Source organism: Mastigoproctus giganteus, chromosome 12 (assembly GCF_048544385.1).
Source record: "Mastigoproctus giganteus isolate SK-2022 chromosome 12, ASM4854438v1, whole genome shotgun sequence".
NCBI lineage: Eukaryota > Metazoa > Arthropoda > Arachnida > Uropygi > Thelyphonidae > Mastigoproctus > Mastigoproctus giganteus.
This window is the reverse complement of record NC_143586.1, coordinates 29,183,982-29,305,733: the sequence shown is the minus strand read 5'-3', so window position 1 is coordinate 29,305,733 and position 121,752 is coordinate 29,183,982. Positions and strand designations below refer to the sequence as shown.

The 121,752-nt window shown below is 36.9% G+C and overlaps 1 protein-coding gene across 2 annotated transcripts; it reads right to left on the bottom strand.

Annotated features, from left to right (window-relative positions):
* Positions 1 to 2,746: 2,746 nt before the first annotated feature.
* On the bottom strand, positions 2,747 to 120,607 carry LOC150076831 (MIF4G domain-containing protein). 2 transcript variants are annotated; one of them, XM_090386208.1, is made up of 7 exons: positions 120,468 to 120,607; positions 70,707 to 70,876; positions 52,778 to 52,883; positions 22,637 to 22,951; positions 15,363 to 15,481; positions 10,338 to 10,691; positions 2,747 to 3,840 (listed from the first exon to the last, which is right to left on the bottom strand). In XM_090386208.1, exons 2-7 carry the CDS (start codon positions 70,797 to 70,799, stop codon positions 3,607 to 3,609), a joined length of 1,221 nt encoding a protein of 406 aa, XP_090242334.1. In that variant the 5' UTR covers positions 70,800 to 70,876; positions 120,468 to 120,607; the 3' UTR covers positions 2,747 to 3,606. The 2 variants fall into 2 exon arrangements, with proteins under 2 accessions (XP_090242334.1, XP_090242335.1); XM_090386209.1 differs by having other exon boundaries at positions 2,748 to 3,840; positions 22,637 to 22,828.
* Positions 120,608 to 121,752: the final 1,145 nt, after the last annotated feature.

Sequence of the window (121,752 nt, the reverse complement as noted above, 5' to 3'; positions counted from 1 at the left end):
TAAATGTCATCTTTTTATGTCATAATTAGCTTTGGTATGGTTAAGATAGTGCATTAAGTGATTTGCTACTAAGCATGCATACGATTTGTATTTTTATTTTATATCTCATCATAACCAACATCATCACATTTGCCGAGTGAATTAGATTATGATATTCAAAAAATGTTTCATGTTTATTTAAACTGATGAGAAGCAAATTTTGATGATGATATATAGTAACATATAGCTGAAAGTATTTACTAAATACTTAATCCAATTCAAAGTATTAAAATTTAATACATGATAAAATATCAAAAGAGGCTATTAAAATCAAATGTCTTTATTTCTAAATCTAAATCATTCCTATAAATTAGGTAATGTGATTTGAAATAAGAATCTGATATTTTGATCTTTAAAAATTAAGTCTCCGGTATGAAATACTAAAAATACATGTATCTAGGTCTCTATTTTTAAATACATTTTCAAAATAAGTTTCAGGCATTTTAATATATACACAACATAAAGAAAATTAATGACCAGTAACTATAAGGGCAAATTATAAACATGTCAATTTATAATTACTGTAAAGTGCTAAAAGACTAGATTTGAAAAGCATTTAAATGCTACATAGGAACGTGTTTATTTTTTTTATTTTTTTGGATTTTTTCCAAATAATAAACTCAATTCTTCAGTAGAAGCACAAGATCAAAATATTTATTATTCCATTATTAGAGAAAAAAAATGACGGGATGGTTAGTTAAAAGCTGAATAGCAAGACTTTGAAAAAAAATTTTTTTTTTTTTACCAATAAATTTAAAGAAAAAAAAATCATTAAATAATATGCAATTTGAGACTTCATAGTTTCTTTTCTACTTGATATGTATAAAAAATATCTTCTTCATTTGGCTTTTTAATTTGATCTGTTAAAGTTTAGAATTTTTAAAATAGGATTGTACTTCCAAATCTCTGCTTCATCTGCACACCCACATTATATCCTTAATTTGTCTAATTAGTTAGGTTCGATATACAATCTAATTTTATCTTAATAAAAATGAGATTTCTATTACTGTCATTACCTACTGGAGGCTATCATTACAGTAGTGCTTAAATATTACAAGTTTATAAATGACCTCACATTAAAATGACAACTAAGCAATAAGGTAAAGAAAAATTCTGCAAGATAAATCTTATTCTTTACTGTGTATTTCAATATTTACACTATGCTTAAACACACTTTATGACTATTTTAAACTATTATACAACGTTCTCTTACAAATAATGCTGATGCAATTGGTAATAAACAATATATAGCAAAATTTTTGTTAAGAAAATATTTTTCTCATGGGGCACACATTTAATTAAATGTGGCAAATAAAATTCCCATGGACATTGGGACATAAATTATATTCATCGTATTTGAGTTTGAGTATTATTTAGGATCATGAATGAAAATGAATGCCCAACAAAATTCCCTGTAAATCAACAAAATCTGCAAGAGAAAATCCAAAAAATCCAGTAAACCACATGCCTGGAAGACACCTGACTATACAAGTTATGATCAAAATGTTCCAGGACTGAGTTTGTTAAAAACAACATCTGAACTTCAAATAAGAAAAACTTTTATTTTATTTTGTAAGCTAGAAATGTAATCTGTCTAGAATTTTTTTTTTTTTTTTTTTTTTTAACAACAGATGGTATTTTGGTTGCACACATATAAAGGTTTATTTTCAACTATTGTTACTGGTTAAGTAATTTTATATTATTGATTTTTTTTTTAGAAATGTCATTTTGTTTTTTGAAGAAATCAATTTCAGAGACTAGATATGAATGAAATAGCAAAACAGTTTTATCAAGAAGTATGACAATTGAATGATAAAAGCAATTCAAAGAGGGACATTATATCATTGAGGATGATGTAAAGTGTAGGAGACCCTGCATATCAAAAAACACCAAACCTGTTTCCCATATTAGAAGTGTTATTCAAGCCAATCATAAAATAAGACAGATTTTGTTGAGATTAGCAGAAAGGCAACTGAAGACCTTATCTTGTATTGTGTTGTATCTGTTAATTGTGTGTTTGTTCTCCAGGGAAATATTTCCCAGCAAAAAGTGTTTCTGACCTCTGTTTGGGATTGACTTACTCAGGTGAAAGCTTAGAAAATGTTTTTCTAGTCACAAACTGGATCCAAACCCATGGCTATTCTTCAGCCGACCACAAAAAACAGTTTCCAGTTTTCAAATGAAGTAAACATGACATTAGTAATTGAAGAAATAATGCTACTCTTGTCAATAACAACTAACTTCTGTTTTACACATCCAATTTATATAGCCAAAACCAGCATACAGATGAAAACTTATAATTTGCAAAAAAGTTAAAATAATATAATTATTACATAGTATGTTTGTTTTCTCTATAAAAAAAAATTTAATGCTTAAGATTATCATTTTGCAATTTTTTTTGCATAGCTGCCATCCGTGATCAGGAATTAAACTTCAGAAAAAAAAAATTGACTATTGTGTCAGTTAAGGAAAAGTCCAAATGACAAAAAAAGTCTTAAATGAAAGCCAACATCACCATTTATATTAACTCCTGTAAGAAAAACAAAGTAATATAAAAGAAAAATGTCCTACTGCAGAATTGAAGAGTGCGATCAGAAAACAGGAATCAGAACATAACGAGACAAAGGAAATGTATTAACAAAGTTTTGAGGAACTCATTAAAATTCTACAACAATTATTATACATAGTAAAAAATGAAAGGTAAAATAACTGCATAAATTTATTAATTAAATTCACAACTAAACATAAGGTATCACAGCTTCAACTTCAAAAAAAGCAACAAAAAACTCAAATTGTAGTACTACAAAATGACAAAACTTTGTATCAAAGTTTAAGACTAGAAAAATTAATGAATGTTAGCACAGAAACATTATATACAAACAATATATTAACTATGACTTTTATCGACGTAGATTACCCTAAGCTGATAAACACAAATCTAACACCATCAATGAAATAAATTAACAGCATATGTGCTCAGTCATGGACTGTACAAAACAACTAGCTCTGCATCCACCATTACAAACAGAGCACACTGTAGAGGTGTGAAGCACAGGCTGAAGATGTAACATGGCACAGTCTCAGTTTCCAACAGGCGAAATACTTTTCCTCTACAACTGATAAAAATACAATTTGGTGAAAATATTAACTGTGAAATATGATTTAACATTTATAGAAAAATGCTTTAAACATGACTCAGTTTTAAAGGCACATGTGGTTCTGAGCACCATGCACATCTCACGTGGTGATACTGCAATTGTTTGTTGTGAACACCAGGCAAGAACCATAATAAAGGCACTTAACAGTTTTGTACACAGTTCCATTTCTAACTCAAACTAAAATACCACACTTCAAGAACCTCTCTCTCTATGGAAGCACTTAACTATACCTGAGAAATGTGCAACATAAGTTAAATGCAATTGGTCTTGCATTGTTCTTTTAGTGCGTAATTAAAAAAAAAAAAGTCAATCACTTTTCATCCTTGTCCCTATTCAAGAATTTCATCCAGTGGACTTTAAATGTGACCAAATAAAAGCTGTGCATCCCAGAGAAATCACTAAGGATGCATCATTTTCTGTCCATACTAGTATAAGGAAAATAATACATGGATTGTGGCAGATCCAGCTGCCAATGGCTGGCATGAAGTTCCACTAATTCTAAAAGCGTCTTTCGGATTTGAGAGGTTATGGATGGGCTTACAAAGGCATCCCGCATCAAAGCTACTAATTGATACATACGTTGGGGTGCATCCATCTCAAGCTGTTTTCCAATAGTGGTAAGCACTGAACTAAGGCATTCGATCTGAAATGGGCCAAATATGATTAATATTAATTCAAAATATAAAACAGTCTGCAGAAAAACAAAAAAAGTTCTATAAAAAGTCCAGATCAAAAACTTTGTTTTTATAATGTGGAACAAAAATTAGAAACAAGCTCTGTTGAGTACAAGTCAATCATCACTAATCCAGCAGCGTTGGGACCTGTGGGGTGCTGGATTAGTGAGTTTGCCAGATCTCCGGTGGTTATTTTAGCACATACAGGTTACCCAACAGCTAACCACCTCTTCCTACCTTTAACACGTTGACTGCCAAGCGAGAAAAAAATTCCCCAGAGGACAAAAAATATTTAGCAAATAATTTGATTAGTAATTCTAAAATAAATATTGTAATGTCAGTATTGCCGTTTTTTTGCTTAAAATATCAAAAAAAAAAAAAAAAAGAGTATTTTTTTAAATGTTGCATATATGTGGCCCAGTAGGTTATTTTATTTCTTGGGAAGCCATCTCAGCCACATACGTGTGACTCTATTACGGCATACATATGAAGGTCGTTTGTGATTAGTTTATTGCACACGTGGCGAGCACAGCAATAAAACTAATTGCAACAAATAAACTCTGAAACGCTGCAATAAGTTTGTCAGTATTGTCAGAGATTTTGTGAAAACAAGTTCATTAGCGCGCTGTATTATCCGTCATATTGTGTTGTGTTTTTCCAGTTTGTACAAGCGTGTTGTAAAAAAAAAAAAATCTAAAAAGAAATGGCTAAAAGAAAATTACTAAAATAAGAGGAACTGAGAGAAATTACTGGAATTTACAATTAAGCAGAGTTAAACTTCTCACAGACACACCACTGTCTAGTTTTTTCAGAAGTTCAACTTTATCTGTTATGGACAATGTACGGGGTTTACGCTTTACACCACAACAGGCACTTCCTTTATGCATTGGAACCATGGCTGGGACTAAATGTGAGCAGTTTATAATAATAATTGCAGAAAAACAAGTGCCGGAGTTTAAGATTTCATGCGGTAGGTCGCGGTAGCGGTAGGTTGGTGCGCCGACTCGGAAAATTTTAAATTATGTTCATGGAAATTATATCCGAATCAGCGGTGGTACTGGATTACCAGTGGCCGGATTAGTGATGGTCGACCTGTATTATTAATGAATAATAATTCCATACAATCTACTTCATCTTGCTATTAATTTGTAGGTTTTTTTTTTTTTTTTTTCTTTTATCACTCCTTCAGCTTAGGCTAGAAACAGGTTGAAATGAGACTTAAACACTTGCCATACCATTTAGTTTCGAAAAAATAAACTACAGGAACTCCCTGACTTACATAATACTAGACTTAGGGAAATTCAACTTTACGCAAGTTTTTTCCGGCTGGTGCAAACTTAAAAAAATCGTGGAAATGTATTTTGCATCCCGTAGGAATAAATAGAGGAATTGTGAAAATATCGTAATGTGAACCCAATAATACATTGTTTTTTTTTTTTTTGTAATTCGCTCCAAGTCCTTGGAAGTTAAATTTCGCTATATTACTAAGCTATTTATCTCTCTAAAAGGTCATATTTATAATGGAAATTGCACTACCTTTTCATCGTTATATGTTCCCATTATAAGAATCAATTTTGAATGCCTTTATGATATTTTTCTAAAGCACGTTTCTGGTGGTCACAACCAAAAAAAAAAAATAAAAACAATTTGCACTTTCCAGTTTATTGGGCTTTTCTGTTAGTGCATCTAATTATAAACTGGTAATAAACTCGATCTTATTGCATTTGCAATAATACCGATAACTGCAATTGTGTGGGTTTTTACTTTATTATGGTGAAATGTGTTTCCCCTTCACTGAAATCTTCAATCATATAAAAAACAAATTTTCAGAAACTTCTCTTCATTTACGTATTACAATGATGAAGGGAAAGCTACCAACGAAAAGTGCAAGTGGTGGTAGTGCCAGGAAACGAAACAAAATTGATTTATAGAAATGAAGATGAAAAGGATTAAGTAGGAAGCAAGATAAAGTTTGTCATCTATTGCAAGTGAATCAGGTCTCGCTGCTTCAACAGTGAATAGTATTTTAAAGGACAGTGCACATATAAAAGAACATGTCAAAGGATCAATGCACTTAAGATCAACAGTGTTCAGGTGTCATATCCAAGATGGAACAGCTATTAATAATATGGATGGAAAATCAGATTCAGAAGCGAGTGCCCCTGAGTCTAATGACCATTCAAGCAAAAGCAACAAGTATTTATAAAGATATTAAGGATAAGTACTGTGAACCCCAACCCAAGTTCGTGGAAAGCAACAGGTGGTTTAATAGGTTCAAGCATCGCACTAGTTTCCACAACGTTTAAGCAGCGGTGAAGTCGCCAGTGCCGATTCTGCAGCTGCAGAGAAATTTTGTGATGTGTTGGAAAAAATTATTGATAAAGGCAGCTATTCAACGCAGCAAATTTTTAACATTGACAAGACTGCTCTGTATCGGAAAAAAATGCAGGATCGAACATACATTACCAAAGAGGAAAAGACAGTGCCAGGTTTCAAGGTTCAAAAGATAGAGCCATGCTCTTGCTTGGGGCTAATGCAGCAGGAGATTACAGATTAAAACCACTGCTTGTGGATCATTCTGGAAATCCTCGTGCATTTAAGGGCATCATTAAAGCCATCCTACCCGTGCATTTTCAATCAAACCAGAGAGCATGGATAACAATATCTCTTTTTGAGGATTGGCTTAAATGCTGCTTCATTCCCGAGGTTGAAAAATATTGTAAAAACAATGACGTTCCTTTCAAGATTTTGCTTCTATTAGATAATGCTTGTGGACATCCTACGCATCTAGATGATTTCAATTCGAATGTGAAAGTCATATTTCTACCCCCAAACATGACTTCACTCATCCAACCTATGGATCAGGGTGTTATTTCGAATTTAAAATCATACTATTTACGCACAACATTTACTCAGGCATTGTCTGCAGTAGATGGTGAGAAAAATTTTACGTTAAGAGACTTTTGAAAATCTTACAATATTTACCACGCCATCTTAAATTTAATCATTTATATGATTAAATGGCACTTAGAAGAAAATATGTTCATGGCATGTGAAAGGCTTCAGAGGATTTGAAAAAGATGAATCATATGAAGAGGTTAGAGATAAGATTGTAAAGGTTGCAGAGCTACTTCAGTTGAAGGTTGATGCCAAAGACGTGGAGGAGTTAATAGAGGAAGAAGAGAAGGAATTATCTAATGAAGAACTATGTATAAGTATAGTGCGAAAGCATCAATAATACATAGCCAAATCTGAATGAACATATAGTCTTTATAGTCTAATGAAGAACTTATTGACTTGCAGGCAGCAATAGTGAAAGAAGAAAATGCTGACGAAGCTCAAGATGAACCAAATGAGGAGCCGAGACACTTCATCACCAGAAAGATGGCAATGGCGAGGTTTGAGAAGATGGAACCTGACAGCGAATGATTCTTAAAAGTTAACAGAGAGGTGAATGATATGCTTGCTTGCTACAAAGAAATCTACGATGAAAAAGAAAAAAAGCCACTGTTCTGCAGTTCTGCGGAACACAACCCTTACATAAGTTGGGGAGTTCCTGTAATTTTTAAATATGTTTACAAAATTAAATTTTAAGAGTTAAGTAAAGTTATTACATTTTTTTAAATTTCTATCTATCTATAATTTATAACGGAATTATTAATAATAATTCCAATTATAAATCATAGTTTTGTGATTGTTATTAAATTATATTAAGGGCAATTAAATCAAAGTATAAATTGGAGGGGAATAAATAACAAAAACTTATTTTATGTTAAGGTATGCCAAATTTATTTATTTTACAAAATATTACCCATCACAACAGTACTCAAACAAGTATATGCTACAATTAGTTAAAACTCTTAATAAGGTGCAATATGACTACTGGTACACCAAGACACCCCAATATTTGACTTCAAATGGACACGACACCAACCAACCAACCCCAATATTTAAATAAAATAAAATAAAATAAAACCATAAAAAAAATATATGCCTCCTTGCTTAAGGAGGCATATCATCCACAACCACCAAAATCTTTGAGTGTCACTTATATGTTAAAAAAATAAATAAATAACCCAAAGAGAGGGAAGGCCATAAGCACTACCTTGAAGGGATATCGGCACAGACCATTTCCATTCTTGTCCATAGCTTTAATGCAATTTTTCAATGGACCTAACTGTGAGTGAAGTGGTGACAAAATGTTTGTTTGATCAAGTAGTGGCTTATACGGAGTGTCTCAAAAATATTGGTACAAACGTTTAGGGGAAGTAGGTAACATCTAAAGGAATGTGAATCGCATAGGAACCCATAACCGGAAACGTCACTGTAAGTCGGTACACGCGCTGTTCATCAGTTCGCGAGAGGGAAAATTTCTGGTTTACTCATTCAAGCAGTAGTCGCCGCACGAAGAGCATGCATCGATATACGATCTGTGAGCTGGCAGACATGCACCTAGTGTATGGATTAGAAGAGGGCCCACACGGTGTGTGCCCCCATGCGGCACAACATCGCTTCGCAATAAATGTGTGGGCAGGTATGGTCGGTGACTGCTTAGTCGGCCCATACCTGTTACCATCCCGCATGAACTCCACTAAATATCGGATCTTTCTTGAACAAGTTCTACCAGGGTTATTTGACGATGTTCCAGCAAATGTGAGACGCAACATTTGGTTTCAACATGACGGGGAGCCTGCCCATTATGGAAGGTGTGTTCATGACCATTTGGGTGTCGATGAATTGGCCGTGGTGGACCTGTTGCCTGGCCCCCACGCTCATCTGATTTATCAATCCTTGATTTCTTTCTGTGGGGAAGCCCTCAAATCTATCGAGTATGAATCACCTGTGGAGATGGAAATGGATCTCGTGGCAAGACTCGTCTGTGCTGCTGCTACTGTCAAAGAAACTCCAGGTGTGTTCGACCGTGTCCGCCAATCCATGCTGCGTCGGTGTCACACATGCATCGCGTCTCATGGTGGAACCTTCCAGCATATGTTGTAACATCATGAAATGCATCCATCTCGTACTCCATTGTTAATATTATGTCAAATAAATGTTTGCCACTAATTACTGTCTTGTGTAATTTCTGCTTCTTGTGCCTCTGCTACTACTATCCCGTGACATTTCCGGTTATGGGTTCCTATGTGATTCAGATTCCTTTAGATGTTACCTACCTCCTCTAAACATTTGTATCAATATTTTTGAGACACCCTGTAGATGACATTTTTCAGATACAAGGTTCATGGGATGAGCCAAATCTTAGTTTTATAATGAATGGTTTATCACAAAATACTTTTCTCAAGAGAAGTTCCATGTTCTTATAGTATGCTTTCAAGTGTATAGCACAGCCAATTGTTATAAATGTGTCTCCATTGTGGAGTAGCACACCTTTTAGATTTCATTTCCAAGAGCTGATGAAAAGCCTCCATTTTTCTGGTTTATGTTTTCTTCCAAGTGAATTATGCATTCCATCAAATGGCATTACAGTAGCAGAGTAATTTTACACAAAATATGAGAAGTTCCATTCCTAGATCCCAAAGGCTCTGCCTGTGCCTTAGATTTATCACATTCTGATTTAGTGCAAATATGGACTGTTTCCATTGTGCCACCTGTGTTTTCCTCTTCTAATGACCAGGTTTCCAGAGGAACAGGTGATTAACTGGTCTAATGGCTGACATAATATTCAAATGTTTAATTTTTTTATATTTCCCTTTCTGTCCTTCAATTTGAATTATGCAAAAATTCAGTACGAACACATGATGATTGGCTCCCTCCCTGCAAACATGGGAACAGCAAATTATTATTATTAGCCATATGGTGCAAGGAAGCCTGAGAGAGAGAGAGAGAGAGAGAGCGAGAGAGAGAAGAGAGATGAGAGAGAGAGAGAGAGAGAGAGAGAGAGAGAGAGAGAGAGAGAGAGAGAGAGAGAGAGAGAGAGAGAGGAAGAGAGAGAGAGAGAGAGAGGGGGGGGGGCATTTAATAGTCACTGCACACATAAAAGCTGACAGGCAAATCAATACACTGTATGACATTTCAAAAGCACTTTCAACTGCAATTAACAATAATAGCTATAAAAAGAGAATGATGAGTTTATAAAGATTACTTTGCATATAACATCATCTATAATCACACTTTCTGATCAACCCTTTCATGTTTTCATTATAAATGCTTTGAAATATCCTGCATTGTTCCACATACAGACATGATGAAAATGCTTAATTATTTACATAATTTAATACAATGCTATTCTACATTAAGAAGAGGTTCTAGCAAAAAATATTTAAATAATTTAAGATATTGCATAAATCTATAGAGATTGCAAATATAATACCTTCAGAACAATAATCAGAAACTCATTTTCAGATTCTAAGCAGTAACTATTAGTCCATCACAGTTATCATACACTAATAGGACATTATGTTATTATAATGCTAACAAAAATAAATGTAAGAGAGCATTTGTATTTTACCTCAGCAGCACTATTGAGTGATGGGGGCTTTAGTAAAATTTGACAGCATTCATACAATAACATTAAAAGGGTAAGCGTCTGATCAGCAACAGGAGGTGATAATGGTGTGCCACTTGCACCTGATGATTTTACAGCAGACAAAAGCGTATTGTGATGCTGCTGACTTTTTAGCCTCAAATATAATTCTGTTAAGAAAAATATATATGCAGTCCACCGCTTTGATCCTCCAGCCACCATCATACCAAGAGAATTGGAAGATATGCCTAATGGTGCCCTCAGTAATTTGTCCCGCTCATTGTACCATTCTCGGCAAGAGTTCAAGAGACTCTCAAGGAAAGTATTATTCTTCTCTTTCTGTAATGAAATATAAAAATTTTTTATTAGAAATAATAAAATGCTGTCAATCATAGAAAATAATACAAAAGTACAAATTAAACTATACAAGTTAACAAGACATACCACTCTATTGTTACCTGTTTTAACAATATCTTCCTTTGTAGCCCATACAGCACCCATTACTTACTAAATTTACTAATTTCAATGCCAATTATAAAAATTATATTAAGGCAGATAGGAAACATCTGGAGTATGTAACTTTATATATTTACGAGTACTATATTAAGGAATCATTCTATGTATATCATTGAAGTAGCCTTAAGAGACTACAGACCCACATTTCAAACTAACAATTTATTTACTTTGTTTTTTAAACATTAAAGTAACCATTTCATATTTCTCAGACACAATAGAAGAAGTATTTTCAAAATGTTATATATGAAAATTTTGTTTCAAATAAGTATGCTCCCCTGCCTAATTTTTTTGGAGGGGGGCATACTTGTATTAAACAAAATGCAAACTACTGACAGTTGGAAAAATGCTTCAATAGCAATTACAAAGCGGCATGGTTTATGTTTAGTCCAGGTCGGTAATCTGCAGTCCCACTCTCACACTTTTTTTTTTTTTTTTTTTTTACTATCAAACAAAATATATTTGTTGCCTCTACTTTTTTTGAGTCTAAATAAAATCTATCTCTTTCATCATGCAGTATGATTGATGTCTTTAGAGGTTATGATAGGCATCAGGGTGTGCAAATGACTACTTCACTTTTTGTGAGTTGAACAATACATCAGCAACAAAAAGAGTGGGAAGTGATAGCAATCAGGGTGAGATCCAATCTTCCTTACATTTTGAGGATATATCTCTAAAACAGTGCAGGCTGGGCAGTCCACTGGACTGAACCGAACTAGACTGAGTAACTCTCTAGGAAGAATCCGATCATCTAGTGCAGGGGTGGGCAACCTTTATAAATGGCAGGTCAAATAAAATGTCTGTGAGGTACACACAGGCCAAATTTTTTTTAGCTTTCCACGATCTTCAGGATTATTTTTAGGATTATTAAGTGGTGTATAATTAAAAAATTGTCATAAACAGTTTTATGTTATTTATTGTAATATTTTTACATGCATGTACATATAATTAATTTTATTAATAAGAAAAATGAAATACAAAGTCAAGATAAAATTACAAAAATATAATTATAGTAACAAAGAGTAAATACAATTCCAGTAACAAAAATTGCAATATTATATTTTTATAACATTTAATGAGAGATTTGATACTGTTTATTTTTATCAGTGAATCAATATTTGTAGTAGCAATGCACAGAGTATTTTCTAAATTTATGTCAGAAATTCCGTTAATTCAAAAATATATATAATAAATGGCAGGCCATTTATTACATATATTTTGAAAACAACCGTGGGCTGGATTATGCACATTCGTGGGCCGTATGTTTCCCACCCCTGATCTAGTGTATAATCCCACTGCCTATACTTTGCCAGATAGCAACTGGAGGGAGTCCAAGTAGTGTGTATGCAGGGCATTGTTGAGGCTGCACATGTGTCAAGGAGTTGGGAATATTCTTGCTGTACGTATGCCATATCCAAAAATTTCATTACTATGTACAACATGTACACCCCCCACTTTTTCTTTACTACCAAATACATCACAAATAATCAAACTAATAGACCAAACTTATCTGCAAAAAAATCAAAAACTCCCAAACACTTCCTCATTTGGTTAATCTTTACAAGGTAGCCAAATCCCATGGATCTCTCCACAAGCAGTGACAGACAAGTGTAGTTCCTCCCACCGGTTTGTGTCAGAGTGAGCCTGCCAAACCACATGACGTCAATGACCTTGAAAAAACACCAAGGAGGTCCTTGCTCAACATCTGTAAACACCCAGTTCCCATTCACACATTTTCCTCTATTATTCTTTCTTTTACCTAATTTACTTTATTATCAATCTCAACCATAACCCACACTACCAAATATACAACTTTCTCTCACACACACACACACCTCCCGACAAAAGCTCCTCCAGTCAGTTGCAGTCTTGGAAAACTCGCACCCAATTCATGCAAACTCACACTGCAGCTTTTGAACCCAATAATAGATCAGAAGAAGCACTTCAATCATTCCTAATACTTGCTTTCCAAGAACCAAGCTCCCTTTTGCACAGACTTTTTCATGTAATGATCATTTAAAAACCTCTCACTTTACACTTCCATTCGGAATATTCTTTAGCTCAGTCATTTGCATCATATTTCCACATGTATGGCACATACCAGGAGGTTATCAAATCCATACTTCATTCAATCACACTCTTACAGCCATCCTTCTCCAAACCATATAAAAATTTTGCAGTCAGTCTCTCCTGAGGGTTTATGGCATGCTTCTTTCGCTCTAACAAAAATGCAAATGACCACTTCACTTTTTCTGAGTTGAACAATACATCAGCAAAAAGAGTGGGAAGTGATAGCAATCAAACCCATTTGAAAGCAAATAAATAGTAATCAGCAATCAAACAAACACATTAAAATGGGAAAAGGCTGTAAATAGCCTTTTCCCATTTTAATGTCAGAGTAATAAACCAGCCAATGATTGCTTGCTGCTACTGATGGGCCAAGACTGAGTCACAAGGAGTGTAAGGAAGTCACCAAGGAATTTTTGAAAGCAGTCAATACCACTTACCCAACAAGTATATTGATTCCATTTTACTGATTTCTTTGTATCAAAAGACAAGTGCCATGCTGGCCTGACAATAGCAATTTGACTCCTGTCTCATTTATTTGGCAGAAAAGTTATAAACAGTGCCAAGACATAAACATGGAATTTCTGAGAAGGGTCAATACTCTTTAGCAACCTATTTTTGCCTAGTTCGTTGCTTTAAAGAACAGCACATATGCTGTTCTTTAAATAAATCAATATTTCGAAAGCACATTTTATTGCAGACAGCCTTACACACCCGGCCTCATATCCAGTGGTTTGAAAGAAACTACAACTGAAAAATCTTTATACTATGACTTAGCAGATCGATTCTGAACTAACTACATAGTGTTATTATTATTGTTTTTTCTGGCCCAGAAACTTTTCAGTTATACCTCACATGTCTAACAGAATCTTCAAAAGGTTTGAACTATGAGACATCATTTTTAAAACCATCTTTAAACTGGATATTGGAATGTTTTCTGTAAAGTTTTCTTTCCAGCTTGTTTCAATAAACTCAATCATTTTTTTGCCTTTAAAATTTATGTGGAGTGCAATGTTGTTTAATTTCTTATTAGAATTAGTTGATTCCTATGTATGTCTTTCTCCAAAGAAATCAATTGGCATTAATCATTCCTTGCTTTAAAGCCCAAGTAAAAAATTTTGTCATATTGTGACAATTTAAGAATTTATTTTTCTTCATCTGCAGCTTGGAGTTCCTTCAAATCTTACAACAACTGTGAGATACTACCAGAGGGGACAATACACCAACTTCAGTGCAAATCAATGCAATGCAAATGAAGCTCTCACAAATTGAATTGAATTTAAAAAAGTAATAAACAGAGTGGATATGGAGGTTGCATAATCTATACTGAGAATTGCCAACACCTCATCTCCTCAGTGGAAGTTACAAGACATTCCAGCAGTCAAATGAAGCAATTAGTGTTTCGATAACCACTGAACCCAGAAATGTCTTAGATGAGCAGCTGTAATCCCTACATGACAGCACCCATGAGCAAACATTTGAGCAGCAAAGCTGTGAATATGAATTTAAAAATGTGCAAATATGAATATAAATAGACAGCAGGGCCAATTAAAATATAAATTAACCAAAACAGCATTACACTTTTGAAAGAAGAAACTAACAGTGATAATTCTGGAATGCGATGTAAAATAACAGATAACATGAGCACCAAGTACGAAGGTAAAAAAGTATGGGAAACAGCCCAGTTTGATAGATTGTGGGTGGACTTACCTGAACTTATACTTACATGTGAAGAATGAAAACTGAGAAAATGATATTGTGAGTAAAGGTAAAGAACTGAAGGTTAAAGGAATGCGAACATCCATTTGGTTGGTGACTACAAGAACATTATATGTATCTTACTCCCGACCTCACAAAGAGCTCTTATAGTTTATACAGAGATTTTGGTAGGATTAAGGTGGATAGATGTCTATTCTTAGGAATGGGCTACAGGATTATTTTTTAAACAAGAAGTGTAGATGATGTTATCATCAGTGTAGATAACAATGAAAATTCCAGACTGCACAAGGAAATCAATTAATATCCAATCTAATTTCTACAATATTATAATTAAGGTTACCAACTTACAATTAATACTGCCCACACATTTAATAATGTCATAGCCAGAATTCAAACAATAGACAAACTGTGTTTATTCTATCCTGTTAATGGCATCTGTAGATGCCACTCATGACGTATACGACAATCACCTTCCAATGAACTTAAGCCAATTTAATTCAATACCAGTTGTAAAACTTCCAACAATGTGAATGCATTTTTTTGATTTGGTAGTATATATAGCATATACATTTATATATTTTTATAATGAATAAATCAAATGTAGACAAGTTTACAGTGAACTAGCACTAAGCAGTTTACTATTTGTATGTACAAATAATAAACTTTCAAAGTTTGTGAATCAGAGGAGAGAAGGTAACAAAACAATTTTACCTCTATAATTGAGAAGCATAAATGGGCTGCAGCCTCGGCATTCTGAACACCTTCTACTGCTTTACTGCATATTATTCTTACTAATTCCATTAGCTGTCTTGATGTTAAGGAATTAGGATCTAGAAATGAAATCATCAACTTTACATGAACTCTAATCCAAATAATTAATGAACTGCTCTGAAAAGTTTAAATAAATGCAAGAATTATTATTTTTTATATATGTGCATGGAATTAGTGTACAACCACCACTGCTGCAATGTGTGTTATTAACTCTCTATCATTCATATCCCCAAATGTAGCAGACACTTATGCAGTATCTTATTATTAGTAGCAGTGGCATATGATCCAAAAAACCAAGCTTATAAAGCATTAGCAAAAAAACCCCTCCCACATCACCTGTCCATCCCTATCAATAATTTTTCTAGTTCTTCCTTGAACTTAATTCAAAGCCCACTTCCACAACAACAATTTGTTTCAACAATCACGCACTGGTTGAAGGCACACGTCTATCCGGCAACCACCCTTCAACTTGAATTTATGTCCCATCATCATCATGGGTGTATAGTCTGAGCAAGATGAATGCCGTCAGAATTCAGCTTGCTCAATCCATTCAAAGCTTTAAACACCTCAGTCAGATCACTTTGCAGGTGCCTAGTCTCTGGATGCTGCTATTTGCAGAACTGAAGCCTTTCTTGGTAAGAGCACCCCTTTGTTCTCTTCACCAATCTCATTGCCCTTCTCTGTACCCAGTCCATTAGATCTACATCTTTCCTAAAATGTGTGAAATAGGGCTCCAGACCTGTATGTAGTACTCAAGATGTGGCTTAACCATTGCCTTATACAATGGGATAATCACTTCCTTATCCCTGCTAGCAAAATGCCTCTACTAATGCTAATGCTAACAAAGGCAGCTTTTTATAGGGTACATTAAGGACTGAATGCAAAAGTCCTATTACATCAAATTAGGGTTAATTGAAACCTGTAAAGGTTTTTTTTTAACCCTAGTTTGAAAAGGTTTTCTTTGCAGTCAATTCCACAATTTTGCAGTTCTGGAATTGCAAAACCCAAAGTAGAAATACAAAGAAACTTTGGTTATCCACAGATAGTAATAGAGGCATGTGATGCAAGAAAGCAAGCGTATTGTAGCTTATGTAGCATCAGCCAAAAATAAAAAAAAAATTCACACATCCATTACCTCTAAAAATTTGTCTGGTTCCTCCTTGAACAAATTTCCACATATCTATTCTACAAATGTCTTTCCTCAATTTGAATTTATGCCCCCTCAGGTTTGTAATCTGAGTAAACGTAACAATCCAATCAGAATTCAGCATGCTCAACCCATTCAAGGCCTTATACACCTCAATCAGATCACCTTGCAGGTGCATAGTCTCCAGCTGCTGCAATTTGCAGAACTTAAGCTTTTCTTGGTAGGACCCTTTCGTTTCCCTCACCAATCTTGTTGCCCTTCTCGGTACATGCTCAGCAACTATACATCCTTCCTAAAATGAGGCCTCCAGACCTGTACACAGTACTCAAGGCATGGCCTGACCATTGCTTATACAAAGGGATAATCACTTCCTTTTCCCTACTAGCAAAATTCCTGTTTATCATTGACTGCATATCTTAATACCCCATGACTTGCTCTGGTAGCCTGTCCGCATTGCTCAGAAAGCTTCATATCTGACTGCACAATTACTCCCAGGTCTTTTTCATTTTCTACCACCCTAAGCGTAGTACCACACAGTTGGTACATTTCTCTGGGGTTACTTCTACCCATGTGCGGTACTTTGCATTTGTTAATGTTAAACCTCTCAGCCCACTGCCATTAGCAACCCTGCCAACCTTTCTATCATCTTCAAACTTTGACATTTAGCCTGATATACCTTCATCAATATCGTTGATAAATATACAAAACAACAGTGGGCCTAACACCAAACCCTGGGAGAATCCACTAATAACATTAGTCCACGAAGAGCAGTGTCCATTGATTACCACTCTCTGTCTTCTCCCACTCAACCACCCTTTTATCCATTGTAGAAACTTACCCTTAAAACCATACTGCTCCAATTTGTTCAATAGAATTCTCCATGTGCAACAGTGTCAAAAGCTTTCCTGAAATCCAAGTATATGATATCAAAATTATTTTTTGCATCCAGTTCCTTTGTAACCACATCATAGTATACAATCAAATTTGTCAGACAAGACCCTTAACAAACCCATGCTGAAAGTTATAAAAGTTAACTTGAAATAAGCATTTGAAAGAATGACTATAGCTGAAAGTAAACATGGACTGGCTTCAGAAATGTTTGCAACTTCTTAGCAAACAAAGATGCCAATTATAAAATTATCACTTGAAAATATGTTCAAATAAACTTCAAAAATCAGGATGCAAAATGAGCTCAAATGTTCATTTCTTGCACTCCAAGCTTCCCAAGGGGGGAAAAAAAAAATCTTCATTCAGTGAGAGCAATTTCCACCAAGATATAAAGGATACAGAAAAGGGAAGATGGAATGTAAACATGATGGCAGATTACTGTTCCTTGAAAATGGCAGTCTTGCATAATGCATAAAAAAATAAAATATAAAACTTGAGGCCAACAAACAATTTATTCTAATAAATCTGGCAAATTTCAATAAATGTTAACTTTTTTATTAGTTTTTAAATTTATTATCAGAAAAGTACATAAATTGTTATTTCAATAAATTAAATTACATGTATGAAATAAGGAAAAATGCTTCCTTATTTTGTAAATAAGGAAACATTTTTCCTCCAATTTATGGAAAATACTGATGTGATACCAAAAAAAAAAAAAAAAAAAAAAGAAACAACAAAGAATTTAATTTTGAAATCAGATTAGCAAACTTTTAGAGAATATAACAAATTAGAATATAAACTCCATTCTACAAGTTTTAATCTGCAAAGTCTATGCAATCCACAAGTTTTTTTTGTTAAATTTTAAGCTAGGTTATCACATTTTTATTTCTTTTTCATATCAGCCATGGATTTTGGGGCAATTTCAATTGCACTCTTATTAAAATGTGAGGAAAGATGTATTTTTCAGGATATAGTTGCACAAATATTTGGTCACAAACCTAACTATACTCACTATGCAATAGTTAGAAGGTCAACCCCTACCTGTCTTCATGCACTAACAAAAAAAATCCTGACTTCCCGGAATACTGATAATTATCAGCATGAACACATTGTAATATTCTTCACACTGTTTTCCTTGACATAAGGTAGAGTTTGGTTCTATATAAATAGCACTTCTGTTCCTAGAGGATTAATGGTTTCCCTGGGAAATTTTTGGAAGCAGTTAAGAACCTGCTTAAGTGATTTCTGGCTTTTATAAAACAGATGAGAACCATATAAGCAAACCTAAAGGTGACATCTCACGGGGGGGGGGGGGGGGGTCCCTCTCAGATCTACTTTTTTCACAGTCATATTTGTGCCACTCATGAATGCATGTTCTTCTGCTTTTCTTGCATAATCTGGTTATAACCAGATATATGATTAATTCAAGGCCCCCCGTTAGCCGAGTGGTCAGGAGCAGGAGTGCAGTAGCACACAATCTTTGAGTAGACCGGGGTTCAAGCCCCTTACTGCTAAATATGGTCAATCTGCCAACCCACACTGGACCAGCATGGCAGATTATGGTCCATTCCCTCAGCATGCATTGTTGAGGAGGCTTCCATCCTGCAGTGGGTTGATAATGGCTGCAGTTTACCTTTGTTTGTTTTTTTATATGATTAATTCACAAAACATTTGGGAAGACCACTAGATCTAACAACATTGTCACTCTAAACTCATACCTGGACAAATTCAGCCAGAATACCTCTTTTGGATTCCCTATTAATCTGGATAAATCCAGCTACACAATTTTCTCCCCCAACAGGATGCAGATAATGTTTCACCTTATTTCTGTTTTTTGCAAGGTTCTTTTTGGTTGCTTACAAATATTTAAAATTCCTGAGAGTGATACTTGACTCCAGTCAATCATACAAGTACATCCAATATCATCATTTTAAATGGCTAAAAGTTTTTTAGGTCTAAAACAGGACCTGTGTGATATACAACACATAACAAAAGGTTAATCATCAAATTCATTTATTCTTTTACTTAGTGCTCCATTATGCAACTGAAATCTGGTTGACTCAAAGGATCTGTAAAGAAAATTTCAGGATTAGTGCTCTGAAGATTCATCTTCAGAACCCAGAACTCTGGATAAATTGAGTCTTACTGTCTTTATACAACTTTGAAATAAACTCTTTGTTCCACCTCCATTACAAACTTTCTGCACACAAAGCAAATGTACTGAAACTGAGGACCTCTCTTAATCTATGCTCAGTACAACAGGACTATATCAACATCTGAGATATAGTTGTGTGGCAGATTCCAGCAAGGTTAGAGAGTAGTACTTGTGGCATCTTCAGTAAGAAGAAGTATATTTCTATTTATTTTAAATTCCATGCCATTCTCCATGCCAGTTTCACCATTTTTTGGGTGCTCATTGGTGGGGAAGTAAACACTATGAGTAAAATGGTCCAACAACCCAGTGATTAGAAATATGCATAACATGAGATGCATGATGGCACAGAAGGTTTGAAAACACAACGCATACAAAATTATGCATTACATAATTATGTATTGTAGATATTTATCATTTGAAGCACAAACTTTTCCTCACTGAAGTTGGGTATATATCGCATCACAATTATTTGGCAACAAAGATCAAACAACTTCACAAGTACTAGAAGTATCATGAAATTGAAATCTGGTCAGCTACAACTAAAATTCTAGGATTAGTGTTCTGTAGGTGCATCTTCAGAATCCAGAACTCTCAGTGAATTGATGGCCTCTGCACTCTCAATTATAAATAGATTTCACTTGCTGTTGCCCTAACCCTTAAAATGTCCCTGAGAGGAAGTCAAAGTTACACCACAATCAAATACAAAATTTTTTCATGGGAAATATGCAGTCAGTGAAGAAGACCAAAAAGATCCCTATGCATCTGCCAATAGCACAGCTACACAATTTTCACCACCACAATTCTCTTCACCACAGCTACAAATAATAAATCATGCTAGTATTAACTTTCAAATATTTTTGCACAAAATTTAGATAACATAAAAAAAAAAAAAAAACCCAGTTCTTTTTTAAATGATCTTGAATCTTTATTTTCACACATTAATAAAATATAATCTGAGAATACCTGTTATGCAAGCAACTAACTAGCAAGAATTGGGAAACACTTCCTTCCTCAATTACACACAAATTTTCCCACAAGAAAGTATTTTGTATTTTTTGAATGGCCTCACACTTAAAGCTGAAGAAGTAAAAATTCATTCTTAATCCCTCTACAGTACTAACAATTGTAGCAGCTTCCAAGATTGATACCATCCTTACTGAAATCAAGGTATGAAGCATCTGATTCATAATAACTGCAATGCAAATACACCAACTGTATAACTGAAACTTTATTAAAATAGAAATAATATTAGACTGGATTAAATTAAAATGATAAAATAAAATACACTGATTGTACAATAAAAGCAGTAAATAATAAAATATAAAGAATAGCAAATTACACTATACGGAATAAAAATGATAAAAACAACCATAGCTTTCAGAGGCGATAAAGGAGGAAGAGTCCTCTGAAAGCTAAGGTTGTTTTTATCACTTTTATTCCCTATAGTGTAATTGCTATTCTTTATATTTTATTATTTTACTGCTTTTATTTTATCATTTTAATTTGATCCGGTCTAATATTATTTCTATTTTAATAAAGTTTCAGTTACACAGCTGGTGTATTACATTGCAGTTATTATGAATCAGAACTTTCCTAACCCCAGAGGCCTATTTGAAGAATATGAAGCATCTGCTTTAGACACAAAGAAATTGTAATTCTGCAACCACATTAATAGCAGAAATTGATTGTCTTTTGTTGTGACATGTTGGAATTTGTTTTATTAATTCAAATAAAATTAACATGAATTAAAATTAGGAATTGCCTTGAAAGTTTTTTTGGGGGAAAACAAAAAAATCTATTCTTTGATAATTATGTTCATCACCCAAATCTGTTATACCCAATACAGGGATACAAGCCACTATGATAGTCTAATCAATCCTCCTGGGATATCAGCTTCCAATTCACTATTTTCCTCCATGGCATCCTATTCCCTGTTACTTCCTACTTTACTTATTCTATTGTTTATTTCCATGTATAATCTTTCCAATTTCATTAATGAATTTGGAAGGAAGCTAAATTAATTTATAATTACCATTTAGCTACAGCTCTTGCCCTCTATTTTATTATTATTTCTTCTATTTGTTGTCTCTTTATGCTTGACTGCACAAATGTATGTACTATATTCAGAGTGAACCTTCAAGAACTTTGCCAAACAACTCTAGTGAACATGTGTGTATATGTGCGTGTGTGTAGAAGTTTCAACGTAAGAGCCGAAGGCATTGTTCAAAAAAACACATAACACTCACTCTGTATTAAAATTAAATGAATACTTCATTTTAAAATACACAAATTACATATACTGGGAATAAATTATTACAGTTCATACTTTTTGTCATTCTGAGAAGGATAGCTGCAATAGCTTCTAGATGGCACATAGACTTATAAGTTGATTTTAATATACACAAAGTTCTCAGTATGTTTAATTTGTGTACTTTAATGTTATTTTTTAATTTCAAGGCAAAATCACTGATATGTATTGCTTATGATTAAGTAGAAGTTGAAATGGATTTTATTAAAAAAGATCGGTGACTAGATACAGCTTGCATAATTCTTAGGTAGACAAATTATGATTGAAATAGAATTCATTATTGCAAATAATTCAATTTAAAATAAAACTATTTAATTTGTCTAAATTAAAAATTATAATGGTGCTTGTTTGTTATTTGGTTTTTAGGAGCATTAGCAACTAAGGCCATATTGCTCCGGGAATATGCGGTGGTCATTCCCTGACCTTTCCGCATCCTCCGTATTTGGTGGTGACGGGATCGAACCCCAGTCTAATCAAGAAGCGTGTGTTACACACTGCTGCTCCTTCCCACCTGGCTACGGAGGCGCCCATAATGGTGCAAGTGATTAGCAACAACTAGTATATACCAATAGATCCATATCCCAATGGAAAAGATTTAAATAGAGAGAGAGAATTTGCATTCATAAAAATTTATCCCATATTATACAATTATCAGTAAATTTAATTTTCCATTTGATTAAATTATTTTAACCTATACAAAAGATAAAACAAATTACCATGCAAAGCTCTTTTCAGGAGGCCTTGATATTCTGGTGGAAAACTATTTCGATCAAATCCTGCTCCAGCTACTTCCATTACATCGGCTCCACCGAAGCTCTTGGAACGCTTTAGGGCACTCTTCAAGTCGACAGCAGACTTACTGGACGCAATCTGGAAGTGCACCTTGCTGCCATTTTTGTAGCCGGTCTCTGAAGAGGTGGAGATAAGGTTCAGAGTGTGACAGTCATTGATAGCATTTAGTCCATTCTCTCCTGCTGCTGATGAGAAGTGCTTCGTATTGTAGTTTGCAAAATCACCAGACATCCGAACACCTGATGGATAAGTAGGGATCACAGACTACAAAGACAGTGTGACTAGGTTGCCACCCATACAAACAAGGGCAATTTGCAAAAGCAAGGCAACCAGTCTATATTCTTCATATTATGGAATGTAACTCAGATAATAATAGGTCAGAATATACATGAAAATCTGAAATTCCTCTTTCACTACCATTTTTGATATGATACAAAAGAAAATGTCCAAATAAATATAAAGGCAATTAAAAATATTGGTGCTATCTTGAACACTGTCACCACATAAAAACAGTTTGCAAAAATTGTCTATCCAGTCAATGTATATTTAATGAAAATCCAAAACATAAAAAAATAAAAATCTGAAGTGAAAAGAGGCTGAGAAGATCCAAAAATCTTGTAAAAACATAGAAGATTTTGCTTTGTCAAAAATTGTTTGCATAAGGATGGAAAGTAAAAAAAAATGTAAACTACTATACTTTTGACATTTCTGATATGAATCCATTTTATATCCAAACTGATTCTTTTAATTATCATTTTAATCATCACTAGATGTGATGGCTAAAATTTACTATTATTATATGTTACTTAAACCTATTTTGCTACGTTAATGCAAGCCTTTGATTTATTTTTAAATATTAAGTTTAAAGAAACTAAACAATGGGCATTAATCACTGAATTAATTCTGAGGTTGCCAATTCTTAAACTAGATAACAGTTCTATTTACACTACTCTCCAAAAAGTATCTGGACAACCCTGTTTTCATAGTTAATCAAGTGAACTCAGACTGGTATATAAGGAAGGCATATTAGCCACACAAGTTAGTTGTTCTGGTCATGGCACATAGAGCCAAGCTGACTGATTTTGAGAGGGATGTTGCCAGGTATCATGTTACTGGATTGTCAATTTGTGCAATTGCTGACAGCTTACACCATCCAAAGTCAATTGCTGGTGATGTTATCATGAAATCGAAGCAGGATGTTACAACCACTGTCCAGAACACAAGCTCACAACATAGAAGCTCACTCAATGTTACCAGAGGGTCTCAGAAGGATAGTATGCCAATCTCATCAGACATCCATGCAAAACATCAACTAGGAGTTTAAGGTACCAACAGGAGTTTGTGGTCTGTATGAACATACTGCATATAGAGCTCTACAACCTCGGGTTTCACGGAAAAGGAAAATAAGTTGAAAATCAGCACTGAAATCAACAGTCTTGTGATGCATGATGCAATGAACACCATGTACCATTAACTGGTTTACAGAGTAATCAAAATCAGTTCTACAGAGTAAAAAACCTTGCTACACCCAATTTTAATCAGGTGGGCAGGTATGGAGGATATCTGGAGAATGTCTGCTGCCAAAGTGCACTATGCTAATAATGAAGTTCAGAGGAGATGAGGTTATGGTGTGGTGCTGTTTCACATGGTTTGAACCTTTGGTGGTTTTGTGAGAAATCATGAATATTGATGCCTGCCTTAACATTTTGGACAATTTCCATGCTTTCTATGATGTGGCAGTACTTTGGTATAGGCCATGTACCAAAGGACTACTTTAATGTATTAAAGCAGTCCGTGATATAAGGATTTACTTACAAAAAGTTAAATTATCATTATAATAATAACAGTGTACATGATAATTCAATAGACAACTTCTCATTGTCATTAAACAAACTTGCTTTTGTAGAAGTCACTAAAAACTAAAATCTCTTTTCAACAGGATAATGCCCCATGCCATACTTTCTGTGCTGTTCAAGAACATTCATAAACACAAATGTATAGAAGCAGGGGCATTCCTAGGGTATGTGGCACCCAGTGTGACAATTGCAATTTGGCACCTCAGTACCAATTGAAATTTGGCTCCCCCCTTTAAAATTTTCCTTATATGTGTATGTAAGTTTCAGGAGCCCCTTGAACGTTGGCACCCAGGTGCAGTGCACCCCTTTCACCCTCAGGACGGCCCATCCCTGTATAAAAGTTGAAAAGGCTGGTGCTCGGTCTCAATTTGAACTGTACAGATTGAATTGGAATGCTGGGCAAGGGCCACACCAATACATCTCACATGGGTAACTCAACTGGTTACTGTCCTGCAGGAGGCCTATACTTGTCTATCATTTGTTGATGGAAAGCCTACTCAAGAGGGTGAAGTGAATCATAGGTGCCAAAGGGGGGGAGTTTCAATACACTACTGAAGTAAGTGACAGTAACCTCAACATAAAAGTGACTAATGTGTCCAGATACCCTTTTGGAAGCAGTGTATAATACAACATATGTATATATGAAATGACTAAAATTTACTATTTTATTTTAAAAATCAAATCCTCGATGTAAGGATTTACAAAAAGTTAAATTATTCTGATAATAACAGTGTACATAATAATTCAATGAAGAAATCCTCATTGATCACTAAATAAACCTGTTTTTGTAGAAGCCACTAAAAACTAAAATCTCCACGTAGCATTTCATGAGATCACACCACAAATATATGAAAATGCATGATCCATTTTGCAATACAAAATGGTGAGTTATAAAAAAACACCAGGAAAGTTTAGCTGAATATGATGAAACAGAATTAGAGAGCCAAGCATGATGTATTGCATATCTGAACACATTGACTGCAATTACTGATAACCACTGTGCATATCTGAACACACTGACTGCAATTACTGAAACCACTTCTAAAACTCTAATTTGATTGCATGTTGAAGTGAATGAGACAAGGCCTGAAGTGAGATAATTTGTTAAGTTGCTTAAAACTTGGAAAAAGTGTTGGAATGGTTTGTAAATTTCTTTAATAAGCTCCAAGGCTGTGAAATGGCAGATAGATGGTTTAATGTACCCTGAAAGGAAGCAAGGTGTTAACCCAGCAATTTCAACTTCAAGAATTAAAGTGGAGTAAACTGTGTATCTAAAGGAACTGAAACTTTGACAAGTTATCATATTTTTGACAACGAAAAGTAATAACTTTAAGTAATTCATGAGAGAAGGAAAAAGTTCATCTTTACATCTTGATGTTTTGGGAAAGATAATTCAAATGGAGAGAGTCCCCTTTTCATCATCATCATCAAAAACAGTCAACAAACCTATAGTCTCTTATAAGGTTGGGATGAAAGAAAGCTTATTAACATTATATTTGAATTTCTGAAAGAATTCATATGGTTGCAAAGAGCAGAAGTACAGGGGATAATGAAAGGTGGAGGAAAGAGTTGGTAGAATCTGCACTCAAGACAGAAAGCATGTCAACTGACTATGATACATCTAATATATTCAGAAAATTGGAATTTTAGGCAACAGATTAGAAGAAAAATGCCTAGAGAACATGCAAAAAACAGAAACTGAATATCTATTAGAAAGGAGTAAAATTAATCAGTAAGACTAATTCTCAGTCACTAAGAATACTCTTTTACAAATGTAAGGCTTTGCAGGGAACACCAACAGTGGCAAAACTTATATGCTACCAGATTCACTACTAGGGGTGCTTTGAAAAAAGGGGATAGAATCTAGCTATATCTCTAGATATTACATCACTACATGAAGCTAGAAGAATTTATAAAAGGTTAAGAATTATTCAGGGTGGAATAACAAGGGAACAGAGAGTCTGACTAAAAGGAGCAGATGAACTAAAGAAAATTTCTACATCAACTAGAAAAAAAAAAAAAAAAATTCTACATAATGACACAATTTAATTGGAACAAAAATCCTTGATATGAGCAAGATGATGTCACTGAACCTTCCAAATACTGAAAATTCAGAAGAATGTTAGACATTAAATTTCTCAGGAAACTATTTCAATGGGTGTAGGAATTAATGGCTCACATAACAGTATTAAGTATAGCTTGTTGTGTACTGTACAGGCATATATACAGTACATAAGACCTTTACATTACACCAAAGAAAATTTGTGCTTAAGTAAAGACTTACAACAGTATTCTTCAATATATGAGGTGTGGCTAAACATTCACACTAATTTTAGTGAATGACTACAAGGTGATGGGTATGTCACTTGTGAAATTGTGTTCTAGTAAGAAAAATCTGCGAGTTGAACAATTTGGATGTAAAGAAAAATTGGTTAAAAAAAGAAAAAGACAGGTAGATGTCAATGGTAATGCACATATTTGTGGACTGATGTATGTTCAGAGAGAGAGAGAGAGAGATCTGACTGATTCAGACTGCTAACTTTTCACTTAATTGCCAAAGAGTTAAATTTAGCTTAAAGAAACAGTCAGTTATTCTGATGGAACACTTGAATTTGAGAAAAGCTTCCATGAAGACAGTTCCATGTATTTCGAGTTGAGAGAAAAAACAGTGAAGAACTGAAAATTTTTCTTGGGGGGGGGGGGGGAAGACTACAGAGCTTAATCATCCATCTTATTTATCTGATCTGGCCACCTGCAATGTATTCCTCAAAACTTGCTCAATGGAAATAATTTATAGCAATGATAACATTAAAGGGAATGTGACTGATGTCCTAAAGAGTATTTCAAAAGAAAAAAAGCTACAGAAATGTTTTCAATCAGTGGGTGCAGCAAATGGGATGCTAAAATAAAGGCAACACATCTTACTTAGTGTGAAAAACTCTGATGCTGTAGGATCATAGCATACATCAGTTTGTCAGCGGCTTTTTTTTTTTTTTTTTTTGGGTTTGTCCCAAAGCATGAAGATTCCTTGCTATGGAACTAGTTTAAAGAGCCACCACTGCTCAAAATGTAAATCTTCATCAGGGAGCTCCTGTGTAAAAGAGGAATCCAAAAATATTCTCTTTACATTACAGCTATTCAATGATGTCCATTTGAGGAAATGAGCATCAATTGTGACCATCTGGCTCCTGTTAATTTCTTATTTTGACATATAGAGAAGAAACCTTTGTATGTGTGTTATTTCTCAAATGATACTGACATGCAACATGTTCTGACTGGATAACCTGAAGACTGAATTTCTTTTTTTTCTTTTCCCAACTTGAGAAATGAAATGGCATAAATGAATTTTGCTACATAAAAGTTACTCAGTATGCTAAACTCCAAGACTAAAAATGATTCTGTTACATTAAAACAATAACTGTTTTAAAATTAAGCTTATTTTCTTTAGATGAAGTTGAGCCTTATTCGAAGTGGAATAAGCATAAACGTGGAAATGAGTTAAGCAGATAGAATTACTTAAAAAAAAAGTGTTGTATATTTTTTCATTCATATTTCATATTCAAGCAGGTAGCTTTCCTAAGTGTCCCTTATTTTTTTCACTTAATATCAATGATTATGTATGTACAATTAAACTCATAATGCATGTGGTTTCATAAATTTCTCTCTTTCTTGATTTAATGTATTTGTGGAATCAAATGATTTGTTTTTCAGGATAAAATGCCTTGTCTATACTCTATAACAGTGATTCTCAAACTTTTTTCACAGAGAAACTGCTAAAATAGTTTTTCATCTTCTGAGGAACACCTACCTATGAAAATGTTTAAAAGTGATATTTTGAGGGTTGGAATTTTTTTCAGAAATCATGACAATGTGTTGTGAAACCCTAGTTAAGAAATACGGCTATCTAATTAAACATATACAAGAAAACTTGTTTTGCAACATTTATAGACTAACATTTTAAGTTAAGCTAAGGTTTAATAGAAGGGTTATATATACTATATTCTCTTAACTGCAAGACACCTTCAAAAAAATGCCCATGAGTTGAGCCTTAAATGATTCAGTGTTTTTACTCCTTCATTCTGGTGATTTTTTTTTTTTTTTTTTTTTTTTATGAAAACCCAAAACACGAGAGGTATTAGAACCTATAGTACTTAGTACCATGCTTGGGTTGGAGGTTGAGAAGACGAGAGAAGATATTTGTTGCCATTAGACTTGAACTTCTGCAGACTGTAATTTTCAGGAAAGCCATATGAAGGCAAGGTTGTTCCAGAAAACAGCAGTTGAATGAATAAAATGAGGAAGATGAAAAGTTGGTTCTGTGAGTTTGAAGTTTGACAGTAAATGGATGTTGTCTGGTGGCAGCACGTGTTCGGACTGTTTTGAAAGAGAGAGCGGGAATTATAGAAGCCAATTCAGAAGAACAGTGCCCATGGTTAGTTAGTTAGTTATTTGGTTTTTAGGAGTATTAGCAACTAAGGCCATATTGCTCCGGGAATATGCAGTGCCCTGACCTTTCCACATACTCCGTATTTGGTGGTGACGGGCTCGAACCCCGGTCTAATCAAGAAGCGTGTGCTACGCACTGCTGCTCCTTCCCACCTAACTACGGAGGTGCCAGTGCCCATGGAAGTATCTCTCTCTCTAGAGATACTTCCAGGTGCCAGTGCCCATGGAAGTATCTCTAGAAAAGGCATGCAGCAGAAACAGTATGTCTATGAGACAGAGAGTGGAGAGACTCTGTTAGAGATGAGTCATTAATTAATCTAACTGCCCTCTTCTGAATGGAATCTACAAGCCTGAGAGAGATTTTGAGGGCACCACCCCAGATGTGGGAACAATATTCCATAGAGTGAACAAATGTTTGGAAGAAAAGTAATGGTGAGGGCGAAAGAGAAAACCAAGTTTTTTAGATGCAGAGGAAGCAATATTTGTAATGTGCTTGTGCCAAGAGAGATTAGAAATCAGGGTAATGCCCAAAACAGATATATCAACTTGCCTGGAAATCAGAGTGTCACCAAAGATAAGCATAGGAGCAGAAGAATCCTTTTTGCGAGATATAAGACAAAACTGAGTTTTAGAAGGATTGAAATCAACTAAGTTGTCTTTGCTCCACTGGAGAATTACCTGGAGATTGGCATTTGAGGAATTCATAGCGTATATTTGAGAAGTTGAAGCTGATTGAGCAGGGCAAGGTTTCTAAAAATGAAAAGTGGAATGCAATGTGCTGTCATCAGCAAAGCTATGGATAGAATTTCCAGTCAATGGAAGAAGGTCATTAATATAGAAGAGGAAAAGAGTGGGGGAAAGAACTGAACCTTGGGGGACACCAGCATTAGTGGAGAACTTAGAAGACAGAGAGCCATCTACCATCACCCTCAGTGAGCGATCAGAGAGAAAACTGGATAACCAATTACAAAAAACAGTTGGTAAACCATAAGATGGAAACTTGTTTAGAAGACTTATGCCAAACACGATCGAAAGCCTGAGATGTCTAGAGCAACTGCTTGTGTTTCACCGAACCTTTCCATTGAATTTGTTCATAAATGGGTAACATAAGCCAGAATATCACCAGTGGATCGACATAATTGCAATGGGACAATAATTGGATGGGAGGAATTTGTCACCCTTTTTAGGAACTGGTTGGATATAAGCAAATTTCCAAAGGGAGGAAAAACACCTTTGGAATAAGAAAGTGAAAAAAGGCAGCAAAGAACAGGAGTAAGTTCGAGAGTACAGGTTTTGAGAACAAGCAGAGAAATACCATCAGGACCTGGAGCTTTCTTAACATCAAGATTTGTCAAGATCCTTTTGACATACTTTTGACGGAAGACCACAGGAGGCATTGAATGGAGCATGTTGGGAATGGTGGTAGGTGTTTTACCAAGATCATTAATACATGAGTTGGGAAAAAAATGGGATGCTAGCAGGTCAGCTTTATCCTTGGCCGAAGTGACAACAGAACCATCTGGTTTTGATAGAGGTGGAAGAAGAGATGGGCAAAAGTTGCGGCCAATAGCTTTGGCAAGAGACCAGAATGCTCAACTACCATTAGGGCAAGAAACAAGTTTTCTACTCGTAGCCTGTTCACAATCTAGTTTGGACTGATTAATAACTGCTTTACAATTGTTGCGAGCTTTGGTGTAGGCAGAAAATGAAATTGAAGAATTGGAAACAAGCCAATTACGATATGCAACATTCTTCTCCTGAACGGCCTTAGCACATTTATTGGAAAACCAAGGTTTAGATAAAGGACAAGATTTTAAAGTGGAGTGTGGGATAAAGGATTTGATTCCTACAAGGGTAATTTCACTGACACGATCTGAGCAAACGTTGACATCAGAAGTTTTGAAACAGTAGTCCGACCAAGAAAAAGAAGAAAATAAATCTTACAGGTCATACCATTTTGCATTCTTGTAATGCCAAACAACACGAGGTTGGGAATTGCCATGAGATAAAGGCTCCATTGGAGAAGAGAGAGAGAATCACCAAGTTGTGATTTGAGGTGCCTAAAGGACCACTCACTTCAACCATGTTCTTAGACGGGTTGTTTGTGAGAAAAAGATCAAGTGTGTTGGCTGTATGGTTAGGATTGTCCAGTATTGTCCAGTGTAGGTAAATGAACAATCTGTGCAAGGTCATTAGTAATTGCAAAAGCCTCAGCATCTTGACCAGCTGGGTCGGTGTGACTAGAAAACGGAAGCCAGCTGGAGTTGTGAACATTAAAATCACCAAGGAAAATTACCTCACTGTTAGGAAAGTTGTACTGGAGAAAGTCGAGTTGTAAAGAGAGGAATCAAAGAGCTCCAAGTGATTAGTGGAGTTGGGAGAACGGTAGAGACAACAGATGAATTTGACACAACAAAGTAGTGAGATTTTAAGCCAGAGAAGATCAAAAAGAGGAGATTCCAAATTACCAAGTCTCTGACAGGGAATATAGGAATGGATATATGCACAAGTACCACCTTTGAGGTGAAAGGAATCATACAGCGAATAGTTTGGGTAACTGAGATGAGCAGTAGTTGAATCAACCGATAACTGAGATTCTGTCAGAAAAAGTACATGGGGACAGAATGCAAGTGGAAATGGACATCGTTGAGATTAGAATTGAGACCATGTATATTTGTGAAATGAACTAGGAAGTGTTTGGGAGGTTTAGATCTTTTTGCAGATAAGCTTACTCTATTAGTTTGACAATTCACGGTGTATTCAATAGTAAGAAAAAGTGGTGGGGGGGCGACATGCTGTATGACCCAGATCCTTGACATAATGTGGCCTCGACAATGCTCCCCGCATACACACTACTCAGACTCCCTCCAGTCACTATCTGGCAGAGTAGAGGTAGCAAGATTATACACTAGCTGATCCAGAAGCCTCCTAAAGAGTTACCAATAGGTTTGGTCCGGTGTACTAACTAGTGGCCGACCTGCGTACACCGTTTTAGAACTGTACCCTCAAATGTAAGGAAGATTGGATCTCGCCATGATGTTAATCATAACCTCAAAAGTCATCAGTCATACTGCATGTTGGAAGAGATGGGGTAGGGTTGACTGGAACTTAGCTCTGGAGACTAAACATGGGTTCCACCACTTCAAGCCTCCGATAAGCAAAGTGGTGGTATTCCACCGGTTGATGAGAGTCATCTACCACCTATATTCTAGTATCTAGCTATGAAGAAAAAAGTAACTCATCTTTGAGCACCCGTGTAAATAATCAGAAAAGCCAAATTGATGTTTGTACAGGAGATTAATGAAGTACTGCAATTCAAGAAGAATCTGTAGATGATAATTATCTATCTTATGAAGAAATTAAGGCCACTAACTTGAGCTAGAAGCATTCAAGTGAAAGCTATACATATTTGAACTCTAAGTTCGAATATGTATAAGTCAAAGCTAAGCACTTCTTAATACTGAAAATTACCTATATAAAGCTCTTACAAAAATATTTTCCAGAAGTTTAGCATTAAACCTGAAAACTAAGATAAAATTATCTAGGCCTATATAGATCAGGCATAATATCATGTGAGACAATTTTTAGAGCATATTAAGTTAAAAACAGCTAGTTTTTAACTTAATATGCCATAAAAACAGTTATTGACTTGCATCAATTTGTCACTTACATCACTAGTGAATTGATACCTACAGACTATGTCATTACTTACAGCAGTTTGGCCCACACTTTATTATATTTCACTAAACAGTGAAATAAAATAAAGTAGAAGATAAAATATAACATCCCTACAGACCAAAGAAGAATAAAATTTTTATATAAGAAAATCATTTAAAAAAATTTTTTTTTTTTTTTTTAGTTTTTCGGAAAAAAACTTATAGCAGTTTGGCCTGCAGTTTTGGCATGACGTTGCCTCTGTTTCTATTCCAGTTTTTGAACACAAAGGAACAGATGTCACCATTAGTCTACTTTCTGACATACTCAAGTGCTAAACATCTGTATACAGTACGTATTTGATGATTTTTTCTCATATTTGATTTATTTCATCCTTAAAAATTACTGCTAATAAGAAAGTCAATGCTCAAGTGATTGATGTTGTAAAAAAGCTTAGCAGGAAGGATATTACATTAAAACTGACAGAGAAATGTAAATTGAAGTAATTAACAGTTACAAAGAGCCCTATTATATACTATATATATGAGTGATAGTAGATTAAATATTATTTGTGTTTATCTTATATCTATAAGAAGTTCTATATCAGACCCTTGGTCAGGAATGTAATCACCTACAATATCACATTTCTGTGGGAGAATCAGTTGAGTTAAAGCACCTGTTCTAGGAATATAACCTGCTGTAAGTCGAAGGACCACCTGCAACTTTTTTTAATGTTAAATAATACAAGTAAAATATCAATACAAACTAGCTTCCTAAGTACATAAGTAAATTATGCATACTAACTTAAACATTTTAAAAATTTTGAATAAAATCTACTTTAGAAATTAAAAATTTTTTCAAGTTTTAAAATTATTTCCATCAAAATTCATATCAAAAATTAAACCTTTCAAAGTTTCATTCAAAGCTGGCTTATACAAAGTGCCACAAGATCTTTATTTCAAGCAAATTTTTAAATGGCTAAATCCGTTCCTCTTACATATGGTGAAGCCAAATGAAATTCAACCAGGATAAACCATATACAGAAACAAAATTAACTTAAAAGAATTATAATCAATAGTTCTAATAACATAGGATCTCATAAAACAGGACAAACAAAAATAACAAAATATTTAAATGCAAAAACCAATTAAAAGAAATAAAACAAAAATAAAACTAATACAAAATAAAATTCTGAACACAGCAAACATTTTTAAATATCTTTATGAAATGGCATAAATGAATTTTACTACATAAAAGTTACTCAGTATGCTAAACTTCAAGACTAAAAATGATTCTGTTACACTAACACAATAACTGTTTTAAAATTAAGTTTATTTTCTTTAGATAAAGTTGATATTTGCAAAAATTTCAGTGGATCACCTCTATATTAATATGGCATTTAGAATTTCATAAAAGGACCATTATCAAATGAAACAGATGGTCAGCAATATTGTAGCCCTCTGATATTGCTCTAAAAATTACACACCCTGAAGAATGTATTTTGGGATCCCTTTTATTTATCATTGAAACACATCTTTTCTACAGCAGCATGACAGAGAGGCAACAAGAGGGAGTAACACTCTTGATCTGATTATCAGCAGTGATTATTCATACATTAAGAATCTGCAGATAAAGGAACCACTAGGTGGCAGTGATCACAGTGTACTGAAGTGGGATTTACTTAAAGATGTATCTACCATCAGGTGTAAATGGAAGGGTTTTTGCTTTCGTAAAGGTGACTACAGTGGACTCAGAGATTTTTTAAGTTCTATTCAGTGGTATCAACTGTTGATGTTACCAACAGTAAATTCTAAATGGGAAGCATTCAAGGAAGTAATTTTGGAAGCTACTAGGCTTTTTGTTCCAACAAAAGAAATACTGTTCTCGGTTTAGGCCAAAATGGATGTCAGATGAACTAATGAGACACGTGGCAGAGAAGAAAAATGCATGGGATGCATATAAATTATCAAGTGACACAGAAGCCTATGGTAGATACAAACTAGTCTATAATCAAGTCACAAAGGAGGTAGGCAAGCGAAGGCAGATCATGAGAAATCTTTGGCACAGGATGCAAAGAAAAACAGCAGACTTCTTTACTTATATAAACTCTAAAAGGAAGGGGATGAATCAGATCGGTCCATTTGATATCAATGGTTTGACTGTAGATGATCATTCTCAGATAGAGGCCAAGCTAAACGAGTATTTTGCATCTACATTCACACATGAGGAGTTATTCAAGAGGAGAGGGCCAGATGTTTATCAAACTCTTAACAGGAAGTTAAATGATTTTGTAACAACTGAGAGAGCAACGTGGAGGAGAAATTGTTGAAGTTAAACACAAGGAAGGCACCTAAGGTAGATGGGATCTATCCAGTTATATTAAAGGAGGTGGCAAAGGAAGTAAGCAAACCCTTAGTCATAATTATGAGAGCAGCCTTGGATTCAGGAGAAATCCCCATGGACTGGAAATCGCAAATGTATCTCCAATTCACAAAGGGGGAATCAAAGGGATGACAAAAGTAATTACAGACCTGTTAGTTTGACTTCTGTTCCAGGTAAAATAATGGAGTCACTGGTTAAAGAAGCATTGCAGGATCATCTAGACAAGACAGCAGAAATAATTCAGACACAGCATGGGTTTGTTAAGGGGAAGTCTTGTCTGACCAATCTGATGATGCTATGACATGGTCACAGAAGAACTTGGATGCAAAAAATAATTTTGATATCATATTATTGAATTTCAGAAAAGCTTTTGATACTGTTGCAACATGGAAGACTACTGTACAAACTGGAGCAGTATGGCATTAATGGCAAGTTCTTACAATGGATAAAAGGATGGTTGCGTGGGAGAAGACAGAGTGGTAATCAATGGATACTGCTCTACGTGGACTAATGTTATCAGGGACACCACTAATTATAACATTAGTGGTGTCCCTCAGGGTTCGGTGTCGGGCCCATTGTTGTTCTGTATATTTATCAATGATATTGATGAAGATATATCAAGCTTAATGTCAAAGTTTGCAGATGATACGAAGGTTGGAAGGATTGTTAATAGCAGTAATGATGGTATGCTGCAGCAACAGGATCTGGAAAAGTTGGGCAGTGGGCTGAAAAGTGGCAACTGAAGTTTAAACATTGACAAATGCAAGGTACTGCATATGGGTAACAGTAACTCCAGAGAAATGTATGAACTGGGTGGTGTTACACTTGGGGTAGTGGAGAATGAAAGAGACTTGGGGGTAATTGTGCAGTCAGATATGAAGTTTTCTGAGCAGTGCAGATAGGCTGCCAGAGTAGGTCATGGGGTCTTGTCAATGATATACAGGAATTTTGTGAGCTGGGATAAGGACGTGATTTTCCTCTTCTATAAGCAATGGTCAGGCCACGTCTTCTCCAAATAGGCCTACAAGGCTGGGACAATTCATATTGAACAATTAGACTTTACACCAGCCGGTATTCAAATAAACAAATTTCAATCCTGCAACTAAAACACTTTATTTACAATAAAATAAAACACAAGTGTATAAAATGAAATGAAATGAAATAAAATATATAGTAGTCTAAAACTGATGTGATTTATAATTTACAATAAAATAAAAAAAATATATAAAATAAAATATGATGATAAAAGCGATAAAAACAGTTAATAAAATACCGTCGGAGACAGCGGTCTCCTTTCTCAACAGCATATTTCTGCTGTGTGGCACATCCTTAAATAGCAGATCTACGGCACTCATCACATGGTTCCTCAGGAATATGGCTGGAATTTCCCATTTATGCACCAGAACTGGAAATGGCTCGGGAGCGCGCTAGCTGAAACCATTCATCTCGCCTAAGAACAACGGTTTCAAAGAGGGGATGTAAGCGTACACCCTTGTCTCTATTAATGGAATTGCTAGCTGCCCCAATACGTAAACTCTCAAGCCATTTACGGTTCCAGAACCGCTGTGCATGATCCGTGACGACAGCAAAGTCCATGTGCCGAGGTCAATACACTCATTATACCTTGGCACAAGCCAGCCAACACAAGGGTAGTGTTGTCAAGGCTTTAGAAGATAAGGTATGGTCCCACTGTAGCACCTCCAAGGACAGAGATAACGAAATTATTCGTGTCACGGCAGACCTCAAGAAATGCAGCTACCCCCAGAGGGTGTTGGACAGAATTATTAGAGGAGCTGAGTCCACCCGCACTGAGCTGTTCGCCCCTGTGAGCACTGCATACATTCCCTACTATCCGGGCCTTTCAGACCACATTGCACGAATAATTCGGGGGTGCAAGATACACTGTGTGCAACTCCCGGGACGGAGGTTTATACACAGTGATATCTTGTGTCAAAGACCGCCATAACGAAAGAAGCCAACAGTTGGGTGGTATACGAAATTAAATGCCCGGATTGTGGGGTGTGTTATGTAGGTGAGACAGGGCGACGACTGAAAGACCGTCTGGGGGAGCATATGAATGCAATAAAGTCCGCAAACTATGGGAAGTCTGCCGGGGCAGAACACTTCTGGGAGAAGCAACATCAAATCTCCCCAGAGGATGCTGTCATCACGGATCATGCACAGGGGTTCTGGGACCGTAAATGGCTTGAGAGTTTATGTATTGGGGCAGCTAGCAATTCCATTAATAGAGACAAGGGTGTATGCTTACATCCCCTCTTTGAAACCGTTGTTCTTAGGCGAGATGATTGGTTTCAGCTAGCGCGCTCCCGAGCCATTTCCAGTTCTGGTGCATAAATGGGAAATTCCAGCCATATTCCCGAGGAACCATGTGATGAGTGCCGTAGATCTGCTATTTAAGGATGTGCCACACAGCAGAAATATGCTGTTGAGAAAGGAGACCGCTGTCTCCGACGGTATTTTATTAACTGTTTTTATCGCTTTTATCATCATATTTTATTTTATATATTTTTTTTATTTTATTGTAAATTAAATCACATCAGTTTTAGACTACTATATATTTTATTTCATTTCATTTCATTTTATACGCTTGTATTTTATTTTATTGTAAATAAAGTGTTTTAGTTGCAGGATTGAAATTTGTTTATTTGAATACCGGCTGGTGTAAAGTCTAATTGTTCAATATGAATTGTCCCAGCCTTGTAGGCCTATTTGGAGAAGACGTGGCCTGACCATTGCCTTATAGAAGAGGAAAATCACGTCCTTATCCCAGCTCACAAAATTCCTGTATATCATTGACAAGACCCCATGACCTACTCTGGCAGCCTATCTGCACTGCTCAGAAAACTTCATATCTGACTGCACAATTACCCCAAAGTTTCTTTCATTCTCCACTACCCCAAGTGTAACACCACCCAGTTCATACATTTCTCTGGAGTTACTGTTACCCATATGCAGTACCTTGCATTTGTCAATGTTTAAACTTCAGTTGCCACTTTTCAGCCCACTGCCCAACTTTTCCAGATCCTGTTGCTGCAGCATACCATCATTACTGCTATTAACAATCCTTCCAACCTTCGTATCATCTACAAACTTTGACATTAAGCTTGATATATCTTCATCAATATCATTGATAAATATACAGAACAACAATGGGCTCGACACCAAACCCTGAGGGACACCACTAATAACATTAGTCCACGTAGAGCAGCATCCATTGATTACCACTCTGTCTTCTCCCACTCAACCATCCTTTTATCCATTGTAAGAACTTGCCATTAATGCCATACTGCTCCAGTTTGTACAGTAGTCTTCCATGTTGCAACAGTATCAAAAGCTTTTCTGAAATCCAAGAATATGATATCAAAATTATTTTTTGCATCCAAGTTCCTCTGTGACCATGTCATAGCATCCAATCAAATTGGTCAGACAAGACTTCCCCTTAACAAACCCATGCTGTGTCTGAATTACTGTAACAACTGTAGCTGTCTCCGAAAGCTACAGTTGTTACGGTATTTTATTAACTGTTTTTATCGCTTTTATCATCATATTTTATTTTATATATATATTTTTATTTTATTGTAAATTAAATCACATCAGTTTTAGACTACTATATATTTTATTTTATTTTATTTCATTTCATTTCATTTTATACGCTTGTATTTTTAGTTGCAGGATTGAAATTTGTTTATTTGAATACCGGCTGGTGTAAAGTCTAATTGTTCAACAGGCCATGCCTCGAGTACTGCATACAGGTCTGGAAGCCTCATTTTAAGAAGGATGTAGAGTTGCTAGAACAAGTATAGAGAAGGGCAACAAGACTTGTGGGGGGAACAAAAGGGTGCTCTTAGAGAAAGGCTTAAGTTCTGCAAATTGCAGCATCTGGAGACTAGGCAGATGTGAGGCAATCTGATTGAGGTGTGTAAGGCCTTGAATGGATTGAGCAGGTTCGATGCTAATGGGATTCTTCCTCTTGCTCAGATTACAAACCTGAGGGGGCATAGATTCAAACTGAGGAAAGATAGTTGTAAAATAGATGTGCAGAAATTTGCTTTTAGCCAGTGGGTAGTTCATTGCTGGAATAAACATCTATCTGTTGTTGTGGAAGTTGATAGCTTAAATAAATTCAAGGCAGGACTAGAAAAATATTTGGAATGAATGGATCAGTGAAATGGGAAGGTTTTTTTTTTTATTTTTTTGCTGATGCTACATAAGCTTGATTTCTTGCATCATATGCCTCTACTAATGCTATACTCTCAGAAATATCCAAATGCTAAGAGAGGAAAAAGATATAAAGGCTAGCAAGGTAAGGTAGAAATGTAGCACATCAATTTCATCTATTTATAATATCTGGTTTCAAAATTATCAACATTATCTGTGAGATCAGATGAATCTTAATAAACTTTGAATTAATAAACAGAAGATAAACAAATAATTCCATCAAATTTTCATGCAATATTGCAATTCTGTGAAATAATCTCATACTATTTCATTGAATAACTCTGATAAAATAGTTAAAATGGCATTTTTTTCTGGATCAGGAGATTACCAGTTGGTGGACTGTGGTCCATGTTTTTTCACAGACCACACAAGTTAACTGAGCCCAAATCAATAATTTGTATGTAAAGTAATTATTTTAATTTTGCATATTTATGTCTCTTAATCTGACATGTGACATTTAAAAAAATCAATAATGTTGTACTGAATACATCTTTCTTTGCATTACTAATGCTATAAAACTTCTGAAATATGTTTTATTTTATAATACAATCTAATCTAATGATTAAATAAACAACTATTGGAATGAACAGTGTAACTCCTAATGTCACCAAGTTACATGACATAGATATATATATATATTCTATACAGAACATCGTATCTAAGAGTTACAACATTAGAAAATGGTGGTGGAATAATCCTGCTTGTAGGAATTACCTCTATTCTGAAGGGGCATACCAGTCTTACCCAGTCTGCTGACAGATGTGATTCACTGTGCACTTGTGTAATACTTTCAATTAAATATATAACAAAAGTTATCTGGTATTTTTCATTAATGTACACTGTACATTTTAAATATAATTATAATATTACCACTAAGTGTTATATAATACTTCCTAAAAGTACATAAAAATATGTTGTCGTATATCTAATTCATATTTTATTAACTTTATGACAATAAAGGTTCTGGACCACGATGAGTTACAAATGTAACAAATGTTTATATCTGGTTTCAAAATTATTGACATTATCTGTGAGATCAGATGAATCTTAATAAACTCTGAATTAATAAACACAAGATAAACAAATCATTCTGTCAAATTTTCATGCAATATTGCAATTCTGTGAAATAATCTCATACTATTTCAATGAATAACTCTGATCTGTAACTCTGAGTTACAAATGTAACTCATCATATAAAAAAACTAATTGGTGACCCCCCTGTTCTAGCTAATGTAATACTAAAAGCTAGGAAATAAAGAGAATGCTGTGTTCTGGCTGAACAGAAATTTATTCATTTAAAATTTGTAAAAAAAAACATTACAACAGAGCTAATGAAACTGTTTTGTTGTTGTTCCCCCTCCACAGAAAGAATTAACTTTGAACTGCAAACTTTGCACTACAGGTAACAAAATAAAATAAAGTAAAATGGAATACAATGACTAGGGACCTAAATACTACTATAAAAGGTACTCTACCAACTGAAGCAGGACAGGAACACATGCCTTATTATTTCAATAACAAGAATACGCAAAAAAGTTAACTATTATAGCACTGTTCAAAAAAGTAATAGGGGATGAGGTTTTCCATCAACTTCTCAATACTATGTACATATACTGTTCTGAGATTTTTTTTCAAATAAACAAATATTCTTTATTGTAGGGATAATTTAAAAGATAATATACACCTGTAATATATCCTTCACAGCCAGCTTGGCCAGAGGTACGACACTTAAATTTAATCATTCTTTCAGCAGTCTTCACAGTTTCTTCCTATGACATTTCTTCTACAGTTTTTCACAATTTAGTAGGGTGTGTAATACTTTCCTCCTTTTATTAGTAGTTTACTTACAAATTTGTAAAGTCAGTAACTTTTCAGGGGTGATGCATCAGATTCACTATGGCACTGAGGTAGTTTGGACATCTAATTCTTCACTCAGTTGTGCAGTCTGGTGCCAATGGTTAATTTTTGAAATCAACTAGTCTGTGTAAGGAACCTACTAAATCAACTAGTCTGGGTAAGGAACCTACTATCATTTTAACATGCCTTTATATTGCAAAAATGGACAGTTTATGAAACTATGCTACTAAATGCCATAAAATCATAAAGGTGTCTTTTCAATTAGTTTTGAGTTTAAGAGAATTAAATAATTAAAAGATAAAAAAAAAATTAGATGGGTTGAAATAAACTACTGTACCTAACTTCATAAGAGAATTATGATGAGCATGATAAGATCTTTTTAAAAATATTTATAAACAATATTTATCCAAGGAATATGTAAGTATATTTATACTCCTTCCAGAACTAACATCTTTCCAATCCCACAACATGATTAATGCCATGGGGAATAGAAAGATATTGGGAGGGAGCTGGACATTAACACTTCTTTACTACTATATTAGATTTTTAAAGTAACTTTTTTACTAACAAAAGATAGTGAATTTAAAATTGGATATATATTTATGAAGTCATATCTTAGTGGTATCAAAAAGTGTTATCTTAGAAAACTAAGATATTACTGGCATCAAATTTAATCTAAGTTTACAATGTTGAAAGTTACAATAATTACATAAAAATATAAAACAATCAACTGAAATAATTAATTAAAATGAATATAAAACAAACATCTAAAATAATTAGCATTTCAGATTATTTAAAATTAATCTAAAATATTAATTATTTTTAGGAAAATGAGACAGAGCCCAAAGTTACATTTTATTTACTATCAGAAAACTGAATGGTACTTATAAGACTAACCAGTCTTAGAACACACAATTTACAGAAAATATGCCTTGTGGCCTTAACTGAAATCAATCCAACCCAACTTATAACCCTAGAATGAGACAATTTTGGATTAATAACAAGGTTATACAGGCCAAGAGGCAATGTATTACATCCATAAATATGTTCTAAGGTTGGCATGTTGGTTTGCAGGGGACAAATCTCCAAAAAATCCTGGGGGGCTCCAACTAAGACCAACTAACTCAGCCCCACCTGAAAAGACTCTCACTTCAACTGGATCCAAGCTAGATTCTTCAAACTGGTAGCAAAGCAATGTGGCCACTCTCTTGCAACTGATGTCCATCTAGTGAGCATATATATATACATCAAAACAAAGAGAGGAGAGGAAAGGACAGAACGAAAAGACTTTTAATACAGTCCCCCACACACACTCACACACAGCAATTTCTTAAAAATTATTAGTATTAGTTATTAGTAAAGGTGGATTTTAGTCACTGAAACATTATAAAAAAGGCAAACAAATAAGCAAAATAAGAATTCAAAGCAGGATATAATTCTAAAAAGACATTTATACAAAAAACAGTTACATACACAAAATACTATTAGTATTTTGTAATTATTAGTATTAGTTATTAGTAAAGATGGATTTTAGTCACTAAAACATTATAAAAAAGGCAAACAAATAGGCAAAATAAGAATTCAAAGCAGGATATAATTCTAAAAAGATATTTATGCAAAAAACAGTTACATGCACAAAATACTATTGCAAAATTCTTAATGAACAAAAGCAAATAACTGTAGTCATTTCTGTTACACACAGCAGGAATTTCTTTCTTATTTTCAAAACCGAAACTTTTTTTTTTTTGCGGGTGGTTGGTTGGTGGAACAGACTTCCATCCCTTGTCGTGGAAGTTGATAGCCTAAATAAGTTTAAGGCTCAGCTGGACAAATATTTTGAACGAACAGAGGGGTGAAGTGGAAGTGGTTTTTTTTTTTTTTTTTTGGCTGATGCTGCATAAGCTTGCTTTCTTGCATCAAATGCCTCTACTAATGCTAATGCTACCTTCCATCAGAAATAGCATATTTCATGAAGAAAGAAATGTTCTACTTCAACTTGACATGACTGGAGCATACTTAAAACATGATACATTTACAGGATTCACACCAAATTCAACAGAATACCTTTCAAAAGTCTTGGCAATGTTATTTTCTCTAAATCTTGATTAGCAGAGGGCACTGTCACATTTTGCAAGTAATTACTTGCAAAGATTTCACCAATGTCTCATCCCTTTTTTTTTTCAAACAATGTGATGGTATTAGAATTTGAAATGTGAGCAACAGTGAATGAGATCTTTTTGATTGACTTCTTCAGCTCAGCCCATCCTACATTAAGACATATTGAAAATGCATCCTCCTCAAACAAACTGTTGACATGTCTTTCATTTTTTTCAATTTTTTTTTTCCCCCCACAATCAAGTACAGTATAAATCTACATCACCTGCCTATTCAGAATGGGTTCAGGAAGCAATGCAAATTCAGGTGCAATTTCCTGAATATCTAAAGATGTAACAGAGCTTTCAGAAACATTTTCTTGTCAATGGACCCCAGCACTCTCAAAATGCACCATAAATTACATACTTCCACTGTGGAGCAATGAAGAGAAAAGAATTTTAGGAGACCTTGTTTCTAAGGAACCGCATTAATCAGGTTACAATGCTTAATTCCATTTGACTAAAGCATAGAAAAATATTCATATAAGGTTGAGTAAAGGTTATTTGCCTTTTCAAGTACTTTGGATGATGGCAAACGTTATTTTGAGGGCTTACTGCCTTCAGATTTAGGATCTGATTACAATTTGTGATACATCTTCTCACATTAGTTGTCTCATCAATGAAAATCCAAATATTTTTGCTGCTGGTAAACAAAAAAAAAAAAAAAAAATTAACAAGTATCCAGTTAACTCACTTTGAACATGTTCTCTTTCATATTTTTCTAAATATCCCTTCGACGAGGTGTTTCCCAGTTTTCAAAGAAGAATGCTGGCATCAACCAAAGCTTGGCATAAATCAAATGAAAACTAAGATTGCTGGTTGTCAAGTAGGTATGCATACCTATTAGCCATCAGAGCTGCTTTGTGTTTAGAAGCATGCAAATGTTACAATCAATGTACTTCATATGAAAATTCAAAATGACAGTGCCATTAGTATATAATGCATCACTACCAACCAGTTTAACTATTCATGCCCAGGTTTAAGGAAGCAGCCACTCACTTTTGGCATTGCCATTTGCTGTGAAAACCGAAAATGAACTGCTATTGAAGTGAAGGATACTGGACAAAAAAAAAAAAAAAAACAACAAATGCAAAGTAGCAAACAGACAAATCAGCCTAACATTACTCATGCAGTGCAAAATTAAAACTGGCACTAGGCAGTAAAAGCCAATGCAAGCAGGCAACCAGGCTTTTACTATATCAGCTAAAAAAAGTACATATTCACCTATATCCACTCCTATCATACACTTCAAACAGCATGAAAATACCAATTGTCCTTTAAATTTTTGCCAGACAATCAACTTCAACTGTCAGGAAGACAGTTTCTTCTCATCAGTCAACAACAAACTGACCAAATCTTCTTGAAATCCATTCTATTAGTCTTCCCAACAGTAGCTTACATTTATGTTGCTGGTTTTTGTTTCCCCCATTTTATTGTGAAGATTTCACACTCATTCATTCTGCATCCCACAATGCACTTCCCACTGCCCTCAGAGCCCCCTTCTCAGTGTGCTTAGTTTTTCTTTTATTTTTTTTTGTATATATATATATATATATATATATATATGTGTAAACCCCAAACACAAAAGGTATTAGAGCCTACAATACTTAGTATTTTGTGACCTAAAGGTTGAGCTGACAGCAGACACTTGTTGACATCAGACTTGGATTTCTGTGAATTGTAATTTTTGAAAAATTGTGAAAGAAGGTTGTTCCAGAAAACAGAAGTCAAGGGAATAAATGAGGAAGGAAGAAAAATTGGTTTTGTGAGTTCAAAGTTGGACAGTGAATGGATGTTTCAGCACATGTTTAGACTGGTATGGGAAGAGAGAGAGAGAGGAATTACAGATGCCAATCCAGAAAATAGTATCTATAGAAAAAAATTATCTACAGAAAACGCATGCAGCAGATATGAATGTCACAGAGAGTGGAGAGACTTTTTAAGAGATGGGTCATTAATTAACCTGGTTGCTCTCTTCTGAATAGAGTCAAGGAGCCTGAGAGGGATTTTGGTCATCACCCCATATGCAAGAACAATATTCCATGGAAGAGTGCATTTAAGATGTGAACAGAGTCAGTTACTGTTTGGAAGTAACTCAAAGAGAAAAATTAAATTCGGTTTTTTGATGCAAAGGAAGCAATATTTGTGATGTGCTTATGCCAAGAGAGATTAAAAATGATAGTGATCCCCAACAGGAATATGTCATCTTGTCCAGAATCTGAGCATAGGAACAGTATTTGCAAGAAATCAAACAGGGACAAGTTTTAGTAGGATTGAAGTCACCTAAGGTTTCTTTGCCCCACTGAAAAATTACATGGAGATTGTTTTTTAAGGAATTGTGGGGTATATTCAAAAAAGATAAAGTTGTTTGTGCTGGGCAAGGTTTCTCAAACTGAAAGGAGAACTGCCATGTGCTATCATCAGCAAAACTATGGATAGGATTTCCAGTCAATGGAAGGTCATTAATGTACAAGAGGAAAAGCGTGAGAAAAAGAACTGAACATTGAGGAACACCAGAAGAAATAGTGGAGAAATCAGAAAATGACTCTATTGTCAGGGAAACAGGAAACATATTGTGCAAAAAAGGATAGATGGAACATGACCAGGGTATGTCTGCCAGGGGCAAAAGTTGATGACGTCGTAGGGCAGATATCACCCTTTAAGGGCAAAGGGTAATATTATTGTACACATTGGCACTAACGATATTAAGAGTAGGAGACAGGCAGAATTACTTAACAAGTGCAAGACAATGCTGAAAAAAAGCCATGAGTTAGGGTTGAATTTGAACATGTCTGCAATTCTGCCCAGACACGATAGGAGGCAGTACATGATGAGAGCCTTGTCGATCAATTCGGCCCTGGAGAGATAGTTAATAAATTCGATGAGCTTGAAGTGCTAGTCAAGACATCAAAGGCAGATATTGTTGGGATATCAGAGACATGGTGCCACACAGACATAAGTGCAGAACTGGAATTTGAGGAGTACAATGTGTACAGAAAGGATAGACAGGGGAGGAGGAGTTATGCTGTTAGTTAAAAAACACAAAAAATCTAAGGAAGTGCATCCAATTGATGTTGGTGGACAATGCAATGTTGAGTCTGTTTGGTGTGACATAAGCACTGGGAAAGGAAAAATGAGAGTAGGTGTGTGTTATGGGCCTAATGAATCTGATGAGTATAATGAGCAATTGTGCAGAGAAATAGAGTGGGCCAGTAAATCAGAATGTCTTATAATGGGGAATTTTAACTTTCCAGATATTGACTGGAACTTGTGGATTGCTCAACGCACTAGCAACTTTTGTGGATTTATTGGATGACTGTTTTCTACAGGAACATGTTCGAGAAGCAACCAGAGGGAGTAATACTTTGATTTGATTATCAGCAGTGATTACTCCTGCATTAAGAATTTACAGATAAAGGAACCACCGGGTGACAGTGATCACAATGTACTGATGAGGGAATTACTTAAGGATGTAACCTACCATCAAGGGTAAAGGGAAGGGCTTTTGCTTTCGTAAAGGTGACTACGAGGGTCTCAGACAGTTTTTAAATTCTGTTGTTGTTGTTGTTATTTTAGTTTTTAGGAGCATTAGCAACTAAGGCCATATTGCTCCGAGATATGCGGTGGTCATTCCCTGACCTTTCTGCATCCTCCGTATTTGGTGGTGACGGGCTCGAACCCCGGTCTAATCAAGAAGCGTGTGCTATGCACTGCTGCTCCTTCCCACCTGGCTACAGAGGTGCCTTTTTTTTTTTTTTTTTTTTTTAAATTCTGTACAATGGGGATCAACTGATAATGTTACCAACAATGAATTCTAAATGGGAAGCCTTCAGGGACTTAATTTTGGAGGCTACTAGGCTTTTCATTGCAACTAAGAAATACTGTTCAAGGTTTAGACCTAAATGGATATCAGATGAACTAATGAGGCTTGTGGCAGAGAAGAAAAATGTATGGGATGCATATAAAGTATTAGGTGACACAGAAGCCTACGGCAGACATAAACTAATCTGTAATCAAGTCACAAAGGATGTTAGGCAGGCAAAGGCAAATTACGAGAAATCCTTGGCAAAGGATACAAAGAAAAACAGCAAAGAGTTCTTTACTTATTAACTCCAGAAGGAAAGGGATGAATCAGATTCGACCACTTAACATAGATGGGTTGACTATTAATGATCATGCTCAGGTAGCTGATAAACTGTATGAGTATTTTGCATCTACATTCACACACGAGGAGTTATTCAATGAGGGGAGTGCCAGAAGTTTATCAAACTCTAACAGGGAGCTAAGTGATTTTGTAATACACTCAGGGAAGTGGAAAAGACCTGGGGGTAATTGTGCAGTCAAATATAGTTTGCTGAGCAGTGCAGAAAATGGCTGCCAGGGAAGGTCATGGAGTCTTGTCAATGATATATAGGAATTTTGCTAGCAGGGACAGGGAGGTGATTATCCTATTATACAAGGCAATGGTCAGGCCACTCCCAGAGTACTGTATACAGGTCTGGAGGCCTCATTTTTGGAAGGATGTAAAGTTGCTAGAATGAGTACAAAGAAGGGCAACAAGATTGGTGAGGGGAACAAAGGGGTGCTCTTACCAAGAAATGCTTAAGTTCTGCAAATTGCAGTGCCTAGAGAATAGACACCTGTGAGGTGATCTGATTGAGGTGTATAAGGCCTTGAATGGGTTGAGCAAGCTGAATGCTGATGGGATTCTTCCTCTTGCTCAGATTAAGAACCTGAGGGAGCACAAAATGAGGAAAGACAGTTGTAGAATAATGTGCGGTTATTTTTATTTGTTGTTATTTGGTTTTTAGGAGCATTAGAAACTAAGGCTATATTGCTCCGGGGATATGCAGTGGTCATTTTCTGACCTTTCCGCATCCTCTGTATTTGGTGGTGATGGGCTCGAACCCCGGTCTAATCAAGAAGCGTGTGCTACGCACTGCTGCTCCTTCCCCTCTGGCTACGGAGGCGCCTGAATAATGTGCGGAAATTTGCCTTTAGCCAGCAAGTTGTTGATTGGTGGAACAGACTTCCATCTTTTGTTGTGGAAATTGATAGCCTAAATAAATTTAAGGCCGAGCTGGACAAGCATTTGGAATGAATGGAGGGGTGAAATGGGAGAGGTTTTTTTGGCTGATGCTGTATAAGCTTGCTTTCTTGCATCGTATGCCTCTACTAATGCTAATGCTAAACTAGGTGGAAGGATGGGATTAGTGAAAGTTTGGGCGTGACAATTTGTGATGCTGCTTGTATAGCACATGATCTAGGTAGTTGGAGGAATTTGTTGGTCACCACAACAGCTCATCAGGGAACTATGTGACTGGAAGAAGAAGAAGAATCCAAGGCTATTTGCCAACTAAATGAAATTATCTTTGCACCTATTAGGATCCTTGTGTTCTTCACTTTTTATATCTCCAACATTGTTTTCTCTAATTAGCTATATTAATAATAGTGTTTTTCTTGTTCACACCATCAGGGACATTCCTAGGGTATGTAACACCCAGATGCCAATTGAAATTGGCCCACCCCCCCCTTTAAAATTGTCTTCATATTTGTTTGTAACTTTCAGGTTTTAGGAGCCCCTTGAACATTGGCACCTGGGTGAAATGTACCCCTTGCACCCTCGGGACAGCCCATTATCATATATGAAAATTATCATAATTTTCATATATGATAATGCTCTTCTGCATAGGGTGCAGACATTTGACAAATTCCTTAAAGGTGAGAACATTCTCTGAATGAAGTGATCAGCCAGATTTCTAAACCTGAATACAACTGAGCACATCTCAGATGCTTTAAGGACATTATTTTAATTTAAAAACATGAAAATAGATGTAAACATTGTAAATGCACAAAGCAAACATAACTGTGAGCAAATTCCATTCTTTTCTGGAAAAAGCTAATTAAATGTAGAAACTATACACACACCAGTTGTTGAAACTTTCAGGTATATAACAAAATCATCATTTTTAAAATGTATCTAGACATGTCAATGCAAGTGACATTTCATACACTTTGTACAAGCATTCATACAGTGTTGTACCACAATTGGACAGCTATCTCAAACAAGTTTATTATATCCATTTCAATGATTAAAATAATTGTCACAGCTGTCTCCTAACATTTTTTATCATTAATAATTCTTTATCCACTAAAGGCATGAAAAACATTTGTGCTACAGGTTGGCTGGAGTACATATGAGAATTCTTTAATACAATATCAATGTTCAGAGAAAGAATAGAGCCCATCCTTGCAAATCTTTCTTTACAAATCTAGCACTTGAATTTTTTTTTCTTCAGGGATAGCCATTAACTAAAATGACAGTATTCATCAACAAATACTGTTTTGTTGATGTACTGTTTCTGTTTGACTCAATTTCAGTTATTCATTAGAACACATTCCTGTTTCAAGCTGTAGTTAAATTACGCATATACATTATTGGCTTCCAATTACATAGAGAGAGAGAGAGAGAGAGAGATCTACTAAATCACCCAATGAAGAACTGAAGGGTCTGGAATAGTACTTTTAGCTGGGGTGAGTTGCCATTACAGTTACTAGAATTTGGTGGATTTGTGCAAGCCAGATAGCTTAGGCATAGAAATATTTCACACCTTGTCTTTAAAGCTTTCCTTTGTTTTTAATGCACTGTTTGAGCTTAAATGACATCCAAAGGGAAGAACTGGACCAAATGGTATCCTTCATAATATTTTTGAAATCTATTTCATGACACAGTCTACAGTTTGTCTTCCATCATTCTTCTCACAGAAAACCAATTTAACTTGGTAAACAATGCCATCTCTGAAGCTAAGACCAATGGGCCAAATATTCTCTTTATTTATGAGCAGAGATCCAATCTTGAAACCGATTCCTACCTAGAGAGAGTGTGTGGCACACGCACACAGCCCTCTAACATCAAGGAAAGGAACCACTATCATGATTGTCAGTTGGTCAAAGGGGGCATCATGATGAACTACTGACCTCCACATCTGAGGGAAGGTGTGGGGCTAAGGTCTTCAGCCCTAGGAGATGTTTTCAGAAGTGCCATAGACACTGAATTCACTTTCATATATGATAATGCTCTTCTGCATAGGGTGCAGACATTTGACAAATTCCTTAAAGGTGGGAATATTCTCTGAATGAAGTGACCAGCCAGATTTCCAAACCTGAATACAACTGAGCACATCTCAGATGCTTTAAGTACAAGAATTTTTATAGGAGCTCAGTTCTGTGGTAGAATCATAATTATGATTCTACCACATTTCTTTTCAAACTCAACACAACCGATAGAATTCCATCATATATATATATATATCTTCTTTTTTTCCTCCTCATATTTCAGATTTTGCACTTTTAATTTATCTTTTGGATACTAACATGTCATGTGAACAAAAAATAATTCGCTAATTACAGCAAAGCATCTGATATTCAAAATAAAACCAAACAGGAAATGTAAGTGTTTTTCAGACCTATTTGGTATACAGCATGTAATGGAAGTGTGTATCAAAAACGAATAAAAGAAATAAATGGGATATGTTCTACACGCCAAAAAAAAAAAAAAAAAAAAAAGCTCCTATAAACATATGGTCAAAAATGCATCATTTTGAACTAAATGTATAAAAGTTATTTCACAAGAGTTTAAAGTAGAGTTCCTGCAGTTTAATGCAGGCTTTGGTTCATTGCAATTTATGTTCATTGAAGAACATGTTCAAAAATTCTTGCAGTGGGTCTGAATTGGTGTCATAAGTAGTTTGAATTTGTGCTAGAATTCAGTAAGGCCCAGAATGTCTGTTACATATGCCAATCTTTGTAAATAGCCCTACTGAAAATAATCTGGAGGATTCATGGTGACTGCAATGGCCAAGAAACAGGGCCATCTAAGCCTATTCAATGCAAGAGAAAAGACAGCATCAAGGTAGACCTTTGCCTGTTAGCTGAAATGCTGGTGCTCTATCATAAATCCACATATGACCTCTAACTGCACACTTCACAGCAATCTAGGTAAAAAAGGAATCCTTGGTCAATCAGTTGCATAACTGGCCAAGGAACACAAGGGCTGATGAACCAATTGTCACCAACAACACAGCACCAAACATTAACAGAAAATGTGTCTCAAATGTTCACCAACACAAGGATCTTCCTGCTGCCACAACTGTTACCATTGGAAATAATTTGCTTGGCCTCTGTACTTAAGACTTTTCATGAAAGGGATATTGATGCTAATTAGCGAAGAGCATGCCATTCTTCATTAACCGGCTAATACTAATTCTTCGCTGAAGAATTAATATCAGTATCAGCAAAATGAAGTAAGGGCATGTTTATACAGCAACAGGAGAAAAAAACATAAAAAAAAAAAAAAAAAAAACTGCCTACTTCACTATCCCTTCTAATAATTTGCCTAATCCTCCCTTAAATTTGTTTAAACTTTCTACCTCCACAATGCTGACTGAAAGTTTATTTCAATAATCATTCACATGGAATGATTAATCCATCAATTTGATGTTCAATATCCCAACTGCAGGTGTGCAGATGCATTTTGAACTGCACAGGATGAACATGGTCTAGAACCCCAGGGGCTCACATCTGGTGAGTATGGGCTTGGCACACACAGGGTCCTGAGCTGGATATCATCATTCTTCTCTTTCTTGATGATTCCCTTCTACTTCTCTCTCTCAGGGTAACTCGGGAATTTTTTTTTTTTTTTTTGTGCAGCATAAGCCTCAGGCTTCCTTGCACTATATGGCTAGTAATAATAATAATAAAGGGATGAACTTGGTCACTTTTCCTCAAATGTCTATTTATGGACTCAAACTTATTTGTTATCATGAAAGTTTTATTGGTACAGGAACCTTGATTCAATAGCATTTCCTCAAGCCTGGCTACGCACAAGGTGCCAGGTCTGGTCTTAAAAGTTCAGGTGGAGCACAGGTGTGAAAATTAACATTAGGGACAAAAAGGAATTCCTGCCTGATTGCACCCCATCACCACATTGGGATTTGGGGCCCTGGGTACACTGTCCCTCTCCTCCTCCACCAAAGGACCAGTTCTGTGAGGTGCATATTTGCACATATTCAAGAAAGCTAAAAAAATCAACAGGAGGCATGCAAAAGCCCTGAAGATTTTATCAAATAAGATAGAACATAACATTTTTATAACTGTGCAGCAGTTATCACATGTGACGTTAATGCTGTGTTTCATATATTTACATCTAAATTTATGCATGACCACTTCAAACAACTGCTGTGGAATACCTTGGACGCAATTATTTCAAAATAAAGCATTTTCAGCTATGCATTCATAGAACTTTTTTTTTTCTTATTCTGAACCCTAGAATACATCCCTGATTTTAAAGTGCACACTTCTATTACATCCTGAATAGCATGAATAAAGCCTTGATATACGCATGCATTTAAATTATGAAATTTCATTTCTCACATCTGCTAGCATTTCAAATAATGCATAAATTTTAATAAATACTTACTTGGGGGACGGTATATTTCCATGGTTGGCTTTGAAGATTTATTGGATATTCCTACTCGCTTAGCCAATTTAGCAGTTTCTTGGCGACGAACCGCATCATCTTTGAACTAGATGTCATATAACAGAAAGTGTTTTATTATCTTAAATAGAACTAAGTATTTCCATTATAAAAATACTTTATAATCTTTAAATTTCGCCGATATGATTTGTTTCAAAACTACAATATAAAATATTCAATGAACTTAAAAACAGAAACACAAATCTGTAAATGCTAATTCACAAGAATACAGAATATTACTAGAAAAGAATGCTACATTAGTAAGAGTACATCAGATAATATGCAAATATCAAAAACTGATATTTGCATATTATACAATATTTAATTTTTAAAAAATTAAGATAATCCTACAAATTTGGTAAAATCACAATCTCTCACAATTCCACCTCTGGGGTGGTGGTAGCCCCAAATCTCTTCTTAAATCTCTGAACACTGTTCAAAAGAGGGTGATCAGGTGATCAATGATTCCTCTCTTAAAAACTTACTCCAATCTTTATCAAAGACTTTCAGTTTCTGCTGCCAACCTTTTCTAAAGATTCTTCTGAATTGGTATCTGTAATTTCATTGCTTTCTTCTATACCAGTGCAAACACATGCGGCAACCAGTTAACATACATTCAGAGTTCAATTCAAAACTTGTCAAGCTAGCTAACTTTTCCTCATTTATCCATTTCCAAAAAATAACAAGCTACAGAAATTCAAGTTTAATATTAACAAGTATTGGTTATCCATATAAATTTATCAGTGATAAACTGAATATATACTGAAATGGCAATGTCACATCTACAGCTGCATAGATTGATACATAGATTGATGGAAGACATCTCTAGTAATAATTTATGGCCTGTGAAGATAATATGTGCCTATAACATTACCTCAACCAATTCTGAACATGGAAAATGCACAATAAAAATTGCATTTTCCACATTCAAGCAATTGACTCAATGGCATAGATGGGCCATGCTCTACCAAATAAGATCCAGGAAAATACCTCTAGAATACAGCAAAAACTATCGCAATGGTTTGCACATAATATAATATGTTAGAGTAGCAGATGATCACACAATCTCTCAACACTTTCTGCATTATAAAGAACATATAACATATGTTCTTTATAATGAGGTAATGTTATAGGAACATATAACATAAGGAAATGCCTAAATTATGAGAATGATCACCAAAACTAAAACACCAGAAAACAAATGTTTGCTGGTGTTTAGGTTTGGCAATTAATTTTTTAGTTTAAACAAGATTTCCCCTTAACAAACCCAGGTATAATTGCTGTATAATTGTCTGAAGTATAATTACGCCCTTGACTAGATGATCCTGCATTACTTCCTTTACCAGTGACTGCATTATTTTCCCTGAAACAGCAGTTAAACACAGGTTTACAATTATTCGTGTTACTTTTGATCCTCCCCCCTTTGTGAATTGGGGATACACTTGCACATTTCCAGTTCGCGAGGGCCTTCCCTGAATCCAAGGATGCTCTCATAATTATGACTAAGGGTTTGCTTACTTCCTTTGCTGCCTTTCTTAATATAACTAGATAGTTCCCATCCACCCCAGGTGCCTTTCTTATGTTTAACTTCAACAATTTCTCTTCCATTTTCCTCTTAGTTATTACAAAATCATTAACTTCCTGTTAGAGTTTGATAAACTTCTGGCCTCCACTTCCCTAGAGAATTCCTCGTGTCATAGTAGATGCAAAACACTCATTCAGTTTGTCAGCTACCTGAGCAGGATCATCAACAGTCAAACCATTGATACTCATATGCAACCCCAAGGTGGTTGCAGAAGTTTATATCTTTATTGTAATGGCTTTAGAACAGTCTAAATACCACCATCGCTGTTAACAATAAGCTCTGTGCTTTTCTGTGAGAGTATATCAATTCCAAAATGTTTGGAAATGATTTGTATCATAAAATTGTGGCAATTCTGATGTAATAATAATAGTATTTGCCATATAGCACAAGAAAGCTGCAGGCTTTTGCTGCACTGGCAAAAAAAAAAAAAAAAAACCCAACCAACCAGTAGATAAGAAAACACAAATTATATGGTTTCCTCCTCACACAGGCAAGTATCTAGTTGATCTTTGAATTTATTCAAACTGTCAGCCTCAACTACCTGGGAGGGTAACTTGTTCCAGCAATTAACGACTCACTGGCTAAAAGAAATCTTCCTACAATCTAATCTAAACCTAAAGCCCCGTAATTTGAATTTATGACCCCTAGTTCTGGAATTCTTTATAACAGTGAGAATTGCACCTTCATTAATTTTACTAATCCCTTTCAGAGCCTCGTAAACCTCAATCAGGTCACCTCTGAGGTGGCGCCTTCGTAGCCAGGTGGGCAGGAGCAGCAATGCATAGCATACGCTTCTTGATTAGACCGGCATGTGAGCCTGTGACCACCAAATACGGAGGATGCGGAAAGGGCAGGGAATGACCACCGCATATCCCCGGAGCAATATGGCATTAGTTGCTAATGTTCCTAAAAACCAAATAACAACAACAAACCTCTGAGGTGCCTGCTTGTCAAGCTCTGTAGCACTACACTGCTCTCAACCTTACATTTAAGACAAATAACATTTCTCATAAATGAGAAGTACGTTGCTATTAATTTTAAATGCAGGTCATTACCCGATGGCTGTTTGTTACTCTTAAACATAGAATTACTGAGCACTGAGCAGAAACAATGTTTATCATTTCTAATATATAGAAGTATATATACAGTATGCATAGTTAGTCAGTTTGGGAAAGACAGATATATAGATATTTTGGCTCTTTACTGGAGTGGAATGGAAATATATGAGGCAGAAATATATCTGTTGCAACATGTTTAGTAACTCATCTAGACACAGTAATGTGTGAATCACACATGTATCTGCAGTAAGCCTGAATTAGTGCACATTAAACTGATGTTTTGTGTGTTTTATTGCATTTTAAAATGAGTGATTTTACTAGGAAGTGAATTAGCAATCAAATTTTGTCTACCAGTGTATGTTTCAAATTAGGAAAATGGGAAACAGATAACAAATTCATGAAATGCTAAAAACAGCTCTTAAAAAAGATGTGTGTCATTTCAAGGCTTTTCATTGGTTTGTAAAGTTTAAAGGGCAACTTGTCTGTTGAAGATGATCCCCGCTCTAGTCACCCTTCAACTTCAAAAACCAATGATTCAATCACTCATGTTCATAATCCGATCAGGAGTTATCAATATTTAACTATCTGTGAAGTTACTAGTGAAACTGGCACGTGTCAATCAATTTTATCACAAGATTTAGCAACGTGATATATTTCAGCCAAGTTTGTGGCTCATATCCTCAGTGACGGTCAAAGAGCTCTCATGTCAGTATCTTTATCAATGTGCTGTTGCTGCTGTACCACACTGTTTCTTCCATCGTTCCTTGTGATGAACCATGGGTGTACGGCTATGACTCAGAAACAAAGGACCAGCCCTTTCACTGAAAGACTCCATCTTCTCCAAGGACCATGCATATTGTTTGTTTTTTTTTTTTTTCATTTTTTTTGACTCCCAGGACACTACTAATAATGAACATAGTCAAACAGTGAACTAAGAATGCTACAAAACAGCTCTCTGGAAATTACACGATACTGTTCAGAGAAATGGGAGCAAAGTATGTTTCAGAGAACTGGCACTTGCATCATGACAATGCCTCTTGCACACAGTGCTTTGTTGTGAATGTTTCCTGGCTACCATGTGTACTCAAACCTGTGTACTCAAACGCTGAGGTCTATAATGTCATGTGTACTCAAACGCTGAGGTCTATAATATCCTCTGCTAGATACTCACTTCGGGTATGCAGTGATGGATTTAGGTAGTTTGGGGGCCCTGGCACACAAATACTGAAAGCTAAAAAACTTCTTATAGTAACTGCATTGGTAATGTATGTGGGTGGGGGACACTATCCAGAATCTTTGGAGCCCTGGAGCTACAGCACCCCCAGTAAATCCATGCTTACTAGTTTACTACTAATGTTTTGATGCACATTCCATCACTGTGGTCCCTAACTGCTATACAGGATTTAGCTCCCTGGGACATCATTTTTTTCCCCAAGCTTAAAGTACTTAAAAGGTCACAATTTTCAACAATTGACAAATTATTTCAAACACAACAGATACTACTGGCAACTCCAAAAGAAGTCAAGAATGCTTCCAGGATTGGCAGAATCCTTGCATGTGGTGTTTATACCATGCAAGGAGACTACCTCAAAGGAGGTCATCCTAATCAGATGGTAAGCTTCATCGCTTCTGAAATATTAGGTTCGGCCCTCCTACACTTTGTATTTTAGCCCAGCAGTGTAACACATAAAAAAGAAGGGAATAAAAAATTTATTTTATTAATGATGAAACTTGCATCTCAATCAAAGCGTTCTAATCTAATAATAACTGCTACGATGACAAGTCAAAATACTAGCAACCAAGCTACAGCATCATCTGGAACTGAATAAAAAGGTGGTGGTGGCAACAGGAATCAAGGTTGTTGTTGTTATTTGGTTTTTAGGAGCATTAGCAACTAAAGCCATATTGCTCCGGGGATATGTGGTGGTCATTCCCTGACCTTTCCACATCCTCCGTATGTGGTGGTCACAGGCTTGAACCCCGGTCTAAATTAAGAAGCGTGTGCTTCGCACTGCTGCTCCTGCTCACCTGGCTACAGAGGCGCCTAGGAATCAAGGTACAAGAAACTCATCAAGTGAAAAAATAAAATAAAACAAAAATAAGGATGCATGGCAAACTTTACTACACTTGTTCTTTTGAACTTGTAAAGAAAATTTTAAAGCTAGAATTATCTTAGACAAGCAAGTATCTTGGCTAACGGCTCACTTTCATTCATTTTTTTTTTTTTTTTTTAATTTTTTAACAAACAGCTCAGAAATTGCATTTAAAGGAAGTATAAACTTATTGGGACAAATAAATTATGGAACACAATTTTCTTAATAATATTTACGAAATATATATTGTGTTATAATAATTATTATAAATGAATGAACAGCAATAATACTTGTCAAAAGGGACAACTGTATACAGTACATTCTTGAGGGGGGGGGGCTAAACAATTAAGTTTATTGTTATTCTGACAATAAACTGTTGTTAGGAGTCCCCACCAGCCAAATGAACACAATTCCCACATTTTAAACCTATTAAAATCTTTTAATAATTAAATTATAAATTCTAATCAGTGGCTTTATGGAAATTTTAAATTTAATTATAGAAACGTTTGTGCCATAAAGTTAATGCGGTTTGCTTACAACACAGTAAGTGACATATATAACTTTTTCGCCAAACATTATTAATTAACCATTCTCACGATATCTTTTTATTTCTATTTTATTGTTAATTAATGTATCCTAATGTACATGGTCCATCTCCTCGAAATTCGAGTGTGTTTATAATGGCGAAGTAGTCATTAAGTGGTGAAATAATATTTCAGAGTATGTATACTCAATAAAAAATAAATAAAAAAAAACTGAGGTGGCTATTTTCAAATAATTCTGACATTTCACTAACATGTCAAGAATTTAACCTTTAACAAAAAAATATTCAAAGTCATTTCTTCAAAATAACATTAAATTCCTCCGTTTACATATCACAAGTTAAGTAAACAAAGTTGTAACAGGAAACCACTAACATAAAATTACCGGAAGTCAAAAAACGCACCCTTTCACGATATCCTTAGTCTTAGTGACTTATATACTACCTATTACATGGAAATAAGACCACTTTGTAAGACATTAAAATATACTTTACAAAAGCAGGAAATTTGTGTTTCTGTACTTTTGTTACACACACAGAAGTCGCCTATATTAGTTTTAATTAAGACGTGCGCAATTTTTCCGTTTTTATTGACCTAGTGAATAGCAGACGCTTTTAATACTGAAGCAAAAAAAAAAAAAAAAACTTTAAAAATTATACAATACATAAAAAAAATCTAAAAATTATATTTTAACTGAAACTTAAAATAACTTACATGGTTTTCAAACATTCCTCAGCACACGTTGGTTTGTAACAGCATGAAATATTAGAAGAAATGGCCAGAATACAGAAACCGAAACTAACCGTGTGATAGGATGGGCAGAATCACGTGGCCTGCGGTCAGGATGTCCTCTTCCTCTTGGCAACTTTGGTTGACCAGCGTACAGTGAGTTACTGCTTAAAGGTTAGGTTGGTTCCTTTTGGGTTTTAGGAGCATGGGCAACTAAGGCCATGTTGCACCGTGTAGATTGCGTGTGTTTTAAGGTCGATTTTATGATTTGATGGAAAACCCGAGTTTCTGGGAGAAAAACCAGACTACCCTCACCTGACACCAACTAACTCAGCCACATTGGGAAAAAGGCCCATAAAAATTCCTACCGTCATTGACGGGATTCAAACTCAGGTCTTTTCCTCCCGGTGTGAGGAGGACAGCGATGCTACCAACTGCGCTACCCAGGAGGGCCTTAGAGGTCAGCCCGTTCTTCATTAGCGTCACATGGTTGCAATACCAACAATATCGATACAACAACAGTTGAAAGACTGTTGTGGAAAGACTGCTGTTGTTGCGTGACTTATGAGACGCAGTGTGTTAGTGTTTAAGCGCAAAAGCTAATAAGGCAATGAGGCGGCATATTGTGTGAATTCTTAGGTGTTTGCTGGATGAAAAACCTGAATTTCCAGGTGAAAACTATGCGACTTTCATCTGGGACTAACTCGGCCACGTTATGAAAAAGTCCAATTAATTGCAATTCACCATCCTTTCATCTGGTGTGATAGCATGGTGAATAATAACAACGGTACTACCGGCAAGGACCAGACACAACATAACTATCTGTATTCTATTGCCTGTCTTGCTGGATGAAATTAGTTCACATTGTAAATGAGTTATTCGGCCTCGGTGGAAAAATTCAAAGTTTTTCATCCAGCAAAATAGGAAATCGAACCATACTACTCGGACAATCAAAACTGGCTAAGACGTCGCCATCTTAAAGGTGAAGAGATTGAAGCCGGAATAGCTCTTCTGGACTCATGACAAGACCATCCTTTTTAATACTTTAAAATTATATAAGTTATTTTAAACTTTATGTTTATATAGTTTTCTAAGTTTTAAGTCTTCGTTTTCAAACGCAAAGAACGTTCTCAAACCGTAGTTTGTTCCAGTAAGGCAGAATGGCATTATTTTCTTGGAAGAGGGAGTTTCATCTTTAATCACAAGAGAGACAGAGAGCACGTTTAAAAAAAAATCTTTCCTTCTTGCTGTTGGTTCCTTCCTTCTCTAAGCCAGCAGATTGGCAAATATCCGCTTGGAAAAATGCCCATAATAAATGAATTACTGCGGATAACAAACTTGGAAACAAAATGGCCGATTTTTTGTCAACTTGTCAAAAAGAAGATGAAAACCAAGGAGCGGTCTTACACTAGCTGCAATCAACTGGCGCTCAAGATAAACCATGAAATCGGAATTCCCAAAATCACAAAGGCAGATTGAGATAGGGCTTTTTGTAAACTGTAAAACATTTTGCTGGGTGGTTGAGCTACAAAACATTTTGTTGAGTGGTTGAGTAACTGAGTTACAGCCAATCAAATTGCGGAGTGGCTCACTTTAATCCCGTGTCGCATATTAAAAGATAATTTCGCTAAAAGCATTATTTACCTTTGAAATATTAAAAATTTCTCAGAAATGTAGAGAAGTAAATTAAATCATATTAACTCCGTACTCGCACAGCATTTGAAATAATGACATCTTTATTTTATTTGTATTTTCTTTTTTTTTATCTTTTCATTTTAACTTTTTTTTTATACTTTTTGGCTAAAATTTGGCACCCTATTCACTGTGTTCCTCGACCCACCGTGCACAGTGGAACGTGGAACACAGTGAAGATATCACTCATCTTGATTGACCTCCAAATTCGCCTGACCTCAATCCAATTGATTACCTGTGGGATATTTTGGAACGAGAAGTGAGGCGTGTGGACGGACACGCATCCGTCATCTGTTCCAACACTGTGGAAAGCCTTGCAGTCAGAATGGCTGCAGATTCTTATGAAGGTCTTCTTCAGACATCTTGTGGAATCCATGCCTAGGCAAATAATGACTGTTATCCGTGCGAACGGATAGAATTCGAATAACGTGGTCCAACACGCTATTAGGTACATGACCACACTATATATGTTTGTGTATATATATATATATATACAGCATATACATATATATAGTGTGTACGTGTTAAGTCCCAAGGCAATTAAGGCTATTGGGGCGTCAGCATATTATAACTATAATTTCGTGTGTTTTTAAGTTGATCTGTGATTTTCTGGATGAAAAACCAGAGTTTCCGGGAGTAAAATCCACGAACCGTCGCTTGAGACAGACTATCTCATCCACGTTGTAAAAAAGATCCACAAAAATTCCTAGTATCATTGACCGGATTCCAACTCATGCGTTTTCCACCAGGTGTGGGAGAACAGTCATTATAACCACTGTGAAACCCATGAGGACAGAAATAATGCCTCTGCATTCTGTAATTTCATTTATATTTGCTTGCCAACGCACTGCAGCGCCTCCGTAGCCAGGTGGGCAGAAGCAGCAGTGCATAGCACACGCTTCTTGATTAGGCCGGCGTTCGAGCCCGTCAACACCAAATACGGAGGATGCCGAAAGGTCAGGAAATGATCACCGCATATCCCCGGAGCAATATGGCCTTAGTTGCTAATGCTTCTAAAAATAAAAAAATCAAATAACAACAACCAATGCACTGCTGTCTACGATAAATGCTCATGGAGCTAGAAAATCTTAGCTCCATATTTTTTTGGAAATTGGGTGTATACTAGGCACACATCCCATTTTATTTTCGCGATAAAAGACAAGTGCATCTTATGGTACGCATAACAAGCTTCCATTCAAAAAAAAAATCAAAATATTACAAGAGAAAATCAGATCTAAAAAGTACTGTAAGCTCTGTTATGGAATGTTCAACAGCTTACATCCTACCTTTTAATTGCGGACTGGCGTATGAAAATATCTCATAAAACGATACGAATCTCACGACGAACCCTCGCTTTACAGCGTAGCTTCTGTAACTGGAGACTCCCAAGTGATCCATCATTTCCTGGATTTCTTCCAGAAAATGATGGATCACTCAAAATAATTGGATTTCTTCCAAGAAATGAACAGCATCGCAATTGCTGAAACTATCTTTGGGCCTATAAAAAGGTTAAGAGCTCGGCATTATCAAATTTATCTGAAGCCGGTCCTTGTGGTCAGGAAAACGGGGATTGGTGAGGATTTTTTTCTTCATCCAACAAGTCCGCTACCCTGCAGCTATTTATGTCGCTGCAACTAAACTGAGTCTAATAATGAACAAAAGACAAAAATTACCTTTGAAATTAAAATGGACAAACAGAAATAATGTCGTTCTTATTATTAAAGCTTCGGTGTATATTGGAATTAACATCTTTCATTTGACATTCAAACTTAAACACTACCTAAATACACATTGTTGTAATAGGGTTTTAGGAACATCAGCAACTATGGCCATATTTCTCCGTATATACTGTCTGTAAATTGCGTGTGGTCTGTGATCGATTCGCTGTTTGCTGGATAAAAAATCCACTTTTCCGGAAGATAAAGCCATGGTACCCTCGCCTGAGACCGACTAACTTGGCCACGTTGAGAAAAAGGTCCATAAAAATTCCTCACGTCATCGACAGGACTCGAGCTCGGGTCTTTTCCTGAGATTAAAAGTCAGAAAATCGTCAAAGCAGTGGCAGCCTAGAAATTACACATCCCAAAACCATAAAAGAAACGTAACCAAAATAGAGCGGTGGAAAAACCTGACCCCTAAAGCCATTCCTTGGTCAAAATGCTAAGTGCAGAGATGCTAAGTATATATTATAAGTAATATATTTATAAGTTAGTATGAGGATGATAATCGCATGGTACTACTCTAGAAAAAAGTATATCAACTAAACTTTTATTTCCCTAATCATGACTTTAAAAGACTCGTTTCATGATTCTATTTACTTCGCAGGTTATTTCTATTAAGAGATAACTACCAATGAAAATGTGATTTTGTTAACAATGGTAATAATCAAGGTGTAACAGGTGTTACACCGTGATTATTACCATTGTTAATAGAATCACATTTCGGAACTTCTACCAGTACCTTGGTCACATTGTAGTAGACTAGGGTAGTTGATATGACCAGGGGGGGGCCTTCGTGGATCGCACAGGATCACCGTCCTCCCCATATGGGATGGAAAAGATCTGAGTTCGAGTTCCGTCGATGACGTGAAGAATTTTTATGGTTCTTTCTCAAAACGTGTCTGAGTTGCCGGTCTCAGGCGAGAATAGCATGGTTTTTTCTCCCGGGAAACTCCACTTTTTCTTCCAGAAAAGCAGAAAATCGACCACAAAACACAGAAAAAGGGCAAAAAGAGCAATTCACAGACAATATACAAGGAACAATATCGCTGATGCTCCTAAAACCCTACTACAACAACAACCCTTAGTCGCATGGTAGGTATGACAAAGGGACAGATAGACGCTCTGGAACGTGATTCTGTTCACAATCTAGTAACTAGATTGTGAACGTCTAGTTAATGTACGCAGTTACGTTACATTTCAAGCGTATTAGCATATAGTAATAATTCATGATTCGTTTCTGCGCATGTGGCATACTGTCCATTCCTTCCTCCAATCAGCACAGCTAGCAACAATATCCAGCGCTTCACCTACAATACAAGGTATATGGATAGCCTATGTAATTTGTATAAAAACTAAGAAATAAAAATTTTCGAATTTCTACTGACCCCATTTTAATGAAATTTGGGAGGGCTCGGTAAATCATTATGAAAGAGACAAATATAAAATTTTATGACAATCCATGTATTAGGAATCGAGTTATCTCATGCGGACGGACAAATAAATAATAACTGCTGGTTTCTATTGCTCCAATTTTAATTAAATTTGGTTTGGCTCAACAAATTTTTCTAAAAGAGCTAAATATAAAATTTTATGAGTATCCATCCACTAGGAGTTCAGTTACATGCGGAACGGACGGACAGACGAACAGAATAAAAGTTAAATAATAAACTTTTATTATTTAACAGAGCCAAAACTTTTTTATGGTCACAAAAAAGGAATGTTAGACTTCAAAATTATAGACTTCGAATATTAAAAAAACAAATTATATATGCCTTGCGCATTCTTCAACTAAAAAAAAATAAATAAATAAGTAACTAATGGTTATAATGTTCTCTTAACACTTCTGCACGACTACATAAATCAGTATCGTTTACAATTTTAACAAGAATGCTACATTTACCAAATTTAGCAGTCACGTGACTTGAACTGCTCAAGTATCCCCAATTCACAAAGGGGGATCGAAGGGTGACACGAGTAATTACAGACCAGTTAGTTTAACTTCTGTTCCGGGTAAAATAATGGAGTCGCTGGTTAAAGATGCATTGCAGGATCATCTAGACAAGACTGCAGCAATAATTCAGACACAGCATGGGTTTGTTAAGGGAAAGTCTTGTCTGACAAATTTGATAGGATATTATGATGTGGTTACAAAGGAACTGGATGCAAAAAATAATTTTGATATCATATATTTGGATTTCAGGAAAGCTTTTGACACTGTTGCGCATGGAAGACTATTGTACAAATTGGAGTAGAATGGTATTAAGGGTCATCATCATCATCAGCCATTTTCAATCCACTGCAGGATGAAGGCCTCTCCAGCAACTTTCCAGTTCCTTCTGTTTTGAGCACTGGACATCCATTTACTACCCACAAACTCATGAATTTCATCTATCCACCTCCGCCTTTGTCTTCCAGGTTTTCTTCTAGCTCCTCTTGGATACCATTCTGTTATTTTCTTAGTCCATCTGTCATCATGTCTTCGAGCAATGTGTCCTGCCCAAGACCATTTTAGTTCTTTAGTTTTGATAAGAATGTCCTTTACTTGAGTTTGTTGCCTAATCCATGTGTTTCTCTTCTTATCTAACAGTCTGATTCCCAATATGATTCGTTCCATTCTTCGCTGTGTAGTTCTCAGCTTCTCTTCCATTCTTTTGGTGAGTGCCCAAGTTTCACTTCCATAAGTCATGGTGGGGAGTATACATTGGTTCATTATTTTACGTTTAAGACAAACTGGGATATTGCTCTTCAGTATGTGACTATATTTCCTGAATGCTATCCATCCAAAATTTATTCTTCTCTTGACTTCCAGCCATTTATCATTATTACAGCTAATAACTTGTCCCAGATAAGTATATGACTCCACCTTTTCAATTACTGCTCCTTCAATCATTATTTTCCTTTCTGTGGCATACTTGTTCATCATTACTTTTGTTTTATCCATATTCATCTTTAGTCCAAAATCCTTACTAACTGTGCATAACTGATTAAGATTTTCCTCTAATTCTTTGGGATCGTGGCTTATGACCACAATGTCATCTGCAAATCGTAAATGGTTTAGGTACTCTCCGTTCCCATTGACTCCTTTCTGCGACCAGTCTAATCTTCTGAAAGCTTCCTCAAGGGCAGCAGTAAACAGCTTCGGAGATATTGTGTCTCCTTGTCGAACTCCTTTCTCAATTTTAAATTTCCTACTGTCTTTGTCTAGTCTAATAAAGGAGGTAGCACTCTCGTATATTTTCTTCAAAATCATAATATATGGGGTATCAATGCCTTGTCTTTCCAGTGCCCGAAACATTGCCTTATGCTGTATGGAGTCAAATGCCTTTTCATAATCCACAAATGCCAGGCGTAGTGGTGTTTTATATTCATTTGCTTTCTCCATTAGCTGTGATATTACATGAAGGTGATCCATAGTTGAGAATCCTGTCCTAAAGCCAGCTTGCTCTTTCGGTTGATTCTCATCAAGTATTCTTTCTAATCTGTTAGTAATGACCCTTGTGAACAACTTGTAGATGTGGGATAACAAGCTAATTGGTCTATAATTTCCAATTTCTGATTTATCTCCTTTCTTATGCAGCAAAACTATGATTGCATTATTCCACTGCTTAGGCGTCACACCTTTTCTAATGCACTTTGTGAAGAGCCTTGCCAGTTTTTGTGTTATGTCTCTACCTCCCAATTTTAACAACTCTACAGTAACTTCATCTTCCCCCGGGGCTTTCTGATTCTTCATTTTCTTCAATGCATGCTCTACCTCATCAGGAAGAATATTGGGTATGTCGTATGTGTTGCTACTTTGCAATCCATCTTCCCCACTGCTGGCATCATTCCCCTGCTCCTTGTATAATTCTCTATAGTATTCTTCTGCTATTTGAATTATGCCTTCTCTGCTGTTTATAAGTACACCATCGCTACTCTTCAGTTTTAGTATCATTTGTCTTTCTGTATTACTGCTCATGGCTGCTGATTTAAATCCTTTGTTTTCCCTTAATGCTTGTTCTACTTTTCTTGTGTTAAATCTTCTTATGTCCTCTCTGAGTCTCTTTCTAATGGCTTTGCATAACTCAGTATACTCAATTTTCTCCCTGTCAGTGTTTTTCTTGCTCTTCATTTGTCGTCTTCAGTTCATCATGACAAGTGTTTCTTGACTAATTTTTTCTTCTTTGGATTTCTTTTTCCCTATAGGTTTCTTGGGCTTTATCACTTTCAAAAAGTTGTAATATTCCTCGTCGATATCTTGGTCCTCAGCAGTCTGCAGAAGCTCATACTTGTTCTTAAGTTCCAGTACATACTGCTTTTTCTCCTCTTCTGTTATCTCAAAGACCTTTGTATTATTTACTCGAGTCAGTTTTTTCCTTTCCTTTCCTACATCTATATCAAGTGTACATCTTACCATTCTGTGATCACTTCCAACATTTACCTTATTCAGGACGGTAACATCATTCACAATATATCTTCTGTTAGTGAGGATGAAGTCGATTTCATTAGTAGTTAATCCATTTGGACTCTTCCATGTCCACTTTCTGTTCACCCTTTTCTTGAAAAAAGTGTTCATTACTGACAGTCCTTGAGATTCTGCAAATTCCACAAGTCTTTCACCTCTTTCATTTCTTTCACCAATTCCAAAATTTCCTATAGTTCCTCTTTCTGCGCTGTTTTGTCTTTTTCCAACCTTAGCATTGAAGTCTCCCATAATAATAGTGTAGTGGGTTTTCTGCTCATCTAGAAGACTCTCAATTTCGGTGTACATTTCTTCAACCTCTTCATCATCATGGCTCGATGTTGGTGCATAAATCATTATAATCTTTAGCTTGTATCTCTTAGAAATCTTGAGTATTAGTCTTGACACTCTTGGTGATGTACTTTTGAATTCCAAAATGTTGTTTTGAAAATCTTTATGGACCAGAAACCCAACTCCACCTTCACTCCTTTCACTGTTTCCATCGGTGTACAGCAGATTTCCACTTGAGAAACTTATAAGTGATTCATTTCTTCTTCTTGTTTCAGCCAAACCGATGATATTCCAATTCACATTTTCTAATTCCTTTTCCAGCTCTAATATCCTGTCTTCACCGATGAGTGTTCTTACGTTATAACAGGCCAAGTTCAGTTTCCGTGCATGGCAGCCTGGTCGTACCCAGAGATTCTTAGCACCCTCTGCTTCCACTCTAATCCTCTCGCTGCCGTAAGAGGGAGAGTGAAAGCTGCTGGGGACTGAGGGCCATTTGTTTCGTCGTGCTTTCATATTGCTGGAGGGTTTGGTCTTTTCCTCTTCACACTGACCAGGCGTCTTGAAGAGAACCACTCTACACGTTCGTTGCCACCTAAGTGACGTAACAGGGCTTACCAACGAGAAGGTGTGCATGAGTGGATTTTAGGGAGGCAGGCCAACCGGACTTCTCCTAAATCTTCTGTAATAGAGAGATATTGGATCCATCAGTGTTTTAGGCTGAGTGTCTGATAACACACAGGATACCTGTTCCCCTCTAAGCCCCTTAAGGGTAATTTGCTACAATGGATAAAAGGATGGTTAAGTGCGAGAAGACAGAGGGTGGTAATCAATGGGTGCTGCTCTTCTTGGACTAATGTTATTAGTGGAGTACCACAGGGTTCGGTGTTAGGTCCACTGTTGTTTTGTATATTTATCAATGATATTGATGAAGGTATATCAGGCTTAATGTCGAAGTTTGCAGATGATACAAAGGTTGGCAGGGTTGTTAATGACAGTAATGGCAGTGTGCTACTGCAACAGGATCTGAATAATTTGGGCAGATGGGCTAAGCAGTGGCAACTGAAATTTAACCTTGACAAATGCAAAGTACTGCATATTGGTAGAAGTAACCCCAGAGAAACGTACCAACTGTGTGGTACTACACTTAAGGTGGTAGAAAATGAAAAAGACTTGGGAGTAATTGTGCAGGCAGATATGAAGTTTTCTGAGCAATGCAGACAGGCTGCCAGGGCAGGTCATGGGGTTTTGTCAATGATATATAGGAATTTTGCTAGCAGGGAAAAGGAGGTGATTATCCCTCTGTATAAGGCAATGGTCAGGCCACGCCTTGAGTACTGCGTACAGGTCTGGAGGCCTCATTTTAGGAAGGATGTAGATTTACTTGAGCGTGTACAGAGAAGGGCAACAAGATTGGTGAGGGGAATGAAGGGATCCTCTTACCAAGAGAGGCTTAAGTTCTGCAAATTGCAGTGGCTGGAGACTAGGCACCTGCGCGGTGATTTGGTTGAGGTATATAAGGCCTTGAATGGGTTGAATTCTGATGGGATCCTTCCATTTGTTCAGATTACGAATCTAAGGGGGCATAAATTCAAATTAAGAAAAGACAGATGTAGAATAGATGTGCGGAAATTTGCCTTTAGCCAGCGGGTGGTTAATTGCTGGAACAAACTTCCATCTGTCGTTGTGGAAGTTGATAGGTTGAATAAATTTAAGGAGGAACTGGACAGGCATTTGGAGGGAATGGTGTGATTTTTTTTTTTTTTTTTTTGGCTGATGTGCATAAGCTCATACATTTGCTTTCTTGAATCACATGCCACTACTACTACTACTACTACTACTACTACTACGTGTGCAACAGAAATCCTTCCGTTATTATTTTTATTTTGGTTATCTATGTTATGAAGTTTTCTGGAACAGATAAGGTCTTTTAAACAGCCCCCTGCCATCAAAGAGAAATCTGCGAGGTTAAATGTGGTAACCAGGGCGAATACACCAGGACCACACCGCGTCATTTCGATTTCGATTCCAAAGTATTGAAAGAGAAAGTGACTCTTCTAGATGGAACGTTATTAAATCAAGACCAAAAGCACTTCACTAACGCCCTCACGGTAGCATAGTGATTATAACTGTCGATCTTCCATACCACGTGAAAAACGGCTGCGTTCGAATCCCGCCACGGGATTTTTATGTGTCGTTTTCTACAACTTGACTGAGCTGGTCTTAGGGGAAAGCCGCATGGTTTTTCCGCCTAAAAGTCCGGGTTTTCATCCACCAAATAGCAAACCGACCTGAGAATACACGTAATTATGAGCTGGCCATATTAAGGCCATATTGCTCCATGTATACTGCCTGTAAGTTGCTTGGTCACTGTTTGAATATGGTAGATATTAAGGTTTGAAAATACTGGATTAAGAAATAGGGAGGTTATAAATGTGTGAAGTAAATAGCAGCTAAACGTAAACAAGAAGTAACAAGCAGTTCAAAGAGGGGGAAATGAGAATAAACCAAAACAGTGGCCCATACTAGGTAAGGAGTGGCATTTGCGAACGAACGAGAAAATGTTGCAAAGAGCAGAAACAATAGGACCAAGTATGAAGCGCCTTTGATCTAAGCCGCATAACTAGAAAACATGAAGTGAATGAGTGGAAAGTCTGGCGTTTTCGTCAGAAAACAGAGCCAGTGTGGCAATTTTAGGTAAGTTGGCGACATTTAGCAAGGAAAGTGTAAACACGAAAAAATAATAACTTTTGGAGGCGCTCGGCATAGATGAAAGAGTGGTACTCCTGGAGTGCGAAAATAAACAAGAAAACAAGAACATTAAAAGAGAGGGAGGGGTTTGGTTTGTTCACGAGGGAGAGAGTTTTGGTAAGTTTTTTTAACAACTAGGAAAGAGGGAAAAATTAAGCACAGCATTGGTTGAGAGTCCTGGGGAAGGAGGTTCAAACTGTGGAGGAAAAAGGGTTTGGAGGAGAGTTCGTGAGTCGTGAGTTGCGAGTTTGAGTTGTTTTAGAGTTCAAGTTCGGAGTTCGGAAGTCGTGGAAATAAGATGAAGAAGAAAAAGAAAAAAATTTGGAATTTGCATGTATGTATGTAAATTTTGTTTATACAAGGCTCATTAAAAGTTTCTTATTTATGTAAATTTTGTGTCGTCTTCATGCTCTGCTAGCTCACCGCTTTACACACCCTAGAATTTAGAATTATCTGAAAATTTCAGTCAGAGTTGCGATTTGTGTCCGCCCGGGACTTCAGTAAGATGGAAGTCATTTATTTTAAAGAAAAAATAATAAGTAAGTGAAATTATATATACAAGCGACCACAGTTACGCAATAATTCCACGTTCGAAGTCTCTAAGATTACAACACTGACCCATTCTTCCTCGCAGACACTCAAAAACTGTTCGTCACAGTGGCAAACTACAATATTATAAGAGCCGTTCCCGACTTTGAACCTTCACCAGCGTCATAGACCAGTCCATTCCTACAAAAGGAAGTGTTGTTAATGTAAAACGAACTCAGTGTATAGTCAAGTAGAGCGAGATAACTACGGCAAATGTAAATTCTATCACCATCTTGTTAAATAAATTCGTATTATGACCGGTCGCGTTGTTACTGACCATTCTCATAACCTTTGAGTAGCAACTCGTAGAAATCTGGATCGAGTTCTCAGACGAGTGCTCCGCATAAAAACTTTCTAAATAAAAAAGGAACTTTATTTACTTACTTGATTCTGTCGCAGGTGCTGATTCTGCTCTATCTTGCGAACAAAACCATGCTCCATATTCAAGCCAGGAGATCTGACTTCTTCTTGACTCATTAGTATCGCTATATTATCGTAAAAAAAGATGGGCGAACTCGTGTCGAAGTGAAGGCGCTAACGAGATTCTTTCGTTTCTGAAAAATAGGAACAAATTGCACAATAAAACAAGGCAGGCTGCGCGTCTGCTATTGGTATCTTTTAACTCGTAAATATTTTCTATACAATGTTCTGACAATCTCAAAGCCTTAGAGTTTATTTTGAAACAACAGACATATTTGAATCACATCAACGATGGTTTTTAACTTTTGCAAAGCGGCGTTTAGTTAATACGCATGGGATCACAGGCGGCCGCCAGCTTCCCCTGTGCTTGATGACACCACATGTGACACAAGCACATATGTATAGGGATTCTTCAAACGAAACAGAAAACATGTCATACGTCAATTCAGTTTACAATGTAAAAGATCTTTTTTATAACGGTTACCTTCAAGGCGTTTTTCAGAGAACTAGAGAATAACACAGACAGATCCAAGCTGTAGGGAAGCTGTCTGTGCATCCTATGACAACGAATCTGGATACCAAAATTATCTGTACACCGATTTTTAACTGAGGTGTTACAGAAACGAAAAGTGGCCGTTGGATGGGTTCCACATTTGCTCACAGATGAAGAACGAATAAAGATTAAATAAATTATAAAGCAGTTACCGACATGAACGTGAAGGGTTTTTAACACGCATTGATGATACTGAAGAGACATGGATATGCGACTTTGAACCTGAACTGAAGTCACAGTCAGCCGCTGATCATGTGCCACTTGGTGGATGAGTAACTGGAGACGAGGCATCTGTCTTTTGAAAAGGTTAAAAGGATAACTGCTGAGCGCTATTCATCACGTTTGGACAAACTGAAGAAAGAAGTGCTAAAAGTATAGGAAAGCTTACCAGAGGAGTGCTGTTTTTCAGGACAATGCTCCGGCACACACAACACATCAAACGCATGACAAATTAACCAAACTAGGCTTCCAGCTTCCTCATCCCCCCCCACCCTAGGAACAGCGTTGCAGAAAGTGTGTAAGTTGAAAGGTGAAGATGTTGAATAAACTACATATATAATTGGATTATCTTGTTTCTTTCTATTATAGGTTGAGAACTTTTGCTTACCAACATTAGTAAACTCAATACTTTTCCATTTTAAAAAACCACTTAAGGATGAAATATATCCTAACCACTTTAAAACTGAATGTATCACACACACACACACACACACACACACACACACACACACACACACACACACACACACACACACACACACACACACACACACACACACAACAACTTTACAATAAATGCACTGCCCTACCATTAATATCCGGACATCTGCCTTCAAACAAAAAAAAAAAAAAAACAAAAGAGCTTTTATTCTGTAATTTAATATTTTGTGCTGAAACCTTTGCTTTTATGAAAGCCTTCAATCTCCGCGACACACTCTCAACCAACTTTTTATAAATGTCACGTGATATGTTCCTTCACTCGGCCTTTAACGCAGCCACCCGTTCGGCCTTGTTCTTCAGGCGATCTCGACGTGCACGTACCCGACGATCCAATACATCCCAAAGATGCTCGACATTGTTCAGATCAGTACTCTGGGCTGGCCAATCCAACTTTTCCACATCCATGTCCTCAACCCACTCTGTTACGACCCGAGCAGTATGGCATAGTGCGTTGTCTTGCTGATATGGGCCTTCCACGAAGTACTGCCATAAAGTTGGAAGTGCATAATTGTCCGGGTTGTCCTGGTATTGCCCAACATTAATGGTTTTGTCGATAACGACTAATGTGCCCAAGTCAAATCATGAAAGAGCTCCATACCATGACACTGCCTCTACTAAACTTCATTATTGGGAGGATACAATCAGGAAGTAACTGTTCTCCTGGCATTCGCCACACCCAGGAACTGCCATCAGACTGGTATAGTGCGAACCTCGACTCATCTGTCCATAGAACTGTTTCCCACTGATCTACAGTCCAGGATTCGCGCTCCTCACACTATGTTAATCGGCGTCTGGCATTTGTTGAGGTGATCAATGGCTTGTGAACCCATATCATGGGGGTATCCTTCGTATTTTACTAGTGCTGACATTAGTCCCAATACTCTCACAGAGGGCTTGTGTGACTTAAGACAATGGCAAATTACGATTTACGCGCAGCTCTTAGCAGAATTCGCTTGTCCCGTTCTGTTAGTTACGGGGTTTACCAGGTCGTTTTTTGGCAGATTCAGTCCCATTCCTCTGCCCTTTGCACGTTGACCTAGGGATCCCCAAAGTGTCTCGTACAGAATGCTTGCATATGTGACATCCTACTATCATTCCACGTTGGAAGTCACTTAATTCTGTTAATGACTTTGTCATTTTTTATGCCCACGTTTGCAATTGTCTGTTCGAAGCCCAGTGTGCATATTTATAGCAGGTTCTGTGACGTGTAGCCTGCATAGGACCTGTTTCCCCATCCATGGAGGGGTGTCTCCGGATATTAATGGTAGGGCAGTGTATTACACCAATACACACACACACACACACACACACACACACACACACACACACACACACACACACACACACACACACACACACACACACACACACACACACACACACACAAAATAATAAAAATATATAAATAAAAATAAATCTACATTTTAAGCTCATAACTATCGTCCTATAACTATCTTAAATAGCATTTCCAAAATATTTGATATCATCATTCACACGAAATTACCATCTCACTTTAACCCGTTACTGGGCGTTGAACTTCGTGGATTCGCTCTGGGAATTCTGTGACCACAAACCTGGCTGCACTCAGGCAATTTGTTTCGACTGTAGTTGACAGGAGTCGTTGGGTGGATGTCGTATATACTGATCTCTCAAGGAGTTTCGATTCTATTAACCATGGAATATAAAAACATAAAGCCGAATCTTACGGTTTGACCAATCCAATCCCCCATTTGCTCCCTGACTATGTCTCGAATAGGCATTATCAAGTATCACTTTATGGCTACATTTCCAAGCCTTTTTCTTTTCAGAGCGGTGTTCCAAAGGTTCATCATAGGGCCCCTCTTCTCTTTAATATCTATATCAATGATTTAAACCATTTCTTCCTATAAGGAATAAAATTCCTGCTTTATGCAGACGACATAAAGTTCTGCATCCCTTGCGATAAGTCTAATTCACAATAATCATATCCAAGCAGCCCCAGCCCTTACTACATTTTGCCTTCGTGGGTAGCACAGTTGGTAGGATTGGCGTCCTACCCACACCGGGTGGAAAAGACCTGAGTTCGAGTTCAATTGATGAGGTGAGGAATTTTTATGGGTATTTTTCACAACGTGGCTGAGTTAGTCGGTCTCAAGAGAGGATAACATGGTTTTTCCTCCAGCAAACAGAAAATCGAACACAGAACACACGCAATTTACAGATAATATACACGGAGCAATATAGCCAACAATCTTACTATAAATATATTTAAATGCAATATTATATCCTTTCATCGTCCCAAGAAAAAAATAATTATTTTTTAACAATCTTATTGACCTTACAAATTATACATACACTGTGCTGCTATTTTATTAGGTACACCACTGCTGTGCACACAAATGGTTTGTAACACAAGGTTGCAAGTCACATGACCACAGTTGTCGATATAAATGCAGCAGAACAACCTTTCTAGTATCAGTTAAGCCTACAAACCGTAGCAAGAATGGGGAAAAGGAGTGATCTAACGGACTTCGAACGTGGCATGGTAGTAAGTGCAAGACGTGCTGGACAAAGCATTCTGAAACGGCAGTTCTCCTGAACTTTTCACGCACCACAGCTTCAAGGATGTATCGAGAATGGTGCAACGAACAGAAAGCAGCCTCTCAACGGCACTCCTGTGGAAGAAAATCGCTTATTGATGAGAGAGGTCAAAGGAGGATGGCTGGAATTGTACAAGACGGGCCACAACGTCGCACATCACGTCAGAATACAACCTTGGTGCACAGAACAAAATATCGCAACGGACCGCTAGTCGCACTTTGTCGCGAATGGGCTACAACAGCCGACGACCACATCGCGTACCTTTGTTATCAATGAAGAACAAGAGAGCACGCCTCCTGTGGGCACAGCAACACCAGCACTGGATTATCGAGAATTGGAAAACAGTTGCTTGGTCTGACGAGTCGAAGTTCCTGGTGCACCATGTTGATGGAAGGCTCAGAATTTGGTGAAAACAACATGAATCCATGGAACCATCATGTCTGATGACTACTGTGCAAGGTGTTGGGGGGTTGTGTCATGGTGTGGGGAATGTTTTCTTGGCACACGTTGGGTCCATTGATACCCATAGATTCACGTCTGAATGCCACATCGTGCCTAAACATCATTGCTGACCAAGTGCATCCGTTCATGTTGACAGTTTATCTTTAGTCAGATGGTTACTTCCAGCAGGATAACGCGCCGGTGCACAAAGCCCGAATCACTATGGAATGGTTCCAGGAACATGACAATGACTTTTCTTTGCTGCAGTGGCCCGCTCAGTCCGCGGATCTCAATCCTATTGAAAATCTTTGGGATGAACTGGAAAGGGCTGTTCGCTGCAGACCTACACCTCCGTCGAATCTCAAGGAACTGCGTGACACACTCGTGTCTGCATGGTACTCAATTCCTGCACAACGTTTTCAGCATCTTGTTCAATCCATGCCTAGACGAATTCAGGCTGTTTTGAAGGCTAAAGGAGACTCAACGCGCTACTAGGTAGATGGACCTAATAAAGTGGCAGCACAGTGTAAATTATAAGAGTAAATAAATAAATGAATAATAAGAACGTAGAAATGGAAGAGTAATATGAGAATACGTACTAATTACAGTTTAACTAAATAATTCAGCTGAAAAATCTAAATAAATTCTCTCTGTCTGTAACAAAACAAAAAAGGGAGAAGCATGAAATGGAAAGAGAAAATACTCATTTCTCATAAACAAAAAAAATTTTCAGTCCACTAAGAGTTTTTTTCTTGAATATCTAACCCTTTTTTGTCAAAACAGATTCACCTCATCATATATTCCCATAAATTACAATAAAATAACACCGTAAACTACCACAATATCATTAACATACACTGCTCGACAAAATTAACAGAACAAAATGTTTTTCATAAATATTTTATTGTGAACGGGGTCGCCTATGACATTCAAATTCCGAGTATCCAATAGAAATCGATCTACCACCTTATGGTACTAATTTTATAAAGCTGTTAAATTGTTTTCAATTAGGAAAATGTGCAACCCACTAAATATTAAAAACAAATTTCGCTTTTCAGTGGTGCACAAAATTTAGAGGACCGCTTTGCTATCGAAGATGGGCGTTCTGCCTGTCCTTCAACTTCAAAAAGCAATGATTCGTTCGTGATCTCATCAGGCGTGATCGATGTTCAACTATCGCAAATGTAACTAGTGAAATTGGTATTTCTTATGGGTCATGTCAAACCCACTCTTTATTTCTTCCTCATTACTAGTGACGAACCGTGGGTGTATGGCTGAAAACAAAAACCAACCGGAAAACAAAGGTCCAGTCCTCTCAATGGAAGACTCCATCTTCTACAAAGCTCAGAAATACAAGACAATCTCGATTAAATGTGAAGATCATGCTTATTGTATTTTTTGAATGATCAGAAGGTGAATCAAGTACTAAAAAACAATTCTACGGTGATTCCGCTACGCTGTTCGGAGAAGAAAACGGATGGAAGAGTGGTTTGGGGATTGGTGCTTGCATCGGGACAACGGATCTGCACACTCGCCTCTTTTCATTCAAAACTTCCTTGCGAAATACTCCATCACTGCGGTGCCCCTCCCCATCCTCCGCTATACTTACCACATTTTTTGTTTCCTATAACGCTCCCTTGAAAGGTCACAGATTTTCAACGACTGGGGAAATTATTCAGAATGCGACAAGGAACCCTTACTCTAAAAGAAGCAGGAGTCACAGAAGCTTTGGAATCGGTGTATACAGTGTCAAGACTACTTCGAAGGAGATCTCCGAATAACCATCAGACTTCATCATTTCCCAAATATTAGTTCAGTCACCGAAGTTGTTGATCAAATCTCGTACAAACTACCTTGGATGAACAGAGCTTGGCTAGCACTTTCTCTCGGGTCATATACGGCAAGTCAAAAATGGCTTCAAACGTTTGGCGCCTTACAAGAAACATTGTACTGGAGAAAATTAGTATAATTGCCAGGCTGGTGTAATTGGTGTGAGATCCAGTGAACAAGCTAGCTACAGAACCTGAGTGTGCGCGGATGGCACAGTGGTTATAATTATCATCCGCTCCACACCGAGTGGAAAAGACATGAGGAATTTTTACGGGTATTTTTCACAACGTGGCCGAGTTAGTCGGTCTCAGCCAAGAGAGCATAGTTTTTCATCCAGCAAACAGTAAATCACGCAAGCAATTTACCGACATATTATATAAGGTGCAATATGGCATTAGTTGCTGATGTGCCTAAAACCCTACAACAACCAACCAACGAAAAAAAATGCTTGTGCTCTTTCTGACCAGGGCTTTTTTCACTCCGTGGCTGAGTTAGTCGGTCTCAGGCGTAGTTAGCAAGGTTTTTTCCCAGAACACGGGGATTTTCGTCCAGCAGAGCAAGCAAATCGACCAGAGAACACACGCAATACACATGGGTAGATGAAATAACTTTCCGGGTGACCCTAATAGTTTTTGACCAGTATATATTGCCATTTCTATTTACACTACAGCAGCGCCACAGGTGGCTACTTTGGCAATCACTAAGAACTCAGAATGAAAACTCTGAGCTGTATTTTAGAAGAGGACTTATGTAGCTTAAAATGGAAATAAATCTTGTCAGTGATGAGATCCTGTTTTTTTTTTTTTTTTTTTTTTTGCAAGGTTTGATACGCGAAAATAGCATTTCTAAAAATGTGGCCAACAGTTAGAAGAAATTCGTGAAGATGCCTCAGGGGTCTGTGAATAATGTGTGAGATATTTATAAACTGAGAAAATTTAGTGTAAAATTTTATTAAAAATTTTGGGAGAGCACTAGCGTGGTCTTTAGAATCTGCAAGTACAATTTTTTGTACCTAGAGATGTCAAAGAATTATTATATAATACACCTACGTTACATTAAACGCAATAAGAACTGAACAAACTTGACATCCATTACTTCCGGTTTCAAAATTTAACTACGAAACGCTTCCGACCACCCCTTATCGATAAATATTAAAGTTTAAAACATAAAACGCACGTAAGGATGCGTGCATTAACAGGAAATAAGATAGTGAGTAATTTTTCTGTACAAGGGAAGCTTGTCCAATGTATTTTTAGTAAGACAATGAACAGGTAACAGTATTATGATATCAAATTGCACAGTGGCCGGGCGTAAGTCATTCTGTTGGATTAAAGTAGAACAAAGAAGTTCCAGTTGCAAATTAATTTACAATTAGAACTAGAAAAATAAATAAAAAAGCCATTAAGGGATTTCCTAAAACCTATGAATGAAAGAAAACATACAATTCTATGAACAGATTTACGGATATGTATGTTGGGATAAATCGCCCCCACCCCAGATCCGTTTTCCAGTTCCCCCTTTCTCCCTCCTTCCGTTTTTCATTTCGCCTTTTCTCCTTCCTTCCATTTCTTTTTCTCTTTCTCCTCCTCTTCCCTCTTCCCATCTCTTCCTCTACTTTGCCTCTCTTCTTTTCCTTTCTTCTCTCTCTTTCTTACTTTCGTTTTATTTTTTCATCCTCTTCCTTTCTGTATCTCTCTCGCAATTTATCTCTTTTCCCTATATTTCACTTCACTCCCCTCCTGATTCATCTTCTCTTTTTCTCTTAGCCGTTCTATGTTTCTTTTCATATCTTTCTGCTACTTTCGATTTTTTTTTCAGTCTTTTTATTTCTTTTTTCCTCTTTATATCTTTCACTTTCTGTCTCTTTCTCTTTCACTTCTCCCCTTTTTTTAATCTACATCGCTCTGTTTTCCTCTCTCTCTCTCTCTCTCTCTCAGCGGGTCTCCCTGTCTTTTTCCTTTAATTTCTTTCCCTCTCTCTCTCATTTTCCATTTATTTTTTTCTCATGTTTTTCTTTCTTCCCTTTCTCTTTTTCTTGCTTTCCATTTATTTTTTCTCACTCTGTTTATCTCTTTCGATCTCTCTCTCTCTCTCTCTCTCCCGTTTTCCTTTCTTCTATTTATTTTTCTTGCTTTGGATTTATTTTTTCTCAATGGTTTGTATCCCATTAACTCCAAACTACCGCAGAACTCGTCAAAACTGGTGCCATGAACGTGGAGCCCTGACAAATGGAATACGGTTCTGTTATCTGAGGAGTCCCGTTTTAGCCTACAAACAGATTCTAGAAGTTATTTCATCTAGAGACAACGAGGAATGTAGTACCATCCCTTCAACATCAGATAAAAGGGACACTTACGGAAATTCAATCGTGTGGGGCGGAATAATGATCAACGGCCGCACCCCTCTTCATGTTTTTCATAGGGATACCGTAATTGCGTAGAGGTACCGAGAAACAGATCCTGGAACCCCATATGCGACTTTTTAGGAGTGCAGTTAGTCCAGATTTTCTTTTCATGCACGACATATAGAACTCAAGTAGTGGAAGAATATCTTGAAACTGAAGATATCCAACGACTGCCGTGGCCAGCACGGTCACAGGCTTAAATTCGATCGAACGCCCTTGGGAGTCGTACTGCACGCCAACAGCTAAATCCTCGGTCACTTGGCGAACAAAGGTCTGTGCTGGTTGAAGAAAGGGATTTGTTGCCGCAGAATGTTATAGACACCCTTATATCGAGCATGATTCACCTCTGTCAGACCTATTTAATCGTTGGCGGGGATCATACACCGTACTGATGTCATGTGACCATATTTTCGAGCATCACGTATTGACTTGCGTAATGTAATGTTTTTGGTGATTCTTATACAACTCCAATAAATGTCCCTTATACCTGTCCGAAGTTTCTCGCTGCCTCCTCATTTCATCATCAAATTTTATCCCGCTTCATCGTAGGCTGCACGAGTTTCACCACGTTTTCTGTTAATTTTGTCGAGCAGTGTAGTTCAGACGAAACAACGACTTATGAACTTAAAAACATCCTTGAATTAAATTCTGATAGCCTTGTCAGTGATAGGCCTTACAGACGCCGGATGCTTGAAGAAACCTGTCTTCAAGGCACCCTATACGGCATGATGGGCTCCGTCCTCTGTTCTTCCACAGCTCAAAAGGGGACTCTCCTCCATGAACATTGAAAAATTGTATAATAGAAAATATGGAAGTCGATTTATTGACGCCGGTAAATTTTATGAGAGATTCAATGATGTAAACCTGAGAAATAGACTGAAGTTTTGTTAAATAAGTGATAATAATAAAATGTTACTTTACGCTGAATCAGTAATATATTTATTCATATATAAGTACAGTTCTGAGCAGTGTTTAAAATATTTGCACGTTTTAACCTAATCACCCTTTTTTAGCAAATTAACCACGCCGACTTGGTCATGCGTACATGAATTCAGGGTCACAATTCACACGGTCGGACAGGAGAGTTCAACAGAAAGCATTTACTAATAGACAACATTAAAATGACCTATTCAAGGTTTATAAATGCTAATTATCCAAAAATGCAAAATTTCGGTGTTAAAAAAAATTATAAAATAAAACTAAAACAAAATAAAACTTAATTTGCAAGTATTCGACAGCTGGATTCCCTTATAATCTCTGGAACAGATGACATAGTGCTCTACGAATTTCCATTGCTGCAGCTGAAATAACGCTCTCACAGCACTAGTCAAATTACATCTTGGACTGTCATGCAAAATGATTAGCACCGTCTCCAGCAGCACATGGAATTTACAGTGCATGACGCAGAATGATGTCATCCTATTGTATGCAATGATAACATTCCTTTGAAATTCATCCCAATTACTTCAGTCTTAATCCAAGATGGCTGATCTTGATTTGTAAACATAGCTTATAACACCTGCAGCACGCGCCTACAACTCTCTGTCCAGCGAAATGTCCCATTCACATACAAAACAAGGTCCCATTGATACTGTCCATTTTGCCACCACTGAAAGCTGGCGCCTGAAATGTTCACCTCCAGATTTCCATCATGACACAATCCTCGCAAAAGTAATCTATATTTCTCTTGCAGTAAGGAAGTTGATAATCATTTCTCAGCCGATGCTCTGCGATGTTTAAAATCTTATAAACATTTTAGCAGAGCTAGCGATGTTTACAAGATTTTTGTGGGTTCTTCGCGGACTGCAAGAATCAGCTCGCCTCGATAGCTATACACAGAAAACTAGATGGAGAAAAAAAAAGAAAAGAAAATATGCTGATGTGGATAAACGGAGATTGCTCAGAATAAAGATTCTTTGAAAGTTATGATAAAAACCTGTGCCCAGTAGCAGGACCATAATGGCTAAAACAATAATTACCAATGTAAAAACGGATACTTTGGAGTAAATATTACGAATGCGCATGCGCTGTATAAACATTAACTGAACGTGTCATTTAGTACAAAGGAGTGTGTTCGTTGGAGAATTAGTCAAAACAGACATTGACTTTTGCTAGCAATTTGTAAGCAGTGCAGACAGATAACAAGCGTAGCTCATGGTGTCTTGTCAATGTCATACAGTTCAGGAATTTTGCTAGCAGGGATAAGGAGGTGATTGTCCCCGTGTATAAGGAAATGGTCAGGCCACACCTTGAGTACTGCATACAGGTCTGGAGGCCTGCTAGAACGAGTACAGAGAAGGGCAATGAGATTGGTGAATGGAACAAATGGTTGCTGTCACCAAGAAAGGCTTAAGGTCTGCAAATTGCAACGTCTGGAGACTAGACACCTGAGAGGTAATCTAATTAAGGTGTATAAGGTCTTGAATGGTTTGAACAAGCTCAAAGCTTGTTCAAACCATGTTCAAAATCGAATTGAGGAAAAACAATTGTAGAATAGATGAGCGGAAATTTGCCTTTAGCCAGTGGGTGGTTGATAGTTGGAACAAACTTCTATCTGTTGTAGTGTAGGTTGACAACTTAAATAAGTTCAAGGCAGAACTAGACAAGCATTTGGAGTGAATGGATGGGTGAAATGGAAAGTTTTTATATTGTTTTGTTTTGTTTTTTATTTATTTGGCTGATGATATATAAGCATGCTTTTTTGCATCACATTCCTCTACTAATGCTAATGCTAATTTCAGCGTCGTAAGACACTATCGAAATAAGCGAAAAGGTGGACTGGAAAAAAACGAACAAAGATTCTCAGATGTTAAGGACTAGACTTTCATTTCTGATGAGGGTTGGTTCATTCGACAGAGTACTGTATTTAAAAGCTCAGAATACTCAACTATATATGGAAAATTCCCATACAGCACAAGAAACATAACTTCACCCTATTAAGTCTGACGTGTGACATGCAATGTCCTGCTACAGGATTGTTAGGCCTATCTTTTTCAGTGAAACCGTAGCCTCTCAGCGGCACGTTAGTATTAGTAATCCCCTCTATTAATGTGCCATAGCAGCTAATGCCTCCTTAAATTTCTTAAAACTACCAACTTCCACTAAATGGAAGTTTGTTCCAACAATCAACTACTCGCTGACTGTAGGCATATTTCCGCAGATCTATTCTGCAACCATCCTTACTCAATTTAAATTTATATCCCCGTATTATCCTCGAGAAAGAGTAAGGATGCCATCAGCATATAGTTTATTCAATCTATTTTAAGTCTTAAACACTTCAATCAGGTTCCTCGCAGATGCCTAATTCCAGATGCTACATTGGCAGAACTGAACTCTTTCTTGGTAAGAGTATCTGTATCTACCCCTTTTGTGCTCCTCACCAATCTCGTTGCTGTTCTTTGCGCTCATTCAACCAGATAATTACCTCCTTGTCCCAGCTAACAAAATTCCTGTATACAATTAACAGGACTTCGTGTCAGACTTGACAGTCTGATAGGGTAAGAAGGTAAGCAGCAGCCATTATCAATCCACTGCTGGATGGAAGCCTCCTCAACAATTCACGTTGAGGAAAATAGACCATAATCTAGTCCAATGCGGGTTGGCAAATCGACCGTATTTAACAGTCAGGGGCTGGAACCCCGGTCTACTCAAAGAGCGTGTGCTAGTGCCCTCCTGCCCTTAACCACTCGGCTACGGATACAGTCTGATATGAAGTTCTAAACTTTTAACTGTTCGATTTCAGACGGTAAAGAGTTGTAAATAAAGTACTTTTTTGGTCTATTTATAACCTATTTATAAATAAATCTATATCATAAACAGATTTGCAGCCTATTCCCATCATGGAATCCACATGCCTATACTAGAAAACATCAAATGACAATTACCTCCTCTTGCCGCCAGTACCGCTGCCACACAAGGCGAGGCATGGACTCTGTAAGGCCTCGAAACCTTGCATGAGGTATGTTGTACCATGTGGCCAGGGTTACGTCCTGTAGATCCGCAAAAGTACGTGGTGAAGGAGTCTGCGCGGGTAGCACTGTAGTATCGTCACCGTCCTCCCCACACCGGATGGAAAAGGCCCGGGTTCGAATCCCGTAAATGACGCGAGGAACTTTAATGGGCTTTTTTCACTCCGTGCTCAGCCACGAAACTGGGGTTTTTTCGTCCAGCAAAAACAGGCAAATCGACCAGAGAACACACGCAATTTACATACATAAATACGGGTTTATGTAATGAATTACGGATGACCCTAATATAATAATTTGAATTTGAGTAAGTGGTGAAGGATCCAAATGCGGTCTGTCAATCCACGTAATCACAGATATGTTCCACGGGATTCATATCCGGCGAATCGGCAGCCAAGGTAGAATGTGGAAGTCACTTTCTTGTTCGACGAACTACTCTCGAACAATCTGGCAACGTGATAGAGCACATTATTCTGCTGGAACACACCTGTGACATTCGGGAAGACAGTCACCAAAAGGGTGTGCCGATCAGCCACAATAGACAGGTAGTTTTTAGGCGTTCAGAGAGTGGTTTGATGGTATGAGGGATCCAAGAAAACGTACACTATACCAAAACAATGCCGCTACCTGCCTATTTCTGGCGGACCAGGACTCGTATTGATTCCTCTCTGAGGTTTGTACGGCAACAAACCACCATCTACAAACCACACGGCACGGCAGGTAACCTGATGGTATGAGGGATCCAAGAAAACGTACACTATACCAAAACAATGCCGCTACCTGCCTATTTCTGGCGGACCAGGACTCGTATTGATTCCTCTCTGAGGTTTGTACGGCAACAAACCACCATCTACAAACCACACGGCACGGCAGGTAACATGATTCAACGGAAAAGGCAACTTTTTTCCATTCGTTGTCCAATGACACCGTTCAGATGCAAACTTTGGGCGTTGTTGGCGATAGGTAGACGTAAGCATGGGTATCTTGACTGCTCCGGCTGCTTACACGGAGGAGTTTTTGTTGGATCATGATTCTTGGAAAAACCTCTGGTCGTCTTCCTAGTTAAAGTCAATCGTCAACCATTCGTCGTTTCCGCCTATCAGTTCACACAAGGAGGGAACGCACGCCCATCGATGAGGCGTTGTTCTTGTGGGGTTTTTAGGCGCATCAGCGACTAAGGCCATATTAGCTCGTACATATCGATGAGGCGTGGACACCTTGACAGTTGCCCGGCGATTGTTGCTCTGTCCACTCTTGTAACACCTTAACTATAGCACTTCGCGAAGAGCCCATAAGATTTGCAGTTTACGTAATACTGCCACCCTTCAACCGGTACCCAACAATCCTCCCTTTTTGAAGCCTGTCAGATCACGTTCCTTGACCAAGTCGCTCAAGTACTTCGTATGGACCTCATGCCACGAACTTGAAGTATCACATTTATCGGTTCTCATTGCGACACGTGTGCCACCAACTGGGGAGGAATGGCCGATTTATTGCTGATAAATTATAAATCGAATTATCCAAAACAAAACAAACTGCATTTGTCTAATAAATTTTCCTAAGGACCCTAAATATAAAATTTAAAAAAATTACTTATTTAATATTACCTACCATATACATAAGCTGTTATATTCGATATATAGACTGACGGAGAGACAAAACGGAAGCTAACAGGCGTCTCCACACGGTTGAGGGATGCATCTTAAAATGCTTGATCAAAATATATGCCCAAGAAGAATTAAGAAACCTTTCATGGGAATAAGGCAGGATTATCTAAAGATAAGAGAGCAAAGACAAGATCATTTCCTCTGCACTCTCTGTCATTACCACTTATTTGGGTCACTGCTAAGGTTAGGAGCTAGGAAGCCAAAAGAGCAGATATGGCACAAAGCCATTACTGCCGCACGCAAAAGATTGTATGATCTGAATTAGATATTTAACCTAAATCACGCAACACGAATATACACACACACCAAGAAATATTTTAAAAAAAGGCAAAGACCTTTCATTTTTTTTTTCCCCATCTGAAAACTTTTATCTAGACCCTGACATAGCTACAAAAATAACTGAACACAACACACAATTTTTAATTTATGGCTGCAAGAACAATTGAGATCATTTCTCAGGATAATATTTTGGTTTTGTCCTATCTGACTCGAATTCCATGGAAACATTATTAAAAGACCACTTTTAAGCCATTAGTTTAAATACAGTATTATACATACCCGTGCATTCGCTAATATTGCCCATTCTATAGAAGAAGGTCCACTGATCACTATAACGGAAGACATAGGTATAAAATTCTAAGTTTTTATTTTTCAGTGTATTCATCCCAAAGATCCATACAAATATTGTATTTAATCTCCAAAGAGTTTAATCCTTCAAAAAAATCTTCCGGTTGGGCATCAAACCAAGCTTCCACGGCTGCTTTTAGGGGCCAGATGTAAACTATACAGGGGGTTAACTGTTGAAATCCACATCCATGAACTTTACCCTGAGCAACCCGAGCTTTTTCCCCGATTTGCAGCTTTTAACTTTGGCATAAGTCTAGAATAATATTCCCCTGTTATTTTGCTTTAGGTGCAACGTAATCTATTAACAATCCTTTTCTGTCCCAGAAAACATTAGCATTTTTTAGCATTAGTAGAGGCATTTGATGCAAGAAAGCAAGCTTATGCAGCATCAGCCAAAAAAAAAAAAAAAAAAACCCACTTCCACTTCACCCCTCTGTTCGTTCAAAATACCTGTCCAGCTGAGCCTTAAACTTATTTAGGCTAACAACCTCCACCACAAGGGATGGAAGTCTGTTCCACCAACCAACCACCCGCTGGCTAAAGGCAAATTTCCGCACGTCTATCCTACATCTGTCTTTCCTCAATTTGAATTTATGCCCTCTCAGGTGATTTTTCTGAGCTAGAGGAAGAATCCCATCAGCATTGAGCATGCTTAAACCATTCAAGGCTTTATACACTTCTATCAGATCACCTCGCTGGTGCCTAGTCTCCAGACACTGTAATTTGCAAAACTTAAGCCTTTCTTCATAAGAGCACCCCTTTGTTCCATTCACTAATCTTGTTGCCCTTCTCTGTACTAGTTCCAGCAGCTCTACATCCTTCTTGAAATGAGGCCTCCAGACCTGTATACAGTACTCTAGGTGTGGCCTGACCCTCGCCTTATACAATGGAATAATCACCTCCTTATCCCTGCTGGAAAAATTCCTGTATATCATTGACAATACTCCATGAGCTACTCTTGCAGCCCGTCTGCACTGCTCGGAGAACTTCATATCTGCCTGCACAACCACCCCCAAGTCCCTTTCATTCTCTACCACTGTCAGTGTAGTACCACAGAGTTGATACGTTGCTCTGGGGTTGCTGTTTCCCATGTGTAGTACTTTACATTTGTCAATGTTAAACTTCATTTGCCACCTCTCAGCCCATCTGCTCAACCTTTCCAGATCCTGTTGCAGCAGCATAGTGTCAGTAGTGTCCTTGACAACCCTGCCAACCTTTGTATCGTCTGCAAACTTGGACATTAAGCCCGATATACCATCATCAATATCATTTATAAATACAGAAAACAATAATGGACCCAACACTGAGCCCTGAGGGACTCCACTAATAACATCAGTCCACGATGAGCAGTGTCCATTGATTACCACTCTCTGTCTTCTCCCCCTCAACCACCCCTTTATCCATAGCAGCAATTTGCCTCCAATGTCACACTGCTCCAATTTGTGTAGCAGTCTTCCATGTGCAACAGTATCAAAAGCCTTTCTAAGATCCAAGTATATAATATCAAAGTTATTCCCTGCATCCAGTTCTTTTGTGACTGCATCATAGTATCCAATCAAGTTGGTCAGGCAAGACCTCCCCTTAACAAAACCATGCTGTGTCTGAGCTATAACTGAAGTCTTGTCTAAATGATCCTGCAGTGCTTCTTTAACCAGTGCCTCCATTAATTTTCCTGGAACAGAAGTTAAGCTCACAGGTCTATAATTACTTGTGTCAGCCTTTGATCCTCCTTTGTGAATTGGGGTCACATTTGCACATTTCCAGTCTATGGGTACCTCCCCTGAGTCCAAGGAAGCTCTCATAATTATGGCTAAGGGTTTGCTTATTTCCTTTGCTGCCTCCTTTAATATAACTGGATAGATCCCATCCACCCCGGGTGCCTTTCTTGTGTTTATCTTCAACAGTTTCTCCTCCACTTTACTCCCAGTTATTTCAAGATTCTGTAGCTTACTGCTAGAGTTGAATACACCTCTGGCATTCCCCTCGCTGAATAACTCCTCATGTGTGAATGTCGATGCAAAATATTCATTTAGTTTGTTAGCTACCTGAGCAGGATCATCAACACTTGACCCATCAATATCAAGTGGACCAATCTGATTCATCCCCTTCCTTCTAGAGTTTACATAAGTAAAGAACTCTTTGCTGTTTTTCTTTGCATCCCTTGCCAAGGATTTCTCGTAATCTGCCTTCGCCTGCCTAACCTCCTTTGTAACTTGGTTGCATATCAACTTGTATCTATCATAGGCTTCTGTGTCATGTGTTAATTTGTATGTATCCCATGCATTTTTCTTCTCTGCCATATGCCTCATTAGTTCATCTGACATCCATTTTGGCCTAAACCTTGAACAATATTTCTTAGTTGGTATGTAAAGCCTAGTAGCTTCCAAGATAAGTTCTTTGAATGCTTCCCACTTTGAATTTGCTGTTGGTAACATCATCAGTTGGTCCCACTGTATAGAATTTAAATACTGTCTCAGTCCATCGTAGTCGCCTTTACGGAAGCAATAACCCTTCCCTTTACCCCTAATGGTAGTTACCTCTTTGAGTAAATCCCACTTCAGCACACTGTGATCACTGCCACCTAGTGGTTCATTTATCTGCAGATTCTTAATGCATGAAGAATCACTGCTGATAATCAAATCAAGAGTATGACTCCCTCTAGTTGCCTCCTGAACATGCTGATGTAGAAAACAATCATCCAATAAATCTACAAAAGTCCTGCTAGTGTGTGAGTAACCAGCCCCCAAATTCCAGTCAATATCTGGGAAATTAAAATCTCCCATTATAAGACACTCTGATTTACTGGCCCACTCTATTTCCCTGTACAGTTCCTTATTATAATCATCACAGTCATTAGCCCTATAGCACACTCCTACTCTCAATTTTGATCTCCCAATGTTTATGTCACACCAAACTGACTCCACACTGCACTGTCCAGCGATGTCGACTGGCTTCACTTCCTTGGTTTTTATGTGTTTCTTAACTAATAGCATAACCCCTCCTCCCTTCCTATCCTGTCTATCCTTTCTGTAGACGTTGTACTCCCCAAATTGCAGTTCTGCATCCCTTATATCTGTGTGACACCACGTCTCTGATATCCCAACAATATCTGCCTTCGATGTTTTGAGCAATACCTCAAATTCATCAAATTCATCAAAACAGATGCCAATACTTTTTCCAGCTGATGTCTGGGTTCGAAAGTTTTACGGGGTTGGAGATCCCTTGTGTTTCCAATGAATGCTTTTCTAATTCGGATTCAGGATCATAAAAATGTAGCCAAGTTCATGGCAAGTCACCAAAGGGGATAAAAATCTATCTGGATTAGCAAGACTTCATTTTAAATTCTCTTTTGATGACTCCACCCTCTGACGTTTGTTATGAATGGAAAGGTTTCTGGGAACCGAGGAACCCATCTTGCTCATTTAGACATTCCAAAATCTAGATACTTTAATTCTTCTGTTTTCTATATATACTGTATATATATAATTTTTTTTTCTTTTTTTAATGAAGGGATTTGTTTCAGAATTGATTGCTTCAGATGACCGACCAAACCTTTGTTCATACTCAACTGACTCCCATCTTTTGAACTCTACCAGCCATCTTGCAACAGTAGCATAACTGGATAATACTTACCCAAACACCATGGTCATTGTATCACAGTTTGCATAGTATTAGGGGAAAGGCGCCTCCGGTGGTTCCCACATCTGCGCCATATGAACTCTGTGGAGACAAACAGTATCACTGTGAAAGGCAGAAAGCGTTACGTGTCTTTCCCGCAACACCACTAGGAGGTAGCCAGGCTGCTCATAATTTTCTGGCTGATCTCTGCCAGAGTTACCTGAGCTTCCTGTACAGAGACCAAGAAAAAAAAAATTAAGTTAAGAGTGTGGGGAAATAGAAGTCAAGTGGGGAGGGTAAAGTTAGAAGTATTGGGGATGTAGAGAGAAGGCATTCTCAAGGGAGGATGGAGATGACGCCATCACGCGAGTGGGGGGATGGTCATTGTATCATGGATTCTTTAGCATTTCTCCCATCTTTGGTAAATTCTGATTACTGAACGATCCTCTATTTGCTGGATATTCATTCTTCTGCCGCTTACTTAAAGAGTTGAATTTCAGAAACTGCAAAAGTCACTGACATACGCTTTTTTCATGTTATTTTATAAGGCATTAAACTATCAAAATAACCAATTCTATAATTCATTAATACGTTTTATATATCCTGTTCTCAAAAAATATTGACCACCTCTCCTAAATTCAAATGGCCTATTTTTAGTAAGCTAAAGTGAATAAAATAATAAATCAATTCTGTTGTTTTTAATACGTAACTGCTACACACTTTTTTTTTTCTTTTATCGTTATGAATGTATTTATAAAATGCATGGTACCATTTACATAAAAAATTACGATAAGTATACTGTAGGTGAACTTTTTTTGTGTAGAACTTTAAAACATCGTCTGTTTAATTTTCCGATATTTTAAACATTATTTTCGAAATTATTTTATCGACGCTTCCATTCATGAACTTTAATTGTAATCATTATAAAATTACAGAGAATATCAGAACAGAATCTAGACAAATTATTCGCAATTATAGCACCAGCAATTTCGTTCAAAAATTAAAAATTTTCAGTTAATTTTATGAAACAATATATCTTCATAGGTCTGCTGTTCCAGGAATTTGTAATCGATAAAATTTATATACGGTGATAGCTTCTTAATAAATTTGTAGTAAATAGGTATAACTAATCGATATTACCACTTATGGCAATTTTTTTACTAGAACCACCCTCTCGATGGCAATGAGTGGTTAAATTTCCACCCAAGAGTATTATCCAATAACTTCAATGCTCGAAAGCGGAACACCCCTACCGCCAGACCATGACCTAACATTACATAAAGAGCGTAACCCCCGCTTAATGTCTATACAAGAAATATGTTCCGTATTAGGCAGAAATAACATCCGGCTAGTATTCTATTACAAGACGTACTTTGTGAACAGAACCGCAATCAAAACAGATTACACTGTAGTTCATTAAAAAAAATAAATAAATAAAACACTAAAAATAGATAAAATGGGTAAGAGTCACAGTATAATATATGCAGTACAATTTAATATACAGTAAAAATAAAAGTACTGCAATTAAATAAATTACGTTAAATTTTAAAAGAGAAACTTGCATTAGAGAAACCAGGTGAACTATTTTAAAAGTTAAACTGCGCTTTATTAATTTTTTAAGCACACACAGTGGAAGTAAAAATGATTAAGCTGCCATTAAATATTAACATAATATTTATGACATTTTCAAAAAGAGAAGATTTGAAAGAGAAGCTACAAGTGACCAACCAGTTTATTTGACATAACGTCAAATAACAGGATGCTACATTGCCTTCGACAACATTCAACACTTTTAAAAAAACGACTTTGCTAACTAGCCAAAAAAAGAACGTCACGTGACTGAATAGTTAAGTAGCTGATGACGAAAATAATGCTACACGGCGGCTAAAAGTGCACATGCTGGTAACTGCAGCTCTATTATATAATTAATTATTTCTGGTGTGGCTACAAGTGAGTCACTTTGCACAAGGCGTAATTGTATAAAATAGCCCATAAATGGCGGATGGTCATATTTCCTAACCACATGTTATTTCGTCTGCTTTTCTCTCTTATTTTTTTATGAATATGCCAAACGAAAATTGTCCGATTAATTTGAAAAATATTTTAATTTACAAGATTAATTAAGAGAGATGCTAAAATTTTCATTATTTTCTGTTAACGTGGTATATTATTATTATTATTCGCCTTGTGGTGCAAGGAAACCCCAGGATTTTGCTACACCAACAAAAAAAATAAATAAACAAATAACAATAATAAAATGCATTGCTCGACAAAATTAATAGAACAAAATGTTTTTCATGAATATTTCGTTGTGAAGTGTCGCCGAAGACACTGTTCACAAAACGACCTCCCCTTTATTAAGGGAAAGTCTTGTCTAACCACTTTTTGATTGGATACTACGATGTGGTCACAAAGGAACTGGATGCAAAAAATAATTTTGATATCATATACTTGGATTTCAGGAAAGCTTTTTTATACTGTTGCACATGAAAGACTGTTGTACAAATTGGAACAGTATGGCAAGTTGCTACACTGGTTGATAAAGGGATGGACAGAGAGCGGTAATTAATGGACACTGCTCTGCGTGAACTGGTGTTATTAGTGGAGTACCCCAGGGTTCGGTGCAGGGACCATTGTTTTGTGTATTTATTAATAATATCGATGAGGGTATATCAGGTAATTTGCAGATAATACAAAGGTTGTCAGGTTTGTTAATGATAGTAAAGACAGTATGCTACTGCAACAGGATCTAGAAAAGTTAAGCAGATCTCTCTCTCTCTCTCTCTCTCTCTCTCTCTCTCTCTCTGTTGTTGTTTTTGGGTTTTAGGAGCATCGGCGACTAAGGTTGCTCCGTGTATATATTATCTGTAAATCACACCACCAAAGATTTGGGTATGAGCTGTCCCGAAGAACCCGAAAAGAATTTCATCCCATTTAAAATCTTAAATTTTTTTGAAAAACTAACCGATAAGAGGATAGAAAACTACTATTTTGGAAAACGGCAAACTTTTCAAACACTCGTGGTGGTTGATATTTTATCAACCACCACGAACCACGAATCTCTGGAATACATAATATTGCATATCCAGTGTACGCTGGACGTAAAAAAAAAAATAACTGTTGTCATATATTAAGCATAAAATCCAGCTTTGAAAAGATTTCAATCCAGGTTCTACTTCTTGAGAAGTATTACAACATAAAAAATAACCGCATAAATACTGTAAATCCAAGTCTATTCTACAAAGACACTTGACAGTCATTCGCAAAGAATATAAAATGGATTTTATCATAACGAAAGGTATGCAATAAAGAGGATGTCTCTCTCTCTCTCTCTCTCTCTCTCTCTCCATTATTTTTCGATGCAACACTAGCGCCATTTACCTGTTGTTATTGTTGTTGGGTTTCAGTGGCATCGGTGACTAAGGCCATGTTGCTCCATGTATAATGTCTGTAAATTGCGTGTGTTATGTGGTCGATTTTCTGTTTGCTGGACGAAAAACCATGCTACCCTCGCCTGAGACTGACTAACTCAGCCACGTTATGAAAAATTCCATCCGGTCATCTAAGGGATTCGAATTCCAGTCTTTTCCACCCGGTGTGGGGAAGACGGCGATTTCAACTGTGCTACCCACGAGGGCCTATTTCGCTGTTCTCACCATATGCTTGTCTTTTATGTTAATTAACAATAATGAACAGATATCAAATTTGAAAGCATATCTTAATTCAGCTGGTTTAGACGTGAAGATTCACTAAATTCACCATCAAGAAACAAAGGAATGATGACCACGTATCCATCAGTGGTAAGGTTGTTAAAACAGTCAAACTCGTAAAGACTAGGGAAGAAAATCTGCTATTTAAACACCACTTGGCTATCACAAAGGCAATTCGGAGCTTCAGATGGGGGACACCTAATTCTGTGTTCTAAAGTGGTGGTGCACAGACCACAAATCCTGGGTAAGTAATTGCTGTTAGCGAGCCATATTTTATCTTCTTTTATATTTTTACCGTAAGTGTAATTAATAAGACTTTACAAATATCCTAATTACTGTTAACTCCATGTATTTTATATCATTTATAAAACTCCATAGTTTTATAAATGATATAAATATTTACCATATTTATATCATTTATAAAACTCATCAATCTATCTATTTTGTTATTCACTAAATCTTTTCTATGTGACTCTGTCTGACAGTACTGAGAAGATATCGTAAACCGCACCAGCGGGGTAGTCCTGTGTCGCTTATCGGATATCACTCAGCAATAATAACACAATCAGTTCTGCAAACGATGCATATTCAAGATAAGTCTAAAAAAAAAGGGGGGGAAGCTAGTAGGGAGATCTTCTAGGTACAGTAAGCTAAATATAGACGGACTCAAGAGGCTGGCAAACTACCATGTTCTGTTTGTACACAGAGAGCTCAATAATCACCGTTATTCATGGCCAAGGTACCACCAAACAGAAGATAAAAATGAAAAAAAAAATTTTTTTTTTTTGTTTCTTAAAATGATGAGTTGCACAAAATATCCAGAAAATGTGTTCGGTACGTTGCAAAACATTTTATTTGCAACATCCCGCACCAAACGTATCTATCGATTTCACCAAACGCATGATTTTGCATATTTGTCGATTTCACCAAACGAATGATTTTGCATATTTGTCGATTTCACCAAACGCATGATTTTGCATACAGTCCATATCACCAAAGTCATGATTTTGCATACCAGTCAATTTCTCCAAACGCATGATTTTGAATATCCATCGATTTAACCAAACGCATGATTTTGAATATCCATCGATTTAACCAAACGCATGATTTCGTATATCCATCGATTTTACCAAACGGATTTTACATATCTGAGATTTAGATATAGATTAAATGTGTTACGCGCCAAAAGAATTAAGGCCATGAGGAGTCATTATATTGTGTCTAACTGCATGTATATTTCGGTCGGTTTGCTAGACGAAAAACCAGTTTTCGGGAGAGAAAAAAAAAAAAACATGCCAGCCTGCCTGAGACAAACCAGCTCAGCCACGTTGTAGAAAAAAGCCCATAGAAACTCCTCACATCATTAATGAGATTCGAACTTGAGTCCTTTATACGTAGGGTGGATGGACGCTGATTATATCCACTGTGCTACCGCGAGGGTACTAAATGCAACGTCATATGCTTAGTTATATTAATTAATTGAAAACATCTGATTAGGTAGCGACTATCAGTACAGCTTTGGGCGGTACCAAAAGTTCCACATCAACAAATAGAAAAAGTTTTCAATACACACAGCAGTGGACAAAAAATAATGACACCTACCTAACAAAACTGCAAAAGTGTTTATTTAAAACTTCTGCAATAGTAACAGTTCTAATACAATACTATATCTATACCGCATGGACACTTCATTAGAACCTTCAGCTACTTGCGTGTTGAACTGCAGTTGGTCACGATGATAGCGTCAGCAGGGTACTGAAGAGTGACACGAGGATATCAATCCCACAGATACTCAGCAGGATTAACATCTACGGTTGGAGTAGCGAGGAAAGTTGCTTGAAGTATTCCTTGTGTGACTCAAACCATCCTTTCACACATTTGATGTGGTGGATAGTTGCACTGTCATCTTGAAAGTATCCCTGTCCATAAGTATATCTAATCTGCACTGATGTTCAGGCATGCTCCGGAGTTCAAGGGATCTGGGGGACCATGGTATACAATGAAAACTTGCTATGGAAGCCCGTATTGTCGGTACACAATAGGATGCCTTATGTGGGTTCCTCCTTAAGTCAACTCTTCCATCGTCACTGGAAAGCGTAAATAGGGAATCATCAGACTACACGACGTGCCTCCAGTTCTGCATCCCTTCTTTGTGTTCCTGGCACCAAAACACCTGTATTATCTGACTAGTGTCCGAGATCAGCTGCTTCGGTGAACGTCTTTTACTCCTGTAGTGCATTCTTTGTAGGATTCTCCCCATAATGCAAGTACTGATGCCTTGTGATGTTCCCGAAATAATTCAAATGTTAACTGTTTGATCGTTTGGCGACAATTACACTTTATAATCCACTCCAATCGAGCACATCGATATGTCATATCACTTTTTCAGCTGCAATTATGTCTGTCCGAGAATTTTTCATTCGTTAAAGATACAAATGGTGGTAGTCTTTGAACACCCATAAGGTGCACCTGATACGTAACTCCTACCACCAACAATCATACCTCTTTGGAAGTCCTTGAGATCCTGTCCATTCCCCATTATCGGTGAAATGATTTGTGCACTAGTCCGGTAAAACCGCTTTATAGCGCTTTCACACGTCACACATCATGTGATTTACATATTTTTTGGTAGATCGGTTACGTACATTGGAAAGGCTCGATAGAGCGTTCTAAAAGAGTGAAATATAAAATTTCATTGAAATCTATCCACTGGAAGTTGAATTAGTTGAGTTTTACATTCAAACGGACGGATGGACAGAGAAATGATAATTGTCGGATTTTTATTGGTTCGATTTTAATGAAATTTGGGACGGCTCTATATATCTTTCTAAAACGCCAAAATATAAAATTTCATAAAAATACATACAGTGGGAGTTGAGTTATTAATTAATTAAAGTTATTAGTTAAGAACGGAAAAAATAAATAATTGCCAAGTTTCTTTGGTCCGATTTTAATTAAATTTTGTATAGCTGAACAAATCTTTTTAATAGGCAGAAATATAAAATTTCATGAAAATCCGTCCATTGGGGGTATAACTATTACATGCGGACGGACGGACGGACATGGGGAAGCCAATAACGCATTATATGTTAACTTGTCATTCGTTAGTGCTGTTCTCACTCTAAGAGTAATGGGTATTAGATTACAAATATCATTGGCACGTGCATAAAAGCTTTTATTCCTGCATCTGGATAGATCATGCTTTCATGAAAAGGACTTTCTTTGAGAGAATTCTTTCGAAAATAATAGAGTAATTAGTTTTCATATTCTTTCAGGGGGGGTTGACGGAAAATCATTTACAACATAATGTTCATTATCCGAATGTGGATCATGAGAAAACGATTATCCGAACTTGGTTCACCATAAATATCGATTAATCACAAGAAACGTCGATTATTCAAACATGAATCACGAGAAATATCGATTATACCACGCGAATCACAAGAAACATCGATTATTCGAAGGTGAATATTCGTGATATAAGAATATTCGTGTATTAAGAATTTGCAGATAAAGGAACCACTAGATGGCAGTGATCACAGTGTACTGATGTGGGATTTACTTAAAGATATAATTACCATCACGGTAAAGGAAAGGGTTTTTGCTTACGTAAAGGTGAGTACAGTGGTCTCAGACAGTTTTTAAATTCTGTACAATGGGATAAACTGACGATGTTACCAACAGTAAATTCTAAGTGGGAAGCATTCAAGGAATTAATCGTGGAAGTTACTAAAAGTTTCATACCTATTAAGAAATATTGTTCAAGGTTTAGGCCAAAGTGGTTATCTAATGAACTAATGAGACTCGTGGCAGAGAAGAAAAATGAATGGGATGCATATAAATTATCAGGAGACACAGAAGCCTGTGGCAGATATAAGCTAGTCTGTAATCAAGTCACAAAGGAGGTTAGGCAGGTGAAGGCAGATTATGAGAAATCTTTGGCAAAGGATGCTAAGAAAAACAGCAAGGATTTCTTTACTTAAATAAACTCTAAAAGGAAGGGGATGGTCTGATTGGTCCACTTGATATCGATGGTTCGACTGTTCAGATAGCAAACAAACTGAATGAGTATTTTGCATCTACATTCACACATGAGGAGTTATTAAGGCTTGAAAGTGCCAGAAGGTTATCAAATTGTAGCAGGGTGCTTAATGATTTTGTAATATCTGAGAGCAAAGTGGAGGAGAAATTGTTGAAGTTAAACATAAGAAAGGCACCTGGGGTGGATGGGATCTATCTAGTTATATGAAAGGAGGCGGCAAAGGAAGTAAGCAAACCCTTAGCCATAATTATGAGAGCATTCTTGGACAGGGAAGATCCCCACGGACTGAAGATGTGCAAATGTATCCCCAATTCACAAAGGGGGATCGAAGGATGACACGAGTAATTACAGACCAGTTAGTTTAACTTCTGTTCAGGGTAAAATAATGGAGTCACTGGTTAAAGATGCATTGCAGGATCATCTAGACAAGGCTGCAGCAATAATTCAGATACAGCATGGATTTGTTAAGGGAAAGTCTTGTCTGACAAATTTGATTGGATATTATGATGTGATTACAAAGGAACTGGACGCAAAAAATAATTTTGATATCATATACTTGGATTTCAGGAAAGCTTTTGACACTGTTGCGCATGGGACTACTGTACAAACTGGAGCAGAATGGTATTAAGGGTAAGTTGCTACAATGGATAAAAGGATGGTTGTGTGGGAGAAGACAAAGGGTGGTAATCAATGGGTGCTGCTCTTCGTGGACTAATGTTATTATTGGAGTCCCACAGGGTTCGGTGTTGGGTCCTCTGTTGTTTTGTATATTTATCAATGATATTGATGAAGGTATATCAGGCTTAGTGCCGAAGTTTGCAGATGATACAAAGGTTGGCAGGGTTGTTAATAACAGTAATGGCAGTGTGCTACTGAAACAGGATCTCGAAAATTTGGGCAGATGGGCTGAGACCTGGGAGTAATTGTGTAGTCAGATATGAAGTTTTCTGAGCAATGCAGACAGGCTACCAGGGCAGGTCATGGGTTTTTATCAATGATATATAGGAATTTTGCTAGCAGGGAAAAGAAGGTGATTGTCCCTCTGTACAAGGAAATGGTCAGGCCACCCCTTGAGTACTGAGTACAGAGTACAGGTCTGGAGGCCTCATTTTAGGAAGGATGTAGATTTTCTTGAGCGTGTACAGAGAAAGGTAACAAGATTGGTGAGGGGAATGAAGGGATCCTCTTACCAAGAGAGGCTTAAGTTCTGCAAATTGCAGTGACTGGAGACTAGGCACCTGCGCGGTGATCTGATTGAGGAGTATAAGGCCTTGAATGGGTTGAGCACGCTGAATATTCTAATGGGATTCTTCCACTTGTTCAGATTACGAACCTAAGGGGGCATAAATTCAAATTAAGAAAAGACAGATGTAGAATAGATGTGCGGAAATTTGCCTTTAGCCAGCAGGTGGTTAATTGCTGGAACAAACTTCCATCTGTCGTTGTGTAAGTTGATAGGTTAAATAAATTTAAGGAGGAACTGGACAAACATTTAATGGGATTTGTTTTGTAAATTTTTTTTTTTTTTTTTGGCTGATGCTGCATAAGCTCATACACTTGCTTTCTTGCATCACATGCCACTATTACTACTACATATGCTGCATATCAGTTTAATTAATAAATTAAAATAGTTTTAATAATAAGACAAAAATCACGGAAACAAGCTTAGTGTGAAGCAAAGGAAGTGGCAGGCAAGGTGACAAATTTCTCTTTAATTTATGTAAAACGTTTTAGGTTTTATTTTGCTTGGCATATACCAATATTGCGAAACTTATTGTAACGTTTTGATTTTAATTAAAAATTAAATATTTAAAAACACTGTATTCACATCTTTTATTTTAAAACAATTCTGCTGATAATTAAAAAATATATATTTTAGACATAAAATATACAGTTGAATCTATTAGTTTTCCATTTTGCAGTTTAAAAGATTGTTAAGCGTACGCAATTTCAAACGTGCGCATGCGCATCTATTTCTGAAGGTCATCTAACAGACGACCAACTTTTTTTTTTTTTATTTCTGAAAATGTTTTTGGTTGTCTTGAATTATGCTTGGAGAATGCTAATACTGTATTTCATCTTTGTATTATGGCTAAATTTTTTTATAATATTTTTATATATTTTTTTTAATGCCTGAACTCGTATATAAACACGAACGCACGAGACCAGCGTTTCTCAAACTGGTCCGCGGACCCCTCAGAGAGCAGTAGACATCTTGAGTGAACATTATGATTCGTGCTCTCGCCTTTCTTATATGAAAACAATAACAAACCTTTCAGAAACAACTTGTCGTAAGATTGGATATATTTAAAGAACTAGGGGAAGAGGAAAAGGAAGTAACTTTGAACTGTAAACGAACGCTACATTGTGAAATTCGAAACTTTGTAGCTCCTGCAGTGCCCAGCCACTGTTCGACTTTTCAAATAGTTGCAAAGGCAGTACCTGACCTGACAATTTCTCGCGCTCAGGTTCTCTGAGAAAACCTGATTTAACAGCCTTTGGTTAAGACATGTCCGTTTTCTCAAAATGATTGTTTTGGGCTCGTTGGTTGGTTGTTGTAGGGTTTTAGGCAACTCAGGCCATATTGTGCTGTATATAATACGTCTGCAAAATTGAGTGGGTTCTGTGGTCTATTCACGAATAAAATAGACCTGCCTGAGACCGACTAACTCAGCCATGTTGTGAAAAATACCCATAATAATTCCTCGCCTCATTGACGGGATTCCAACTCAGGTCTCTTCCACCCAGTGGGGGGAGGACAGTGATTATAACAACTGTGCTACCCACGAGGGCATTTTTGGGCGGCAACAATAATGTTAACATGTTCAAGTTTTTTTGTTTTTTTTTGCTTAGCAATGTGGGGCGTCCAATTCTTTTTCATTTTTATTTTGTTTTATTTCTTGGGTCACAATCGCTACTGTTGTCACGAAAACGGGTTACTAATCATCAGAATGCTGATTTATTTGATACTGGTGAATCAGAATATTCCCCCCCCCCCAATTCGGCTTTGATGTTTATATATGAGTTTGAGCAAAAGTAATTTTCAACTATAAACATGATTAAACACGAAATATGTCGTGGTGGCTTCACAACAAGCGAACCGATATGTATTAGTTTGTGTACAGTGGCAGACAAAAAACTGCATCACCTTAAAAAAAAGTAATATTTGTAGTGAAACGTATAAGATATTGTTTGATTTCAGTCATTTTGTTTGTTGCAAAGCAAAGGTATTGCGTCACATAACCCTTCTATTGCATCAGACAGTAATTGCAAGGTATTGCGTCAGATAACCCTTCTATTGCATAAGACAGTAATTGCAAGGTATTGCATCATCCATTTCTATAAATACGGCGTTGGAAGGGTATACACGCTCATTACTATCCTGTTTTGGGGAGGTGTAACCATAGCTCCATATGTTCAGTTGACACCAAGATAAAAAAGTGTAGTGTTACTCTATCCCAGGAAGGGATTTCTACGCGTGCTTTCGCTGATAAAATAGGCTGCCACCAGTCAACAGTATCCCGGGTGCTGAAATTAAAGCGTGAAACCGGTGATGTGAAGAGAAGACCTGGATCAGGCCGTAAGAGAGTGACTACGCCTTCCCAAGATCGATATTTGAAATGGCTATGCCTTCGTAATCGCCATGCTCGCGCTCTTGATCTAAAATTGGACTTTGAGATGGTCTCTGGTGATGAAATAAGTTCACGAATTATCCAAAGACGGCTTTCGGAATGTGGTCTGCATGCCTATCGGCCCAAGAAGAAGTCTTTGTTGACCCAACAAATGAGGAAGAAGCGACTTGTTTGGGCTGAAACGCATGTTTCGTGGACAAAAGAGCAATGGGACACCGTCATCTTTTCTGGCGAATCGAAATTCAACCTGCATGTATGTATGTATAGTATCTAACTGTCATCACCAGGACATTTGTTTGACTGAATTTTATTCAAGATTGAAGTAAGTTCCTCTGCAGTGAATGGACTTGTTTCTTCTAAAGGATGGTATTTTTGGTTTAAATCTCGAATAGATAGATGGTATGAACTGTCAATATGAAGATCATCATTAGGCAGCAGTTTGTCCAAGATGGCATTTATGGAGTTTGTTAATGTAAGAGTTTCCATACTGTTGGAGGTAATGGAGTTAAAAATGTCACCCGGGATCATTTTATTTTTAGCAATTTTATAAATGACGCCCCAAGGATTATTATTCCCAGATGTACGGACAAAATTGTGCCAGGATTGCAATTTGCTTTCATAAATCAATTTTACGGCTCGGATGGAAAACGATATGTCAGAAGACGAAAATCGTAGGTATACCATCCTGACTGCATAAAACCGACTGTAAAATTCCCTGCCAGTCAGATGGTCTGGGGATGCATAACAAGCAAAGGGATGGAGCGAATTAAGTTTATTAGCGGAATAGTGAATGCAGAAACCTACACTGCTATCTTGGAGGAGGGCCTGAAACCCGTTATTAGGGATCACCACACAGACGTCCAAAACTGCATTTTTCAACAAGACTCAGCACCTTGCCACGCAGCAAAATTGGTAAGTTTTATACTATTTAGATTTAATGATGAGTTTGTCTTGTCTCATAAGGCTTAAAACATACTTACACCAATGTTTCCCCTCGTTTTTCTCCCTTAAGGTGCAGTCATATTGCTCAGAAGAAGCCAACAAGTAAGATTCAGCCGCAGGAGAGCACTGTAAGGGTGTGGTACCACGAAATCGGGAAATCGCATATCCAGAAGTTGATTAACTCTATGCCAGATCATTGCAAGTGGCAACGATCTGGCATAGAGTTAATTGCAACTCGAGGAGGAACAACAAAATATTGAGGACTTATTTTGCTGATTTACAGTACATAATACTATTACGTTAACTTGTCATTTCAGTTTGTACACGTAAATGCCATAAAATGTATGTCTGGTTGTCATGATTGCAATTTGCATTATTTCTCATATTTTCATTAATTACGCATTTTACCCTTTGGGAAGATATTTATGGCAATTAGGTATATCAGGTGGGGTCTTCTTATTGGATTTCATTCGCAAAGATATATATCCCATCTAACAAATGCATTTCAAACATTTCTGCAACCCACAATGCAGCGCAAAACATTATTTGCAAAATTCACAAGTAATGCAGTTTTTTTGTCCGCCACTGTAAGTGTAACTCAACTAATCAATTTTCTGCATTCGGAGGTATAGAATACTACTACCGATATGGTTTTGAAAAAACTACGCATGATTACCAAAATCAAAGAAATTGGTTCTTTCATTTTGGGTTGCGCGAATTTTGAACCCTTAGTTTATCAGGTTAGTTGAACAAGATTTTTCGTTTACAAAACCATGCTACGTTCCTTTCACATGACCATTTTTAATAATATTCTCAATTATTACCCCCTTCCTACAACTGAAGTCAAACTGACTGGGCTTGTAAGTTACTCAATTCGTTCTTTGAACCGTCTTTATAGATTAGGGATACACTGAGGCTTGCTCACCCCAGTGGAATCCCCCCCCCTCAAAGTCTAACAAAGCCCTCATAAATAACCATTATTTAATGCACTTCCGTGCCACTTCCTTTAACATAACTGGTATATGCAGTCTATCCCAAGACTCTTACATGTCTTTGGGTGTTTGCTGGCGTTTGAAATTCTATTTGCACGAAACTCTTGCTATGATTAAGAAGTACGTTTTAAGTGAAGTGATATCTACAATAGTTCTACTGATGAATGACAAAACTGATATCACTAAATGTGGTTCGGATGTACCACACCGGATGAAAATGGCTAGGTTTCGAATCCCGTAAATGACGCAAGGATCTTTGAAGGGCTTTTTTCATTAAGTGGCTGAGTTGGTCGGTCTCAAACATAGATAGCAAGATTTCCCCCCCCCCCCCCCCAGTAAACTGGGGGTTTTCGTCCAGCAAAACAGGCAAAACCAACCAGAGAACATGCAATTCACGAGCATAATACACTTGGGTAGTTGAACTAATGTTCCGGGTGACCCTAGTGTGATATCTATTTTATTTTTTTATAAGAAATAATCTTGTTATCAATTAATTTCTAATTAATTGATAACAACTTAATACTCCAACATAATATTCACTCAACTTTTTGAAATACACTACTTATTTTTTTCTTGTGTTTTTAATAAAATTTGAACTGCAACACAAATTCCAAGCTCTGTGATTTATTAAAATAAATAAATAGCGTAATCATATCGTAATATGCAACCAACATTTTTGTAATGCACTTTACTTATTTCCTCTTGAAATATCTACCATCCATATTTCACATTTCTGATGTGATTTAATACAATAAAGAAACTAATAATGCAGTAAGGGGTCCCGCCAACTGTTTCGATATGGTTTATAAAGATCATGGATCGTTCTGCAAATGGGGTTGGGGAATAGAATTTATAGTTTCGCCACTAATCGAAGATCTCATAGTACTTTGTTTAGTGTATTCATATCAGCTTTTTAGGCGCGTTAGCACATATGCATAGTCTTCGCCATGTCAGTCCGTCTGTCTGTCAGCATGTAATAATTCGACTCCTATGGATTGATTTTCGTAAAATTTTACATTTCACTCTTTTAGAAAAATTCGAGTCCATCCCAAATTTCATTAAAATCAGACCAATAGAAATCCTGTAATTATTATTTCTTTGTCCGCCCGTCTGCATGTAAAAACTTGATTCCCAGTAGATGGATTTTGATCAAATCACATATTCTCTTTTAGGACGCTTTGTCGAGATTTTCTAAATTTCATTAAAATCAGAACAATAGAAATACGGCAATTATCTTCGTTCGTCTGTCCGTCCGCATGTAATTACTCAACTCTCGGTGGATAGATTTTCATGAAATTTTACATTCCCTCTTTTAACTAACTTTTCTCAGCTATCAACATAAAGATTCTTCCGAATTGGCACAGTAACACGGATATCCGCATCTACACACACACACCTATAGCTATTAGCGAGACGTCAGGGTAATTAATCATTCTCCTATGGCAAGTATTTGGCAAAACAGCGTTAGGAAACAGGTACAGGCTCTTTACTTGAGAGGAAACCATATGACCTTTAAGAAACAAATACATTCAAGTCAAAAGCGACATGATTAAGTACGAATTCTAATATACAGACTACAAAATGATCTACCGTTTGAGGTTTATATCTCTTGGAAAGAGTAAAAATTTTGGAATGTTCCATTATTAGGGCATGCGCCCAAGATATCCGAAATTAGATCTTCATAACTGAATAGTTTCAGTTTGTGCCACCAGAGGATGCCTGTTTATTAAGGTTCGCAGAAAAAAAAAAAAAAACAATAATTTATCCACTGATCAAAAGTGGTGAGTTAATGAGGCATTGGTATATGCAAGGATGCCATGCTGAGGCTGCGACACAAGAACATCGACGTGACAACAATTTCCGTCATGGTTCATGTTCCAATAAGGCGTGATTTGATAAAGTGAGCAATAAAAAAGAAATTTAAGCTAGAGAGTAGAATTAAATTAGTCAGAGTGAGACAGGAATTTTACAATCATGACAAAGACAAGTTTTGATGCTTGTGAAATTAAGCGATGTGAAAAGTAGATTGCCAAAAGTAACCGGATAGCAATGACCTTTGGAAAAGGTTGTTGTTATAGGGTTTTAGGACATCAGCGACTAAGGTTATATTGCGCCACATATACTGTCTATAAATTGCGTGTTCTGTGACCGATTTTCTGTTTGCTGGTAGAAAAACCCGAGTTTCCGGGAGAAAACACAATTCTACCCTCGCTGAGACCGACTAACTCAGCACGTTGTGAAAAGGCTCATAAAAATTCCTCACGTCATTTAAGGGACTTGAACTCAGGACTTTTCTACCCGATATGGGGGAGGACGGCAATTCTATCACCTGTTCTACCCACGAAGGCTTTGGAAAAAGACCAAATTCCACACGTGGCAACAATATGTATAAAAAGTAGAAGTAAAGCAGATCATCAAAAGATGTCGTAATAGAAATCAGTCTATTGGTGCCATTGAAATAAAACTGCAACACCCTATTACATTAACGGTGGCCAACATAATCATAAAATGGAAACGTCGTGGTGCTGATAAGCCTGGAAACATTCGCCTAAATCATAAAAAACGATGGAAAGAGAGTGGAGGGCACTCAGAGGAATGGTACGTATGTCCTTGTCAGTGCTCATCAAATTCTGTTAACCAGGAAGTCAGAAGAAGCCACAGGAACTGGTATTAGTATAAAGAGGACACGTGTATAAAGAGGACACATGTATAGCATTAAAGACAAACGTCAAAGCATACAATGATTTGACGTTTGGCTTTGACTATGTTGACTTGCTTGAATCAGAACCTATCGTAATTCATATTATCTCATTCATTTCACAAATATAATATACGTTGTCTCAATTGCAGACTCAAATAATGTCCACTTCAACTTATAGTCAGCCAAGCCCGATTTCTTTTTCTGGCAGAATCACAATTATTCGCTGTAAGATCCCTTTTGATTCAAAGGTAGTACTTGTACACATGTCCACAATGACAGGAATATCTTCTTAGTAATTTCGCTTAGAAATTATCTGACTTTCTCCAGCCCAACTTTCCTAACAGTGAGGTAATTTTCCTTGGTGATTTTAATATTCACAACTCCAGTTGGCTTTCATTCCTTGGTAGTGGATATCCGAGAATTAAATGCTGATCTCCAGGTAAGTCTCCAATGGGGCAAAGATAACTTGGTTAATTTCAATTCTTTTAAAACTCAATCCTGTCTTATATCTCGCAAAAACGATTCTTCTGCTCTTATGCTTGTCTTCGATGACACTTTAATTGCTAGGCAAGATCACATATCTCTATTTACGATTACCCTGACTTCTAATATCTTTTGGCATAAGCACATCACAAATATTGCTTCCTCTGCATCTAAAAAACTAGGTTTTCTCTTTCGCTCTCGACACTACTTTTCTTCCAAACAGCTGTTCACTCTTTACAAATGTCAAATCCGCCCCACCATGGAACGCTGTTCCTTCATCTGGGCGGTCCCTCAAAACCTCTCTCTCAGGCTTGTAGACTCCATTTAAAAGAGGGCAGTTAGAATAATCAATGACTTGTCTCTAACAGAGTATGTTCACTCTCGGTGGCACAGATGTTTTGTTTCTGCTGTATGTCTTTTCAACAGATACTTCTATGAGCACTGTTCTTCTGAATTGGCTTCTATAATTCTCGCTTTCTGTTCCAAACCAGTCAGAACATGTGCCTCAAACAGTCAGCATCCTGTCCGCAAACTCACAGAACAAAAGTTTCTTCTTCCTCATTTATTATATAGCTGAAAGTAACAGCTGATGCAATATTACGTCATCACCTACGCGTGTCAATCTTATCTGATGCAATCTGTAAGAAATATTGGACGACATTATATTAAGAAGTATACAATTTTAAGGGGTGATGCACTTTCTTTGAACACCAGTGTATATATGCGAACACGCCTCACATACTTCTGAAAATCTGCCCCCCTCCATCGAAGGTTTTTTTTTTTTTTTTTTTTTGTGAACAGGAGAACATTCTGGCTGTTCACTGTCCTACTGTGTTTTTTTTTTTTTTTTAATACACTAAAACCTTGATTTTACGATACCCGATTTTAAGTTTTTCTTGATTTTCTATAATAATGCCAATGAAAATCTTATAGGAATGGGTTAGAATCTGCTTCTAATATAACATTTTATAAAATAAAAACAATAGAAAAATTCTTATTAATTTCATGATAAGCAGAGCATCAGTCAGTTACTTCTGAGCATCTGCATCTTACAAGCAGCCATATTTATCCCCCAAACCATGGAGAAATTAGAAATACAATTTATGCAGGATGGAATTCCAGGTTGCATCTCAAGCCGCAATTTATCCGTAGTACGTAAATGTATTAACTGTAGCAGCTGAAGTTATTTCAGTCTCTTGTCTAACTCTGCTTCACTGACTTTTCTTCGGGCATGATTCATATTTAGACGAAACGCTTCAAATCTATGAATAGCGCAAAGTTTTGAAAATGTCATTCAAATTTATTTCGGTAGATATATTAGTCTATGTACAGTACTCGTCGCTGAAATGAGCGAAGAGATTTAGGACTGGGGGTTGATTTTGTAAGAAAAAAACGGGGAAAGAAAAACTGAATTTCCCTCGGGCATGAGCCGAGATGAATTATAGTTCAGTTATCCACTCCTGCTTAAGCTGGATAGTGAACATGGAAAATCGCTGTTCATGTGGGCCATGCTGCAAATGTACAAGGGTGAGGGCAACAAGAGGTACAAGAAGGGTCCCATACCAAACAATAGGATTAAGACTTAGTATGATATATATTACTTATGATCTGAATGTCAGCATTCATAAAAAGCCGAATAGGTATTAATAGTACAGTTTAATACTCAATAACAGTCTCGTCTTCGAAAGTTAATGAATAAACTTAATTTTTCTAAAAAAATTGACACACGGTGGTTTGTATATTGCAGTTTTAAATGATATATTGAGACCCCAAAGAAATTAATAAAAAAAATTAAACCTATTGCCTACCCTACTAAAATGTCCAATAAATATATACTAAATAAAAATGAATTTTATAACATTGCTAACGACGTTTCGAATCGAACTTTGGATATCCGTTATCAATGACAAAGCAAAGATAAAACATTTAGTTAATGTACACAGTGCGTTACTTAAGCGCGTTAATAAATAGTAACAATTCATGATTTAAAAAAATAGCAAAAAGAAACGGTTTTTTATGCGCGAACCAAAAACATTTTATTTCTGCGCATCCCCCATATTGCCCATTCATCCTCCAACCAGTGCTTAAGTTACAATACACGGTATATGGATAGCTTATGTGATATTTAGGAAAAATATAAAAATTGCCATATTTCTATGGGTCTGATTTTAATGAAATGTGAGAAAATTCGCAAAACCGTTCTAAAAGAGCGAAATATAAAATTCATCCACTGGAAATCAAGTTATTACATGCGAATGATAAAGAAATAATAATTTCCGGATTTATATTGGACAGATTTTAATTAAATTTAGATGGGTAAATAAATCTTTTTAAAAGGTCCAAATATAAAATTTCGTAAAAATCCATCTAAGAGGAGCCGAGTTATTACATGCGGACGGACATGATGAAGGTAATTGTGTATTATGCATATATGATAATGCTCCTAAAAACAGAGCATAAAACTACAAAATTAAGAAAAATAGAAGGGTGGCGCTCATGGTTAATTAATTATCTCAATTATAACTATGAATCTAGAATTACCAAAACTGGATTTGTGAAATGTATACAAGTGGATTAAGAATTAAATGATTTTGATCATATGATTAATTTTAAGCATTAAATGACCTTCAGTCATTTAATACTTAGAATAATTTTATAATAATTATAAAAATAATAAATATAATTAAAAATAAATTATAAAAATAATTTAAAAATTAATTTTTTAATTATTTTTATTTATAATTTTATGAAAAAAATTTATAATTTTTATCTTATAAAAATGTCTTATAACAGATAAAAATTACTAAAGGAATTACTACAATTAATTAATACCAAAATAATTAATTAATTTAGCATAGGTGCAACATCCTTGTATCTTTCTTAATTAAAAATATTACGCTCTTCTTTCTCTTGGCTTTGTCTTCATAAAGGATGCACAAAGTTGGATTCGAAACGTCGATAAGAATGCAATATTATTTAGAATACTGAGAGACCTGTTTGTAGGAAATTTTTACTTTGGGATTCCAATAAACAATTTAAAAGTGCATATAAAAAAAGCAGAGTCAAGTGTCAAATTTTTAATAAATTTGAGTATTAATCATACGTAATGTTTCACTCAGTATAAACTTAACATTTACCAACACACATTCTCAAATATCTTTCAATAAAATCAAATTTCCAAAAATATTTTATCAAATTAAAGATATCAGTAGTTATTGTTAATCAATGAAACAGTTTAAAAATAAAAATTTATAGAATACATTTATGTACAGTGCTTGAATTTTAATTTATTTCATTATTAGCAACGTCCTTTGCTAGACGTTACCAATAATCAAACTATGCAAATACATTACTTTATAAAATCTTTTGATTTGATAGACTTTGATCAGAATAAAATCTTTGATAGACTCGGATCACAGAATGCTGTGGTGATTGGTTTAAAAAGTCAAAAATAAGGAACGGTTTAAAGTTCGGTGGTGGGTTTATTTAATTAATAAATTTCCTTCCGCGTGACGTGCTTTTTAATTTATATCTCAAAAGGATGGATAAAGGAACAGTAAGGGGGAAAAATGTTCAAGTTGTGAGTTGATCACGTATATCCAAGAGTAATAAAAACACGCTGACACTGGTTTATCCATCACGCTGCCAGTTGTATTAGTATTAATAGTGGCATACGATGCAAAGAAGCAAGCTTACATATCCAAAACAAAATAAAACAGCATTCCATCGGCTATAATTAACTTGTCAAATGCCCCCACCCCTTTTAATTTATTCAAAATACCCATTTTTCACAGCACTTCATCCAGTCTCCTCACATGTGCCTGATTTCAAGAAGCTGCAATTTGCACAACTGAAGTCTTTCTTGGTAAGAAAGAGTTCAGTTGCGCAAATTGCACCTCAAATGACACCTCAAAGTACTCTGAAAAATGATCTCCAACAACAGGGCCGTCTTTTGGTGTTTGTAGGTCCTAGGTACTCTTCATTCCTAGCCCTCACTACATTTTATTAAAATGCCCCTGCATTATATCTTCTTTTTTTTTTTTTAAGAAATTCCAAAGTGTTCCTACAAATTTGGTAATGAAATTATTTTCACAACACTTATTCGCAATACAAACTTTAAAAAGTTAATGATTTTCCTATAGAAAACATCGAAGAAAGGATTTAACTACATTTAAAAATTAGTTTGTAGAATTATTCTATCCAACAAATACAATAATATATTAAATAAAACGATGAATTAAACTGCTGTAGCTTGGAAAAAACCATTTGAAGTATGCATACCAAGAATTTTTAAAGAAAAATTCTTAAAATCCATGATGCATGGTGTATTACTCAACAGCCTTACGGCAGCTCTGACTAAGCCTAAACACACCTTTTTTTTTTTTTTTTTTTCTTTCCCAGACACCAACAATTTTCTTGTTTATTCCTTTAACTTGTTTATTTATTTTTAGCTGAACTTTGAATACTGTATTTCGAAAATTTACCAAATTTAGCTACTGAATTAATTTTCGAAAATTCTAATATTTCTCAGCTTATAAATTATATTGGTTACTGCACTGTTACAGGAGACTTCCTGTCCTGTTGAATTATATCTACATACAGATAAATAAAAAAAAAAATGATAATAAAAGAAAGAAAAAAGGTCACTGCCCTTTATTCTGAGCTCACTTGAATGGACTAGTATAGATAATTGCTCGTGTATAATTGCAATGGACCGGTACCGTTGTCTCGTCCATGATTAAATAAATTTAATCGAACAACTAGACGGGCATGAGGAAGGGCATGTTTTATTTAACAAAATTCGCAATCCAATTCAATCAGGAAATTACATTTGTCTGATAAGCTCCATACCCAAACGTACGATATGATTATTTTAAGTTTGGACCGGCATGCACTGCGCGAAACTATTATGTCATTTACAGTCGTTTGGCTGTTGGCTAGACACATTTTCGTATATCTGCAGCAGAAATATTGGAAGCAAATCAGAAACACATTTGACCCATAAAATTGAGCATTATTAGCTAGGGTAATGCAAAATTGCTGAAGTCAATTCATTTAAAACGAATCTTTATATTAATCAAAATACAGTGTGTTCACAGGAAAATATGAGAAAAAATACAAATAATAGTTTACTAGGAGACTTCACCCCCTGCTCGCCAACCCCCACGCACGCTTTTCTATGTAAAATGTAGAGGTGTGACAGAGTAAGTCAAATCTTTTCTACGTAAAAGACACACCTGTCGAAACGCACTGATGTTCTGCCTCCCCCTTTTTACTCCCATCCTTCAGCTATCTCCCTCACTCATGCTTTTTTTTTTTCCCTTTTGTTCTCAGTCAGGAAGCCCTGGATACCCCTGATAAAGAGCAGCCAGAGTACTGTAGACAGCCTGGCTCATCTCCCAATGGTGGGAGATGAGCCAGGCTGTCTACGCAGATGGGCCCTGCGGCCAAGAAGTCAGAACAAACAACAGAATCCAACACTAAACTACACACAACACTTTTCTGTCTTTTACTGAGTTTCTGTATTCATCACAAGAGTACTGATGGTGCAGATGTGGGAACCACAGCAGGCGCCTTACCTAAACATTATGCTACTATGATCAATATCTAATCAGGAAATTACCTATGTAATTATTTACCTATTTGTAGTGACGCAACTTCCCCCGCCCACTTGTACCACGTGATCACTATCCCTCTTCTCCCATTGGCTACCCATCCCCCACTACGCAGTATTCTCAAGGTTGAATAAATATCACTATGTAATTATTTACCTGCGTTTACATATGTCACTTAGGAAAATGCCTTTTGCTTCGGGTTCCATAATGCATGAATATTGTTGCATCCGAAAGAGCAGGACTAAAATATTTACAAACTATACAAATATTTAAAATATTTACAAAATACTAAACTATTTACAAATATACAAACTAAATCGGGTCCCTCCATCAGTTGACATTACAATGGAACATCAAATGATGCCGTGGGTGGTCATGTATTACAGAGTGAAGAACGTGCACGAGGTTTATTTTTATTTTTATTAAAACTAAAGGCGGCACCCAGAACATAAGTTCAAATCCACCTAACAACTCTCAACTGAATATCTTACATCTTTCATAAAATAAATAAATAAATACAACATTGTAAAAACATAAAATATATAAATTAAATTAAAAAAACAACACCGCATAAAATTTACACTAGCAACTCATCCATAACATCAAAAACAGACTTAAACTCTAAGTATTGTTCAGGTCTTCTTGGTGAAACGAATCTTATTATCCAATTTCATCTTCAGACTTGATTGATTTGGGGCAGAACTGGGTTCGCCCCCAGAATAAGCCTCTTCCTTCCAGCAAAAACTTCTTTTGCAAAGGCCTGGAGTACTGCAAGATTACTTGCTGTTTGGATTAGCTGTTCCACTGCAGTTGAGGAAAATCCCTGGATGTCATTCTTCAGCTTTTCTCAGGATTCATTATATACAGGGTGTTTCAGTTAAACGTTTCAGAACTTCTAAGAGGGGTAGGGTACATCCTGACAACTCGAAATCATATAGCAATGTGGGGTCGGAAATGCTTTCCTGAAGCGGTGTTGTACACAGAAGCACCATAAAGAAAAGAGACCGTAAGTGAGAAATCGTTTTAATAATACATGAAAAGAAGCAAAAGGTACATGGATTAAAGTAAGTGTTCGAAGTTTCTTCCACGGGCTACAATGCACGCCTCACATCTCCGACGCATGGACATCCGAACATTCTGGAATACTCCAGGCGAATTTCGAATTTCTTCGGCAGCTACTGCGATTCTTGCAACCAGCTCCTCAGCATTGTCAACAGGGGTGTCATAAACTAGCGATTTCATATGACCCCAGAAATAAAAATCAAGACATGATAGGTCGGGTGACCGAGCAGGCCAACGCACGGGACCACCACGTCCGATCCACTGTTGACCAAATGTGACATCCAGGTAGTTACGAACATCTCCGCTATAATGGGCAGGGGCTCCATCGTGTTGGAACCACATTGTCTGTTGCGTCGATGCAGAAATCTGTTCATCTCTCAAAAGTTGTGGCAATACTTGCTGCAGAAAGATCAAGTAGATAGGTCCGGTTAGACGACACGGTAACAGGTAAGGTCCGATGAGGTGATCTCCCATAATACCGGCCCATACATTGACCGAAAATCGAATCTGTGCTGCACGACGTCGTATTGCATGCGGGTTCTCGACCGCCCAGATATGGCCGTTATGCGTGTTGAAAATTCCTTCCCTTGGGAAGGAATTTTCAACACGCATAACGGCCATATCTGGGCGGTCCTTAGGATAAATTCCTTCCCTTGGGAAGGAATTTTCACGGTCATATGAAATCGCTAGTTTATGACACCCCTGTTGACAATGCTGAGGAGCTGGTTGCAAGAATCGCAGTGGCTGCCGAAGAAATTCGAAATTCGCCTGGAGTATTCCAGAATGTTCGGATGTCCATGCGTCGGAGATGTGAGGCGTGCACTGTAGCCCGTGGAAGAAACTTCGAACACTTACTTTAATCCATGTACCTTTTGCTTCTTTTCATGTATTATTAAAACGATTTCTCACTTACGGTCTCTTTTCTTTATGGTGCTTCTGTGTACAACACCGCTTCAGGAAAGCATTTCCGACCCCACATTGCTATATGATTTCGAGTTCTCAGGATGTACCCTACCCCTCTTAGAAGTTCTGAAACGTTTAACTGAAACACCCTGTATAACACAGTCGAAGAGTATGTGGGACCAGTTCTCCTTAGCTCCACAGAAACAATCTGCAATGATTTGTGTTGCTGCTGTGGAGATAGTTCTGCAGATCCGATGGGTGCCCGGAGAAGTTCCCGTTGGACAGAGTTTAGCTTCTCTTTAATTTTACACTTAATTGCCCGGTGAAACCACGCCCCTGCAGCGAACGTGACTATGGGGAGGAACACCGCCTTGCAGTAAAGGAGTATTGTGCGCTTGGAGAGCCCCCAGTCACTCCTGGAGATCCTGACTATTGAGGCTGAGAAGTTTCTTACTTTTATGTTGAGATTCTGAAGGTGAGGGAGGAAAGTAAGTCTATGGTCAATGATGACCCCTAGGACTCGGGTTTGGGTCAAAAGAGGTAACTGCATGCCTTGGATTTTAACTTGGGGAGGCCTTCGAAGGTCGAGTTTGGCTCAAAAGATCATCATATTGGTTTTTGTTGGATTGATTCGGAGTTTATTGGTTTGAGTCCAGTCGGCAAGGTCGTCAAGAACGTGGCTTGCAGTGGTCTCAAGGGCTCGCCGAGAGCGGCCCGAGCACGAGGTTGGTGAACGTTATGGAGGCAGTTGTCTTTCAATGGACAACAACAACGTAATTATTTACCTCGCATTTGTAGTGACGTAATTGCCCCGCCTTCTTCTCCCATTGGCTCGAATAAATATCGCTAGCAGGAAAACTCTTTTAACATACAGAGAGATAAAATGCTTGAATTGTCCTCCGTTGTTAGAAATACAAAACTTCACTCTTTTCATCATGCGAGCGATAGGACAATGAGTTTGTTCTATCGCAAGCATGATTTTTATCCCGACTGTATTTTCAATTCTTGATTTGAGTTGCTGAATTCCACCCTCCAAAAGGCCAGACTTGTCTAGTCTATATGGAGGCCAGAAACCTTCGGCCACCCTCTGGTCGATATGGAGGCAGGAAAATCTCCGGCCACCCTCCACATAGACCAGAGTGGTCTGTTCTATATGGAGGATGGCCAAGGATTTCCTGGCAAACTTGCGTTTATAGTTTTGCGTGAGCGGTATGAAATTCTGCAATTAATAAAGAAAAGTTCTCATAGTGTAAACCACGCTTTTCGTCCTGAATGGCACGTCGTAGTTTCGCCCAAGTCTCGCAGTATGGGTCTGCGTTTATGGTTGTTCCTTATGGCAATCCTCGCGGATAGCACAGTGGTTATAATCACCGTATTCTCCATATGGTGGAAAAGGCGCAGGTTCGAATCCTGTAAATGACGCGACCTTTTATGGGCTTTTTACACTCCGTGATGAAGTTAGTCGGTCTTAGGCGAGGACAGCAAAGTTTATCTCTCAGAAACTTGAGCTTTTCGTGCAGCAAAACACACAAACTGACCACAGGACAACGCAATTTAGGGACATAATATACATGAATGGATGAGAGTTTTCTCGAGTAACACTAATATGACACTTCATTTGTTTGTTTGTGCCTTGTGATATGAATTCAAACAACAAAACACCTTTTCTCTTTCAAAAAACAGTAGATATGATTTTGCTTGCCAAAATTGTTTGAATTACGTCATTTCAGATGAGTCTGAAATGACGATTCCATGAAATACATGATTCCATTGTGATTGGCGTTTACTTTCTAGGGCATAATGGCTAACCCAGGTCTTGTCGCCAATCACTGTTCTGTCTGAAAAACAATCATCCTCATCTGCGTAATGCTGTTTCACAATTCCATGACCTTTTGTGAGATATTGGGAAAACTGTTGATGATCTAAAATTGTTCGTCTCTTGTCCTACCGAATTCTTTTAACTCTCTGGATCAGACTGTCATCAAAAACGAAAGTCTCCTATTTCGTCTTCCATCGTGGATACCAAGCCTCTCTCTCTAAATTTTGCTACTTTCTGGCAATTCATAATTTTTTTTCCATGTCTCTACTAGTTCAGATGGCAACCCCCACTTGTTCGTAAGGACGCTGTGTGTTTTTACTTTCTGAACGTGTACACGCAATTTACAAACACAATACACTGCCCTACCATTAATATCCGGACACCTTCCTTGAGACAAAAAAAAAAAAGAGCTTTTATTGTGTAATAAATTGCATATTTAATTTAATATTTTGTGCTGAAACCTTTGGCTTTTATGACAGCCTTCAATCCTCGCGGCATACTCTCAACCAGCTTTTTATGTGTCACGTGATATGTTCCTCCACTTGGCCTTTAATGCAGCCACCAGTTCGGCCTTGTTGTTTGGGCGATCTCGACGTGCACGTATCCGACAATCCAATACATCCCCAAGATGCTCAATAGGGTTCAGATCAGTACTCTGGGCTGGCCAATCCAACTTTTCCACACCCATGTCCTCAAACCACTCTGTTACGACCCGAGCAGTATGGCATTGTCTTGACGATATGGGCCTTCCCCGAAGTATTGCCACAATGTTGAAGTGCATAATTATCCAGATTGTTCTGGATAATTCCAGAACAATCTGGATAATTATGCACAGCATTCATGGTTTTGTCACTAATGGGCCCAAGCCATGAAAGGAACCCCATACTATGACACTGCCTACACCAAGCTTCACTGTTGGGAGGATACAATCAGGAAGGAACTGTTCCCCTGGCATTCGCCACACCCAGGAACGGCCATCAGACTGGTAGAGTGCGAACCTCGACTCGTCTGTTCATAGGACTGTTTTTCACTGATCTACAGTCCAGGATTCGAGCTCCTCACATTATGTTAATCGGCGTCTGGCATTTGTTGAGGTGATCAATGGCTTGTGAACAGCTGCACAACCATTGTAACCCATATCATGGAGTGTGGTATTGTACTAGTGCTGAATTGTACTCGTATTGTATTCGTATTGTACTAGTGCTGACATTAGTCCCAATACTCTCACAGTGGGTTTGTATGACTTGAGACAATGGTAAATTACGATTTGCGCGCACAGTTCTTAGCAGAATTCTCCTGTCCCGTTCTGTTAGTTTACGGGGTTTACCAGGTCGTTTTTTGGCAGATTCAGCCCCATTCCTCGGCCATTTGCATATGGATGTCACTACCCGTTTGACCTAGGGATCCCCAGAGTGACTGGGATATATCGTACGCTTATGTGGCATCCTGCTATCATTCCACGTTGGAAGTCCGTTAATTCTTTTGAATGTGTCATCTTGCATGCCCACTTTTACAATTGTCCGTTCGAAGCCCAGTGTGCATAGCAGGTTCTGTGACGTGTTGCATGCATAAGACCTGTTTCCCCATCCATGGAGTGGTGTTCGGATATTAATGGCAGGGCAGTGCATATGGATGCATAGAAGCAATTCTGGGTGATTCTAAAAAATAATTTGAATCTGCGCGGTAGCACAGTGGTATCATTACCGTCCTCCCCACACTGGGTGGGAAAGCCCCTCGTTCGAATCCCGTCGATGACGCGAGGAACTTTTATTGGCTTTTTTCACTCTGTGGCTGAGTTAGTCGGCCTTAGGCGTATATAGCAAGGTTTTTACCCTGGAAACACTGTGATATTTCGAATAGCAAAGCAGGCAAATCTATCAGAGAACACACGCAAGTTACAGACACGACACATGGGTAGTTAAAGTGACTTTCTCGGTGACTCAAATATAATATGGATTTTTTTTTCTGAACGGGTCTAGTAATAATTTCATATTGTTGTTGTTGTAGTAAGCATCTCCCAAGAGCATATTACTCCTTATATATTGTCTGTAAATTGCGTGTTATATGGTTATCTCAGAAAGTGCAATGCTGCTAAGGTTTCCACGTGCGACTGTGTTGGGTTATTGGGTCAACCTCAGGTGTACCGAGATTGGCCAAATAACCAAAAAGCAAGTAGAAAATCCGCCATCCTGTGGTTAGAATTAATTCGTTGATGTGAGGGGCCAGTAGAAACCAACAGGACTGGTGCAGGATAACAGAAAAGCTGGTCAGTCAAATAGCAATCCAGTATAAAACAGTAATCAAAGAGGCATTTCAGAAAGCACAACTCGTCGTACCTTGTAACGGATGGAACATCGTAGCCGTCGACCGATTCCTGCTGCTTCACACTGACTAGGGAACCAGTATACCCGAGAAAATAGTATGAGTCCATGGACCCATCTACTAGATAGATGTCAATAATGTAGGCTGGTGGTGGAGGTAATAGTGCGGGGTATTCACACAATGCGTAATGGGCTCCATAATACCAGTGACGCATCACCTGGATATCAATAGTTATCTGGAAACTGTTTACACCCAGAAGCATCCCTTCATGGCTGCAGTGTATCCATTTGCGAATGAGTTCTTCCATCAGGATAATGCGCCATATCACAAAGCCAGAATTGTGCAGAACTAGTTTCAAAAACATGAGTGAATTTAGCCTGCGGGCCAAATGAAACTTTTAGAAAGTTTCATTTGGCCCACAGTTGAAAAAGAGTTATTACCTTCCCAACCCCTTCTCCTATCCAACCATTCACAGCACAGGTTTATCAGATCCTATATGATTTCTCAGGTGGTTCTCTCAGAATTGTTGTTCATTGATATCCTGTGTCCCTTTCACCGTGAAGCCAAGTGTCCATTGCACATGCCGATATCAAACTATTGGATGAAATGGCTCTACGAGATAACCAACAACTTGTACGCACTGACCATTTCCCCTAAAAATATATCCATCCAAATAATGTGAGAGGAACTCATCACAAAGAAAAGAATATAAAACATATTTGGCAGTCAGTTGAATCACGGTCAACTCAAGTTCGCGTACTACTATATCCTGGTAGGCAAGGACCAAGGAATGGCAGACGTTGACGATGCCAACAGGCCCCAGAAATAATCCAACACATCACCGCGGGATGCAGGGTAATCACCCAGACGAAGTACACTCGTAGACACGACCAAGTCGCCAGGATAATACATCAGAAGCTATCGTAAAGATACCAGTTCATCAAAGAAGGTGTAAAATACCAACCCCAAGCCGTACTAAAGATTCCTACTCACAAACTATACTGGAACCGCGACATAATCACGTGTCTGTTATCGATAATAACGAAGACCAGCAACCTCCAAAAAACCTAAGAGGAAAAGATTAGAAAGTAAACAGACCTAAGACAAGAAGTCAACGAAATCTGGAATATGAAACAAGAAATGACCATCCTGATTATCGTGTCGACCACGGTGATCGGGATTGCCATGAACCCAGAAAGGGAGACACGGATTTGTCCCCATAAATTTTACTGAATTTTAAGTATACATTTTTATATTTTATTAAAAAATATAATATAGTCGAAGCAATTTATAGAGACCCTCTTTTTAACGTCCCATACGTTATAACGTCCTATGTGGTAGGTTCCGGCCAATTTCTCATTGACCTAATGCTATTTTATGAACAATTTATATAACGACCGTTTTTTTATTCTCCTGGGGGTAGTTATATAGAGCTTCGACTGTATAGTTAAAATTTACATTACAAATAATATGTTTTATGAGTAAACCAACAGCGTTTCATGTTAATAAAAATAGAGGAGCCCTCCCATAGGGGCTCAAAAATTCCAGCTGTGCGACTCATTTCGAGATATGGACAAAAAAAACAAATTACAAAATAAATCAAATCAAATCGGGATTTCTATTTGTCCAAATTTAACGAAATATGGGATGGCCACACTAACCTTTCTAAAAGACCTAATTCTAATATTTCAAATAATCCATCCATTGGGAGTCGAGTTGCCACATGAGGAGGGAAGAACATCGGGAGGGCAGTAAGTGATTTACACAATTATGAACGCACCTATGAAATAAGCCAAGTGCGCGATAATAATATGGTAACTTGAGGAATCAAAGCCTATTATAAGTATTTTATAGCCTTTTTCCTTTTTTTCTTTTACTCTGAAATCCAGTAGTATTGCATAAGAAACAATTTGTAATCGTATATCTCTCCATACGCTGAGATTAACACACGATCTTAAATCTTAAATGAATCTTATATATATATATATATATATATATATATGTATTATTTATTTAAAATTACATTAAACGTGCACACATGCCAAAAAATCCAATGTTTACAGACACAAACAGATCGGTAAACTCATTCGTTTCCAGCTAATCAGGAAAACAAACAACTCACATTTAAAGTTTGTTTTCCTTTAAGTCTCTTCGATTTTTTTTTTTTAGTATATGAATTTACGCGTTTCTTGTATGAGTCACTGTGACTCACTTGGTAACTGGTTGAAGAGATCTCTTGATGTTTACATAAACATCAATAACGTTACGGGTGAAAATATACCATCCACAGATCCTTGCTATACACCATTCCAATACATAAGACGTCACTGGATAACCATGAAAAATTCTAATAAATTAATCAAGAGTCATAAAGTCAGAGATCAAATAATGTCCAACACCATAAGAAAATCTTAATTTTTTTTTCATATAAAACAAAAGCACAATTTCATATAAACAAACTTGTGTAAACAAGGCCGGTGAATGTAGAGCTTCTTAAACCAAACAAATACCGTTTTACATGACCTGTTTTAAAAATTGCTTTTAATTTTAAATATAATTTTAAATAAGTCCGAAAACGAACTTTGTAATATCGTTTTTAGGATAATAACCTCAATCTCGTAACTTCCATTCCACAATTTGACAATAATTCCGTAGTTGTATATTCCCGGAAACGCTATAACGATTTCATTCGAAATTTCCAATTCCAAATGGAAAGAAAATTCCATTTTCTTTCCATTGGAAAGCTTCAGAAATGTTAATTTAAACTGACTTATCCAATTTAAACGCAATTTATGTCTTAAAAATCGGGAATTTTCATATACCGAAACATTTTATGTTTTTAAACTTCCCGTCATACGACCTTCCAGTTACATCAACTCCCTGTTTATGCTCCTGTACGACCAGAAAGAATTCCTCTTTAGGAGAAATCTTCAGCTGTGTTAGCATCCTTGGATCTTGTCAAAAATAGCATCCCGCCACGGCTTAGCGTAGTATCGAATTTTATACTGGCGCGATGGTTAACCTCATTAGGCGTTGCTAACAACAGACGACTCAACCCGTTGTTCAAATAGTACTCAATAAAATACTTTTTACTTACCACTCCTTCGATTTAAGTTGACTTTGCAAAACGCTGTAAAGAAAATCGTTATACAGTCTTCACAGTTTCGAAGCGTACCACCATCTTTGATCGTACTGTCGCTATCGTTTCAGTGAGACCGCGCTCTGCTGTCGATATTGCGGGCGAGCAACGGCGTTCGTAAACGCTTGTCGTCAACATTGCTTCACCCCTAATTGTAAAGTAGAGCATCCCACACAAGAACGCGTAGCACGTGTAACTCGCTCGTTTCGACAAGCGAGACAAGATAGTGATGAAATCCTATACCGTGTGCTATGAAAAATTTCAAAATTAAAAATTTTAATTTATTATGCTTACTCTGATGTTTATGAGTTCAAGTATCGGAATTTGAAATGGGGATGAAAGCGCAAATATCAGCCATTTTGTTTTGCAATCTCCCGAAACTCTTTTTTTCGTTTTCTTATATAACGGTATATAAACAGTAAAAATATGAACATAAAAGTTTAATTTTTTCATAATTTGTAATACGCAGAAAAAACAAACCTAAAAATATAATAATAATAAATAATTATTATTCTTACTCTGATATTTATGAACAGAAGAAATAATCCGGAATAGGCTTAGCAAAGTGCGTACTGTATAAGAATTTCAATTGTGCATAAAAAGGCGATTCAGCTTTTTTTTTCCTTCTTCTTTTTTTTTTTTTTTGACATCTTCCGAAACTTTTTCTCCTTTTTTACATAACAGTAAGAATATAACATGTAAACAGTAAAAATATGAAAATAAAGGCTTAATTACTCCATAATTTGTAATACGCAGCAGACACAAACTTAAAAAAAATTAATAATAATAATTAATAAATAAATAATAGTAAATAAATAAATAAAATAACATAAGTAAAACAAGACGAAATAATATAAATTTAGAATAATTTAAAAATTATACTAACGAAAAACTGCATTTTTATGTTATTTTATTTCAATTTGAACTGCACATACTAGGTGGAAACCTGATCATCCATTTATTATACTTACGCTGATATTCATGAACCAAAGAAATAATCCGGATTAACGAATTGCTTATTATAATTCCAAATGCTTATAAAAACGCAATTTCCATTTTTCTGCTATCCCGAAACCTTTTCCGCTTTCTTATATAGCAATAAGAATATAATATATAAAAAGTAATAATATGAACATAAAAGCTTAATAATTTCTCCATGATACTTTGTAGTGCGCAGAAGGTATAAAACTAAAAAAATAAATAAATAAATAATAATAATAATAAATAAATAAAATAAGTAAAA

What these genes read in the sequence shown, in the direction of transcription:
- LOC150076831 (XM_090386208.1), bottom strand. Translation starts at nt 70,799, where the DNA reads ATGAGTCAAGAAGAAGTCAGATCTCCTGGCTTGAATATGGAGCATGGT. An exon ending in GGAAATATACCGTCCCCCAA is followed by an intron (nt 22,952 to 52,777) that starts GTAAGTATTTAT and finishes CTTATCCATCAG; the next exon opens with GTGTTCGGATGTCTGGTGAT. An exon ending in CACTCAATAGTGCTGCTGAG is followed by an intron (nt 3,841 to 10,337) that starts GTAAAATACAAA and finishes GGCCCATTTCAG; the next exon opens with ATCGAATGCCTTAGTTCAGT.